Source organism: Lolium perenne, chromosome 6 (assembly GCF_019359855.2).
Source record: "Lolium perenne isolate Kyuss_39 chromosome 6, Kyuss_2.0, whole genome shotgun sequence".
Classification (NCBI taxonomy): Eukaryota; Viridiplantae; Streptophyta; class Magnoliopsida; order Poales; family Poaceae; genus Lolium; species Lolium perenne.
The window spans coordinates 48,383,110-48,527,288 of NC_067249.2; the positions used below are offsets into that span (position 1 = coordinate 48,383,110).

Consider the following 144,179-nt stretch of genomic DNA (forward strand, 5'->3'; position numbering starts at 1 on the left):
AAGCTCGTGGGAGGTTTTTGAAATTTCCATGATTTTTCTGGTTTGAATATGTCTAGACCTTGTTTATCAACTTGAATGCTTACTATATGACATACACAGACTATGTGCTTTGGTTTTTGATTTTTTTTGAATTCTTATGCCCATTTGAATCTTCGTCAAATCCTAGGTTTGACCATGACTTAAACAAGTTTAAGACATGAATATGACAAAGTAATCATGTATCCTTCTTAGTCACCCCAAAATGAAGCTCTAGGGAGGGTTTTTAAAATTTCCATGTTTGAAACGAAAAACCACTTCTCTTCACCATGCATGCTTGACTTCATAAGACAGAGTTTAGGGTTAGGGGGTAGATACATGATTTTTCAGGTTTAATACATCTAGACCTTGTTTATCAACTTAATTGAATGCTTACTATATGACATAAGAAGACCTTGGTTTTTTTAAAAAAAATTGAATTTTTATGCCCATTTGAATCTTGGTCAAATCCTAGGTTTGACCAAGATTTGAACAAGTTTAAAACATGAATATAAAAAAGTAAGCATGTATGCTTCTTAGTCACTCCAAAATGAAGCTCTTGGGAGGGTTTTCGAAATTTCCATGTTTGAAACCAAAAACCACATCTCTTCATGCTTGACTTCATAAGACAGAATTTAGGGTTAGGGGGTAGATACATGATTTTTCTGGTTTGAGTATGTCTAGACCTTGTTTATCAACTTAATTGAATGCTTACTATATGACATAAGAAGACTATGTGCCTTGGTGTTTCATTTATTTTGATTTATTTTGAATTTTATGCCCATTTTTATGCCCATTTAAACAAGTTTAAATCATGAATATGAAAAATTAGTCACTCCAAAATGTAGCTCTTGAGAGGGTTTTTGAAATTTCCATGTTTGAAACCAAAAACCACTTCTCTTCATGCATGCTTTGACTTCATAAGACAGAGTTTAGGGTTTGGGGTAGACAAAGACGCGCCGACGCGTGGACGAAATTTATTCTCTGTCCCTCTCGACATGCACTTGCCGGTGTCTTCAACGATCGACACGAGTGAAAGGAAGCTTTTATGGAGCCCGGCGGAGAGGGCTCCATTTCTCAGCGGTAGCGAGGTGACATGGTGACATGCACCATGTCACCGTGTGACATGCGGCCTAAATCCAAATTTAAACATTGCGAAAAAATCTAAAAAAAATCATGCACGTTCACAGCTCATATTAAGATAACCCCTAGAAATTTCAGATCAAAATTCGAAACATACATCGAGAAACAAAAAAGAGAAACTCAGATGTGAATAGTCTACAGAGAAACTCAGATTTGAATTCGGGAACTATTCATGACAGATTTCTCTTTTTTGTTTCTCGATGTATGTTTCGAATTTTGACTTGAATTTTTAGGGGTTATCTTAATATCTATGAACATGCATGATTTTTTCAGATTTGTTCGCAGTGTTCAAATTTGAATTTAAACCGCATGTCACACGGTGACATGAAATAGGTGCATGTCACCTGATCTGCGGTGACGCTGGGGCTAAAAAGAAGACCTTTCCACCTCATTTCCTCCACTGTTTCACATATTTTAGCTTCTATTTATGCGGTGCCGTGGAGTTGGGGGTCTGGTCGTCACCCTCCTCCCCCCGACCTCATTTCCTCCACTGTCTCGCAACTCCTTGATCTACTACTCCTATCCATATACATGCCACTCAAATGGATGTATTTGTAGATACATCCATTTTAGTGGCAGTTAATATGGACCGGAGGAAGTACTAATAATATGAGGCATGTTTTTGAGCTGGCCCTGTTTAGTAGAGTTTACATTTGAGAGTTACATCTTTCTACCACCATTATTTTTGATTTAGCTTGTCTTTTGTGCCCACCATTTTATCGAGCAGGGTTAATGCAAGATCCATAGCAAACTAGCTTCTCATGACATTTTTTTGGCGGAGTGCATCTTCTCATGGCGAGCTAGCGACTTTGCCACTAGAGTTTTTTTTGTTGAACTAGTACATTTTTTGGATTTTTCCATTTTATTTGTGCACAAGCTATGAGCCGCCCGCAATTCAGCACCATATATTGGCGGGATTTTCTAGTTCAATTGTTTTGTACTAGGATATTAGCAGGATGCTATCTTCTAGGGCTTTCATTTCCCCTATATCCAGCCCCACCCACGGACAAGCAAGGGCCTCTCTCCCTACCTCGCACCTAGTCCGTCTCGCTCCCTCTCAGTCCTCCATCCGTAGCCGACATCCACCGCGCCGGAGCCAGCTCAGCGACGCCGTCAACCACACTCCGTCCGCTTCGTCGGATCTGCTTCCCCGACTCACTGGTTCATCTTACCGGCTGGTGAGATCGGTACACAAAGCGCCACCATGATCCACCGAACCAAAACGAACGGCCAACGCGCCACCTCCCCAGTCGACCAAGGTTGAACACTTTGTCCGGCAGCTTTTGTTATGTATTTGATTTCCGAGACTAGTTTATTGCTTGCTTCCACTGCTTGTTATTAGCATCTGTTTTTTTTGTAATGCCTGCTAGATATTCCCCTCGAGAATGCCTACGAAGAATCTCGGAGGCAAAATATCTTGCAGAATAAGATAATTGCAGCCAAGCTCGGATATCTTGTGGAATGGGACAAAATCACCGCACCCCAAGTCGTTGTCGAGATTTTTCACCCGTGTGATGTGCCGCCAAAAGGACGATTCCGTGGGGCAAGCTTTGAAGAAGGTATTTAGCCGCACTGCTCAAATTTCATATGTGTTGTTTGCTGATTGATTTGATGAACTTTGATTTGCAGCAGCTAGCCACTGCTCATGTTCCTAACAAAGACAGTGAGCGCGCCAGTGATGCAGACATTGGTAGAAAGGAGGCGGGATTTGGTCCTATTGTTCTAGCAAGCAATCATTTGAGGGGCCGCCTAGGATCAGCACATCTGGATCCTCCTGAGCTCAACATTAAGGAGGTAATTTTATAATAGTGTTTTAAACATGACATAATCTAATGTACTGAAAGAGATCAAACTGTCAACTGGAGTGGAGTGGTATAGATGGTAGAGATATAGATATAGATTTCAGATTTCCTAATTTTTTCTTGAAAATAGGGTCGCCCCGGCCTCTGCATCCAAATGATGCACACACCCTTTTATTGCAATGTTTTAGACTCCATTTAAGGTTTAGAAGCTCATGGGTTGCTCAAAGTGGTGACATGAATCAACCAACATATTTCCTTTTAATCTGATGATTGATTTTATGCATGGCAAATCGCAGAAGCAAGTGACTGCTCATGTCCTTGCCAAGCAGCATTGTAGCACAGATGTCCAGAGTTCCAGTGATGCAAACGTTTGTAGGAACAAAACAGAAGGATGTGGCAATGGGGAAGTTAATATTAGGCGTCTTCAAAAGGACTTGGATGTGGCCACTTGGCGGAACAAAGAAATGAACCGAGGATGGAATTCTACAATTCAAGATGGCCTACATGCTGTTGCTGATCTGGAGAAGCTAGTGGCTGGCAACTTGGTTACCGCTTTGGCTGATGCAGATGTCCATGAGATCAACTGGACGATCTTGGAACAGGTGAAAGCACGAGCAGAAACTCTGCACTCATCTTTGCAGGTAGATGATTTTCAAAGGGTGATGCAAGAGCCGCTATATGAATAGATTGTTGTTTTCAGTTGATGATGTCTCTGGTTCTTTTGTTTACTTATGTGCTGGTAGTACTTAGGGGAACTAGCTTGTACAAGTAATTTTTTTCCGATAAAGTTGTACAAGTAAATGGCACATGCTTCGCATGTTTGACCAATTAAGTTAAAAAGCTTCACAAAATCCTGCGTCGAAGTTGTTTCACTAAAAAAAAGAGCTCTCACGTGCAAGGCACGTGTAATTTACTAGTATATACTAGTACTAGTAGAGATGGTACACCTAGACATTAGAGATTTGTTTGTTTTAAAGATATTTTTAATTGTGTACAAGATGGAAAATATAACTTTAGGGCATCCACAATGTTGCTATTGCCAAATCTGATACGATGGTGAATTTGGCTTTGGTGTGAAATATAGCAATAGCTCCACAATGTAGTGGTTCCAAATATTTATAACGTGGGACCCGCCATCAAGCTAAAACAACACATAAAGCCAATATGGAACTACTCTCACAATGTAGGGAACTAGTTCCAAATGCCAAAAGTGAAATTTGGCATCGGAGCACCTACTTGCTCCGGTTCCTTGTTTTTCTGGTTTTGGAACTACCTCTACAATGTATGGAACTAGTTCCAAAAGCCAAAAATCAAATATGGAACCACTTTTGGCTACACGTTGTGAATGCTCTTAGCAAATTCCTAGTATTTTTCATGGTCGATGTAAAAAAAAGTATTTTTCATGGTTGATGTAAAAAAACAAGTTTTTTCATGGTCGATGTAAAAAAAGAGAGAAAACATGTCTCATAAAAAGCCTTATGGTTAACACTTTTTTTTTACGGAGTAACTCTTTTTTACATAGCCCAAATTACTATTCGATTTTCCATTGAAATATTTTATGTGTATAAAGCAAGCGAAGAAGTACACATGCATTTTTCGTTTTATTCTTTTTTGACATTTCAAAATGTATAGAAGATGAATTTCGAAATAAAGAGATCATATGCACCCAAGAACCAACAAGCATATCCCCTTGACCCCGAACATACTCAGGGCCCTTTTGTTGTGGCTTTTTTTTTTGCCTTTTTGGCTTTTGGATTTTGGAAGCCAAAAACAAATATTATATTCTTTTGGCTTCCAAAAACCAAAAGCCAAAAAGCCACACCAAAAGGACCTCGCTTCAGACACTGGATTTCGTAGGCTAGGGTTCCACAGCTTTTCCACCAACCAGTAATAATTTCAACTCGCCCCAAAATTCCCGCCGAAATCCCCCTCCCGCTTCCAAAATTCAAAGCGATGTGAAATAAGTACAGTGTCGATCATATCCCCCCGGACCGCTCAATTCAGACCTATCACCGGCGGCGCCGAACCCCGCATCTCTCTCTCACGCTTCCACCCTGCATGACCCACCGGATCATCTCACACGTCGGCGCCGGCCCACTGTCCCACTCCCACCCCAGCACTACTGCCTTCTCATCGGCCACCGTAGTGACCGACGACATTCCGCCGTCTCCCTTGCTTTTTAGCAAGCCGGAGTAGCTTCCACCTCCCCCACCCCCACCGACGACCACTGTACCATACGAGCTCCTCCGTAGCCGACTTCCACCGTCGCCTTGTCGTCGATGGGCCACCATCGCCGGGTTCTTGTATCTTAATCCCCTACTCCTTCCGTCCACCGGACTGGAGAGATGGGCGCCTCCATGGTCCACGGCAGGAAACCAAAGCGTACACGCGCCCACTTCCAAGAAGGTTGATATGGCCGCATTCGTTATGCATGTGATTTCGAAAAGTATTTTTTTGCTTACTTGCACCGCCATCTCATTAGCATTTTTTTTTGTAATGCATGCTAGATATTATTGCAATACAGAAGAATGAATTAAAAGAGAAACGGATACGGAATATATGTAGAAGATATGCAAGCCGTGTGGGCACAAGCATTTGTAACGCTATTGCCTCTAGTGCAAACCTGAACAAAATCGGAGAAGAACCCTTTCCCCTCCCCAAAGATAAAGAACAATGTTATGATTCACAATTTGATCCTGCTGAGCCTCTTGGAGAGCTGACTCAGGAAGATGCCTTGCCTGACCATTCTCCTCAACCCCACCAGGTGATTTCTGTGTTTTTACTTTGAGATATCTGTTGCAACTTCCATGTGTTGTATACTTGTATCCTGAATCCCACCAAACATGTTCACATGCCACCTCTAGGTCTCCTTAATGCATCATATATATGTTTCAGCATGCACGTCATCCTTTACTGTTCTTCATTCTATCCCATTTGCATATCATCATATATGGGACTTCAGACCGAAATATCGTTTATGTGTGCTAGGAATCTGCAGCTTCAAGTAAGAATTTCGCAGAACCACCAATGAGAGGAAGACCATTCAATATGCACCCGAATCAGTGATAGAACAGCTGCAACCAAAAAGAAACCTGCTTCGCTACTAGACAGCCTCAACGATTCATGGCACTAGTTGAAGAAAATAACGAAAATGCTAAGAGTACTGAAATAAAAACGTGGTGAACACCCCAAGCGGTTGAATCAGCCACTGTTACCAATCCAAATAACCAGCGACAATCGGCAGCGAACCAGCTTCCACAAGAACTTCTCAGCCACAATTGGCAGCAGAACCAGCTTCACGGCAACTTCTCAGCCACAATTGGCAGCAGAACCAGTTTCCACAAGCAACTTCTCAACAACAATTGGCAGCAGAACCAGTTTCCACGGCAACTTCTCAGCCACAATTGGGATCAGCAGTAGCTGTGGTAGGAAATACGCCCAAGGACACACTGTACTGCAGTCCAATGACACAACCACAATCGGCCAAACATCACGCTAGCACAACATCAACAAACCGTTGATGATCTCCCACCGACCCATAATAGTCCTGCCATCGACAACTCCCCGGAGGATGAGCCCCACACCGAAGAAGGTACATTTTCCAATGCTTATAGTTTCATTCTCCGTTATAAAGTTATACTTTATAGATAAATAAATAAATATATATATAAATATAAATATAAATATCTACCTTGATAGCTTGATGTAATGCTTAACTTTGTAGTTGCACCACGATCAAGAAAAATGAGGGGCCCAACAAGAGGGAAAATGTTCGTAGCTAAGCTTGCTTTGGGATGGAATCAAGATTTCGCCTTTCATCTATCGTAGGTGGCGTAAGGCCACCGGACCAGAAGAATCTTGTAAATTAGCATCGGATGTAGGAATTTTCGTCAGGAATGAAATTCCTATCTTCCCAACATGGAAAGAGCACGTAGACACCTCTCGCGCATTTTGAAAAATTAGTGCACAAAGTTACACGTAAGTCATCTTTCTCTTGGTAATGTTACTCATACTAGTATACCACATTGGCACGTCTCGTTCCTTCTAGCTTGTTGTTGGCTCTATGTATATCGCACCAACGGTTTATATTGTTGTGAACAGTTAAGGTTCGAGTTCGATGAGGACCAAGAGGAAGTAAAGCATGTTTTCAACAGTCTATTCTCAGACTGTTCGCGCAAGATCGCAGCAGAGCTAAAGAAGAAATACTTCAATCGGAAAGATTACTCGGGAGTGTTCCAACTATATCTCCTTTTAAGCAAATGACTCGACAAACAGTGGGGAGATCTTGTGAAGCACTGGTCTGATCCAAAGAATATGGTATGATTTGTAAGACTGAGACCAGATCACATCTTGGATTCTTATTTATAGCAGTTGTCTCACTAGTCTCCTTTTTGCAGAATTTGGCTAAACAGAATCAGAAAAACCGCGGTAAACTACTTTTACCTAGCCGTACGGGATCTCGTAACCTTATAGTGCACATTCGGCAAAAAGTAAGGACATGTTGTTTTATACTGCTATTTAGAAATATTTTAGTAAAAGATCATGCGAGTATATACACCAAAGTGTGCAGCTTATATTATGATCCTCCATTTCAACCACGTTATTCGATTTATAAATGGTAGTACTAAAATGCAGATGTTACATAATGCAAGTAAAAGGGAACCAAACAAAGAGATGACTCTACGCAGAGATTTTTGAAGCATGCCGAAGAACAAACTTGAAGTGATTGGAGAAGTCGCACGAGAGTGTTCTTGTAAGTCTTCTAAAAGATTGAAATTTTGTGACGACTCACATCCCAACTTGTAGGAGTAGTAAAGTACATGTCAATATGATATTATATATGTTTATTAAAATTCATGTGATGTGAATCAGAAATGCCAAACTGTAGGAATAAAAGTAGGTCATACACATGATAAATCTACTATCAGCAAGTTTCTCTGTAGTAACTATCATGTTTACACATGTGTACGGACTGAATTTTTTGCAGGAAGATATGAAATTAGAGATGGCAAAACCCGGTAAAAACGGTCTGGAAAAAACCGATGAAGAATGTGTGAAGGCATTTTCTATGGCAATAAAAAAGAAAGGCATTGCCAAAAACACTTTCTTACGGAATGCCGGATCGTCAAGTGCAAGTCCATGTCCAAGTCAAAGTATTTGCATGCTCAAGTTCTAGAGGAGCAACTCCAAGTAGAACGAGCTGCATCACCGCACTAAGACTAGAAGTCGACAATTTTAGAACGATAGCGACACAGAAGGAGGCCCTACCGGAGCAGGTTAGGAATGCTAGTAAGTAGTAAGAAGAGTATCTCGCTAGATAATTGGAGATGAACGGGGACAAAGGATGTGTCATTACCTTCGTCTTGTAAAATGGTTCCTTAGTCTCGAGCATATTTCGTAGGTGCATTTATCTGCAATTGCTATGATCTTGGTGGTCGTTTCCTTGTTGTGATGTGGATTTTTTTGAACCGGAACCACGCTGATTGTTAATATTATAAGTGGATTGCCTAGCCCTTTCCATCAGTTCTGACTTGTGGTTCCGTTGGCTCGTGGATGAAGCTTGACATGGTATCAGAGCCCATAGTCTCAAGTTCGGACTTTTGGTCGCGTTGGCTAGTGCATTAAAGCTTGACACTGATGATTTTCTGTGATCCATTGATTTCCAGCTTTCTACATATAGCCCAGGTCTAGAAGCTTGTCAACTGGTCTGGTTCATTCATCGCTGTATTAAGTGCAATGAACGGAACAGTGCTTCTCCTTTGTGTTGTGCCGCAACACAACAAACTGTTCTCGCTTCGTACAAAGCGAGTTGTGAACAAAGATACTTATGTATGCTACCAAATTTCGACTCCATATAATCAATAGCTTAACAACCGTCTAATTCAAAATCTCAACACTGTAGCATATACCTCCTGCCTATCGAATACAATTATTTCACACACTGAAATATTTTGTACGCGTTTTGAATTGGAGAACATGGGAACCGACTTTGGTTTCTGATTATGACTTGATGTGACCCTAGGCCCTGGATTCCTGAGCAGAAGGTATGTGTAAAAACAAAGAGATTACGAAGTGCTAATTCCCTTTTTTTTGTAAGTCCTGGTGGCATTGACACTCCTTTCTTACTTGCTATATTTTTTTGGTGTTTATATATAATAGAGAATTACCAGCTTATTGTCGAACCCGTTAGATTTTGGGCAATAATTGTTACGTGGCTGCTTCTTAATTAAAGTTTATCATGTCATGTAGATGGATTTGTGAAAGATGCAAATGGGTCGTTCTTCAGATCGTCTACATGGGATTCCCATCTACATGTATGTTCATGGTTTCATGGAGTACTTCAGCTCATAGCAGCCACATACGATCCTGCAAGATTTGCATTTTTTTTGACCTTGCAAGATTTGCATTCAATGTATCGCCAAGGCGCGTCCGTGAGAACTCTAGAAACATCTTCGTCAGACTCGTTTTGGTGCGCGCAGTTCCCGAGCGAATCCAATGAATTTTGACCGTTCTCTTAAAAAAAAGGAACTTTGACCGTTGGATCAAGCGTTGGAGAACTGATGTGCCAACGGCCAATAATTATGATCGTGGTAACCGATTTTCAACGTGATGATGAGTTGATGTGACATTTGGCCGTACTAGTACGGTCTCATATTTTTGTATTACTTAGTACTTGGACTGTGGCCAAATTTGAAATCTCATTCCAGCGGCAAAACTTCCCGCCCGAAAAATACAAATATTTCACACGCTTCTAACTTCCCATTCTACCCTCGTAAAGATGACAACAATGTCCATGTATAAGTCGGTTGGTGGGGGGTCTACCCGTCATTTTTTTTCGATCACCACCTCCCTAGCTCCGGAAACCCCCCGAAATTTTTTTATTTCCCTCACTCTCTCCTCTGAGACCACCCACCGGAACTTCCCAAGTCCCTCTCTCTCCCACCTCCACGGCCACCGCACCGGAACATCCCCGCCGGACTTCCCTGGCCTACCCGAGGCCTCGCGATCCTCGTCATCCGGCTGTCTGCCGGAGCCGCTTCATCGACGCCGTCATCAACCGGACCGGATCATCCCCGCCGAACCTCGAAACCATATACCCATCCAGCAGTCTACCGCAGTCGTTTCAGCTGCGGTATCGTCCACCCCACCGGAGCCGCTTCGCCGGATCCGTCGTCCACCGCATCGGATCTAGCTCACCGACACCACTGTGCATTAACCGGATCTGCTTCACCGGCGCCGTGCATGATCTAAACTCTTCTACTGTCGCTTTTCTATTGCTTGCCTGCAAGTTCTTGTTTAATCTTGGGGGAACCTGTTTGTGCTAACGACGCGCCGTTACGTTTTTGCAGATGAGATGAGTAACCATGAAGTGTAATGGCCGTCTCTCCAACCCCAAGTAGCACATGTAGCGTACTTCATCACCGGATCTATCAACCCTGTGAAGATCTGCCGTGACTCCCACAGAGTGCTTCTCCTAATGTAAGTCCCTTGTTTTAGCGCCATGTTCCGGGGTTCGATGCTTGTTTGTCCGAAGCTCTTTTAGTTCATTCCTAGCTATGACCGTAACACGTTGCTATTTTCTACTTCATTGCTAACTTTAAGCGATTGAACATTTTGGTTTGCATTCCTCGCTCGTAGATGTAGCCATCATAACTTCTATCTTGCTCGATCGTTGTTACAAAAATTATAGGTATTATAGTAACATCCTGCTATTATTTAGTTCATGGCCAATTTTAAGTAATTGCACATGTTGGTTCGCATTCCCTGCTCTATAGCTTTTGGCATCGTAACTTCTATATTTGGTTTACATTCCCTGCTCTGTAGATCTAGCCATCATAACTTTAACTTGATCACCCGTTGTTACAAAAATTATGGCACGCTACTATGTTGTTTGTGCCAATTTTTTACTCCATGAACATGTTGGCTTGCATTCCCCGTACTACGTGTGATGCCATTGTTTTGTATCTAGTTCATTGTAAGCTAACAAAGTAAGGACTTAGTTTGGCATGCTATCACTCGTTTATCTAGCCCGTAGTACAAATAAACTTGTCATACTACTAGATAATAATTTTGCGTGCCATCTTGTTCTTCAAAAGCTGCATTATTGACTTGTTTCTACGACTTGGCATGACGCTCACATATGGAAAGCTGAACATATTGGTTTGCATTCCCTCTTATACAAGTTCACAGGTGATCCCACTCTATTTTGGATCAGGTCCATCCGAAGCTCCAGCATTAACTATCCTCTATGTGTTGCTCATTACAAGGTTATATCCCGAAACATCTTGATTTGCATCCCCTTCACTATAAGTTCAGGAGTATTATTTAGTTCACGGCCAAAATGAAGTAATTGCACTTGGCACATGTTGGTTCACATTCCCTCCTCTTTAGCTTTTGCCATCGTAACTTCTATTTTTGGTTTACATTCCACCGCTTCGTAGATGTAGCCATCATAACTTCATCTTGCTCGGTCGTTGTTACAAAATTTATAGCTGCTACTATGTTGTTCATGCCAATTTTGTACTCCCCGAACATGTTGGTTTGCATGGGACTCGACGGTAGTAAGTCTCATTGTTTCATTCTAACATGCTCGTTATATTGGCTGTTGGTATGCGGCATGCACTCTTTGTTTGCTTATTGTGCGCATTACAATGATCTTGTTATAACGACGAAATGATGAGTTCCAAATTCTTTGGCAAACAATATTGTAGTGTCTTTGCCTTTCCATTGTTCTTTGTCTTAACTTGTAATGTCTTTGTTTCGGATATAGGTGCCGCATGGACAACTTAAAAGATTGCCGGATCCCCGCATTGTATTGCTAGGTTTAATTACCATTCAATTTCTCCGGGTTCCGTAATATTTTTCAATGCCTTAAATTGATGTAATATTTAGTTAGTTTTTATAGTTCTTTCGCGCATTTTTTCTTTGGTGCTTGTGGTAAGTGAGGCTATCCGACGTAAATCAATCTTTGCGTAAATATTCTCGATATCTAAATCACGAATTCCCATCCCTTAAACGGCCCAATTAAGCGAAATCACATATGTGCCGGCCCGCAAAATCCTAGAGCGCCTATTACGCCGGCATATAAACAAGAACTAAACGGGCTGGCCCACTTACTTATTGGGCCACCCACTTGATTTACCGTGGACCCCACACTTTTATTGGGCCGGCCCACTTGCTTTAAGGTGGACCCCACCCACTACTGGGCCGGCCCACTAACTAGTTGGGCCAGCCCAATTGCTTTTGTGGTGGACCCCACATACTAAATGGGCCGGCCCTTTAAGACGAAAGTGGGACCCACCTGTGTTTTGGCCCGCCCACTAGCGTGTTGGGCCGCCACATGCTATATGGTGGACCCCACATACTAAATGGGCCGGCCCTTTAACAGAAAGTGGGACCCACTGTGTTTTTGGCCCGGCCCACTAGCATGTTGGGCCGCCCACTTGCTATATGGTGGACCCCACATACTAAATGGGCCGCCCTTTAACAGAAAGTGGGACCCACCAGTGTTTTGGCCCGGCCCACTATCTTGTTGGGCCGCCCACTTGCTACATGGTGGACCCCACATACTAAATGGCCCACCCTATAACCGGAAAGTGGGACCCACCTGTGTTTTTGGCCCGGCCCACTATCTTGTTGGGCCGGCCCACTTGCTATATGGTGGACCCCACATACTAAATGGGCTGGGCCTTTAACAGGAAAGTGGGACCCACCGGTGCTTTTGGCCCGGCCCACTGGCTTGTTGGGCCAGCCCATTTGATCTAATGTGGACCCCACGTACTAAATGGGCCGGCCCGATAGTAGGAAAGTGGGACCCACATGCTAATTGGGCCGGCCCACTAACTTCTTGGGCCGACCCAGTTGCTTTAATGTGGACCCTACTTTGTAAATGGGCCGGCCCGATACCAGGAAAGTGGGTCCCACATGTCTTGTGGGCCGGCCTTTGCCTCGTTGACCAGGTCAAACGAGTGCATTCGGCCCGCCCACATGCTTAGTGGGCCGGCCCATTAAAGTTTTGACCAACCAACCTTAGAGGTTAGGCCCGGCCCACGTAACTAATGGACCAGCCCGACTATATAGTTGACCGGTCAAACTAAGTCACTGGCCCGGCCCGCAAACTTAATGGGCCGGCCCGCTTAAGACGTGGCAGCCTCGTGTGGGCCTACCATCTACCACGGGGTTTCGCGTTAACGCCGTTAATCGCGCATTAACGGCGTCACACGTGTCGCTTTGCATGACGTCGCAGTCCAACGGGCTCCCGGAAACACTTGGGCAACGGTCCGATTTTCCGTGGCGGAAGGGCGCCCAAGCGCGACGGACCGAAAAAATCGTCGTAGGACTTTGCCTGACGCAGTTTCCACAACAGAACCCATATCGTCGGGTTAGGCCCATAGGCGACGAAAAATACCCCTTAGCGGACGATTTTGAGACGTTGTCTATCAGAACTTTTCTTGTAGTGTGGACACCCTGCCCGTGACAGCTGGTGGCGTTATGGAGATGATTGTGATGGTGACCGTGGACAGAAAGGGGCAAACTTTGCCTCCAATGGCGTTGATACAAATTGGTACTATGATACTGGGGCTACTGATCATATCACTGGCGAGCTGAACAAGCTTTCTACTCATGAGCCTTATCTTGGACGGAGATGGTGTTAAATGCTGAAGGCACAGGTATGCACATTAGCCATGTTGGTCATTCAATTTTGCGCACTCCTCATGATTCCTTTCAGCTTAAATCCATTCTACATGTTCCTAATGCATCTAAAAATCCGCTCTCTGTTCATCAGTTTACTCTTGATAACCATGTCTTTATTGAATTCCACCCTTTCTTCTTTTTGATAAAGGACACAGAAACTCGGAGAACTCTGTTTAGGGGTCCATGCTATGGAGGTCTTTATCCCTTGATGCCTATCTCCACTGCCTCCTCCAAGCATGCTTTCATCACAATAAAGCCGTCGTCTTCTACATGGCATCGTCGATTAGGACACCCTTCCTCGTTTGTGGTTCAACAAGTTCTTAGGAGAAATAAGCTAGCTTACACCCCAGAGACTACACCATATGTTTGTGACTCTTGTCAGTTAGCCAAGAGCCATCAACTACCATACCCCATGTCTACCAGTAGATCTTCTGTTCCTTTGGAGCAAATTTTTTCTGATGTATGGGGTCCTGCTCCCCTCTCCGTTGGGAAACATGCATACTATGTAAGCTTTATCGATGACTATAGCAAGTTCACATGGATTTATTTGCTCAAAAAGTGTTCTGATGTTTATCAAGTCTTCCTTAATTTTCAGCAATATGTTGAGCGTAAATTTGATCGTAAAATTGTTACTATGCAAACTGATTGTGGGTGAATATGAGAAACTTAACGCTTTCTTTCAACAAGTTGGCATCTCTCATCATGTCTCATGTCCTCATGCTCATCAACAAAATGGCCCCGCTGAACGCAAACACCGTCATATAGTGGAAGTTGGTCTTGCTTTACTTGCCAATGCATCCATGCCATTGAAATACTGGGATGAAGCTTTTCTCACTGCCACGTTTCTCATTAACTTGCTTCCCACTAAAGTCATTAACATGGAGTGTCCTGCTGAACGTCTCCTTCATGTTGCTCCTAATTATGATGCTCTTCGCACTTTTGGCTGTGCTTGTTGGCCAAATCTTCGCCCCTACAACACACGCAAGCTAGCTTTCCGTTTTACGCGCTGTGTTTTTCTTGGCTATAGTTCTCTCCACAAGGGTGTTAAGTGTTTGGATGTCTCCACTGGTCGCGTTTATATTTCTCGTGATGTTGTCTTCGATGAAAACATTTTTCCTTTCGCCACCTTGCATCCTAGCGCCGGCGCCCTCCTCAAACGTGAAATCCTCCTTCTTCCTACAACCACACCTAATGAGAGTGCACAAAATATTGATGATCACTTGGCTCCTATTGTGCCTATTACTGTTCCTTTGTCTATTGCTCTACAGGACCCTACAGACGCTGCTGAAAATTTCTTGCAAAATGATGCTTCTACTCCTCAAACAAGTGCTGCAGAAACTGCAGAAAATGACGAACTGGGCGCCAGATCCGAGGCAGATTCTGGAGAACATTCTTCTCCCGCCGGCGCTGACAGCGAGGAGGATTCTCCCGCCCCGCCCTCGCCTTCCGTGCCATCCTCGTCTTCCGCGTCCGACACGCCGCGCGCCTCGCCTCACCACGGCTCCGTGTCGCCGCCTGTGCGGCCAGCGCCCGCCCTGGAGCCCGCGCGCGCCAATCTGGAACAGCCGCGTGGAGCTGTCTCCCGGCCTGCCCCCGCCACTGTCGATGCTCCCTCTGGATCAGCTGTGCCCGGCCACGCTGTGGTGCCCCCTGCTGCACCATCTTCTCCGCCTCCTGGACCGCGTACTCGCCTTCAGAGAGGTATACGACAGCCCAAGAAATATACTGACGGTACTGTGCGCTATGGTATGCTTGCTTCTACAGGTGGACCTCGCAATTTGCCTGATGCCCTTGCTGATTCTCATTGGCGTGCTGCTATGCAAGATGAATATGATGCCCTCATGATGAACAAAACATGGACCCTTGTTCCTCCCAGTGCAAATAAGAATGTCATTGATTGCAAGTGGGTTTATCGTATTAAACGCTGAGCTGATGGTACCATTGATCGCTACAAGGCTCGTTTGGTTGCAAAGGGTTTCAAGCAACGGTATGGCATTGACTATGAAGATATTTTTAGTCCTGTTGTTAAAATAGCTACTATCAGGATTGTTCTGTCTATTGCCGTGTCTCGCAATTGGTGTCTCCGGCAGCTAGATGTCTGATACGTCTCCAACGTATCTATAATTTTTGATGTTCCATGCTTGTTTTATGACAATACCGACATGTTTTGTTCACACTTTATGTCATTATTATGCGTTTTCCGGAACTAACCTATTGACGAGATGCCGAAATGCCAGTTGCTGTTTTCTGCTGTTTTTGGTTCCAGAAAGGCTGTTCGGGCAATATTCTCGGAATTGGACGAAATCAACGCCAAACCTCCTATTTTTCCCGGAAGGCTCCAGAACACCGAAGGAGAGTCGGAGGAGAGCCAGGGGGCCCCACACCATAGGGCCGCGCGGGCCAGGGTCTGGCCGCGCTGGCCTAGGGTGAGGCCACCCTGTCAGCCCTCCTGCGCCGCCTCTTCGCCTATGTAACCCCTTTCGACCTAAAAACGCAGTACCAATTGACGAAACTCCAGAAAGACTCCAGGGGCGCCGCCACCGTCGCGAAACTCCAATTCGGGGGACAGAACTCTCTGTTCCGGCACCCTGCCGGACGGGGAATTGCCCCCGGAGCCATCTCCACCGCCGTGTTCACCGCCATCTTCACCGCCATCGCTGCCTCCATGATGAGGAGGGAGTAATCCACCCCCGAGGCTGAGGGCTCCGCTGTAGCTATGTGGTTCATCTCTCTCCCATGTACCTCAATACAATAATCTCATGAGCTGCCTTACATGATTGAGATTCATATGAGTTTTGTATCACTACTATTTTATGTGCTACTCTAGCAATGTTATTAAAGTAGTTTTATTCCTCCTGCACGGTGTAATGGTGATAGTGTGTGCATCCGTGTTAGTACTTGGTTTATGCTATGATCATGATCTCTTGTAGAATATGAAGTTAACTATTGCTATGATAGTATTGATGTGATCTATTCCTCCTACATAGTGTGAAGGTGACAGTGTGCATACTATGCTAGTACTTGGTTTAGTCGAATTGATCTTTCATGCACTCTAAGGTTATTTAAATATGAACATTGAATTGTGGAGCTTGTTAACTCCGGCATTGAGGGTTCGTGTAATCCTACGCAATGTGTTCATCATCCAACAAGAGTGTAGAGTATGCATTTATCTATTCTGTTATGTGATCAATGTTGAGAGTGTCCACTAGTGAAAGTGTAATCCCTAGGCCTTGTTCCTAAATACTGCTATCGCTGCTTGTTTCTTGTTTCTTATCGCGTTACTATCGCTGCAATACTACCACCATCAACTACACGCCAGCAAGCTATTTTCTGGCACCGTTGCTACTGCTCATACTTATTCATACCACCTGTATTTCACTATCTCTTCGCCGAACTAGTGCACCTATTTGGTGTGTTGGGGACACAAGAGACTTCTTGCTTTGTGGTTGCAGGGTTGCATGAGAGGGATATCTTTGACCTCTTCCTCCCTGAGTTCGATAAACCTTGGGTGATCCACTTAAGGGAAAACTTGCTGCTGTTCTACAAACCTCTGCTCTTGGAGGCCCAACACTGTCTACAGGAAAAGGAGGGGGGCGTAGACATCAATGTCAAGAACGCGTTCCTTCATGGTGTTCTAGAAGAGGAAGTATACATGAAGCAGCCTCCTGGTTTTGCACATCCCAATGGTCCTAACTACATATGTCGTCTTCATAAAGCTCTCTACGGTTTGAAACAAGCCCCTCGAGCCTGGTATTCTCGTTTGAGTACAAAACTCCAGGATTTTGGTTTCATACCTTCAAAGGCTGACACCTCTTTGTTCCTCTACACCCGAGCTTGTGTCACCATTTTTGTTCTCATCTATGTTGATGATATTATTGTCACCAGTTCTTCTGATTATGCAGTCTCTACACTTCTTAAGGATCTCAATGCTCACTTTGCTATTAAGGATTTGGGACCTCTTCACTTCTTTCTTGGTATTGAGGTCAAACGCACTCATGATGCTCTTTTACTCACTCAAGAGAAGTATGCACATGATCTGGTCGCCAAGGTTGGTATGCTTGGGTGTAAACCTGCCCCCCACACCACTCTCTTCATCCGAGTCATTATCTCTACATGAAGGTACTCCTCTTGGTCCTGATGACAGTTCTCAATACCGAAGCATTGTTGGTGCTCTTCAGTATCTTACACTCACACGCCCAGATTTGGCTTTCTCTGTCAACAAAGTTTGTCAATATTTGCATGCTCCTACCACTGCTCACTGGACCGCAGTTAAGCGTATACTGCGTTATGTTAAGGACACTGTCAGTCTTGGTATTACTTTTCGCCAGTCCTCCTCCACACTTCTCAGTGCTTTTTCAGATGCTGACTGGGCTGGTTGTATTGATGATTGACGCTCTACATGAGGGTTTGCCATTTTTATTGGTCCAAATTTGGTCTCTTGGCATGCCCGCAAACAAGCCACTGTGTCCAGATCTAGTACCGAGGCAGAATATAAAGTTTTAGCTAATGCTACCACCGAGCTGATCTGGGTGGAGGCTCTTCTTCGTGAGCTTGGTGTTCGTCTCTATGAGAAGCCCTGCTTATGGTGTGACAACTTGGATGCCACTTTTCTGTCTGCTAATCCAGTGTTCCATGCTCGCACTAAACACATTGAGATTGACTATCACTTTGTTCGTGAACGTGTTGCTAAAAATCGCCTTGCTATCAAGTTTATTTCTACCAAGGACCAGGTTGCTGATGGGTTTACCAAAGCACTTCCAGAAAAAGGTTTGCAAGAATTCAAGCGTAATCTAAATCTCTCCCGAGCTTTAGATTAAGGGGTGATGTTAGTGTATGTGCTTTACATACGTGTACGTGTACGGAGTAGTACTCCGATCGTACACGTATCCTCTTTGTAGTAGGGGGCTTTTCCCTACCTATATAACATGCAACCGATGGCCCGAAAGAGTACGCATCGTTACACCAAAGTTATCAATCGAAACAGGCGGACGCAATTGAACTAGCAATAAGCGATGGCAGATTGTTCTTGAACGTAGGTGGGCAGTGGAGGCATGATGAACCATATCAACCACTTGGTTGATGCAAAGTATTTCAGTTGCTCGCTCTGAACATGTTTTCTCTAGATAACATTATTTGGAAGAAACGAACACAGAGCTAGCTGGTGCGCCCAGCAGCAGTAGAACTTCTGAATTGTGAGCCCTATGGAACGGAAAGACCAAAGAGATGACTCGTTGAAACAATGAAGTAGAAGAAAATTAGTTGCTCCTTTTGTTTCCCAATCCGCCATCGATGTTCTCTGTCACGCTCCAAGACCGGGTCTGGACGAGACAGCCGTCGCGCACCTATAAACCGAGAGGTTTATACTCGCGCAAGGCTAAAAATTCAGGCAAAACCAGCACAGTGGATCCCGAGAAGCTCATCTATTCATATTTTATTTATAATTACACAAGAATTACAACTAGATTCTCTAAGTCGCTTCCCACCCGCTGATCCAGCCAAAACTCCGATTGATGACATCTTCTGCAAACGATCTCTGCGTCTAAAAAAACATGGGAGAGCTAGGTGAGTACAATAAAATTATACACAATCATATAAACTATAAAATAGAAATGCTTTCAAAAATGTGGTTAAAGTATTAATCATAATTAAAAATGCATGGTGAAGTAAGCGTTCCCGACCCGGGAGTCACAGGGGTGAAATTCCACACTTTTACACTCTGCAGAGGGGTACAGCCTCAACTAGCACCACACAGGCGCTAGAGGAGCAAAACCCTTTAGCCCACTAAGTTTTTTAGCGTTAAATATGTAGATAGATATGTACATGAAAATTATGGAGTCACATGAGTAATTCTGGTTTTGCACTAGTACTAGTCATACATGTTGATTATTAAATGCACCTATACATGCATGTAAGGAAGTAACTAGATATTGCATATTATTTTGCAACTTAGAAGTATCAGATTCAACAAAAATGAATAATCAGGAGAAAATTAGTATTTAACTTAGATTAATTAGCAACTTAAAATTGGGGTTATCACATCCTCGATCATGTTGGAAATGTTGGCACTTGGCCTGGTCGGTAGAATGGGATTTTTCGAAAAGTGTCTTTGACACATAGGTACCAATGCTCTCTTCACTTTTGATTTTTAAATTATTTAAAATCTCGCATTTTTAAGTCTCAAAAAATTATGGTGTTAAATATATATAGATATATGCGGGATGGGATGGGTGTATGCAAAAAAAAATCCCGTTGAAAATACTTTGTATTTTAATCAAAATGAAAAAACAATTTTCTGACAGTAAATTGTAGTAAAATAGTATTACAATAGTGTATCCTTTTGTCAGATTTTTTTTTGTATTTCCCAATATCTAAAGTATTTTATTACCGAGATTTCTTTTGCATGCACTTATCATATACATATCTATTTACATATTTAACGTCATAATTTTGAAAAATATAGAGTATAAAAATGTGAGGTTTTAAAATTTAAGAAAAAATTGAAAGTGAAGGAAAGCACTGCCCATGTGCACCAAATGCCTGATTTTCTTTTTTTTCGAGAGTACGCCAAAAGCGTACCATATATTTATAGAAGGCAGAAGTTTGAGTACAAGAACGGCACCACTCACTACAAGCAATGAGCGTAACCCAACACAACACCGGCTACAGACCAAACAACCACAACACAAAGAACCTGTCCTAAGCAAAACATCAAGCCACGTCTCGACCGACGCCAAGCACCTCCGAAGAGGAACAACTCCAAAAGGAACTTCCTTGTCAACGCACCATCCGAAGGAGATCAATGGCGGGACTTGGACGGATCCCAGAAGCTGTCCTCCAGAACATGCCAGCAGTGGCGTGCATAGCGCCTTGAAGAACTGCCATGGACCACTGCGTCACCGGATTAAAGCCGCCAAGGACCTCTACACCGTGTCTTCATGCCCGATGCTCCCAACAGAGTTACGACGTCGGTGACGCCACCATCGAGCCGATCCGCGAATCAAGGCTTTCGCCCGAAGACAACAACCAGCTCCTAACCGGTTAGGGAGATTCCGACACTCCTCGGCGGCGCCTCCAAGGAGGGGAACGACACCCGCGAGCGCCGTCGCCGTCGGCCCGACTGAGTCAAGCTAGACTTTCGTCCGAGACATCGCAAGCCTTCCCAACCTCGGAACTGGGGCATACCGTCCGTGAGGCCTCGCACCGCCACCGTCGCAGCCCGTCATCGATGAAGTCGCAAAAACCGCAGAACTCCGAAACACCCACCGCATGGCTGAAGGCTAGGCGAAGACTCGAACTCCAACTCCATCCCGTCGAGGCACCGCAGCCTTCACACCCGCCGGCACGAAGCACTGCGGCCACCACTCCCGCTCCTCCGGCTTGAACTGGGGTAGCAAGGCACGAACGTCGCCCACTCCAGGCGAGACGTCCAACCCAGCCTCCCAGCCGACCAGACCCAGATCGGGCCCGGGCCGCCAGCCTCCGCTCCTGCTCCAGCGACGCCGGCGAGGGACACCGCAGGAGCGCCGGCCTGAGGGGCGGCGGACCTCTGCTCGCCAGGGCGCTCCCTGGCCGAGACCTCCGCGCCGCCGCCACCCATCCGGCCGCTCCCAGACGCCATCCTCGACGCAGCCGCCCCGCCACGACCTCCCTCCGCCCACCTCGCCGGGAAGCTCCTCTCCACCCGACCCCCCGCCACGCGCCGCCGGGGACCGCCACACCCAGCGCCGCCGACCGCTCGCGCCACTGCGCCGCCCTTCGACGTCCCGCCTCCGCACGACAGGGGGCCCGTCAGAGCGCGCCCGCCCTCACCCGCCGACTTCGCCGGCCAGGCGTAGCCGCCACCGCCGGCGCCAGCGGCGGCAGCGGCCGAGGGGATGGACCTGGCGGCGCCCTAGGGTTAGGCGCGGGGGAGCCTCCAGAGTCGCCCGTGCGAGGCGACCCGGGAGGGTTTTTTTTTTAACAGGTACAACGACCAACCAACTCGCCGCTCTCTCAAAAACGTGGCGGCGGAGGAAACAAAGAAGAGGTTCCACAGTTGACATGCCGTTCCCCTCCCGCCTCCCGCCACCGGCCGCCGCCGCCGCAGCTACTGCCGCGGCCGTGCTCGCCGCCGTCGCCCTGCGTCGCTACCTCTCCACCCGTCCCCGCTCGGCCACGTCCGCGCACAGGAGCAGCACTGCCCCAGCCGCCGCCGGCGGCGGCGCAACCACCCGCCTCCTGCTCTCCGGCAAGTCCCCCCAGGACCAGCAGCTCCTCGCCTCCGCTGCCAGCGAACTCTCTCTAGAGGATTTGGGCGGAGGCGAGCTCGCCGTGTCCCTCGCACCCGGCGGCGGCGGGGTCGAGGGCTTTGACGCGGCCGCCTACATGGGCGCGCTCCTGGCACGGCGTTTCGGGAGGTGGCTGCTCTGGTCGCCGCGGATGGCCTCCACGCACGACCTCGTGACGCAGTGAGTGCAAGATTTGTTCTTGAATCCCTTTTCAGAAAAATGAGCGATGAAGAATTTTGTTATCGAACCGCTCTAATTGGGATTTTTGTGCCTCCGCGTCTGCTTGCAGGAACTTCGCCAAGCTTCCGGTGGGCGTCGTGTGCGTCACAGACGTGCAGTTCAAAGGCAGAGGTGCGTCAAATATATAGGCCGATTTATTGCTTGCCTTTGTCGCTGTTAGTGTGGTCAGCTGTGATGATGTTTTCTATTTCAGCGTTGTCGATCAATGTCTGATGACACCTTGAGTGGATTAATTATGCTCTTTTATTGTTAGTATGCTTGATTTAAGTTTCTCCGTGAAAACTGTGCAAAGTGGCCCAGAACTAGAAACCTTGTTAAGTTAATTGGGATATATAAATGGCCTATCTGACGTATCTGATAAACAGCAGTTGGAAGTATAGCTTGACGCTTTGGGTAGATTAGTTATGCTCTCTCGTTAAACTTCAGTTCTGATGATTCTGCTATTTCAGTGACGTCAATCAATGCCTGACGCTTTGGGTAGATTAGTTATGCTCTCTTGTTATTGGTGTGGTTGAGTGAACCTTCTCCATGGCTAAATAGATCAAGAAATAGGAATTTTGTTGAGTTAATTTGGACATGTAAATGATCTATCTGATGTATCTGATAAACATCAGTTGAAAATGTAACTCCCAGGAATAGAACTAACTTGTTTTGGAGGTAATTTTTGCTATTTCTAATTTAGCGTCGGCTTTTATCATTGTTGCTCGTTTGTTTTTTTCAAGTATTGTTTCCTGTTGTGATTCATGGGATAGCATGGCTTGAAAATTTGCGGTTGAATGTGCTAATATTAAATGCATACCATGTATGCAATGTACTCCGTAGAAGTTAATCTTGGTGAAAAGGTGTGTTCCATAGATAGATGCATCCCACCATTTGATTATTTTTTCTTACTTGATACCGCGTTCTATGGTTGTGGAAATTCATTTGTTTTTGAAACCTTAACGTAATCTAGGTTAAGCATTCAAGTGTTCATTGCTTGTGTAATCATTGCCACTCTGTAATCTAGGTTAAAATTTGATGTTTTGCCAACGACTTATGCAGGACGATCCAAGAACGTGTGGGAATCACCCCCAGGCTGTCTCATGTTCTCATTTACATCACAGATGAATGATGTACGCAAGCTGCCCCTCGTGCAATATGTCGTTTGCCTCGCCATGACAGAAGCAATCAAAGATTTGTTCTGTGCTAAGGTGAGGGCTTAATGCAACACGATTACACTTGATGTTTGTTATGTATGTGATCATAATTTATTGCACAGTAAATATTTTCATAAGGCCATTTCTTGGTTATGATATCATGTACTCCTATCTATGTGATAAAACTCAGGGACTTCCAGAGCTAGATGTAAGGATTAAGTGGCCTAATGATCTATATCTGAAGGGGTTAAAAGTTGGCGGCATTCTTTGTACCTCGTCCTACGAGCCGAAAGTCTACAACATTTGCACTGGTAAGGATGTTTCCACTGCTGTTGATTCTACACATTGTGGGAGTCCCTCCTGCATGGAGAGGATTCTTGATCAGCGGCCTGTATCTGTCAGCGTGCTATGTTTTTCTGAAGAGAGAATAGCCACAATACCACTAGTGAAAACCAAGAGTTCCAAAATACCACTAAGAAAACCATAGTTGCCAAAATACCATTACAATGTAACTTGACACATGCGCGGGCTCATTGCTTTTGATCTCAATGGTCACAGTGCAAACATAGGATACCGATAGCATGCCATGCTAGCAAGGTCGAAGTCAGCGTGGCGCCAGATCCAGGGGAGTGGCAGCAGGTGTGCGCCGTACGAGTTGGTCTAGCACGCGACGGGTGATCAAGAAAGGCTGCAAGCTCGACAGGCATGGCGGGGCGCGGAGCTGGGCAGGCGCGCTGGTCTGTCGATTCTTGGGCGTGCATGGACGGCAACCGAGCAGGACAGGTCGCATAGGCGACGAGCAGGGCGGGTCGCTGGTGGTGTGCATGTATGGCAGACAGTACGCGGCGGCGGAGCGAGCTAGGACATGGTGGAGAGAGCTGGTGTGAGCGTTCGAGGAAATAGGCAAGGGAAGCAGCTGTCCGGGAGGAGGCACCGGCGATGGCTATGTGGCGGTCGGGCGGAGAGACAGAACATGCTGGGTCGCTGGGAGATGTCTATTGTTGATTTGTTTCTACTGTTTTGGTACGGTCTACACGAGGGTATTTTTGCCATTCTTAAAACTGACAAGAATTCCCCAGCTTGACTAACTTACATCCCTTGAGACCTGACGGGAATGGTATTTTGGCACGAAACGGCAGTGCCATTTTGGCAACTTTGGTTTTTCTTAGTGGTATTTTGGAACTCTTGGCTTTTAGAAGCGAGCCATGTTCGTTAGTAGGGCTTGCAGTCGTGTGGCCTTCCAACCAGGGTTCAACCCTTGGATTTTGAGCACCTGCATATATGCATTGGTGTGGAGGTGTGAGTATGGTATCTGTGAGTGTGCGTCCTCGTAATTTAAGAAAGGCAGTTTTCATGTCATCTGTTATGAAAACTTGGTTCCTTTATCCTTTTCAGGTATTGGTTTAAATATCGATAATGAGAAGCCGACAACATGTTTGAATGCTGCACTTCAAGAACTTGAGGCAAATGCAACCAGACTGAAGCGAGAAGACATACTAGCATCGTTCTTCAACAAATTTGAAGTTCTTTTTGAGATCTTCGCAAATCAAGGTATTCTTGTGTCATTATATCCTCTTTTTCTCCTAGCAATATGGGCATATGCTCATGTTGATGTGCATAGTGATTTTTCTTATTGCTCATAGTGTTACTTTGTGACAAATTTCCTTTCTCTTAATGAAAGATGTTTGCAATTTAATATAATTTTTATAACATTTTGTGATAAAATTGGCTACTATAACATTCTCAAAATTTCTGTAGGATTTCAGGCTCTCGAGGAGCGATACTACAATGCATGGCTTCACAGGTTGGGAATGCTTTCTCAATATTGATTTCTTGGACCGCCAACACCAGTTTTTTACTGAAGTGTAGTCTGTATCTGCTATCAATTAACTTCAAGGGCTCCTTCGATTCAAATGAATTCCTGTAGTTTACTTATCCTACAGAATTGAAAAGGACATGACACTCCAATCCTGCTTTTTTCTATTCCTATACTCTACTTTGTTTTGAGAATACTGCGAATCAAACATACCCTAATTGTTTGTCATACAGTTTTCATGTATTTTTTTACATTTCATATTAAAGAGTCTGTTATCTTCCCTGTTATGTAGTGGTCAAAGAGTCGTCGTGCAGGATGCACATGAGGGCCAGTCTGTAAACAGTGTGGTCACCATTCAGGTAAAGACATGACTTAAGTACGATAATTATGTAGATATTTCCTTTCCTATAACCATATTAAATCTTTTCAGGGACTAACACCAAGTGGTTATTTATATGCTATTGGCGAGGATGGCAAGAGCTATGAGCTGCACCCTGATGGTAACAGGTAATTCCATGTGCTATCCATCACTAACATTTTTCTCATTGCACTACTTTATATTCGTACTATATATTTCTACATGCTTTTCTTCCTAGATCTCTCGTGACAATGTAATGGTCTATCAATGCTGTATTGTTTAAGGAAACGTGACACAATTTCCTGCATTGCAGCTTTGATTTCTTCACGGGATTGGTGAGGAGGAAGATGGAAGTCTAGTATGTCGTCATTACAGAGATAGTTAGTGAAGAAATAGAGCACATCGTACACGGAGCTGGAAGGCAGGAACGATCCCAGAATAGATCAATGGCATGGAAGGATGGTTCAAACATCAGCACCATCACCCATTATGTGCACTGCGTGCTTGGAAACATGCTGTGTTGTTCTCCAGAAAAATCGAAGTTATCTTCTCGTGGCAGGTTACTACTTATGGGGAAGCTCATTAAATGCCAAAACTGCTAAAAGACTATGTCCTACTGTGGACTGTTCATTCCAAAAGCATGAATGTTCAGGCAAGTCCTTAGCGGGACCCTGTAGAGCATGAAACGTGAGCTCAGGCCTCGAGGCTGAGACATAGGATTGAACTGAATCTGAATTCACATGGACCAATCAGTCAGGAGCTACTGGAGTCGATGAATTGCAGGATCTGTGAAGAGCTGTGTGGTCAATTCTACGGCTGTTTTTTGTAACAACTTCGAAAACGGTGTGGTCTGTATGCTTGTGATTGCAACAAGTGGGCTCTTTTGAAGATTTGTATGGGAATTATGTAAGATTTAGATCCTATATTTTGACTCATAGAAACATATCATATAGGAAGTTAGGAACTAATCCTATAAAAATCTTATAGTGTAAATTTTATAGGAAAAAACATTAGATCATACCTCATGAAAATTTCTTTGGTACAATCAAACACAGTTTACCTTTCCATAAGATTTAAATAGGTATAACATCCAATCCTATGTCTTTCTATTTTTATGTTTTTCCTATCCTATAAATCAAAAGTGGCCAAGTTTGTAAAGTTAGTGAAAGCTAACATTCAGCACAATTTCTGTGGAGGTTGGAATGAGAGCCAACCTTCCTGCTTCCTCTGTTCCGCACCTAGCTTCAGGATGAAAAAGCAAGACTCGAATGTTAGCTGTTGTTTGTTGTCATGACCAGGTCTTCTCGGACGCGCTGGAAAACATCTGCGATGATAGGTATTGACCAGTCACCTCGGTTGCAATAAGATCTGCGGAATTTGATCCATGGAAGTGCAAGATCTTGCGAGCTGCGTGCTTCAGCATCTCTTATTTTTCAAGATTGCCATGTGTTATTGACAGACATTCGAGAAGAGGCAACTATATTTCACTGTCCATGCGTCTAGTAGATCATAAGTCTATTTGTGAAATAAAATAAAATAGTTAAAGATGTTGCACGTGCATTCAGGCTCAGGCGGGATACCGTGCTAGTTGATTAGTACATTGATGTTTTTCGGTGGCAAGCTTTGCACTTGAGTCAATGCAGCTATATAAATATAGCCAATGGCTATAAGCCGACGAAGAAGAAATTCGATGCCAATTTTCTGAGACACGTTTTGGTTTAAAACTGGCATTCTAACAGGTCGGTTAGTTGGTTCCGCTATCAACATTGTCTGATATTCGGGAAGTTTAGCTTTAGTGATGTGCATGTCTCACCTTCCATGAAATAACTAGGACTGTGAAAGCAAAATGAGTACAGTAATTGACCTGCAATCACATAAATGCAAATATTCGGTATGCTCCTGCGTTAATGCCAGTACAGTATACCAGATGCTTCACGCAAGAACATTGTCATCTCGTGGGACACCTATGATTTGTGGACCATGTTTAACAGATCAACTCATGCCAGTTAAACACAGATGAGTAATCCAAGTCATATGCTCCCTCCGCGGGTAGGTTAAAAAAAGAACTCCCTCCCTACCGGTTGGTAACTGTTTCTGTTGAAGTTATGTTGAATATGTCTAGCTATAAAGGCTACAGTTGATTTTAGACTTTGCTAGTATGTTACGTGTTGAAGTGGAGCTCTTTAATCTGGGCTTAATATGTAAATGCACTCAGGTAGCTAAAATAGATTAAATGAAATGTAGGTTAGACACAAGATTAATTTCTAGGAACGGTCCGGTGGCAGGAGCGGTGACCGGTGTGACGTTTGTAGACCGGCCGACCGCTTAGCCAAACGAGGTTGGCCTAATTGTGGCATTTGCCCCTTTGCAAACAATGTACGGAATCCACCGAGCATCTTTTTGTCCATTGCCGCTTCACCATCCGTCTTTGGGGTCTCGTCAAAGATTGGTTGGGGCTCACCTCCCTCAATGCCACACAATGGACGGGCTTGGATACACAAGGTTGGTGGAATTTCATGGCGGGCGGAGGGATGGCACACCGCAAGGCAATGGCAACCATCACCTTGTTGGTATCATGGGAGGTTTGGAACGAGAGAAATGCTAGAGTCTTCCGCTCTAAGAGTGCGCCGGCACAAGTAGTCTTCGATAAGATTAGAGGCGAGGCCCGTCTTTGGGTGTTAGCAGGAGCTAAGAGCTTGAGTAACTTGATGCCGCGAGAGTAGTCCTTTTGTAATAAGATCCGGCCCCTCTGTAACCGCATGCTCTTTTTCATGCCAAACCCTATTCTTAATTAATAGATTGGGGCAAAACTTTTGCCCTCGTTTCAAAAAAAAAAAAAAGATCTGACGTGTCTGTATACCATGACGGGCTTGTCGTCGACGATAATATGATAGTACCTGCGAAGGTTTGCCCGTAAAGCATGTCCCGTAGATATAGACACTTTTGTCACTGAACTGCGTTACCAAACATTGTCTCGCGTCTATTTTTTGCAATGATCAATTTGTTTATTATTCTAACAGTTTTAGAAAAATTAACCATCAATTTGATGAGTAGAATATAAATTATATATTAAAAATTTATATTATTACGATTTTAATGGTATATTTTTATGACATATAACTCATATATTTTGTTGATCAACATTTTTAGAAACTATATGTGAGCCTAATAAACCAGTATGGAGGAAGTAATAGAACACTGACAATTAATCGTGTTGGTGGAAGACGGGCATACATCCCGCATTCAGTTGGCCACGTGGGGAAAAGGAAAATATTGTTCCTCCTTTTTTGCAACACATTCCCAAATGGCAGCGGCACCAGGGAAAGCTGGATATATCTTTCGGACGTTTCTAGGGAGCGGTCGCGTGCTTGTTGGTCAATTTGAGCGGCCATCCTAAAATGGAAAGTGCATGTTAGGAGCGATCGGGCACACCCTACTAATTAGAAAATTTATGTCTATCCCTTTGAAAGTTGTGGCCAGCTGTCAAAGAAATAGTAGGCTAGCTAATATTCCGTGTTGTTTTTCAAAAAACTATAATTTTTAAACCGTGCGGCGAAATTATAATCCGTCTTCACTTCTAGAATCTTTACGACGAGAGCTTCGAAAGTAGACCACATTTTCATATGTTTCGAATGATTTTTTTAACAAGCAACTTTAATACGCGATAGAGCAATTTTGTTGTGCAGTAAAATAACTTTGGTGTGCGACAAAGCAACTCTTTGAGTGCAATGAAAAATTTCCTTCGCCACTATCTTTGCAGCAAGTTGCATACCGTTGCAGCGAATTTGCCTACTGACGCAGCGAAGTTGCCTACTCGCCATTTAAGTTTCCTACCATGATAGCAAAGTTGCCTATCATTTGTAGTAAGTTGTTTACTATTTCAGTGAACTTGCCTACTCGTTTATGCAAAGTTGCCTACACTACCGAAAAGTATTACAACCAACTTAGCAACAACGAAAAGCAACTTTTGCAACAAAGTTGCTAGGAAGACTCGGCCAGCATGAGCAGGGAAACGACTGACTCGGCCGACGTGGGGGTGTTTCAGAAAGCAACGCTAGCTATGCCAGAGCCACCAAATGTGGGGCGATGATACTTACAAGTATGCTCGTTAGTGGCGAGGGCTGGGATGGCTTGATCAGCAACATTTTTGTTGCGACTGACTAGGGCCAAATCTTGTGAATTACATCATGGGTGCAACCAACGACTTAGAGTTGCTCGTATAATTTTTCTGCTGCACTGGGAGTTGTTGCTGCAGCTGTTGTATAGCCTACCATCGTTGTGAATCAAGTGTTTTCGTTGCACACCAAAGTTGCTTTGCCGCATATCAAAGTTCTTTTGTTGCACAACAAAGTTGCTCTGTCGCGTCTCAAAGTTGCTTATTAAAAAATTCATCAAAACATATGAATATATGGTCTAGTTTCGAAGCTCTCGCCGTGTGGATTCTAGAAGTGAAAACGGATTGTCATTTCGCCACACGGTTTAAAAGTTACAGCTTTTTCAAAAAATGACACATGTTATCAGCTAGCCTACCATTTCTTTAACAGCTGGACTCATGGTTTAAAAAAGTTGTCCTATAGTAGGTCCGCCGGAGACATCGGTTTGGCACGCGCATGCCGAGAAGAATTTAGGATATCTTTCACCCATTTCACGTTTTTAGGAAGATATAGTTCCTCCCTTTTGCCCACATTTTAGAAGTAATAGTAAGACACATGTGCTAAGTTACTGAAACAAAAATACAATGTGTTATATACAGTTTATGAAAGTAGGAGCCTTCAGCAGAAGGCCGTTATGCTCGCAGATTTGCATGACCCACACCACTTGGACTGAAACGAGTTAGGCTGGGAAAGGAGTGAAGAAGAACACCCACCGACTCAAATATATGTGAGGACACTTCACTGGTTACCATCAGAAGCAACCCTGACTAAACTAGTATCTTCCACTAGTGGAAAACAGGGCTTCCGTGGGAGCCTTTTGTCGCGGGCGCGCCTGCACCCGCGACAAATGGCCTGGCCACGTCGCCCCGAAACCATGTGAAGCGGGCAGGGCCTTTTGTCGCGCCCTTTTGTCGCGGGCCGTATTACGATCCGCGACAAAAGGGGTCTGAGGGCTGGCGCCTCCTGTCGGCACCCCTTTTGTCGCGGGTCGTAATACGCCCGCGACAAAAGGGCCATGCCTATATATAGAAGCAGCCAGCCACCCCCACCTCATTTTTTCCTTGGTGGTGAAGGTGGAGGTGTATGCTAGCTCATTTTTTCTACATGTGCACAAGAGGTGTTTGATGGAATGCTTGTGAGAGGGATGCCACTTGGTTTTATTTGATAAGATTTCTCCTCTTTTTGATCCTAAAAGGCTAACAACTATTTTCTCGACTATATATATATGCATAGTTCGTACAATACTAATTTTAGCAACGTGATTGCATCTGATATATATATAATTGTACTTATGATGCAGATGAGTCATCCATGGATGTACGGTAACCGATGTGCTCCCGCTTTCAGAGAGGGCGTGAATTCTTTCCTGCTTGTGGCCGAGGCCAACAAGTCGAAGCAAGGTTTTATGTGTTGTCCATGTCTAAAATGTAAGAACGAGAAGGATTACTCTTGCTCAAGAGACATTAAGAGCCACCTGCTTCGGTTTGGATTCATGTCCAGCTATAATGTTTGGACCAAGCACGGAGAAGAAGGGGTTATGATGGAAGACGGCGATGAAGAAGAAGATAATGATGACAAGTACCGATCTATGTTCTCTGAATGCTTTGATACCGCAATTGACGACAATGAAGAAGAAGGAGGTGAAGAACAGGCATCAGATGATCCTGTTGATGATGATCTTCGTCGGGCCATTTCTGATGCAAGAAGAGACTGTGGCACGGATAAGGAGAGGTTACAGTTCGACAAGATGTTAGAGGACCACCACAAATTATTGTACCCAGGTTGTGAAGATGGTCATAGAAAGCTGGGTAGCATATTGGAATTGCTGAAATGGAAGGCAGAGGTCGGTGTGACTGACTCGGGATTTGAGAAATTGATGATAATATTAAAGAAGCTGTTTCCAAGAAATAATGAATTGCCCGTCAGTACATATGAAGCAAAGAAGCTTGTCTGCCCTCTAGGTTTAGATGTGTAGAAGATACATGCATGTATTAATGACTGTATCCTCTACCGCGGTGAGAAGTACGAGAATTTGAATAAATGTCCGATATGTGGTGCATTGCGGTATAAGATCAGAAAAGATGACCCTGGTGATGTTGAGGGCGAGCCACCCAGGAAGAGGGTTCCTGCGAAGGTGATGTGGTATGCTCCAATAATACCACGGTTGAAACGTTTGTTCAGAAACAAAGAGCATGCCAAGTTGTTGCGATGGCACATGGAAGAACGTAAGAAAGACGCGATGTTGAGGCACCCCGCTGATGGTCGGCGGTGGAGAAACATCGCGAGAGAGTTCCGGATTTTGCGGGTGAGGCAAGGAACTTATACTTTGGTCTAAGTACAGATGGCATGAATCCTTTTGGGGAGCAGAGCTGCGATCACAGACCTGGCCCGTGACTCTATGTATCTACAACCTTCCTCCTTGGTTGTGCATGAAGCGGAAGTTCATTATGATGCCAGTGCTTATCCAAGGCCCAAAGCAACCGGGCAACGACATTGATGTGTACCTAAGGCCATTAGTCGATGAACTTTTGGAGTTGTGGGCCAAACCAGGTGTACGTGTGTGGGATGAGCACACGGAGCAAGAATTTGACCTACGAGCGTTGCTATTCGTAACCATCAATGATTGGCCTGCTCTCAGTAACATTTCAGGACAGACGAACAAAGGATACAATGCATGCACACACTGTTTATATGAGACTGAAAGTAAATATTTGGGAAAAAGCAGAAAAGTTGTGTACCCGTTCAATCGTCGTTTCCTTCCGCGCAAGCATCCCTTAAGGAAAAAAGGCAAGCATTTCGATGGCGAGGCAGACCGCCGTCCGAAGCCTGTCCCCCGTAGTGGTGCTGATATATTTGACATGGTCAAGGATTTAAATGTTATCTTTGGAAAGGGTCCAGGCAGTCGACCTGTTCCGAAAGACGATGACGGACACGCGCCCATGTGGAAGAAGAAATCTATTTTTTGGGAGCTAGAATATTGGAAAGTCCTGGAAGTCCGCTCTGCAATCGACGTGATGCACCTGACCAAGAATCTTTGTGTGAATATTCTAGGTTTTCTGGGCGTGTATGGAAAGACAAAAGATACACCAGAAGCACGGGAGGACCAGGAACGTCATAAAGGACGAAACAGCAATCATCCAGGGCAGTTTGTAGGGCCTGCCAGCTACGCTCTTACCAAACAAGAGAAGGAGATCTTTTCTGAAGCCCTATTCAGTATCAAGGTTCCGTCTGGTTTCTCGTCGAATATAAAGGGGATAGTAAATATGAAGGAGAAAAAAATTCCAGAACCTGAAGTCCCATGACTGTCACGTGCTTATGACACAATTTCTTCCGATTGCATTGAGGGGACTTCTACCAGAAAATGTTCGACTAGCCATTGTGAAGATATGTGCATTCCTCAACGCAATTTCTCAGAAGGTAATGGATCCAGAAACTTTGTCAGGATTACAGGAAGATGTGGTCCAATGTCTTATCAGCTTCGAGTTGTTGTTCCCACCATCCTTCTTCAATATTATGACGCACCTCCTCGTTCACCTAGTTGAAGAGATTAGAATTCTCGGTCCTGTATTTCTACACAATATGTTCCCCTTCGAGAGGTTCATGGGAGTCTTAAAGAAATATGTTCATAACCGAGCTAGGCCGGAAGGAAGTATCTCAAAGGGCTACGGAACTGAGGAGGTCATTGAGTTTTGTGTTGACTTTCTTCCTGACCTTAAGCCGATTGGTGTTCCTGAATCTCGGTATGAGGGGAGGCTGACTGGAAAAGGCACACTAGGAAGGAAAGCAACGGTGTGGAGGGACAAGATTTCTTTCAATCAAGCACACTACACAGTTCTATACAATTCAAGCTTGGTGGCTACGTACATCGAGAAACATAAGAATGTTTTACGAGAAATAAACCCGGGCCAGCCCGAGTCCTTGATTACACGTCAACACATGAATACCTTCGGCAGTTGGTTGCAAAGATATCTCATTAATGACCCATCTGTTGTGGAGCAGCTGTACTTGTTGGCCAGGTTACCATCTTCAAACATATGTACATTCCAAGGGTACGAGATAAATGAGAATACATTTTACACGATCGACCAAGATAAAAAGAGCACCAACCAAAACAGCGGTGTCCGCTTCGATGCAAAAGACGAGAATGGGCAGACCACCACATATTATGGATACATAGAGGAGATATGGGAACTTGACTATGGTCCCACTTTTAAGGTCCCTTTGTTTCGGTGCAAATGGGTGAAGCTCAGCGCTATACATACTGACGATAAGTACGGTATGATAACAGTGGATCCCAACAATCTTGCGTACCTGGACGAGCCTTTTGTCCTAGCCAGCGAGGTGGCTCAAGTTTTCTACGTGAAGGACATGTCTAGCAAATCAAGAAAAAGAAATCAACAAAAGAATACATCAACCGAGGAGCCAAAGCGCCACATAGTTCTTTCGGGGAAAAGAAACATCGTGGGAGTGGATGACAAGACAGACATGTCAGAAGATTATAATAAGTTTAAAGAAATTCCGCCCTTCACGGTGAAAATTGACCCAAACATCTTGCTAAATGATGAAGATTCTCCATGGCTACGGCGTAGAAGATCACAACACTAGATGTCGATGTAATAATGTATTCTTCATATATAGTTCCCAAGACAATCTCTACATTTATGTAATAATGAGAACCCTTTCACGGGCTTGCATGGAAATTTTTCCGAGGAGCAGCTTCCGAAGATGCCGTAGGGCGTGTGCACCAACGACATCTTCGAGAAGCTGCGCCACGGGAGATTTCCCAACCCTTTCCTTCATCCATGGGAATGAAACTGTGCTTGGCTTGTTGATCTGCTTGGCAAGGCGTATCGATGCTCCTTTTATAGGCACGGCACCGCTTCTACTTTGTCTTATTCCTTCAACAGGCCGTCGTGCGCTACATGCTTTATCTCATCGAGCAGTGCGTCCACCCACGCGTCCTTATCCTGCCGACAGCTTTAGTCGCGGTTGCAGCCACCAACCGTGACAAAAGGTTACCGACACATCCTTATCCTGCCGACAACTTTAGTCGCGGTTGCAGCCACCAACCGTGACAAAAGGTTACCGACACATCCTTATCCTGCCGACAGCTTTAGTCGCGGTTGCAGCCACCAACCGTGACAAAAGGCCCTCCTAGATAAGCCTCCCCCAGTCTTTTGTCGCGGTTTGAGCCTCCACCCGGGATGAAAGTTTCGCGCGCCACTTCGTTCCCGCCTATTTTCTTCCCGCATTCCCGCCATTTTTCCACTATATATATGTAGGCTTGGACTCATATCTGCAAACCTCATCACTCTCTCCCATGACTTCCATCGTATGTCTAACACCCCGGGAGGCGGAGGCGCTTTGCGCCTCGAACTACCCCTGCCCGCCCGGCTACCGCGTCCCGACCGGCTGGTTGCTGAGCGTCGGAGGCGTACCGGTCCCTCCTATCCCTCTTGGTGTGCCACGCGAGATGGCCATCACGAACCACTACTATTTCGAGCTCACGCCTGAGCAGCGGAGGAATCCCCAGTGGCATCCCGACTACAGCCCGACTTGGGATAGCTTCTTCATCAATCGGCGTGAGAGGGCGGTTGCCAGGTACGAGGAGGACGGCCCGCCTCCTTCGAACTTCAACGAGGCCGGCCGTCGGATGTGGTGGCGCGGCCGGACTCTCCAGAGCGTCCTGGCCTATCGTGGCCCCCGCCTGCGCTACCCTCAATCCCAGCCCACGCGTGCTCACCCGCCGAGGTTGGACAACCACGACCCCGATGCTAGCGACGATGACGTCGGCGACTATGATGACTACAGTGGCGAGTATTATAGGGCTAGGCACGACTATGATTGAATGGCTCCAACATTCGAATCTGGCCATGTATCTTAATTTTCAGTTGAGCTCTGTACTTTAATTTCAGTTCAGTCGTAATAAATTTCGTGTCAACCACTTTATTGAACAAACAACCATCAACGACTTTATAAACTAAATTTAAACTAATAGAACCGACAACGACTTTATTGAAATTACAATAAAATAGATAAATTACTAGTCTAGTCTCAGTCGTCGTCGGAGGTTGTCTCCGTCCAAATGTCATCCCACCGAGGGTCGTCTTCGGTCCAAGTTGTATTCGGGTTCTCGAGCTCGAAGTTGGCGACGGCCCGACGGTGGCGCCTGTTGGACCTGCGTTGTGCCCTAAGGATAGCGACGAACGCGTCGGTGTTGTCGACGTCGTTGGGGAACTGCGCCCTCCACTGGCGCATCAACTGCTCGTCGTGCTCGGCGATGGCGATCCTGCGCTGCACCTGGCGGTGCCGTCGACGGTCCTCGTCGTCGACGAGGCACGACGGTGGCGCGAGGAACTCTGCCTCCTCTAGCGATTCAACATCCGGGAAGTTCATGTCGCACTGTGGCCGCCGAAAACGCCACGCCGCCGCGTCGTAAGCGCGCGCCGCCAGCTCCGGCGTGTTGTACGTGCCGAGGGTGAGGCGGAAGCCACCGGCGCGTATCTCGGCGTAGAACCTACCGTTCGGACGCACTCGAACGCCACGGAAACCGGACGCCCCTCGACGACGTGGAGGCATCCCGGAGATGAATGAGCGGAGGAGGCGGTGGCGACGTGTGGTTGCACCCACACTCGTCGCTATATATAGCGCACGCGGGCATGGCACGTGTAAGCCACGGCTACACACGTCGCACGCCGGCGTCGACGGGTGAGGCACGTGGAAGTGGTGGCCACACGTCGCACGACGGCGTCGGCGGGTGAGGCACGTGGAAGCGGTGGCCACACGTCGCACGACGGCGTCGACGGGACGCGACACGTGGCACGGGGACGCGACACGTGTGGCACGGCGGCGGTGCATAGGGGTGAAACATACCCGACTATCAATGTTTCATATGACGCGAGATGCAAATAGGTATATGGATGTCATATTCATGTTCATTACCTTTTTCTGATCAATATTCATATATAAAACATTTGTATTTGAGTTACCATTCAAAAGTTATTGAAATAATAGTTTTATTAATTTAAAATACAAAAAATAAAAGGGTGAAGAGGTATAGATGGGCTGATCCGTGGCACAGCCCATCCAACGGCTCTAGGCCATTGGATTCAAACGGCCAGAGCCGTTGGATGGGCTGTGCCGCGGATCAGCCCCAAAGGCCTTTTGTCGCGGGTGGGGGCTTGACCCGCGACAAAAGACCCCCCCTTTTGTCGCGGGTGGGGCTTGACCCGCGACAAAAGGGGGTCTTTGTCGCGGGTCAAGCCCCCACCCGCGACAAAAGGGGGTGGGTATAAGAGGGCGGAGCCGCGGGCGGAGCCGCCACCCGCGACTCCCCGGAGGCCAACCCTAGACGATTTTGCGCCACCAGGCTGCCAAAATTGGCCGCGCCGCCGCCGTCTTCCTCGCCTCCGGCCGCCGTCCTCTGCGCCGCCCCGCCTCTTCCTCTCGGGCCGCCGCCGTGCCTCTGCCGCCTCTCGCGCCGCGCCTCGGCCGCCGCCTGCGCTCTCCTCTCTGCGCCGCGCCTCGCCGCCACTGCGCGTCCTCGGGCCGCCGCCGCGGCCGGCGCCTCAGCTTCCAGCGCGCGCCGCCGTCTGCAAGCCCGAGGTAGCGCCGCCGCGCCCTGCCTTTTTTTTCATTTTTTTGTACTTAATTGTGTTAATTAGTTATTAATTAGTATGTAATGTAATTAGTTAGTTTAGTTAGTATGTAATTAGTTAGTTTAGTTAGTATGTAATTAGTTAGTCTAATTAGTATGTAATGTAATTAGTATGTAATGTAATGTAATTGAGTTAATTTAGTTAGTATGTAATGTATGTTAGTTTTAGTTATGTATGTAATTAGTTCTGTAATTAGTTAGTTAGTTTAATTAGGTTTAGTTAGTTAGTTTAGGTTTAGTTAGTTAATTGATTAGTTTTAGGTTGAAAAATGTTTAGTTTAGAAAAATGTTTAGTATATGTATTTACGGTTTTTTAGTATATGTATTTGCTTTATGGATTTAGTTTGTGCCGACACCCTCTCTCCACCGACACCGACACCCTCTCTCGCAAACCGACACCCTCTCTCGCAAACTAGCGTCGCCGACACCCTCTCTCTCGCAAACACGCGTCCACCGACACCCTCTCTCTCTCTCGCAAACACGCGTCGCCGACACCCTCTCTCTCTCTCGCAAACACGCGTCGCCGACACCCTCTCTCTCTCTCGCAAACACGCGTCGCCGACACCCTCTCCCTCTCGCAAACACGCGTCGCCGACACCATCTCCCTCTCGCAAACACGCGTCGCCGACACACTCTCCCTCTCGCAAACACGCGTCGCCGACACCCTCTCCCTCTCGCAAACACGCGTCGCCGACACCCTCTCCCTCTCGCAAACACGTGTCGCCGATTAGGGTTAGGGTTTGGTTTGTGTTTGATTAGGGTTAGGGTTAGAACATGTACTTATCGATTTAATTCTTTTGCAGAAACAATGGATCCATTCGAACGGAACTTGGAACAGGAAGACATGTTCGCGGACATAATCCGCGATGGTACAGAAGCCGACCGAGAAGACCGCGACTCCGGTGATGGAGAAGCCCGCGGCTCCGGTCATGGAGAAGCCGACGGCTCCGGTCATGGAGAAGCCGAAGGCTCCGGTGATGGAGAAGCCGACGGCTCCGGTGACGGAGAAGCCGACGGCTCCGGTCATGATGAGGTATTAATGGAATTCTATATGTACATATGTATTGAGGCATTAGTATAGAGGCATTAATGCAATTCTATATGTATTCTCTTAGGCCTCCGAAGATAAGATAGAGAAACGAGGCCCGGCAAAGAAGTTGACCAAAAAAGACCACTTCACAATTGAAGCTATATCACCGGAAGGCCAACCGGTGGTACCCGCGAATGTCGGAGTGACATTCAAAAATCAGTGCGGAGTTGTGGTTAGAGATCGTATCCCGATCACTGTCAGAGAATGGAACAAGACCAAGAATGTGTCCGAAAATCAGGTTGCCGATAGGTACAAAGACACACTTTTCAGCGACCTCATGGCACATTTCACTTTGCCAGATTTGGGATCGGAGTCTGAGAATGCTAAGCAGCGGGCGCTAGTGAAGAAATGGGCTCTTAAGAAGATGGGGGAACTTTTCCAGGCGTATAAGAACCGGTTATGGAAAAATTATAAGAAAGACAAGAAGCCTCCATTATTCGAGAACTACCTAGCGAAGCAGGAGCATAACTGGGAAGAATTTGTGAGGTACAAAGAATCAGAGGAGGCTGTGAACCTGTCAACGAAAAACAAGAAGAATGCAAGCGAAAAGAAATATCACCATCATACGGGGCGAGGGGGCTACGGAGTAGCCATGCCTAAGTGGGATGCACAAGAGGCTGAGATGGAGCTGAACGGGATCACTCCAGAACCCACGCGAGAAGGATGGGACACTAGGGCTCGAAATTGGTTCCTCGCGCATGGCTGTGAGTATGACATGAAGACAGGGAACATTGTTGAAAGTGACACCAGGGTTAGGGTACCCAGGCAAAAATGGATTGAAGTGACGACAGATATAAAGGCGGGAAAACTAAAGTTTGCTCCCGATAGAGAGAAAGACTTGCTGACGCTTGTCCTCGGTAATCCTGAGAAGGGAGGACGAACAAGAGGCTTCGGCCCTAGTGTTCCGTGGTCGCTTGGGTTTCCGGCCGACGGGGAGACTTATAGATGCCGAGCGAGAGCTAAACAACGCCAGCTGGAGGTGCAGAATGACCGGATGGCCGAGTTCCAACGCCGACTTGACCAGCAGCAGCGGGAGCTTCAGCAGCAGCAGCGGGAGATAAATGAACTAAAAGGACAGCGCCCGCCAGATAATACCGCTGACATATCTCAGCGACGAGACAGCAGCGTGGCCGACTCGGAGGCCCCTCCTACACGGATGATGATAGATGCCGGTCCTGGCGACCCCTTGGATGGAATCAAGGAGCAAACACCTTGTGATCTCCATGAGGTGTTCAGGAAGGTTTCTGTTAAGGTGGCGGTCGGCTATGTCTTACCGGCATTTGGACCTGAAGGTGAGCTGGCAACATGGCATGGCAATCCGATTCCAGCTGGCTATGCTCGTGTCGGGATGGATTCAGTTGTCCCGTCGTGGGAGACATTGGAGCTCGATATCCCTGGAGGTGATGGGGGGCTTACACTCAGAGAGGTGCTGGGAGAAATCATTCTCTGGGAAAAGAAGAACATCAGGCTGCCGTGCTGGGTAGCACCTAGTACCAGTCGTCCCAGCAGGTCACCATCACCTCCTCCAGGTGATCGCAGGCCACCATCACCTCCTCCTACTGATCACATGTCGCCACCATCACCCCGTGGGTACGACGTCGACCACGACATCGGTAGTCCATCTCCATCTCCAGTGCCGCCGCCTCCGCCCACTAAGACTCGGAATGCACCCAGCCGGAAGCGTTTCAAGAGTCCTGTCCGCAAGATGTCGCCCCTCCCAAAAGTACCAAAGGTTCCTCCCCCCCGTCCTTACGATCGTACCCCGGAGGAAAATGATGCCATTGTTAAGAAATACAATTATGATTTTTTTCATAAGCCAAAACCTCCTGCGCCAGAGCCATACACAGAGAAGCAAATAGAATATGCTACTAGTTTTCTGAACACACCATCGCAGTATGAGTTACACGAGAAGAAGGATGACTATACACGCACTCTTGCGAAGGTAATTTACCAAAAGAAGGATGAAAAGGCTAAGGAGAAGGATATTGCTGGCACGAGCAAATCATCAGCTAGAAGTGCAGCTGAGAAAAAGTCAAGTTCAACAAGTGCACCCCTCAAGGCCAAGCAAACGACAAAAGGCAAAAAGAGAAAGGAAGTTCCCCTCCTCGGTGCTCAGCCCAAACAATCGATCCCAGCACTCAAAGTGCTTAATGTTCCCAAGGTGTACCAGGAACATGGTGGTATCGATATGGAAGAAGCTGCAAGGCTAGCGGCTTCATGTTCAGTTACCGTGGAGGAATTGCTACTTGCAGCAGATGCTGCACTACCCATTGCTGATATAGCTCCTAAATTTGTCTACGGGGCTGACTTGGTCAGCAGAGAGCAGCTGCATAAACTGCCAACACATATGCGGAATTTGCATCAGTGGTACCTTGATGCATGCAAGGAGAACATAATGTACATCGTGGCGAGTATACCATGGGAATATTACTACCGAAAGGAGGAGATCCATATTGAGATGAATGAACTCTGGCAGTTATTCAATCTAGATGCCCTCGACAAATCTCTCATGAGTTGCTATTGCTTGTAAGTTGTTAACTACATATAAGTTCATTTTCATTCAGTTCATGTTCGTTTTCATTGCATATATATACTCATTATATCTTATGTGTTCTCTTATGCATCGAAGATCAGTGAATGCAAAAGTAATAATATTATCAATGTTGGGTTTATTGACCCAGATAAAATACATGTTAAAACGGTGAAGCATAAACACGAAGAAACGGGGGGAAACCTACTAAGGTTTTTGGGGGAGCAATATTTCTGTGATTCAATATTGTTTCCTTACAACTACGAGTGAGAGTCTTAATGATCTTTTATGCACATTCAATTTTTCTTACTCGATGTTATGTGTAATTCCTGACGTATATGCATAACATGTGCAGCTTCCACTGGATTCTACTAGACATTCAACCTGATAAGGGAATAGTTGAAGTAAAAGACCCACTGAGTAGAGGCGTGGACGGGTTCCAGGACTTGCAGAAGTTGCTCCAAGTGTAATTTCCTTCATCGCCGCGCTTTATCTTTCGTGAGATATCAATTAATTTTCCACTCATTCAATCATTCTTTTGCCTGGCAGGGCTTGGCAAGCTTTGAAGAATCATCATAAGGAGATTACCTTTGCAAAGAAGCTAACATTTACTCCTGTACCGTGCCCCCAGCAGCCACAAGGGACGAATCTATGTGGATACTACGTTTGCGAGTCCATTCGCATGTTAACCACTGAGAAGCAGAACAAAAATAAATTCGACGTAAGCAATAACATTCACAACTTTATTTATTATCATCAATATTTCGTTATCAAGACTGATATAGTCATACTCATCTCATTTTCGTATATAGGTCGACTTCATGCGGGACAAACTCCAACCAAAGGAACACGCACTAGGAATCGCGGAGGAACTGGCGGGACTTTTGGTTAGAGAAGTAATAAACAACAAATGCTTGTTTAGTCCAAATAGATGCTCTACCTCCAAATAGACGGTCGTTAGTACCGCTTGTCGATCGTGAGCTCCATGTATATATGTAGGGAATCTACGAATATGTGTAAGGGGAATCGACTTTTGCTTCCAATATTTGTTTGATCGATCTATATATATATATATAATGAATGAACGTGTACAACTTCTAGTAGCGTACAAATATATGCAACTTTTATTTTCGAACGAAAAAAATGAAATAACAGGCGGTCGGTGGCGGGGGGGAGGGGTGCTGCACCCCTCAAACCCTAAAGCAGCAGCGTTGTGCGCGCGCCACGTAGAGGGCCTTTTGTCGCGGGTGGTAATACCGCCCGCGACAAAAGGGCCTGTGCCCTGCGCGCCCCGCGGCTGCCACGTGGTGGACCTTATGTCGCGGGTCGTAAGCGACCCGGGACAAAAGGTTGACCCTTTTGTCGCGCCTCTCTTGTCGCGGCTGGCCGCCGCGATAAAAGGCGCTTACCACCCGGATCAAATGGCCTGTTTTCCACTAGTGTTCCCATTACTTCACTGATTACCATCAGAAGCAACCATGGCTAAACTAGTATATTCCTATTACGTGGAGGACACTTCACTGATTACCATGAAAAGCAACAACCGTTTCTAAATTATTATTACCAATGTTACTTTTTTCCCTAACATGTTGTGTACTTATTCTTGTTGTGCCCAAGAAAGAATTACGGAGCTAACTTTTAAAAGATAGATCAAAAAATTTAGGGGCTACACGAAGGTGTGTAGTTTTAAATACTTAACTACTCCCTCCGTTTATTGTATACAAGGCCACAAGTCCATATATCAGGTAGTACTAACAAAAAAATCAACTAATAAATAGCATAATTAGTTATGTGGAAATGCTTTCGCTTTCGTGTTTGTGTTAATTAGCATATTGCGCGTGGTGCCTCTATCTCTATGGCTGCATGTAATTTCGCATTAATGAGCACCATCCTACTAGGTAAAAATACTCAATGTTTCTCGATTAGCAGTGGCATATAGATAAAATTTGTATATTTAACAGTGGCCTTATATGTTTAGTTATTAGATGCTTCTGTTTACATGCCACAAGAGAGAGAGAGAGAGAGAGAGAGAGAGAGAGAGAGAGAGAGAGGTCCATAACAAAAGTACTTTTTTTTCTGTATCAGTTTTGTTTTCTTCTTTGGTGGCACTACCCAAGCCAAGATATTCAGATAAGTTCAGGTGGCCATATTCCTCTTCCTGACGTGCTGGTGATCGGGACACTGATCGATGTGAGAAATAATGCTTCCAGACATCAACTCATTTCTCGATTGCGTGAGCGTTTGACTCAAGTAAACAACAATTAACATTTCTTGGAGCTTTGATTATCGACCAGATGCAACGCTTTTCTCTCCTCAGCCTTTTACTGTCATGTTTCTTGAAGCTTTGGCATTAAGCTCTAATTGTCCGGACAGTGATATTTCTGTGTGGCAAGCTTTGCACCTGAATACAAAGGTTATAAAAAGGATATCCTATTGCACCAGTATAACCAATGGCTGTAGGACGGTAATGATGATATTTATGCAAGTTCCTTGAAACGTCAACATTCATCTCAAAATTGGTGTTGCAGGTGATTACTGAGGGGGACCTGAAGTTAACGTTTAGTGATGCGCATGTCCCACCCTATGTAAAGCAAATTGACCTGCAATACTAGCGTAATATCGTTCCGGACAAATAAACTATCCTAGGTCTGTAAATATTCTTTTTTATATAAATGAAATGACATTTCCCTACTGTAAATGTGTCAAAAGAAGCATCAGTGGAGCCATTCAGCCATTTCATATCGTACCCATCCTCTCTGGGTTTACCCGTTACCCATCCTCACATGGCTATACCCATTGTTTCCTTTTTGGAGGTGTCATTTTTGGAGAATTTGGATTTCATGTGTTGTCTGGGTGGTGTTTGTACTGATGCTACAAGTTTTAGATCGTTGTAGCGGGAATTTTCTCCTTTTTAGCTTCTTTTTCTTTTTCTAGTTGTGTGCATTTGTACTGTCATTAAGGAACTACGTTGTTACAGATCTTCACGATATTAATATATTCTCTTTGTCAATACAATTTTGGCCGGCCTTATCGCAATTCACTCGACTTTGCTAGCAACCCCTACCTTTCAATCATAATGTCACACTTGATGTGCTTTTTTTTTTTTCCATCACACGACCCCCAACTTAGCCACCAAACACCAAAACTACATCACCCGCATCAGGGGATAGCAAAAGCGCCATATATACAAGTGACAACAACAAAGGCCGGTCTCTTCGACTCTCTTTTTCCAAAGTATCAAGGATCAATGGACACGGCATTCTGTCTGTAAGAAGAAAGAGTTTGAGCATCTCGGTATTGCTAATATTCAAGATTTAAATTCTCTTTTATTGGTACGATGTACACCTGATATGTCACACTTAATATGTTGCTTTGTACTAGTGATGATTATGATTCTGCAAACTTTCAACGATATTTAGTTTTATATGTGAAAACTTTCAAAAAAATTAGTTTTATATATGTAGTAGTAGTACTTGCATCGTCCATTAAAAAAGCTTCCTGTTCAAAAGATAAAAAAATAAAATAAACAATATGGTGTTCTATTTTTTGAAAAAAAAAACTCATTTGTACATGATTGTGCCCTTATCCATGGGCCATGGCATGGTGCTTTCAGAATTCGTGTGTCGGCCAATCAATGACCACCCATAACTAATTTGTCATCGTCTACCGGTTTAATCCAAGTTAGGAGCACACCCAACAACAACTTTATCTCAAGTCCCATAGCAACTACAACAGAGTCTAGACATATAGCGAAAGTTCGGATTTTTGGGTCACGAGCGACATGGAGCCTACTTTGAACGGTTGAAAAGAGAAAAAAAATGGTTAAAATATCCAAGATGTAGGGAATAATGAAATCTACCAACACGAAAAAGTCTCACCACAAAATACCAAGTATTTTAGGCTGCACAAACAATGACAAAATCTCAGATCTAAGTTAGATTTTGTCATTTTTGTTAAGCCCAGAATATATAAAGTATTATGGGTTGATATTTTGCATGTTGGTGGAGTACACCATTATCTAAGTCTAGATTTTTTTTCGAATTTTCTAAAACTTTGAAATTGTGTTTTCAAATTTTGATTATTTAGCTCCATGACAACCGAGCTCCAAAACGGATTTCCGATAAATATACTTTTATAAAGACTATAGATGATATGGCACTGCTATAAAAGCCATTCTATTAAACATGCTCGCACTATTTTGCCAATCAAGAGAGTGCTATAGTGCAAGTTCGTGGTGTAGGACACGCCGGAGCAACAAGTCGTGGTCGTCGACCGACGTGTTGCCTGCCCATGCATCCCGAGTTCCCGAGGGCTATTAATTCGCGCCGGGCCATGTTAGCCACTGCTCCAGTTCCATTACGCTTCTTCGGAACCAATCAAGCGAGCTACGTAGCGTGTCTCGTCGTCACGTGAGTGCGCCTATGGCAGTCTCGTCGTCACCGCTGCCGCGATGGGCGCCGACGCCGAGCCCGTCGCGCCCGCTCTGGCGCTGGGGCGGCGGCACACCTGACGCCCGGACCGGCGGCTCCGGCGAAGCTGCAGGGGCGGGCAGGTCGCTGGCTAGAATGTTCCCGTGGAAGCGTCGTCCGGCCGTGGCGGGGTTCGACGGCGTGGAGGTAACGCCGACGCAGAGCGCGGGCACGGACGTCGTCGACGATCCCGGGGTGTTCCTGACGTGGGAGGACGTGTGCGTCACGGTGGCGGGCGGCGCGTACGGCGCCCAGCCGGTGAGCATCCTGAGCGGGATCAGCGGGCACGCCGGGCCGGGGGAGGTGCTCGCCATCATGGGGCCGTCCGGCTGCGGCAAGACCACCCTCCTCGATACTCTCGCAGGTTCGTCATCAACTCATCATTTATGCAACGAAATTCTTCTCCTCCCTCACTATTTTCGTACGGTGTTTTCACCAAACGCACGCACGTACGTGTGGGTGATGAGTGATGAGTGATGAGTTTGGTTGTCTGTCATACGAGCACCTACAGAGGTGGACGTACGTGGATACTTTTGTCGAATCTGTTACTAGATCAATTTTGCCGCTAGGAAGATATATTAGGGTGGCTCTGCGACCTGCGAGGGCCAAGCTTGGCTAGCAAACAGGACGAGAAGACTATAGAGCACACGGCTAAACTGCTCCGAGGGAATTAAAGATGCCTGTAGGACTAAGAATTGCTCATGCGCGCAAGGAGCAGCGTGGTTTCGGAGCACCATATAGATCGATCGTGTCTGCACGAGCCGCCACGAGGTAAGGTAATTGGCGAACGAAGCATTTCGATGATCAGATCATGCCAGATGCCAGTTTGCATAGATGCTGCAATGACGACATGTAAACCCTGTCGTTACAGCATCGAAGTAATCAAAAGAAAATCCTAACACAGAGAGAATTTTCGTCGAAATAATGTTCATATTATTATATGGTTATTAAAGGTTGGGGTTTTTACTAATTTCCAGTTGGCTCACAGATCATTGGATTGCGTTGTGATGTATGCTAGCCATAAGTTGCAACGTGGTAAGCGTGGTAAGCCACCAAAATAAGTTGCAACGTGGTTCGCAGGCTTTGCAGCTAAGATTTGTATAGTTCCACATCGCATAGCAGAAAATGAGTTTTTATTACGTGTTTATGGGTTGTAACTACAAAAAATGCTGTGAAATCATTGTATTGCTTCATAACTTCTGTTAGCCATGAGTTACAATATGGGCTACAGCTGAGGACATAACATAATGAAAATTAAAACATCCCAGGATTAGGCACTCTCAAAAATTCGTGCTATTTGCTCCTCCATCCATTACACATTCATGTGACCACAGAGCTATCAACTGGATTATGCCATTGTCACATCAGATGTTTTTGTCGGTACGCCTACGACACTGCAGATGTTTTCGCCGAAATAAAAGAAGTACAATAGGGTTTCATCTACAATGAACAAATAATTGACATTACATTCTCCATTTATGATGTTAGCATCTACCACCACTCACGAATGCGTGCTTTATTGCTCTCTAGTCCATATCAACATAATGTAGAAACAGTGTTGTTTCATCATTGCTTAGGAAACAAAGGGCTTAGTTTGAAGAAATAGGCCAATGCATTTAAGAACAGAGAGTTTATTTACAGAAAGACAAACAAGGTCTATTACATGATAGGCATGGGTATGGGGTGGGTCACAAGGTCAGCCCGCTGGGCATCTAACCCAACTCAAATATTTAGGCCTCCTTTGATTCATATGATTTGTACAGATATTGTGTAGAATTTAGATCCTATGAATTTTTTTCTATATAAGTTGTTTGATTCATAGGTCATATCCTATAGAAATTAATTCTATAGAAATCTTGTAGTATAAATCCTATAGGAAAAATATTAGCTCATACCTCATGGAAAAATTCCTTTGCTACAATTAAAGAAACTTCATCTGTCTATAGAATTCAAGCAGACATGACATTCGATTTTTCTATTCTTATACTTTTTTTTTCTATGAATCAAAAGAGGCCTTAATAACAATGGAGAATGTGGGCTGAGCTTTAACGAGATTTGGATCAGTGGCACCAAGTGTCCCACTGGATCTACCTTCGTTCCATAATCTAAGTCATTTTGCCAAACTAGAACAAAGTGATATCTCTCAGTGGTTATGCCCCTTCCATATGTGCCAGCAACTGTAATAAATAGACCAAAGATTGTCCATAGAAAGTCCAGCTGTGTTGTCACTACACCATTCTTCAGGCGGTGAGTAAAATCTCAAGCCTGCACTCCCACTCCCCAGCACAATCAGCCGACAAATTCCAAACTCCCATGAGGTAGGGGCAATCAAGAATGAGATGATGACTATTTTCCTTAAACAAAATGCTCCAACTAAGGAATTTACGCTAACGATTCACGCCCATGTGCATGTGCAACATTGCAGAATGTTCGATTGAGAGTCCCTGGTTTTAACCATTGAAGTTAATTTTCTTAAAGAAGTTAATTTCCTTTACATTGCAGGAAGGATAGGGCCTGGAGTCAATGAAAAGGGGTTGATTCTGATCAATGGCCGTCGAGAGAAGCTTGCCTTTGGAACCTCGGTAAGATAACACTTCCAACGTTAAAATGTGTTCATCTCTAGAAGCACTTACAATTGATGTATCATCCTGATTTGGTTGTGAACACTGAAAAGGCTTATGTGACCCAAGACAATGTTCTGATGTCGACGATGTCGGTGCGCGAGGCCATCTACTACTCGGCGCAGCTGCAGCTGCCAGGCACGATGCCAGCGGCAGAGAAGCGCGCGCATGCTGACGGCGTGATCCAAGAGATGGGCCTCGGTGACGCCATGGACACGCGCATCGGCGGGCGCATGACCAAGGGCATCAGCGGTGGGCAGCGGAAACGGCTGACAATCTGCATCGAGATGCTCACGCGGCCGCGACTGCTCTTCCTGGACGAGCCCACCAGCGGGCTCGACAGCGCCGCCTCCTACCACGTCATGAGCCACATAGCTAGGGTCGCAGCCAGGGAGGGCATGACCGTTGTCGCTGCGGTGCACCAGCCCAGCGATGACGTCTTTGACCTCTTCCATGGCCTCTGCCTGCTTGCCTCTGGCAGGACCGTCTTCTTCGGAGCTGCGTCCCATGCCACCCAGGTGATTATACTACACTTCTGCCTCTATCTCCCTATCTCCTTGGAGCAACATTGAAGTCACTTTGGTGCCAAATGAACTCCACTTATAGCTCTGCAGAAAAAATACAGTACTACTAATTAAGAATAAAATATTTATCGTAGGTAACCCATAGCTTAGCAAACTAAATTAGCCCCCATTTCCGTCCCAATGCATGGGAAACCCTAGATAATAACGTCCTAGCACTCAATGGTGCAAGGAACAGATGGATAATATTATTCTTCAAAACCGAAAAACGCTGATGACCTCTTTTCAGAAAATTGTGTTGTCATAAGTTTGTTGTGACTTGAGCAGCCACAAAAAAAAAAACTGTGACAATCGGCCAGATAGCAAGGTTGTGACAGCGGATAACACCTCCAAAATTATTATGGCATATAATGAGAAACAAGAATACCCCCTTCCCCGTCCACATAATCATTGGTAAATCCAAGCTCTTCTACCATGAATTAAGACTACAATCCACAATTACTTTGATCTGGCGTTAGGACGTGATCTTCTTACCAAATTTTGAGTTTAAGAGTTGTTTTCGCATTCATTTTGTGTAGTTCTTTACTCAAAGTGGCTTCCCATGTCCTCAACTGAGGAACCCATCAGACCACTTCCTGAGAACAATCAACAAGGATTTTGATGAGGTACCTATTTTTATTATTATTTCCTTTTATGATGTTCCAAATAAAAAAGAATATGTTTTCTTTAGCTATGTGATCCCATATGCAGGAACCTGTTGAAAATTCCAAAGCTAGAGAAAAAACAGCAATTGAAGCAATAGACATTCTGACAGATGCTTACCAGTCCCCTGCTTACTCAGGAAAAACAATGAACCGAATAGCTGAGATGAAAGGGATAGTAAGTTGTTTACAAACTCATTTTCCTGAAGAGTGAATACTTCATTATTTTGGCCAAGTGGGTGATTACAAAAACATCATAAATGTAGACCAATCTGTATGTACTAACTGTAAAAATATTTACTAGATATTTTACTCAGCGACATACTCTTGTTCACAAAAATGATGCTTTAGACTTTGATCACTAGTTTCATTTGTAGTATACCTACATATAATATACTCTTAAAACTATAATATTATGAAAATATATTACAAGAAAAAAATATGTACATGTGATTTTCAAGTCCCCAATCTGAATATTCAAAAAGAAAAATTGGCGGTCAAAGTTTTTAAAATTCGACTAAATGTATGTTCAAACCATCATTTTATAAAAACTAGAGAGAATAACATATCAAATCAGCATTTGTACTGCCATGTCATTTTTTATTTCAGTGAACCAGCGCAAACTCTCGCCGTGGAGTATAGATGCTGAACCAGTGATGTGTACACATTTAAAAGCTAACAGTTATTATAATATGTGCTAAATTCTAGGGTGGAGCTCCATTTAGGCAGAGGGAACAAGCCAGCTTCTCAACAAAGGTTTTTGTACTCACCAGAAGGTCATTTGTAAATATGCACAGAGACATAGGATACTATTGGATGCGTTTGGGTATTTTCCTAGGAATTGGCATTTGTCTTGGCACTATATTCTACCAAGTTGGCCACAGTTACAGTTCTATCCAGGTAAGTTCAATCACATGATTTATTAGGAAACACAACATGTTAGATATCAACAAATTGACTCGTTGCCTATTTTCCAGTCCAGATGTGAAGTAATAATGTATACGACCGCACTTCTAACTTTCATGGCAATTGGAGGATTCCCTTCTTTTGTAGAGGACGTAAAGGTTGCTTTCTCTCCCATCATACTAAAATTTTCATGAGTACTTCTCTCCGTAATACTGAAATAATTTGGTAGCATTAAGTAAAAAATAACAACATTACTTAAGGTTATCTATCAATTTTCCCGACTAAATAAGTTAACAATATTACATGGAGAGAGAGAGAGGTCTCAATTATCAGAGATGCTAGAGAAACTAGCCGCTAATTAGATCTCAAGCTTTACATGCTCAGATTATCAATCATACATGTCAGCAATCAAGGACTGGAGGGTGCTGTACTGTAAGCTAGTCTAAAAAGATCTTGCGTTAAGACAATGCGCAATTGTAGATTTGAAAATGTACGACTTGTTACACTTAGTTATAACACTTCCTCAGACGAGTTGGAAACAGGAAGTCCGCTCAGATACATATATATTCTTCTCTGACTAACTCCAGAGCTGGTTGCACACCTTGTTTCTACATCGCAGGTATTCAGAAGGGAGAGGCTGAGCGGCCATTACGGTGTGGCGGAGTTTGTGATGTCGAACACACTGTCAGCCACTCCATACCTGGCAGTCATAGCTGTGATCCCCGGCGCAATGATGTACTACCTGACGGGGCTAACCAAAGGGGCTGATCACTTCGCCTACTTCGTCATCAACCTGTGCATGTGTACATTGCTGGTCGAGAGCATGATGATGATTATCGCCGTCATTGTGCCGGACTTTCTAATGGGGATCATTGTCGGGGCTGGAGTGCAAGGGGTGATGATGCTCAACGGTGGTTTCTTCCGCCTCCCCAAGGATCTCCCGAAGCCAGTGTGGAAGTATCCTTGCTACTACATCTCATTCCACAAGTACGCGGTGCAGGGGTTCTACAAGAACGAGTTCATCGGGCTGACGTTCCCGAGTGACCAGCTGGTTGAGAAAAATGCCACCATCAGTGGCCATCAAGTGCTGCAGGAGAAGCTCCAGGTGGAGATGGGGTACTCTAAATGGGTCAACATTGCCATCCTCTGTGGGATGATTGTGGTGTATAGGATGATGTTCTTTGGTATTGTCAAGATCGCGGAGGAAGTCAGGACAAAACGAAGGGGAATGAGATGCAGATGGTGTAAATAGATGTGCCTCTCATTTCACTTATTTTCTTGTCAGGTACAAAACTGTCATTGGATATAATAACACAGTATGGTATATGGATTGTTTATGTTTCTTTGGATGGAGTTTCTGACAAAGCAGTCGTTGCTGCCTATCTGGTAAGACCTGAGGAAGCAGCTGGAGCTGGATAACCCGGTGGTAGAATGTACTCTTTGGATTTGATCTAAAAAAATGTACTGATTTTGGTATGAAGATGCTCTGGTATTATTTCATGATGATTAAATGCTTCCGAACCGCTTAACTCTACACTAGTACGAGAGTACCTAAAGCATATCAAAACCTATATGCCTACCAAAACCGGTGCTGGGCTATTGTACGAGCTCCCTTAATAGTCAGAATACATATCCGACAAACATTCATGTTCTCATCTAACAACTATATATATATAGATACCACGCTGATCAAGACGTTGACGACCAGCACACGCATCTGAATCGATAACATAACATGGTTATCATAGATAGCTGAGGTGCTGAACCTCCTGTACAGAGTTCTTCTTACCTGAACCAGTTCGTCTTACCTGAACTGCCTGTACAGACGTACAGTTCGTATTGCCTGAACCTCCGGGGCGCCTCCTCCCGTTTCTCACATTGCTCGTCGCTGGCGCCTGAAGCTACAAAGGCCTCCGATGCCCGGCTCCTCCTCTCCCGTCTCCTGCCCGGACGGCGTCCTTGAGCTGATTTTCCACTCCGCGGGGCGGTGGCGCGGTAATCCGGCGAAACAATGGGGATAGAGTAGAAGGGACTCGCTTGGAGCGACGGCGAGAGATTGGGGCGTCCGCTTCGGCTCGGCAGTGCAGCTCGCTTCGGTGCGGTAGGCAGTACCCTGCTTGGGCTTGGGCTCGGGCTCGCTGGGTGGCCGGCCCATATTACACAGCTAATCAGGCCGGATATTTGCCATATAGCGTATGGACGGTAATCGGGCGGGAACGCTCGCAGCACACATGAGAATTGTGGGCCTGCCTAATTTAAATGGTATGAATATAAAATTTGTAGGATTAAATTTTTTGGGATTTTTTTTCTACAATGTTGTTTGATTTGTAGGATCAAATTTTCTAGGCAGCCCTTTGCACTAGGGAATCGAGCATACAGTTGCTTTTTTTCTGACGGGAAATCTACAAAACCATAACATTCAGAGGAACATAAGAAAATGAATAGTTGTGGTTTACATCTATTAAAACTAAATGGAGTAGACATACCGAGTAATGGAAATCCTAAACCACGTGTTTACATATTTAACATAGATTAGCATAATACTTTGTAACTTTAAGGGAAGGTTCCGTCTTCCTATGTAAGTTAACCAAAAATGATAAGTTAATTTCACGAGTTTTAAACAAGTTCAATTAAGTGAAACATATATAGTCACTCACATTTCAAAGTTTCCCTTATCGATTTTCATCTTCTTAAGAAGATCAAACACTTCAGCATTAGTAATGGTAGAAAAACGAAACCCTCCCTCCCTCCCGCGACCCGCGCCGCCCCCGCGGCGGCCGGGCCGCGCCTCTTCTCCAAGCCCCCTCCCAGTCTTCCTCCTCCGCCCTCCCCTGCCGCCGCCGTCGGCGTGTGCCGCCGCGGGCGTTGCCCGCGCGGTGCCGACGGCGGCGGGGTGGCTTCTACCCACCGCGAAGAAGGGGGCGCGGGGTCCTCGGGCTAGCGGCGGTGCATCTCGGCGGGCGTCGGTCCGACGGAGCAGCGTGGAACCTGCACGTTGGGTGGGAGGAGGGGCAGCGGCGCGGCCGTTGGCGGCGAAGCTGCGCAGGCGGCACCATGGCAGGGCCCGCTCGACCAAGATCTAGGCCAGGCGGGGCCCGGAGGGGCTCGGCGGGGGTTCTGCGCTTGGCACGTCGGCGGCGCTCCCTGGAGGAAGACGAGGCAGGGCGGCGGTGGGTGAGCGGCGGCGGCACTTCGGCCGGCCAGCTGCAGCGTACCAGCGGGGCTTTGCGGGCCCTTTTGGGTCCGTCCGGGCTAGGTTGGGGCTGGTTTGCCTCGTAGCCTCGTCCGGTCGGCTACCGCGAAGGCGGTGGAGGCAGTTCCCTCCTGCGTGGCTGCGGTGCTGCTACCCCTGTCCCCGCTGCATCCCTTTTCTTCCTCTAGGCCCTGTTCTAGTGACCACAGTTAGGCGGCGAGGATGGCTACAAGACCGTGGTGGCGTGTGTTGGTGGGCGGCATGTGGGGTGGAGCACGTCGGAGCGTCTGGGGTGGTCGGTTTGGGGGTCGGGAGAAATTCCTGCCGGCATGCTCGACACCGACGCGGTGACGCCTGCGGGTGTCACCTTGCCTTCCTAAAGGGCGTCGGGTGTACCTCCTCCTCAATCCCCTCCGCATACCGGGGGAAACCCTAGGACTAGTCCGGGCAGCAACGGCGTCATCGTCGTCTCCTTGCTGAAGTTGTTGCTTGGTATGCGGCGCCTCGGCGTGCTAGGAGCGTGGTGGTACTTCTCCAGAGGGCGCAGCGGTTGCGGGTCGTCATCGTTTTCGTCGATTTGCCGGTGTCAGCATTAGTTTTTCTTTCCTTTCTTTTCTTTTCTTTTGGGCTTGGTTGTGTTGCGGCCCCAGCGCGTTCGTTGTATCGGGTCGTTTGCTATATTAATATAGCTGGGCGAAAGCCTATTTCGAAGAAGTAATGGTAGAAAACATGTCTTTCTCCACATAGAAAATTAGACAATCACTCATAAACTAATCATCCATTTTATTGCATAACTTTTTCTTCACAACATTCATAGCTGAAAAGCATCTCTCCACCTTGGCAACTGGCAATATCAATACTAATTTGAGAAGGTGATAGACCAATGGAGAAGTAATATGCTTATTTGTCTGCACCATTAGTTTAGCAAACCTTTAATCCACTCGCACATTGTCAATGTATGTGATAAGTTCATGACCAAGATCATCATTTTTTTTCTGAATTAAAATCATCTGGATATGCTAGCTCCACCAAGCTCTCCGAGTTAAAAGCATGAGATTGAGATGAATTTGAATTCTCATGGACCAACTACTCAAGGGCTACTAGAGTCGATGAATGGCAGGAACTGTGAAGAGACGTGAAGACAGTTCTACAGCTATTTTGTAACCACTTTGAAAACGGCGTGGTCTGCATGCTTGTGACGGCAACATTGCTAAGTTTGTAAAGTTACTGTAAACATAACATTCAGTGCAATTCTTGTGGAGGTTGAAATGAGAGCAAGGCGGGAACTTTTTCAAAGTACCGAGCTACAAGAACCTTTGCCGACCATTCACATGTGCCACCTGCTGCGGACGTACAGCGTGTCTCGGTCGTGCCGCGGGAGGCAGTATCGCCTCTACGGTCAGAGGAGCTGGCGGAGCTGGGGCGTGCCACGCCGGTGTCGCCTGCCGTCGGCATGCAGCGACCCTCGGGCTCCCCTTCAGAGGCAGCGCCGCCTCCACAGGCGGAGGGGTCGGTGTAGGATAACGTTGCATAGAAAACAAAAATTTTCCTACCGCGAACACGCAATCCAAGCCAAGATGCAATCTAGAAGACGGTAGCAACGAGGGGATTATCGAGTCTCACCCTTGAAGAGATTCCAAAGCCTACAAGATGAGGCTCTTGTTGCTGCGGTAGACGTTCACTTGCCGCTTGCAAAAGCGCGTAGAAAATCTTGATCACGGCGCTACAAACGGGCAGCACCTCCGTACTCGGTCACACGTTCGGTTGTTGATGAAGACGACGTCCACCTCCCCGTTCCAGCGGGCAGCGGAAGTAGTAGCTCCTCTTGAATCCGACAGCACGACGGCGTGGTGTCGGTGGTGGTGGAGAAATCCGGCGGAGCTTCGCTAAGCGTGCGGGAAGTGGAGTAGCGGGGCGGCTAGGGTTTGGGGAGAGGGGGGCGCCGGCCACTAAGGGGTGCGGCCACCTTGGTGGTTCTTGGGGTGTCCGGCCCCCTCCCCTTGTCCCTCATTATATAGGTGGAAGCCCCAAGTGTTGGACTACAAGTCTCCGAATAAGACCCGAACCCAAAACCTTCCATGTGATAGGGAAACCTACCCAAGGTGGGAATCCCACTTGGGGTGGGATTCCCCCTTTCCATGTGGGGGGGTGGCCGGCCCCCATAGGGGGAGTCCACTTGGGACTCCTCCCCCTCTAGGGTTGGCCGGCCATGGAGGTGGAGTCCCTTTGGGACTCCGCCTTCCATAGTGGTTTCTTCCGGACTTTTCTAGAACCTTCTAGAACCTTCCATAGAACCTTCCGGATCATTTTAAATCTCATAAAATGACTTCCTATATATGAATCTTATTCTCCGGACCATTCCGGAACTCCTCGTGATGTCCGGGATCTCATCCGGGACTCTGAACAAATATTCGAACTCCATTCCATATTCAAGTTCTACCATTTCAACATCCAACTTTAAGTGTGTCACCCTATGGTTCGCGAACTATGCGGACATGGTTGAGTACTCACTCCGACCAATAACCAATAGCGGGATCTGGAGATCCATAATGGCTCCCACATATTCAACGATGACTTTAGTGATCGAATGAACCATTCACATACGATACCAATTCCCTCTGTCACGCGATATTTTACTTGTCCGAGGTTTGATCATCGGTATCACTCTATACCTTGTTCAACCTCGTCTCCTGACAAGTACTCTTTACTCGTACCGTGGTATGTGGTCTCTTATGAACTTATTCATATGCTTGCAAGACATTAGACGATATTCCACCGAGAGGGCCCAGAGTATATCTATCCGTCATCGGGATGGACAAATCCCACTGTTGATCCATATGCCTCAACTCATACTTTCCGGATACTTAATCCCACCTTTATAACCACCCATTTACGCAGTGGCGTTTGGTGTAATCAAAGTACCTTTCCGGTATAAGTGATTTACATGATCTCATGGTCATAAGGACTAGGTAACTATGTATCGAATGCTTATAGCAAATAACTTAATGATGTGATCTTATGCTACGCTTAATTGGGTGTGTCCATTACATCATTCATGTAATGATATAACCTTGTTATTAATAACATCCAATGTTCATGATTATGAAACTAATCATCCATTAATCAACAAGCTAGTTAAGAGGCATACTAGGGACTCTGTTGTTTACATATCACACATGTACTAATGTTTCGGTTAATACAATTATAGCATGGTATATAAACATTTATCATAAACATAAAGATATATAATAACCACTTTATTATTGCCTCTAGGGAATATCTCCTTCAGTCTCCCACTTGCACTAGAGTCAATAATCTAGATTACATTGTAATATACCTAACACCCATGGCATTCTGGTGTTGGTCATGCTTTGCCCTAGGGAGAGCTTTAGTCAACGGATCTGCTACATTCAGATCAGTGTGTACTTTGCAAATCTTTACTTCTCCATCTTCGATGTACTCGCGAATCGAGTGGTAACGCAGCTTGATATGCTTCAGCCTCTTGTGTGACCTTGGCTCTTGTGCATTGGCGATGGCACCCATGTTATCACAGTAAATGATTAATGGGTCAAATGCACTAGGAACCACACCGAGCTCTACAATGAACCTCTTCATCCATACCGCTTCTGATGAAGCCTCTGAAGCCGCTATGTACTCTGATTCTGTTGAAGACTTCGCCACCGTGCACTGCTTCGAGCTTGCCCGCCTATCGCAGCACCATTCAATATAAACACGTACCGAGACCGTGACTTAGAGTCATCGGGATCGGTGTTCCAACTTGCATCGGTGTAACCGCTACAACGAGCTCTTGGTCACCTCCATAACAAAGAAACATATCCTTAGTTCTTTTCAAGTACTTCAGGATATTCTTGACCGCTGTCCGATATTCCATTCTGGATCACTTTGATATCTGCTAGTCAAACTAACGGCATGCGCTATATCCGGTCTAGTACATAGCATGGCATACATGATAGATCCTACTGCCGAGGCATAGGGGATATTACTCATCCTTTCTCTTTCTTCTGCCAGTAGCCGGTCCTTGAGTCTTACTCAAGACTTTGCTCTGTAACATAGGTAAGAACCCTTTCTTACTTTCGTCCATTCTAAACTTCTTTAGAATCTTGTCCAGATATGTACTCTGTGATAGCCCTATTAGGCGTCTTGATCTATCTCTATAAATCTTGATGCCTAATATATACGATGCTTCACCAAGGTCTTTCATTGAAAAACTATTATTCAAATAACCTTTTACACTGCTTAATAGTTCTATATCATTCCCAATCAATAATATGTCATCTACACATAATATCGGGAATGCTACAGAGCTCCCACTCACTTTCTTGTAAATACAGGCCTCTCCATGACACTGTATAAACCCGAAGTCTTTGATCACCTTATCAAAGCGTCGGTTCCAACTTCTTGATGCTTGCTTCAGTCCATAGATTGAACGCTGAAGTTTGCATACTTTGTCAGCATTTTTAGGATCGACAAAACCTTTGGGTTGTACCATATACAACTCTTCCTCAATGTCTCCATTAAGGAACGCCGTTTTGACATCCATCTGCCAAATCTCATAATCGAAAAATGCAGCTATTGCTAACAAAATCCTCACAGATTTTAGCTTCGCTACAGGTGAGAAAGTCTCATCGTAGTCAACTCCTTGAATTTGTCGGAAACCCTTTGCGACAAGTCGAGCTTTATAGACGATAATATTACCATCAGCATCTGTTTTTCTTTTGAAGATCCATTTATTCTCGACAGCCTTTCGGCTATGAGGGAAGTCTACCAAAGTCCCTACTTGGGTATCATACATGGATCCCATTTCGGATTTCATGGCTTCTTGCCATTTGTTGGAATCAGGCTCATCATCGCTTCTTCATACGTCGCAGGGTCCTCATCATTGTTATCCACAATCATGACATTTAGACAAGGATCATACCAATCAGGAGTGGTACGTTCCCTTGTCGATCTGCGAGGTTCAGTAGTTTCCTCGTTCGAAGTTTCATGATCATTATCATTAGCTTCCTCTGTTGCTTGCAAAGTGCAGTACAGAAGCAGTTTCCTGATCGCGCTACTCTGATCAACGAGTATAGATTCATCAATCTCATCGAGTTCTACTTTTCTTCCAGTCACTTCTTTAGTGAGAAATTGTTTCTCAAGAAAGGCTCCGTTCTTAGCAACAAAGATTTTGCCTTCGGATTTGTGATAGAAAGTGTACCCTATAGTTTCCTTAGGGTATCCTATGAAGACGCATTTCTCCGCTTTGGGTTCTAGCTTGTCCGGTTGTAACTTCTTTACATAGGCTTCGCAACCCCAAACTTTAAGGAACGATGACTTAGGTTTCTTATTAAACCATAATTCATACGGTGTCGTTTCTACGGATTTTGATGGTGCTCTATTTAAAGTGAATGCGGCTGTCTCTAATGCATAACTCCAAAATGATAACGGCAAATCAGTAAGAGACATCATAGAACGAACCATATCTAAGAGAGTTCGATTACGACGTTCAGACACACCGTTTCGTTGTGGTGTTCCCGGCGGTGTTAATTGTGAAAGTATTCCGCATTTCTTTAAATGCATGCCAAACTCATAACTCAGATATTCACCTCCACGATCAGATCGTAGAAATTTAATGTTCTTGTTACGTTGATTTTCTACTTCACTTTGGAATTACTTAAACTTCTCGAAAGTTTCGGATTTATGTTTCATGAAATAGATATACCCATATCTACTCAGATCATCTGTGAAGGTTAGAACATAACGATAACCACCGCGCGATGCTATGCTCATTGGTCCGCATACATCGGTATGTATGATTTCCAATAAGTCAGTAGCTCGCTCCATCATACCAGAAAATGGAGTCTTAGTCATTTTTCCCATTAGACATGCTTCGCATCTATCAAGTGACTCAAAGTCAAGTGATTCAAGTAATCCATCGGTATGGAGTTTCTTCATGCGTTTCACTCCAATATGACCAAGACGACAGTGCCACATATAAGTAGAATTATCATTCAATTTAATTCGCTTAGCATCAATGTTATGTATATGCGTATCACTACTATCGAGATCTAACAGAAATAAGCCATTCTTTTCAGGTGCTCGACCATAAAAGATATTATTCATAAAAATAGAACAACCATTATTCTCAGACTTGAATGAATAACCGTCTTGCATTAAACAAGATCTAGATATAATGTTCATGCTCAACGCGGGTACAAAATAACAATTATTTAGGCTTAAAACTAATCCCGAAGGTAGATGTAGAGGAAGTGTCCGACAGCGATCACATCGACTTTGGATCCGTTTCCAACGCGCATCGTCACTTCATCTTTCAGTAGTCTTCGTTTATTCTTTAGTTCCTGTTTCGAGTTACAAATATGAGCAACCGAACCAGTATCAAATACCCAGGTACTAGAACGAGAACCAGTGAGATAAACATCTATAACATGTATATCAAATATACCTTCTTTCTTCTTCTTGACAAGGCCGCTCTTCAGATCAGCTAGATACTTGGAGCAATTACGCTTCCAGTGTCCCTTCTCCTTGCAGTAATAGCACTCAGCATCAGGCTTAGGGCCGTTCTTAGGTTTCACAGGAGGCGTGGCAGCTTTCTTGCCACCCTTCTTGAATTTTCCCTTAGACTTGCCCTGTTTCTTGAAACTGGTGGTCTTGTTGACCATCAACACTTGGTGCTCTTTCTTGATCTCAATCTCAGCAGCTTTTAGCATGCCAAAGAGTTCAGGTAACTCCTTGTTCATGTTCTGCATATTGTAGTTCATCACAAAGTTCTTGTAACTTGGTGGCAGTGATTGAAGGACACGATTAATCCCCAGTCTATTAGGAATCACTATTCCCAAGTCACTGAGTTTCTTCGCATGCCCGGTCATGGCGAGCATGTGCTCACTAACGGAGCTGCCTTCTTCCATCATGCAGCTGAAGAAATGTTTTGATGCTTCATAGCATTCCACGGCCGCATGAGTCTCAAAAATAGCTTTCAGCTCTTTCATCAACTCATGAGGATCGTGGTGCTCAAAACGTTTTTGAAGATCGGATTCCAGACTGCACAGGATGGCACACTGAACTTGAGAGTACCGAGTTTTCCGAGTCTCGTAAACAGCTTTTACTTCATCGGTTTCAGATTCTGCAGGAGGGTCACCTAGCGGTGCATCAAGCACATATTGCAGATTTCCGCCAGAGAGGAAGATCCTCACATGACGGAACCAGTCGGTGAAGTTGCTACCGTTGCTCTTAAGTTTTTCTTTCTCTAGGAACTGGTTAAAATTGATTGGGGACGCCATCTTTACAACATATATTTACAAAAGTTTAGACTAAGTTTATGACAAATTGAGTTCAAATTTTAATTCAACATAATTAAAAATCTAGGTGAACTCCCACTCAAAACAATATCCCTCGCATTGTCTTAGTGATCACACGAACCAAATCCACCGCACCTAAGTCCGATCATCACGAGACAAGGTGTGATTTCAATGGCGAACACTCAAAGTGTTCATCATATCAACCATATGATTCATGCTCTACCTTTCGGTATCACGTGTTCCGAGACCATGTCTGTACATGCTAGGCTCGTCAAGGCCACCTTAGTATCCGCATGTGCAAAACTTTCTTGCACCCGTTGTATGCACTTGTTGATTCTATCACACCCGATCATCACGAGATGCTTCGAAACGACAAGTCTTGGCAACGGTGCTACTAAGGATGAACACTTTATTATCTTGAGATTTTAGTGAGGGATCATCTTATAATCCTACCGTCGCGATCTAAGCAAAATAAGATGCATAAAAGGATTAACATCACATGCAGTTCATATGTGATATGATATGGCCCTTTTGTCTTTGCGCCTTTGATCTTCATCTCCAAAGCACGGACATGATCTCCATCATCTTCGGGCATGATCTCCATCATCGTCGGCGTAGCGTCAAGGTCAATGGCGCCGTCTTCATGATTGTCCTCCATGTAGCAACTATTACAACTACTTTGAAATACTACTCAACATGAAATTTAAAGACAACCATAAGGCTCTGCCGATTGCCACAATACAATAATGATCATCTCATACATATTCATCATCACATTATGGCCATATCACATCACCAAACCCTGCAAAAACAAGTTAGACGTCTCTAATTTGGTTTGCATATTTTACGTGGTTTAGGGTTTTCGATAGAGATCTAATCTACCTACGAACATGAACCACAACGTTGATACTAATGTTGTCAATAGAAGAGTAAATTGAATCTTCACTATAGTAGGAGAGACAGACACCCGCAAAGCCTCTTACGCAATACAAGTTGCATGTCGAACGAGGAACAAGTCTCATGAACGCGGTCATGTAAAGTTAGTCCGAGCCGCTTCATCCCACTATGCCACAAAGATGCAAAGTACTCAAACTAAAGACAACGAGAGCATCAACGCCCACAAAACCATTGTGTTCTATTCGTGCAACCATCTATGCATAGACACGGCTCTGATATCACTGTAGGATAACGTTGCATAGAAAACAAAAAATTTCCTACCGCGAACACGCAATCCAAGCCAAGATGCAATCCAGAAGACGGTAGCAACGAGGGGATTATCGAGTCTCACCCTTGAAGAGATTCCAAAGCCTACAAGATGAGGCTCTTGTTGCTGCGGTAGACGTTCACTTGCCGCTTGCAAAAGCGCGTAGAAGATCTTGATCACGGCGCCACGAACGGGCAGCACCTCCGTACTCGGTCACACGTTCGGTTGTTGATGAAGACGACGTCCACCTCCCCGTTCCAGCGGGCAGCGGAAGTAGTAGCTCCTCTTGAATCCGACAGCACGACGGCGTGGTGTCGGTGGTGGTGGAGAAATCCGGCGGAGCTTCGCTAAGCGTGCGGGAAGTGGAGGAGCGGGGCGGCTAGGGTTTGGGGAGAGGGGGGCGCCGGCCACTAAGGGGTGCGGCCACCTTGGTGGTTCTTGGGGTGGCCGGCCCCCTCCCCTTGTCCCTCATTATATAGGTGGAAGCCCCAAGTGTTGGACTACAAGTCTCCGAATAAGACCCGAACCCAAAACCTTCCATGTGATAGGGAAACCTACCCAAGGTGGGAATCCCACTTGGGGTGGGATTCCCCCTTTCCATGTGGGGGGTGGCCGGCCCCCATAGGGGGAGTCCACTTGGGACTCCTCCCCCTCTAGGGTTGGCCGGCCATGGAGGTGGAGTCCCTTTGGGACTCCGCCTTCCATAGTGGTTTCTTCCGGACTTTTCTAGAACCTTCTAGAACCTTCCATAGAACCTTCCGGATCATTTTAAATCTCATAAAATGACTTCCTATATATGAATCTTATTCTCCGGACCATTCCGGAACTCCTCGTGATGTCCGGGATCTCATCCGAGACTCTGAACAAATATTCGAACTCCATTCCATATTCAAGTTCTACCATTTCAACATCCAACTTTAAGTGTGTCACCCTACGGTTCGCGAACTATGCGGACATGGTTGAGTACTCACTTCGACCAATAACCAATAGCGGGATCCGGAGATCCATAATGGCTCCCACATATTCAACGATGACTTTAGTGATCAAATGAACCATTCACATACGATACCAATTCCCTTTGTCACGCGATATTTTACTTGTCCGAGGTTTGATCATCGGTATCACTCTATACCTTGTTCAACCTCGTCTCCTGACAAGTACTCTTTACTCGTACCGTGGTATGTGGTCTCTTATGAACTTATTCATATGCTTGCAAGACATTAGATGACATTCCACCGAGAGGGCCCAGAGTATATCTATCCGTCATCGGGATGGACAAATCCCACTGTTGATCCATATGCCTCAACTCATACTTTCCGGATACTTAATCCCACCTTTATAACCACCCATTTACGCAGTGGCGTTTGGTGTAATCAAAGTACCTTTCCGGTATAAGTGATTTACATGATCTCATGGTCATAAGGACTAGGTAACTATGTATCGAATGCTTATAGCAAATAACTTAATGACGTGATCTTATGCTACGCTTAATTGGGTGTGTCCATTACATCATTCATATAATGATATAACCTTGTTATTAATAACATCCAATGTTCATGATTATGAAACTAGTCATCCATTAATCAACAAGCTAGTTAAGAGGCATACTAGGGACTCTGTTGTTTACATATCACACATGTACTAATGTTTCGGTTAATACAATTATAGCATGGTATATAAACATTTATCATAAACATAAAGATATATAATAACCACTTTATTATTGCCTCTAGGGCATATCTCCTTCAGTCTCCCACTTGCACTAGAGTCAATAATCTAGATTACATTGTAATATACCTAACACCCATGGCATTCTGGTGTTGGTCATGCTTTGCCCTAGGGAGAGCTTTAGTCAACGGATCTGCTACATTCAGATCAGTGTGTACTTTGCAAATCTTTACTTCTCCATCTTCGATGTACTCGTGAATCGAGTGGTAACGCAGCTTGATATGCTTCAGCCTCTTGTGTGACCTTGGCTCTTGTGCATTGGCGATGGCACCCATGTTATCACAGTAAATGATTAATGAGTCCAATGCACTAGGAACCACACCGAGCTCTACAATGAACCTCTTCATCCATACCGCTTCTGATGAAGCCTCTGAAGCCGCTATGTACTCTGATTCTGTTGAAGACTTCGCCACCGTGCCTTTCGAGCTTGCCCGACTGCTCGCAGCACCATTCAATATAAACACGTACCCAGACCGTGACTTAGAGTCATCGGGATCGGTGTTCCAACTTGCATCGGTGTAACCGCTTACAACGAGCTCTTGGTCACCTCCATAACAAAGAAACATATCCTTAGTTCTTTTCAAGTACTTCGGGATATTCTTGACCGCTGTCCAGTTGTTCCATTCTGGATCACTTTGATATCTCGCTAGTCAAACTAACAGCAAGCGCTATATCCGGTCTAGTACATAGCATGGCATACATGATAGATCCTACTGCCGAGGCATAGGGGATATTACTCATCCTTTCTCTTTCTTCTGCCGTAGCCGGTCCTTGAGTCTTACTCAAGACTTTGCCTGGTAACATAGGTAAGAACCCTTTCTTACTTTCGTCCATTCTAAACTTCTTTAGAATCTTGTCCAGATATGTACTCTGTGATAGCCCTATTAGGCGTCTTGATCTATCTCTATAAATCTTGATGCCTAATATATACGATGCTTCACCAAGGTCTTTCATTGAAAGCTATTATTCAAATAACCTTTTACACTGCTTAATAGTTCTATATCATTCCCAATCAATAATATGTCATCTACATATAATATCGGGAATGCTACAGAGCTCCCACTCACTTTCTTGTAAATACAGGCCTCTCCATGACACTGTATAAACCCGAAGTCTTTGATCACCTTATCAAAGCGTCGGTTCCAACTTCTTGATGCTTGCTTCAGTCCATAGATTGAACGCTGAAGTTTGCATACTTTGTCAGCATTTTTAGGATCGACAAAACCTTTGGGTTGTACCATATACAACTCTTCCTCAATGTCTCCATTAAGGAACGCCGTTTTGACATCCATCTGCCAAATCTCATAATCGAAAAATGCAGCTATTGCTAACAAAATCCTCACAGATTTTAGCTTCGCTACAGGTGAGAAAGTCTCATCGTAGTCAACTCCTTGAATTTGTCGGAAACCCTTTGCGACAAGTCGAGCTTTATAGACAGTAATATTACCATCAGCATCTGTTTTTCTTTTGAAGATCCATTTATTCTCGACAGCCTTTCGACTATCATGTAAGTCTACCAAAGTCCATACTTTGTTATCATACATGAATCCCATTTCGGATTTCATGGCTTCTTGCCATTTGTTGGAATCTGGGCTCATCATCGCTTCTTCATACGTCGCAGGGTCCTCATCATTGTTATCCACAATCATGACATTTAGACAAGGATCATACCAATCAGGAGTGGTACGTTCCCTTGTCGATCTGCGAGGTTCAGTAGTTTCCTCATTCGAAGTTTCATGATCATTATCATTAGCTTCCTCTGTTGCCGGTGCAGGCGGTACAGGAACAGTTTCCGGTACTGCGCTACTCTGATCAACGAGTATAGATTCATCAATCTCATCGAGTTCTACTTTTCTTCCAGTCACTTCTTTAGTGAGAAATTCTTTCTCAAGAAAGGTTCCGTTGTTAGCAACAAAGATTTTGCCTTCGGATTTGTGATAGAAAGTGTACCCTATAGTTTCCTTAGGGTATCCTATGAAGACGCATTTCTCCGCTTTGGGTTCTAGCTTGTCCGGTTGTAACTTCTTTACATAGGCTTCGCAACCCCAAACTTTAAGGAACGACAGCTTAGATTTCTTATTAAACCATAATTCATACGGTGTCGTTTCTACGGATTTTGATGGTGCTCTATTTAAAGTGAATGCGGCTGTCTCTAATGCATAACTCCAAAATGATAACGGCAAATCAGTAAGAGACATCATAGAATGAACCATATCTAAGAGAGTTCGATTACGACGTTCAGACACACCGTTTCGTTGTGGTGTTCCCGGCGGTGTTAATTGTGAAAGTATTCCGCATTTCTTTAAATGCATGCCAAACTCATAACTCAGATATTCACCTCCACGATCAGATCGTAGAAATTTAATGTTCTTGTTACGTTGATTTTCTACTTCACTTTGGAATTCCTTAAACTTCTCGAAAGTTTCGGATTTATGTTTCATGAAATAGATATACCCATATCTACTCAGATCATCTGTGAAGGTTAGAACATAACGATAACCACCGCGCGATGCTACGCTCATTGGTCCGCATACATCGGTATGTATGATTTCCAATAAGTCAGTAGCTCGCTCCATCATACCAGAAAATGGAGTCTTAGTCATTTTTCCCATTAGACATGCTTCGCATCTATCAAGTGACTCAAAGTCAAGTGATTCAAGTAATCCATCGGTATGGAGTTTCTTCATGCGTTTCACTCCAATATGACCAAGACGACAGTGCCACATATAAGTAGAATTATCATTCAATTTAATTCGCTTAGCATCAATGTTATGTATATGCGTATCACTACTATCGAGATCTAACAGAAATAAGCCATTCTTTTCAGGTGCTCAACCATAAAAGATATTATTCATAAAAATAGAACAACCATTATTCTCAGACTTGAATGAATAAACGTCTTGCATTAAACAAGATCCAGATATAATGTTCATGCTCAACGCGGGTACAAAATAACAATTATTTAGGCTTAAAACTAATCCCGAAGGTAGATGTAGAGGAAGTGTGCCGATAGCGATCACATCGACTTTGGATCCGTTTCCAACGCGCATCGTCACTTCATCTTTCAGTAGTCTTCGTTTATTCTTTAGTTCCTGTTTTGAGTTACAAATATGAGCAACCGAACCAGTATCAAATACCCAGGTACTAGAACGAGAACCAGTGAGATAAACATCTATAACATGTATATCAAATATACCTTCTTTCTTCTTCTTGACAAGGCCGCTCTTCAGATCAGCCAGATACTTAGAGCAATTACGCTTCCAGTGTCCCTTCTCCTTGCAGTAATAGCACTCAGCATCAGGCTTAGGGCCGTTCTTAGGTTTCACAGGAGGCGTGGCAGCTTTCTTGCCACCCTTCTTGAATTTTCCCTTAGACTTGCCCTGTTTCTTGAAACTGGTGGTCTTGTTGACCATCAACACTTGGTGCTCTTTCTTGATCTCAATCTCAGCAGCTTTTAGCATGCCAAAGAGTTCAGGTAACTCCTTGTTCATGTTCTGCATATTGTAGTTCATCACAAAGTTCTTGTAACTTGGTGGCAGTGATTGAAGGACACGATTAATCCCCAGTCTATTAGGAATCACTATTCCCAAGTCACTGAGTTTCTTCGCATGCCCGATCATGGCGAGCATGTGTTCACTAACGGAGCTGCCTTCTTCCATCATGCAGCTGAAGAAATGTTTCGATGCTTCATAGCACTCCACGGCCGCATGAGTCTCAAAAATAGCTTTCAGCTCTTTCATCAACTCATGAGGATCGTGGTGCTCAAAACGTTTTTGAAGATCGGATTCCAGACTGCACAGGATGGCACACTGAACTTGAGAGTACCGAGTTTTCCGAGTCTCGTAAACAGCTTTTACTTCATCGGTTTCAGATTCTGCAGGAGGGTCACCTAGCGGTGCATCAAGCACATATTGCAGATTTCCGCCAGAGAGGAAGATCCTCACATGACGGAACCAGTCGGTGAAGTTGCTACCGTTGCTCTTAAGTTTTTCTTTCTCTAGGAACTGGTTAAAATTGATTGGGGACGCCATCTCTACAACATATATTTGCAAAAGTTTAGACTAAGTTTATGACAAATTGAGTTCAAATTTTAATTCAACATAATTAAAAATCTAGGTGAACTCCCACTCAAAACAATATCCCTCGCATTGTCTTAGTGATCACACGAACCAAATCCACCGCACCTAAGTCCGATCATCATGAGACAAGGTGTGATTTCAATGGCGAACACTCAAAGTGTTCATCATATCAACCATATGATTCATGCTCTACCTTTCGGTATCACGTGTTCCGAGACCATGTCTGTACATGCTAGGCTCGTCAAGGCCACCTTAGTATCCGCATGTGCAAAACTTTCTTGCACCCGTTGTATGCACTTGTTGATTCTATCACACCCGATCATCACGAGATGCTTCGAAACGACAAGTCTTGGCAACGGTGCTACTAAGGATGAACACTTTATTATCTTGAGATTTTAGTGAGGGATCATCTTATAATGCTACCGTCGCGATCTAAGCAAAATAAGATGCATAAAAGGATTAACATCACATGCACTTCATATGTGATATGATATGGCCCTTTTGTCTTTGCGCCTTTGATCTTCAACTCCAAAGCACGGACATGATCTCCATCATCTTCGGGCATGATCTCCATCATCGTCGGCGTAGCGTCAAGGTCAATGGCGCCGTCTTCATGATTGTCCTCCATGTAGCAACTATTACAACTACTTTGAAATACTACTCAACATGAAATTTAAAGACAACCATAAGGCTCCTGCCGGTTGCCACAATACAATAATGATCATCTCATACATATTCATCATCACATTATGGCCATATCACATCACCAAACCCTGCAAAAACAAGTTAGACGTCTCTAATTTGGTTTGCATATTTTACGTGGTTTAGGGTTTTCGATAGAGATCTAATCTACCTACGAACATGAACCACAACGTTGATACTAATGTTGTCAATAGAAGAGTAAATTGAATCTTCACTATAGTAGGAGAGACAGACACCCGCAAAGCCTCTTATGCAATACAAGTTGCATGTCAAACGAGGAACAAGTCTCATGAACGCGGTCATGTAAAGTTAGTCCGAGCCGCTTCATCCCACTATGCCACAAAGATGCAAAGTACTCAAACTAAAGACAACGAGAGCATCAACGCCCACAAAACCATTGTGTTCTACTCATGCAACCATCTATACATAGACACGACTCTGATACCACTGTAGGATAACGTTGCATAGAAAACAAAAAATTTCCTACCGCGAACACGCAATCCAAGCCAAGATGCAATCTAGAAGACGGTAGCAACGAGGGGATTATCGAGTCTCACCCTTGAAGAGATTCCAAAGCCTACAAGATGAGGCTCTTGTTGCTGCGGTAGATGTTCACTTGCCGCTTGCAAAAGCGCGTAGAAGATCTTGATCACGGCGCCACGAACGGGCAGCACCTCCGTACTCGGTCACACGTTCGGTTGTTGATGAAGACGACGTCCACCTCCCCGTTCCAGCGGGCAGCAGAAGTAGTAGCTCCTCTTGAATCCGACAGCACGACGGCGTGGTGTCGGTGGTGGTGGAGAAATCCGACGGAGCTTCGCTAAGCGTGCGGGAAGTGGAGGAGCGGGGCGGCTAGGGTTTGGGGAGAGGGGAGCGCCGGCCACTAAGGGGTGCGGCCACCTTGGTGGTTCTTGGGGTGGCCGGCCCCCTCCCCTTGTCCCTCATTATATAGGTGGAAGCCCCAAGTGTTGGACTACAAGTCTCCGAATAAGATCCGAACCCAAAACCTTCCATGTGATAGGAAAACCTACCCAAGGTGGGAATCCCACTTGGGGTGGGATTCCCCCTTTCCATGTGGGGGGTGGCCGGCCCCCATAGGGGGAGTCCACTTGGGACTCCTCCCCCTCTAGGGTTGGCCGGCCATGGAGGTGGAGTCCCTTTGGGACTCCGCCTTCCATAGTGGTTTCTTCCGGACTTTTCTAGAACCTTCTAGAACCTTCCATAGAACCTTCCGGATCATTTTAAATCTCATAAAATGACTTCCTATATATGAATCTTATTCTCCGGACCATTCCGGAACTCCTCGTGATGTCCGGGATCTCATCCGGGACTCTGAACAAATATTCGAACTCCATTCCATATTCAAGTTCTACCATTTCAACATCCAACTTTAAGTGTGTCACCCTACGGTTCGCGAACTATGCGGACATGGTTGAGTACTCACTCCGACCAATAACCAATAGCGGGATCTGGAGATCCATAATGGCTCCCACATATTGAACGATGACTTTAGTGATCGAATGAACCATTCACTTACGATACCAATTCCCTTTGTCACGCGATATTTTACTTGTCCGAGGTTTGATCATCGGTATCACTCTATACCTTGTTCAACCTCGTCTCCTGACAAGTACTCTTTACTCGTACCGTGGTATGTGGTCTCTTATGAACTTATTCATATGCTTGCAAGACATTAGATGACATTCCACCGAGAGGGCCCAGAGTATATCTATCCGTCATCGGGATGGACAAATCCCACTGTTGATCCATATGCCTCAACTCATACTTTCCGGATACTTAATCCCACCTTTATAACCACCCATTTACGCAGTGGCGTTTGGTGTAATCAAAGTACCTTTCCGGTATAAGTGATTTACATGATCTCATGGTCATAAGGACTAGGTAACTATGTATCGAAAGCTTATAGCAAATAACTTAATGACGTGATCTTATGCTACGCTTAATTGGGTGTGTCCATTACATCATTCATATAATGATATAACCTTGTTATTAATAACATCCAATGTTCATGATTATGAAACTAATCATCCATTAATCAACAAGCTAGTTAAGAGGCATACTAGGGACTCTTTGTTGTTTACATATCACACATGTACTAATGTTTCGGTTAATACAATTATAGCATGGTATATAAACATTTATCATAAACATAAAGATATATAATAACCACTTTATTATTGCCTCTAGGGCATATCTCCTTCAGTCGGTGGGGCTGGGGCGTGGCCTTGACCCTCTGGGGTCGGCTAATGCCCCTGCCTCGCCTTCGGTGGACGCGCAGTAGCGCTTTGCCGTGGCTTCCGTCGCCGGGCAGCGGGTCTCGGACGCTCCTCGGGATGCAGCTCCGTCTCCACAGGCGGTGGAGATGGCGCAGCTGGGGCGTGGCCTGGACCCTTTGGGGTCGGCTGATGCCTCGTCGTCTACGCCTTCTACGCCGGCAGCTGGTGGGGTGTCGAGGCCAGGGTCGGTGCGGTGGGCTTCATCGCCGCTTACCCCTACATCACCTACCTCTTCACCCACTTCGTCGATCGCTCCTGCTTCGCCCACTTCTTCACCGCGCTCGAGCTCTACTACACCGGTCCCCGTTTCGCAGCATCCTCCCCCTACCGTCCCTCCTCCGGTCGTTCAGCCGACGTTGAGGAGGAGTGGGAGGTACGCGCTTACGGAGGATGGGGCGGGTCCTACCGATGAGGACGCCATGCAGAGAGCCATGCGACGCAAGGCGGAGAAGAATTTGGACACGGCAGGTACGAGACAAACATCAAAGTCTTTCACTTCTTTTTCAAATTCTCGTATTTCTTCTAATTTGATTAGTTTAGGAGTTTCGTTGGGTACTAGGCCTGATGAGGTTTCGGTTTCTGCCAATGTGTTGAGACAGGCGGAGCTTGACCGTTTAACGGTTGCTCCGAATGACTCCACTGGGCTTGAGACTCTAGTTGATGACGATGATGGAGCGGATGACATCTTAGATGGTCAGCTCCCCTCGTCTATTATTGGTAATCTTACAGAGGTCGATTTGGAACATGCGGAGCTTAGTTCAATCTATGATCTAAAAGCTTCTGCACGTGGTTCCCGATCGTCCGCTGGTAAGAAGTCTCGTAGATATGGCAAAAATACTAAATCTACAAAAGTTTCTCGATGATTGGCATGTTTCGGAATAGCAGAGGTCTTGGAGACTTGGCTAAGCATTCTCATATTGCCGATGGTTGTAGAGACTATGATTTAGATTTTATTGCAATATCGGAGACGGGTAGACGAAAATTCTCACAAAGTTTCCTCGACCGATTGTCAGGCGGGATTAACTTTCAGTGGTTTTCTCGTCCGCCTCGTGGTAGGTCTGGGGGAATTTTACTTGGCGTCCGCATAGACACAATGACTGTTCTTGCTAGTTCAGATGGAGAGTATCATATCAAACTCGATATCCAGAACAAAGCAGACGGTTTCATTTGGAGTCTGGTTGCTGTGTACGGTGCTGCCCAAGACGCTTTTAAGGCCGACTTTTTACGTGAGTTGGTAAATCTCGCAAAGGATAATCCGTATCTGATTTTAATCGGAGGGGATTTCAATTTGATGAGATTTCCTCATGAGAAGAGCAAAGGCCCATTTGTTGGACATTGGCCTTTCTTGTTTAATGCTGTCATTGATAGCTTAGACTTAAGAGAGGTTTTTATGTCCGGTTGACAGTTTACTTGGGCCAACAGCTTGCCTGAACCCACATACGAGAAACTAGATCGTGTGTTGATGGATACCGAATGGGAGAATCAATATCCCATGGTGTCCGTCCGCGCTCTAGAGCGTATTGGAAAACTGTCTGACCATGCTCCTATCCTTCTAACCACTGGGAATCCGCGACATATTTGTAAACGGCCGTTCAAATTTGAACTAGGTTGGTTACAACGAGATGGATTTCATGAGATGGTTAAGAGGGTTTGGGAAAGACCAGTCGGGGGCAACAATCCCATTTCGAGATGGAATAACAAAATGCGCGCTATGCGTAAACATCTCGTGGGTTGGGCTGCCCATACGGCTGGTATTCTTAAAAAAGAAAAGCTTCACCTTTCAAAAGTGATCGATGATCTAGAGGCCCTAGCGGAAGTGAGATCGTTATCCACGCAAGAGAATGACCTTAAGAATCAATCCAATGCGCAGATGGCGAGCCTTCTTCGCGAAGAGGAACTCAAATGGTATCAACGATCCAAGGCCCAATTCATTTTGGAAGGGGATTCGAATACACGATATTTTCATGGCTTAGCCAATGGAAGACATTGGAAAAAACGTATTCATTCTCTCATCCAAGATGAGGGGGTCATTGAAGGGCATGAGCAACTCAAATCATACATTACTAATTATTATAAGGATCTGTTTGGGCCTCCAGAGGAAAGTTCTTTCTCCCTTAATGAGGACCGAACGGATGATATACCCCAAGTTTCTCCAGAAGAAAATGGCCTCTTAACCGCACCTTATTCTGAGGATGAGGTTAAGAAGGCAATTTTCCAAATGGAATGCAATAAAGCACCGGGTCCAGATGGTTTCCCAGCGGAGTTTTATCAAACTTTCTGGGATACTATTAAATTGGATCTTCTAGATTTGTTCAGTGATCTTCACACAGGACAACTAGAACTATTTCGTCTAAATTTTGGTGAAGTAATTTTGTTACCAAAGGTTAATGAGGCAGAAAGGATTCAACAGTATAGACCTATTTGCCTCTTAAACGTCAGTTTCAAGATTTTCACGAAAGTGGCCATCATTAGACTTAATACGGTTGCGGATCATGTTGTCCAACCTTCTCAGACTGCTTTCATGCAAGGAAGGAACATCCTTGATGGAGTGGCAGTTCTGCATGAGACGGTACATGATATGCATTCCAAGAAACTTAATGGGGTCATTTTAAAATTAGATTTTGAAAAGGCTTATGATAAGGTCAAATGGTCTTTCCTACAACAGACACTCAGGATGAAAGGTTTTTCTCCTGAGTGGCGTGCTCTAATTCACGATTTTGTGTATGGAGGTAGCGTGGCAATTAGGGTCAATGATGACACCGGCCACTATTTCCAGACACGCAAAGGGTTACGCCAAGGAGATCCGCTATCACCAATGTTATTCAACATTATAGCAGATATGCTGGCAATACTCATAGAGCGTGCCAAGTCTGATGGTCAAATTGAGGGTGTGATCCCACATTTGGTTGATGGGGGTCTATCTATCCTTCAATATGCCGATGACACAATTCTTTTTATGGATCATGATCTCGAAAAAGCTCGTAATCTCAAATTAATTTTCGCAGCTTTCGAGCAGTTGTCGGGATTGAAAATTAACTTCCATAAAAGTGAATTGTTCTGTTTCGGCGATGCCCAAAACGATATGACTCAATATACAGAGTTGTTTGGTTGCGGGCAAGGCCATTTTCCTATTCGGTATTTGGGTATTCCGATTCACTATCGGAGACTTACACTTGCTGAATGGAAGATTGTGGAAGAAAGATTACAGAAACGCCTTAGTAGTTGGAAAGGCAAATTGTTGTCCCTAGGAGGAAGATTGGTACTCATTAACTCGGTACTAACAAATATGGTACTATATATGTTATCATTCTTTCTTCTGCCGAAAGAAATTCTGCATAAACTCGATTATTATCGATCCAGATTCTTTTGGCAAGGGGACAGCGAGAAAAAGAAATATCGATTGGTTAAATGGAGTATAGTGTGTAGTCCCAAAGATCAAGGCGGACTTGGAATTCATGACCTGGAGGTTAAGAATTCTGCTCTGCTAGGTAAATGGCTTTTTAAGCTTCTTACTGAGAATGGGACTTGGCAAACTATTCTTTGGAGAAAGTATATTGGCTCGAAGATGCTCTTCCAAGTGGTTTGGAAACCCGGGGACTCTCACTTCTGGGCTGGCCTCATGGCGACGAAAAATATTTTCTTTCGTCATGGTACTTTTTCTATTAAGAATGGAGCACAGATACATTTCTGGGAAGATGTTTGGCTGGACAATGCTTCCCTGAGTGAGCAATATCCTGCTTTGATAGTATTGTTCGTCGCAAAGGTGATACCATTGCTACCGTTATGGCTACCTCACCACCGAATGTGACGTTCAGACGGGTTTTACTTGGACAAAGGCTAACAGCATGGAATACTCTAGTTCAACGATTGGGTGATATTCAATTATCCCCTGAACCGGATGAATTTAGATGGAATCTTCATCTAGATGGCTCTTTCTCAGTTAAATCTTTATACAATGCAATCCTTTATTCTGATTTACCAGTTGATAATAATAAGAAAATTTGGAAGATGAAGATACCATTAAAAATTAAGATTTTTGGATGGTACCTTCGTCGAGGTGTTATTCTTACTAAAGATAATCTTGTTAAGCGGAATTGGCACGGAAGTTCGCGGTTTGTTTTCTGTCATCATGATGAAACCATCAAACACCTGTTCTTCCAGTGCAGTTTTGCGAAATCTATATGGTCAGTCATCCAAGTAGCGTCTACCCTGTATCCCCCGACTAGTGTGGCAAATGTCTTTGGCAATTGGCTTCATGGTGTTGATTCAAGGTTTAAGTTGCTTCTTAGGGTGGGGGCGCTAGCAGTTATCTGGGCGCTCTGGCTAAGTAGAAATGACAGGATTTTTAACGATAAAAACTGTTCTTTGTTGCAGGTCATCTACAGATGTACAGGTATTCTCCGTTCATGGTTACCTCTTCAGCGGACGCAGAACCGAGACCTATTTACGGAGGTCTGTACACGGTTGGAGGCTACGGCGAGGGATACTTTTCCCTACATGGGTGGCAGCATAGTCTACGGATTGAAGCTCCACCCTCTTCTTAGGCGCTATATAGTTCATCGTCTCGATATGTATTTCGCCTTTTTTCATATTTTGTTCGTTCTGGAGACTTGAACAACTGTGTGCATCCTGGTTATGCAGAGGCTGAATGTAATTGCTTTTCACAAAGTAATAAAGCATCCTTTATCGATTTTTTTTTAACTAGGATTAGATATTGGATGCTTCCAGTTACATGACACGAGAGGGATCCATGGCAAGAATGCCAGGTTTCTTTTTGGAGCAGCTGTACTGTTGTTTGTTTCAGCCTTTTGTGGCAATGTTTTTCCCAGCCAAGATATTCAGATATACTCAGGTATCCCATATTTCTGGCGCGCTCTTCAATCTTTGGCATAGATGGCATTGTTAAGAACCAATGATTCTTGGAGCTTTGGCAGTTGAACTGATGCATCGTTGTTCTTTTTTCTATCTTTTATTGTGAGATATCTTGGAGCTTTGTATTCAGCTCAGATTGTAAGCAGAATGGTATTCTTTGTGGCAAGCTTTGGACCCGAGTTGAAAACAGATGTCACGGGAAAGAAATTCCTATTGAACTATAGGTCTATAGCCAGTGAGCCGTGGCTATAGGCGGTAATGAAGATATTATATGCCAAACTTTCGAGATATCGACATCAGTTTTAAAACTGGCGTTGCAGGTCCATTAGTTAGTCCTGCTGTCAACGTGGTCTAGATATTCTGGAGGGCCTGAAATTGGCGTTCAATGATGCGCATGCCTCGACCTCTATGGAGTAACTAGGATTCTGAAAGCAAATTGACCTGCAATCGTTCAGGAATCAAGCACATACGCGGCGTAATCCAAGTCACATAATCGAGCATTAATCGTGCTGTTGGAAGACGGCACACATCCCACATTAAGTTTGTCAGGCCGAGGAGACGGATTCAAACACAACTGTACTACGGACGCTGGCCCCATTTGATCCTCGAGTGTAACAGCAAAGAAATCATGAGACATAGCTTTCTCTGCTGCTAAGGAGGGACCACTGCAGAATAGCGATCGAAAATGCGTTGCTAAACCATGTCCTGGTCGGTCTGCGTCATCCTACAATGTCACATTGTAGTTAGGTGTAGCAAAATTCAGAACCGAAGAGGATTGGATTGATGGTGCCGCTACCTGGATTTGTTAAGCTCAGTATACCTCCTTTTTATGGAGTGCTAGTGGTGGGGCGATCATCCGAGAGAGAAAATGCTCTTTTATATAGCTCCATCAAATATGAAAAAGGAAATATGTTCATGATGCACACATGGCCTCGTCAAATGAAATATGACCAGCCACTAGTACATATCAGTCCATTGCTCACATTTAAAATCGTCCATCACACATGGTGTAGAGAAACGTCACTATGCAAGGTTGGCAATTAGGTCCTTAATTCCATAGAGTTGGTAAACCGTGTGCGATAGAGGCCACCTTTGCACATGATTCCTAAAAGAAAAAAAAGTGTGCGATGCTTGAGATGTGTGTTTCGGAGAGATCGCACATGGTTGAAGAAGGACACTCACCAACTCAAATATGTAAATGGATTAAGGAGGACACTTCACTGGTTACCATCAGTAGCAACCTTGACTAAACTATTACCAACCCATTACGTGGAGGACACATCACTGATTATATTTACCATCAGAAGCAACCGTGAATAAATTATTACCAATATAACTTTTATTTCCTGCCATGTTCTGCATTTATTATTGTTGTCCCGAAGCAAGGTATTAGAGCAAGTACAATAAGTCCTAGTCAGCTGGCTATAAGGATTAAAATAATATATTGTTGCCTAGTTGGGGGAGAGAGAGGAGGAGAGAGAAGAGGAGTGGGCTCTTATGCAAGAGCCAGCTCTAGCACGTGCTCCTAGGCACTATGTGAGAGTGAATGGTGGGCCATGCACTAGTAAAGTAGTACAATTTTATAGCTCACTATATTGTACATGTTGGCTCTAAGGTGACTATAGATGACATGACACTTAGCTTATAGCCAACAGTTGGCTCTACTATTAAACTTGCTCTTAAGGGGATGATACAGGAACCTGTGTAGTTTTAGATATTTTAACTAGTACTTAGTTTAGTTATTGGATGCTTCAGGCCACATGAACCTGTGTGGTTTTAAACATTTAACTACATGGATCAGTTATTGGATGTTTACAAGAGAGCAGGAATCCATGGCAAAAATACCAGGTTTTTTTCCTGGGTCAATTGTACTGTTACTTGCCCTTTGGTGGCAATGTCCCAGACAGGATATTCAGATAAGCTCAGGTGGCCCATATTCCTGGCGCGCTGTTCTTCAACATTGATGGCATTTTTGATCGGGACACTAATGTGAGAAATGCTTCAGATAGCAACTCGTTTCTCGATTGCGTGATCGTTCGACTCAAGTAAACGAGAATCAACGGTTTCTTGGAGCTTTGGTTATCGACCAACTACAATGGTTTTCTCTCTTCTGTCTTTTACTGTCTGGTTTCTTGGAGCTTGGGCATCAAGCTCTGATTCTCCGGACAGTGATATTTCTATGTGGCAATCTTTGCACCTGAATACAAAGGTTAAAGAAAATAAATCCTATGGCTGCAGGCCGGTACTGATGATATTCTATGCAAGGTCTTTGAGACGTCAACATTCATCTTAAAATTGATGTTGCGGGTCGATTAGTTAGTCGTGATGTCGACGTTGACTAAATACTCGGGAGGACCTGAAGTTAGCGTTTAATGATGTGGAGGCCGCACCTTCCACGGAGTAACTAGGATTGCAAGAGCAAATTGACCCGCAACAGTGTAAGAGCAAGAACAATAGTGGAGCCAGCAACCGGCTATAACAATTCATATTATCTATAGTCAACTTATAGCTAGCATGTACAATAGTAAGCTATAAAAGTGTAGTACTTTTACAATACATGATCTACATTTTAGTCTCACATAGTGCCTAGGAGCACGTGCTAGAGCTGACTATTAGATAAGAGCTCACTTATCTTCTCTTTCCTAATCTCTTTCCTCCAACTAAGCAAACTTATAATATTTTATTACTTATAGCCAGCTGACTGTACCTTATTGTACTTTCTCTAATCGTTCAGGACTTGAGCACTGAGGCTGAGATGAGTAATCCAAGTCACATAATCGACCAATGAGAATTATTCGTGCTGTTGGAAGACGGCAAACATCCCGCATTAAGTTTGTCAGCCAAAACGACTAGTACTGTTTTTTTACAACGAAACAACTAGTACTGTGGATGCTGACCCGATTTTATTCCCGTGTGTATGCGCTGCTGCCAGCCAGGGACCATCGCAAAATAGTGGTCGAAAATGCGTTGCCCGTCAACCGACAAGGTCATGAACTTTTGTTAGTGTAGTGAAATCCTAAGAGACGTCCTAACAATTGTGGAATTGCATGATCTAACCATTTGAATCAAAAGATCGACTTGATAGAAGAGATTATGCAATTATATTCAACTTCTTCTCTCGCGTCTAGGCTAGTGGGTATTTTTTAGATCTCGCACGGGTCTTAGACGTGTATCATTATATTTTTTTAGGGAGGTCACAAATATTTATTTTAAATACCGCGTTGGCTAGAATTTGAATACAGATCCTTATATACCATATGAAATTGCATGCTCTAACCAGTTCTACCAAAAAAACTAATAAAATAAAAAAGACTAGGCAATTATGCTCAATAAAAATCTCTTGAGTTTAGCGACATAAAGAAGGACCACTCCCTTGGTTGATTCACAATTCACAGCCTTATGGCTGATTGTAATGAGGTGTGACTGTGGGCTGCAAGTTTTTGACGCACTCTTTTCCTTATCAGGGTACCGAAGAGGACTGGAAGATTTTTAATGAGACGTCTTGCTAGCTGGTTAATATATATGATTTCAAAAAAAGGAAACATGCACTTGGATTTTTTTTCCGAGACTGCACACAACAGAACCCAAGAGGTGATCGAATTGAGGGTGCCACCACCTTGATCTGTCAAAGCCAATAAATACAGATGCTTCCTTTTTTTTATTAGATCAACTCTAGCAAAAAAAAACACTTGTTAGCTTGGGAGACAGTGAGCTCAAGTTTTTAAAATCCGAGAACTTGATTGTAAAGTTTAAACGAATCCAAAAAAAAAAAAGGCTGCAGTCAACGACATACACTACAAGCGTGCAAATTTTCAGTGTGAAATACCTTCTATTATGGGTTCAAAAAATGATAAACTTTAGAAGTTTTGAAAATTTATACTTTTCACCACACTAGATCTGCACCTTTGTCTTTTTTTGCTAACCTTAGAGTACAAGGTATTTCTGCTCAGTTTTTGTGCACCAGTAAAATACATTAATTATGACTGCATACTTAGTTTTCTCAACAAAAAATCAAAACCAAGTTTCAAACTTTTCAAAAAAGGGCTACCTCTCATCCGTGCTTCTAAACGTCGCTATCCAACATAAAATAAAAATGATTCAACATGTTCTAGCTGCAGTTCACTTATATCGTATCCAAGTATCTTAATATACATGTTTATATACCTGGACTTTAGGGTTTTGTTTCCTAGAGTATCCATACACCAAACAGAAGAGATGATGAAACATGAACGATTCTTAATAATTATTGAAGTTGAAGGAAAAAAACATACATGCTTGTATGTAATGGGTAAAAACTTGATTAACACCTTATAAGATTCTCAAAATGTAAAGGATGCATCTAATAGGAGGCATTCATTGTCTGCTACAATAAACATGGTAACCATGCTTACGATGTAAACGATTTGAGATTGGGGAGAAACCGATCTGCTTTGACCACTTTGACTAGCAAGAAATAACACAGAATGCATAAGACTTGATCAAAATGGCATGAAACGTCATGTCGTGGTAGTTGATCTAAATATTCTCGCAACATCCTTTGAGATGATTCTTTATAGTGAATCATGGTCTGCACTTGTTGGAGATGTGAGGACTTTCCAATTTCCTATCCAGGCCTGGAGTTTTCAAGGTATGAAGATTGAAATCTTAGTCAGTGCTAACAAAATCAAACAACCTGATCAAAAATAGATAGATAAAGCCTATTGATATCGATAGTTACCAAAATTCCAGGATTGTAGTTGTGAATTGCCTGCAATGGCTTGCTTATCACCTTGTGTTTCCATTTAAATCTACACACAACATGAATGAACAAAACCTAATCAGTTTTTGAAACTCTTGTTGGTTCAGCAGTTCTCTTCGGAATTTTATCTAGACAATGTCCTTGCATCCTCCAAATCTTGTTGTTGCTTCCACTCTGTGCAGGACCTTTGCGGAATGCGAACACCAGTAGAACCTCTCAATGTAGAAAAATGAGGTCAAAAGTACCATGAAGCAGAAAATATGTGTACAAGAAGGGCGCCCAAAGATGTGGAGGACGATATGAATGGATAGTCTTATACCGGAGACTGGAGCAATGTATTTAAAATGCACAAATGCTTCCTCGGATGCCTTTTCGGTTTCTTTGCCGGCTACTTGAATGGATCTCTCGTAGCCCACACATTTACTTCTTGGTGCGGATATTGGAGGAGAGGAAGATCCTAAGGCAATATTTGCGAACGAATATTTCTTTTGAAAGGAATACAGTAGGGAAAGCCCCTACAGTGATTTTGAATTAAAATAATAAGAACACAAATTCGTGTCCCTAGGACTTGAACCTGGATGGCTGGGTTGTACATGCACTTCCGTAACCAAGCAGCGAGGCTCACTTCTTTTTGTGAACGAATATTAATATTGGACTGATCTACCCGGGGGCGCCGCACAAGAGCTCCGTCTGGTGGTTCAATGTTGCATTGCAGTGCTATACATAACCATGATGGCGACAACAAAGATTTTCTTAAATCTAAATTTTCTAAAAAAATATATCTCATTGACCTTTAACCTGATTGATGATCTGCTTTCACCATTAGCTTCCACGCGCTGAGGTCTTCAAAAACGAAATCCCATGTTAGTATATTTCGATGAAATTTTTTTGTCACATCAATTGCTAGATTATTGTTCCATGATTTCCAGATTATGCACTTCTTAGTTACCAAATTTTAAAAAATAATTAGTTTGTCGGTATTTGAAAGATTGTTGTCTTATATTTATCAATTTATGCGTACTTAGTTTTCATATTAAAATGAATTTTAGTTAATAATTTCTAGCATGTTTGTATTACTTGCCAAATTTTGTGCGTCTTATTTGCCAGATTGAAAATAATATGTTTACCAGTTTTGGTACATCATTGTATATCGATGCAAACGTTGCTTGCTAATAGTTTTTTTAATGGGGAGTGGTCCCGAATGACCGAGATGCATTCATTAACACAAAGCGGTGTCATTACATTTTACAAGGAGAACCTTCATGAAAAAGGAAACTATAACAGTCCTCGCCTTTTGCAAACATGACATTACAAGAAAATTTAGGAATGCAATCGGGCCTCCGGCCACCAAGCTTGCGTCTTCTTCTTCAGTCATAGCCAGCAGCTCAGTTGCCCGCAGAACCACTTGGGACGAAGTCGCCGAAGAGCGTCATGCTTCTGGAGTTATAGGGCCTCCCCTTTGTCACACACGTCAGAGCTCAGAATGGACACCTGTCAGCCATAAGAGTCGACGGTCGAACAGCGTGCTGCCGTCGAAGCGCCGCAGAGGATGTGCTCCCAAATACTGCATCAGCTGAACTTCCCCATCGTGCAGATCTCCGACGAGATGCTCTCTAACCACTCCTTCCTCCATTTCCATGGTGGCAAGAAAAGAATAGGGAAGCAGTAGCTCTTGGAGTACCTGAACGAGCTTATTTGGGGAAGAGCTCCGGCCAAATCCGCTCCGCTGCCGTCCACCATGAACACCGACCAATGAAGCAGGTCCTCCATGTCCTAGCGCCACTCGTCGGTGCTAGAGCGAGCTCAAGGATAGCATCACGTCCGTCTCCACCTGGGTAAACGCAAGCTAGAACCTAAAACTAGAAAGCCTAGATCTAATCCTAAACCTATTGCTACTAGCTACTACCCGCTCTACGCATCCGCGTCCACTCCGACCAGCTACGCCGCTGGGGATATCTACATCGACTCTCAACGGGGGCGGTGGGAGCTGTGGAGAACGAGAGGACGAGAGAGAGTCGTGGTCTACTAGTTTTAATTTGTTGAATGATGCCATCACCTAGTTGTCGGACACACTTCAAGTTCACCATTAGCTTCCGTGCGGTGAGATCTTTGAGTCTCGATGGGTGCGGTGGGAGCAGTGGAGAACGAGAGGACGAGAGAGAGTCGTGGCCTACTAGTTTTTGTTGAATGATGCCATCACCCAGTTCTCGAACACACTTCAAGTTCCCCTCTCTAAGTGTTTTGATCATTCAATCTCCAAAAACGTATAAAATGTTTCCTATAAATATGCAATGGTAATTGTTTGTTCTTAATCTAGCAATCATGATAACGTAATCGGTCAAAGGCATTCTCTCAAGTAGCAAAATCTGGCAACTGACGCAACAAAAACTAAATTTATTGAAACATATTAACATGTGATCTAGTTTTGAAGGTCTCGTCGATACGAACTTAGCTATGCAAACGGACCTCTAAGTGAAAAAAATGGTTTGGAAATTAAATCATTTTGAATTTTCTAATTTAGCAATTAATGTGACTATACCATCGCGGCAGATTCCTCAATGATGCATGCACTCTCTTCTATAGGAAAAAGTGTATATAAATTTATCGCTGCATGGAGAGAAAATTTGAGCAAAGCTTCTTCAGAATTCTCCACTAATATTTATTCATTGAAACCGTTCTGTCTAAACTACTACTGCTAAAAGTTTTGTACATTGAAAGTGGAGAATTAAGCTAGCCATAGTGCTAGTATCATAAGGAGTATCATGCATGTCATTTTGGCAAAAATCTGATGTGGCGCTATAATTAATAAGGAGAGATATGCTAGTGGTATCATAACATGATACTCTATCATAGCACGTGAAACTAGAAAATTTAATGTCAAATACATCTCACACAATTGCATTGAGATTCTACAAATAATTAAATATCATGAGATTATGATACTTCTATATGATACTAACCACAATAGGGGTAGTTTCATAGACTTGTATCATATGGATGATACCACTATATGATACTTTGCACTATGATCAGTCTTAGTGGTGCTTGAAGAAGATGTTTAAGGTGGGTGCTGGTACACGCAATGAAAAAATAAACGTAGTTAATGAAAAATAGCATGTTGAGATTACTTCAAGAGAAGAGAGAAAACAATATACTTCAGCTAAAACGTTGTGTAGATAAAGTGGAGAATTAGTGGGGCTTGAAGAAGATGTTTAAGGTGGGTTACAGAAAATAAATGAAATTAAGGAGAAGTAGCATGGTGGCATGACTTCAAGAGAAGAGAGAAAACAAAATGCATGACAGAGCATGCGGGTTTTCTCTCTTAGATTATGTGGTAGATTTTCTTACAAGGCGGACTAGGATTGCTCAACGATGCTTGATGAGATGGATACCTTGCATGTTGAGAGAAATCAACTAGTGAAAGCCTCCTATTTAGATGTACAAGATTTTTTTAAGACCGACGCTCACAAAGAAGAAAACATGCACTGCATTTTTACAGGGATCTGGTGCACACATTAAAATCAAAGAGGATCTGGTGGAGGGCGGAGGGCACTGGCGGAGCCACTGAGCTATATGAGAATATATAGGTGAACATGGATAAATTAACGCATGTTTTTTCCAGAAATCGTGCCAAGGCGGCAATGAGTGAATAAGTAGTGTAAAGTCTCGTTTATATAGCTACTTCAAATTTGGAAATTAACATGTATAAACTTTAAAGGTACTTTACATGTGTGCATACATGTGTTGAAACGTACTATGAAGGCTAATGAAAAATCAACCGGCAAAATTTGGTTGATACTCAGCTTGTAACGATCTTAAATTAGTTTCGAGCGAAGCAACACAATAAAAATTCCTATGTTTCAGTCAGTGTTTAAACATCGTAGAGAAAATATTAATATTTTCCAATAAAAACAAGGATAATATATATTTCTTCAAAGTAGATTGACTTATTCTCTCTTAGTGGAAGAACTTAGCAAGACTGTTGACTAAACTATATGAATCAATTATATAGCATAGGGCCTGGCCGCTCCATTTTGGCTCCTAGGTGTATATATGTACTCATTGTCTCTAAATACAGTCTAATAAGCCCAAAAACCCTGAAGAAAATTTGTCGTGCACATCCGGTCACCCTATGTACACACACAAAGCCTCGAAAAAAATAACTATTTTATGGCATGTGAAAATGAAAATTTCCGATGCTCCAACATAGTATCCATGAGATATTTTTTTTGTCTTTTTTCACAAGCCACAAACAACGTTCCTTTTCATGAAACTTTAGGTGCAAACATAGAATCCCCAGATGTACATGCGAAATTTATTTCAGAATTTGGGACATTTTAAAATGTGTATTTTAATGTGTTTTTCATAATAGATGCATCTGTACATGTGACTTAAAACACCACCTCCAGGGTCAGACCATGCATAGTGTTACTTCCTAAATTAATGTTTTATGCACTTCATTGACCTACCAGATTTTCTTGCATAGAGAAGGAATAATATTCCATCCACATCATATAAAGTTAAAATATATTCTATATACTTTGAATAAATGTCATAATCATCGTACATATTTAACTCATTTCCAATCAAGCTATACCAAAGGTTATAGTCAGCTCACTTATTTTCGAGTTGATCAATCCCGAGTCGAGGTGCAAAATGAGTCTATCTCTAGTCGCTCATGAGTCCCGAGCTTTCCTTGTGTCCCTACTCATGCATAAATATTTCTATTTCTGCCACACCTTTTAATGGTACAACGACCCGGTAATTTACGAGCTTTATAAGGAATCCGGCCAACCGACGAAATCATAGTTTGAAATATTGTTTTAGGACGAGTAAAAGGAAAATCAAATTAGGTGATCGCTACTAAAATCCAACAACGTAAGGCATAGGTAGTCAACATTAAAATCCAATCGTATAGGGAAGAGGAAGGAAGGGAGGGAGAAGAAAGAGAGGGAGAGAGAAAGATATCACTCCCACTTCAGAGGGAAGAGGAACTAGGGTGAATGAGCTAGAGTTTTAGGATTTCTCTGGGAGGAGGATGTTATAAAAATGCCGAGAGGCACATTTTACAAGGGCGAGAAGGATAAACTGTGTGCGATGTGTTTCAGAACGGAATTGAGCATTTTTTTTTAGAACCTGTTTTTTTTTCTATACCAGTCTATTACATGTCAAACATCCTTTTCACAAAAAAATTCATTGCTAAAATTAGAACTATCATTAGGAATTTCTGGTGGACTGGTATTAAAAACGAATCAACTACTAGATGTTTATGCTTGCGTGCTTGGAAAGATATTTGCACTTCTAAAAATGAGGGTGGATTAGGCATAAGAAATTTGCAGGCCATGAACCAAAGCTTACTTCTCATGACTGCTTGGAGAATTGCTGATAATAGGGATACATATCTTTACTCGGTTTTAAAGTCTAAATATTTTGTCGATTCTTCTATTTGGAGACCAAATGTTAATACACCTAAATCAGCTTTCTGGGCTTCTATTCTAAAAGTTCTTCCTATTCTCAAAGATCACACTTTCTATCAGCTATCATCTGGACAGGTTTCAATTTGGAGCACTCCTTGGTGCAATGGCTGGGTTAACATTTATGACTCACTTATTATTCAAGAAAGGAATTTTGTCTACCCTGCGCAGGTCAAGGATCTTTGGATAGGAAGTCAAAAGCAATGGAATAACCACTTAATTGAAGCTTTATTTCAGGAACCCTTAGCCACTTCTATCAAGCAGACGCCAATACTGCATACAGAGGACAATGATCTCCTTGTTTGGAAGCTCACGCCCACAGGGATATGCAACACCAAGAGTGCATACAAAGCATGCCTACAAAGGATGTATGACAATGGTGAACCACAACCTACACAGGTAAATCTGAATACTGTTCACTTTCTCAAAAGAATTTGGAAAAATAAGAATATGCTTCCCAGGATACAAACTTTCGGCTGGAGACTCTTACGAAAAGCTATCCCTACAGGAGCGCGTGTAGGTAGATACTCGAAACACATAAGCAAGCTTTGTTGTAGGTGCAGCATGGAGGAAACAGATGTTCATCTATTCTTCCTTTGCCCTTTTGCTAGGGCTGTCTGGTTCTCTTTTCCTTGGTGTATCAGAATAGATCAAGTAGTGGATGAGAGCAGAAGTATAACTCAAACTCTTTTAAACATCCTTAATATGAACCATCCTTATGCTTCTATTGAAAATCTTCTCACCTACCTTTGATGTATCTGGAAATCTAGGAATGATTGTTTATTCAACAGACAAGTGAGGCAGGCTTTTCAAATACAACATATGGCTAATGCTTTGAACCAGAATATGGAAATGCTTGATGTTTTGCAGGTTGCGACTAACAGAAACCTTGGAGCAAGTGAAGAGAATCATCAACAGGAGAAGAAGGAATTGCAGGTGAATGATAAAGATATGACTCAAGGAATTACACTGAAATCTGACCTGCTTATCAATGGCAGTAAGATTTTCACTGATGCAGCCTGGAAGACTAGGAAGATTCCAGGAATAGAAGACGATACTTCTACAGGACTGGGAAGTTTCTTCCTTATTCATAGACAGAACATACAAGAGAAGATTTTGATACAAGCTTCTTCGATCTCAGCAACTCCATCCCCAATTTATGCTGAAGCTATGAGTCTGCTCCTAGCTGCACAGATTGCTGAAAAGCTCAATGTTGATAGACCTGTTTTCTTCAATGACAACCTCACTTTGGTAAAGGCAGCAGCAGCCTCAAGAATTTCAGATAAGCAGGTACCATGGGAGCTAAGGGAACAAATAGAGCACTACCAGAAGGTCTCAAGAAATTTAGATGCAAAGATATTTCATATAAATAGAGACCTCAATGGTATATCTCACAACTGTGCTAAACAGGCAACTAGACAACTTCAGTCTTTGCCAATCTTCAGTTGCAAGAATTCAACTCACTTAAAAGTAGGAGTATGCCCTGTAGTTTCTTCTCTCTCAAATTTTCATTACAAGGGCATTGTTCTACATGTTGTACACTGTATATGAGTTGAATCAATATATCTGGCGCCCCCGGCGCCCCTCTTGTTCAAAAAAAAAAAAAAAAACACAGACAAACACTTCAAGACAAGTGTGTGTGTGTTGTGCCCGAGATCACACATGGAACTTTCTGACATGCAACTTCGCAAGCATGCCATCTCTTCGGCCTTTAGCAATTATCATGTTGAATCTGTGTCGAGTTCAAATGTTGAGTCTGTGGGTCCCAAGGTGAACTACCAAAAATCAAGTGTGATTCCAATTAATGTGGTTGAACAAAGACTACAACATTTCTCATCCACATAAGTTGTAAGACTGGACATTTCTCCATCTTTATAAATCCATTGTACAATTTACGGTGGAAGCCATATTTTTTTTAAATGGGGAGTATCACCCCGACTTCCGCATCATGATGATGCACACGGTCTTTTATTAATAAATCCAAGTTAAGTATAGTTTTACAAATCAAGCATCACCCAGAATTGATACAAAAATCAACCAGTGAAAAACACACAAACTACTTTGAGTAGCCATCAAAGCAATCTCCTAGTATGACGCCAGCCAGCCTGGCACCAGATATCCTGAGTGACCATATGGAGCCGTGTGCATCCAGAAACCATGGCATCCTGCTGTCCCTCCGGTGACAGAAGAGCCCAAATCTGAACCCAATGGAACACCATATGGATAACCTGCAAAAAATGGAAAGATTGTTTTTTGTTAAAGATAATATCATTTCTGACCCTCCATATAGACCAACATAAAGCAGAAACCCCAATCCGGACAAAAACCTTAGATTGTCTATCTACTCCATTCAACCAATTACCAAACACATTAGTGCTATTGGTTGGAGGTGGAAGATCAAATGTAAAATTCATTGTGCGCCAAAGAAGCTTAGCTAAAGGACACTCGAAAAATAGGTCTTGAATAGATTCTTCTTCTCCATAGAAGACACACTTCGTGCACCCATTCCAGTGTCGTTTGGCTAGATTATCTTTAGTTAACAGAACCTTATTACTCAAAAACCACATGAATATTTTTTATCTTTAGTGGAATTTTAACCTTTCATAGATACTTTCTTAAATACTGGGTATGATCACTCATAATATCCTCATACATTGATTTGACCGTAAACAAACCATTAGATGATGTGAGATTCCAGATAAAACTATCACTTTCTTCATTCAAAGTGACCGTCATAAGTTTGCGACACAATTGTAACCAAGAGCTCCATTTGTTACCGTTCAACACCCGCCAGAACCTAATATTCAAGGGGGTTTAGGCTAACACATGGGTACCAAAAACGTGTACCCGTCCTATTTCCCACTTTAAAAAAACTCTAGAAAAAAAATTCATCCTTAACCCCCATCAACCCCTTCCAAAGGGAGATTCAGTAGACTTAATATGTACCTCAGCTAAAGTCTTTTGTCTTAAGTATTTGGCTTATAGAAATTCTTGCCACACCCCGTCCTCATTCATAAGTTTAACAAGCCATTTGCTCAATAAGCATCTATTTTTAATTTCAAGAACCTCAATATCTAAGCCCCCTTGATCTTTAGGCCGACATACAATATTCTATTTTGTGAGTCTATATTTCTATTTCTGTTCATCAGATTGCCAAAAAAATCTAGATCTATAGAAATCCAAATGTTTTCGTACCCCAACAGGTATTTGTAGAAAGGACAACATAAATATCGGTAAGCTAGTTAATACTGAATTGATAAGGACTAACCTATCACCATAGGATAGTAATTTCCCTTTCCAGTATCCCAACTTGCTCTCAAATCGGGTTCCCACCGGATACCAATCAGAAATCTTAAGCTTCCTATAATGGATTGGAATACCCAAGTATCTAAAAGGTAGTAAACCAGCGTCACATCCAAAGATATGTCTGTACTGGACCTCCTCCTCCTTGGCCTTTCCAAAACAATAAATCTCTCTCTTATGAAAATTAATTTTAAGACCCGAGAGCTCTTCAAAAAGATATAAAATTAATTTCATATTAACCGCTTTTTGCAAATCATGTTCTAAAAATAGAATCATGTTATCTGCATATTGTAATATCGAGATGCCACGCTCAACAAGATGGGGGATAAGCCCTCCTAATTGATCATCATCTTTAGCATGTTCAAATAAGATGGCAAGCATATTCACTACAATATTAAAAATCATTGGTGATAGAGGGTCCCCTTGTCGCAACCCTTTTCTCGTATGAAAATAATGACCAATGTCATTATTAACCTTAACACCCACACTCCCTCCCTGAACAAACTGCTGAACTATTCTACTCCACTCTAGAGCAAAACCCTTCATTTTCAGCGTTTGTTGCAAAAAGTTGGTGGATGCCATATGTGGTCAATATTGTACAAAGGCTCATTTTGGTGGAAGGATCACCTAAAATCGCTCCATCTTTATAAATCAATGGCTAGATGCAATTTAGGTGATGGAACCAGATCTCTCTTTTGGTCTGATCTCTAGCATGGTAGATGTTTGGACCAAGATTTCCCACATCGTGTGTTATTTGCAAAACTCAGGAGATTACAGTTTCTCAAGAAGTTAATCATGGTTTCTGGATATATTTTAACCATCCTTTATGCAATTTTGCAAATGGAAATTTATGTGTGGTCATACATATGAGGCTTGCATATCGTTCCACAAGCATGCAATGAATTTCTGCAAATGGAAATTATTTGCCATAATGTCTTGCATATCATTCACACATGAAAATTTTAGCATACAAGGCACGGACTAGAGATGTAACCTAAAATATTTTTAACATTTCTTTCACCTTTCTTTATCCCTTTGGCCATATTCGTTTTCAAAATTGTCTTGCAACATCACCATCGAGCCCCAAATCTGTTCATCCTCTATCCTGCATTTCTTCGATCTCCACAAGAACACAACAAGAGGACCTTCCTCAAATCCTCTCATGTTCTGCATTTATTCTCTGCAAGAACACAACGAGAGCATCTTCCTCAAATCCTATCATGTCATGCATGTCTTCTCTGCAAGAACACAGTGAGAGCCTCTTCCTCAAATCCTCTATTGTCATGCATTTATTCTACACAAGAACACAACATGAGCCTCTTCCTTAAACCATCCGCACCATATTGAAGCTCAACCTCACATTGGCATTGTTCCTCTCACTTCTGGCAATCCAAGGGCTCCAGCAAGGAGCGTGCATACCAACAACGATGACCTTGCCTACCTTTCGCGCTTTGTAGCGGCGACGAGCTCTGATCAGGCCCTCGGCTGGCATGTCCAGTATAAACCCTCCGAGGAGGCGAGGACCACTGGGGGTCAACTGCGTCAAAGCCGGCAAGGTGACCATGGTGTATTGTACTCATAAGACCAAACGTCACTCGCCCAGCTCTTCGCGATCAAATACATTTATCTTTCCTGGGAGGAGGGCTAACTTATAGTAAGGCCCGCCAATGTCTAATAAGGTAGAAAGTTCGGTTTGCGAGTAGAAAGTTTCTGGTCTTCTAGTAAAATTCGGTGTTGTACGTGTGGAAAATTATGCTTCCTTGTTAGAAAGTTATGTTTGCACGGTAGAAAGTTGTGGGTTATGAGTTTAAACTTGTGGTTCCGAATATAAATTTGATATTTCGAACTAGATTTTTTTTTGTCTTCGTATAAAAGTCAGTGTCGAGTAGAAGTACAAATGCATGTATCCTTAAGTAGAAGGTTTTGGACCATCAGTAGAAATTTGCGTAAGTTGGGATATATGTGTAAAACTTCGCGGTTCACTCATACATGTAGATAGGCATGCACTACCTCCAAAAACAAGGTTGTGAGTTACAGGTTGAAAGGGTGGGCATAAATAGAAAGTTTGTGGTTTTCAAGTAAAAGAGTAACACATACAAGTACAAAGTTGTGTCTCCTTGAGTAGAAATTTCAGAATTATGAGTACAAAGTTCAGATTTATATGTGTAGAATTTGTGATTTAAATAAATTTATTGTATTATATGAGTGTAAAAGGTTATAATTTATGAGTACAAAAGGTTGTGATTTGTGAGTATAAATGATTATGGTTTATCACTAAAACAAGTTGTGATTTATGAGTATACAAGGTTACGGTTTATGGGTACAGTACAAAAGAGTTGTGATTTATATGAGTATAAAGGGGTTATATTTTTTTTACTAGAAAGCCCATGGTACCTTGGTAAATTTTGTCTGTTTGTTTTGTAGATGCAATAAATTTTACGATGTTTAGGAGTAAATGGCACACATGCCATCCAGGTTAGGGCATCCATCGGCAGTAACGGTTATCACAAAAATGATCATATTTGACATGTTTGTGATAACCATATCACACACGGCATTCCACCCTCACCCGTATATTTATTTACTATCAAATTGCTTGTGGTGGTAGTCCTAGCCTCCTAGGTAAAAGATCGCCGTATGTTAAAAAGACCCATCGATAAGAAAAACCAGTTGTCCGGTAAACCAGAATTGAATTCTATAAAAAATATTTTGTAAAAAACAAAAGGAATAGATAATAAATAATAAAATTGCAAAAAGAAGAACTAACTTAAAATATTTGATTGTTCTTTTCCCACCCTCGTGATTTTTCTATCCTTGTAATCGAATTTTACGATTTAAAAGAAGACGACTACAATTTACTTCTAGTATGTATACTCCTCTAGAAGCCTATATGATAATGAAACTACTAGATAATGGCACTAAAAATGTATCCTTTGTATTGTTCGTAGAATAGAGTTAGACACTGTCTTGCAAATTTGCAAGAACAAAATCTACAACTATGGTTTGGATAGATTCTGGACCTGACTGTTTGGCTCAGGCTCTGGTTCACAACTAAGATGTATTCCCTGCTGCTTAATATATTCTCTTTTACCAGTAAGAAAAAATGCTAGGAAAACAAACAAAAAACATGAACTGTTTGTACATCCCCCGCTAATTTTCTGTCTTCCCGCGTTAGAATCTGTTCTCGATATGATCGATCCAATTTGCGGGAATAAACCGCTATCGCCAAAGATCGGGCCAGCGCAAGTCCACGTTCAACTCCTCCTCTCAACCGTAGTAGTGATTGTGCGCCAGATCGTGCACTACAGGAATGGACGCATACGCCGACGGCCAGCTGTCCTCGGCGTAGGCTACGCCGACGGCAGCCCTCGGCGTATGGCGTCGGCGTTTAGGTCCCTCGGTATAGACAATATTGCCGTCAGCGTAGCCCGGCCCTAGGCGTAGCGTGCTACGCCGACGGCAAAACCGTCGGCACACAAATTTTTTAAATTTGAACTTTTTTTTCCAAAAAAAGTTCAAAAAAGAATTCGAAAAAAATAAAAAAAATTATATGCAGACGGCAAAGCCCTCGGCATAGAGTTTTTTTTTTTGAAATTTTAATTTTTTTACACCATTTTTTTCTTTTTTTCCCTTTTTTTTTACTTGTTTATCTTTCACCCATACACTTTTAACTCTAAATACACTTAATCTTAGGTCAAATTACAATCATGGCTAAACTTCCCAGTCGGTCACCCATCCTCACACTACTGCAACCTTAGCACGCTTAACTTCTTGGTTCCATTTGGATGAGTTTCCCTTAAAGAATTGACACCTTGCTGATAATAATAGCCTATCAACCCTATTAACCCTTGGACCGTGATATCACAACTCATTATTTTTGAATTCCAAACAATTACTTAGGTAAACAATAATGAATATATAAGTAACAATGATTAAGAATTTTGAATTCAAATAACAATAAAATGATTTTATTTTTTGGTCTTTTTTCTATTAAATATGGAACAATTAATATCTTTAAATCGGAAAATCGAAATTCCACAAATAATATGTCTAAATCGATCGAAAAAATGAGAGGAATCTAAATATAACATCCGTATCATCATTTGAACCTAAAAATTAGAGAAATCCAAATATGACGCCCAATTTGCCATGTGGACAAAACGGCCCCCTCGGGAGATGCGAAATGGCCGTATCGGACGGGCTGGTGCGCCGTTTGCCAACACGCTAAACGGACAAAAATTAGCACATAAAGTGATGTGTTATAGACCTAAAAACATTTTTTGCGGAATTTATTGAACGATGGAAAGTGTACCCCTAGTTCAAATTCAGTCAGTTTCCAGCGGATTTGGCGGGACATCGCAGGAAGCCGCAGGGATTTCCAGATAGCTAGCGCGTACATATGGCATGTGATATATGGTGCGGAGACGGTATCCTACCACTAGGCTGAGGTCTCGCGCAATACTAAAATGCGCCCCATGTAGCTGCTTCAGAAAAAAATCCGTTTTTTTTTTTTGAAAAGCTGTAAATATATTGCTCAAATATTGTAGTGTTCATTACAATCCCGCTGGATCAGGCTCACCATGCAAGGAGGCGCTGATCCAATCATAACACCACCAGTACCACTAGGTTGACACAGTCTAGCAAGATTGTGGGCAACAAAATTCTTTGATCTATGGATTTTGGCAATCCTATAGTCAGGCAGGTTTTGCATCAGATTTCTTATGTCCCTGACAATCCCTGAGATAGCAGATTTGCTTTGAACCTTTCCGCTAAGCTCAGCAATAACGGAAGAGCAGTCGTTCTCTAAGTAAACCGGTCCTGCAATATAAGGAAGGCAAGTCCTTAAGCTGTGCAAACCTGCAATTTCCTCAGCCATATCCGCCGAGGGGCATCTATCAATACTACCCCATGCTGTTAGGACGATAGCACCTCTGTCATTTCTGAGAACAGCCCCCCATCCTCCTCTATTTTCCTCTTGCCAAAAACTAGCGTCCCAATTCAGCTTCACCCAGCCCACCTCCGGTTTGGACCAAGAGACAGGTGTCTGGTTAGTCCTCGGGTCTATGCTGTCAACCTCATTTTCACGGCCTAAGATCCTTTTTCCTTTCGGGTCAGAGAGCTTCTCAATATCTGTTTTGTCACTGTTTGAAGCGAGAGTAGATTGCAGGAAGATAGACGACTGTTCGATTCTGCATTTGCCATCATCGAAGATAATATTGTTTCGCAGGTGCCAAGTCCTCCACCACATCAGAAGGAGCTTGCTTCTCATTTGGTCAGAAACATTATTTAGGAGCAGAAGCATCCAATCTTCCCCAGTATAACTGAATGCTTTTTCGTCTGGTAGTTCCCAGTCTTTTCTTAAGCATTGTCTTAATGCTTTCGCTTTTGTGCAGTTAACCATAGCATGGTGACTAGATTCTGGCTCCATACCACAAATTTTACATGTGGGCATCAGGTCCATATTTCTGTTACATCTGTGTACTTGCACACCAAGGGAATCAGTTGCCAACTTCCAGCCAAAAACTCTCACTTTAGGTTGTACATTTGCCTTCCAAATCAGATCCCAAAGGGCCCTTTCATCGACCTTGTTGTTGCTTGACCCAGGAGCACTGTTCTCAGTTTTGAGGTCCATGGCAAGTCTGTAGGCACTTTTTACAGTAAAGAAACCCGACTTTTCATAGAACCAAGCTAGGTAATCTTCACCTGAGTAGGATGGTAGATGGATTTGAAGGATGTGTTCGGCGTCAGGTGGATAGAAAATTTTCCGAATCAGATCCTCATTCCACATTTTTGTTGTTGGCTCAATTAAGTCCGAGACCCACTTCCACCTGTTCCTTGAAGCTTTCCCCATTGGTTTGAGGCTTCCTCTAGGAATCCAGTTATCACGCCAGATTTTTACTTTTTCCCCTGTGTTTATTCTCCATAACATACCCTTTTTAAGTAGTTCCAAACCATGTACGATCCCTTGCCAGCATTTTGAGGAGTTTTGGATGAACGCTGTATCTATCAAGTGTCCATGGGGGTAGTATTTTGCCTTTAAGAGTTGGGCACATAAACTTTGTGGGAATTCAATGAGGCGCCAGGCTTGCTTTGCAAGTAAAGCTTGATTGAAGGCTCTCATGTCCCTGAAACCGATCCCCCCTTGGGATTTAGGTTTAGTCATTTTGTCCCATGCCATCCAGTGAACCTTTCTTTTTCCAACATCGTCACCCCACCAAAAATTCCTAATGATTTGTTCAAATTCATCGCATAACCCAGCTGAAAACTTAAAGATACTCATAGCATGTGTGGGTATGGCCTGAGCCACTGCCTTTATTAGAACCTCTTTTGCTGCCCCCGAAGAATATTTCTCTGTCCAATCTGAACATTTTCCCATTAGTCTTTCTTTTGTGGGTTGGAATTTGTCATCCTTCATTCTGCCCTCTGGAATTGGGAGTCCCAGGTATTTCTCTTCGAAGGATGTGTTCTGCACATTTAACATGGATGCCACAATAGCTCCCTCATCCTCAGTCACATTCTGACCCAGCATAAGAGAAGATTTCGCCGGGTTTAGAAGTTGACCAGTGCTCTTTTCATAGGCAGTGAGGACATTCTTTATATGTCTAGCTTCATCACCTTTTACTTTGAAGAAGAGTAGACTGTCATCCGCGAACAGAAGGTGTGATATTCCTGGCCCTCTTCTGCAAATTTTCAGCTCCTCAATATTTCCCTCATTGATTTGATTGTTCATAAGAGAGGTTAGGCCTTCTGCGACAAAGAGGAAAAGAATAGGGGATAAAGGGTCTCCCTGTCTCAAGCCTCTTGAGGGGCAGAATTTTTGTAGGAGTTTCCCATTGAATCTCACAGAGAACCTCACTGTTTTGACACATTCCATGATCCAACCAATAAATTTATCCGCGAACCCAATCTTTCTCAAGGAGGTTTCCAAGAATTTCCAGTCTACTCGGTCATATGCTTTCATAAGGTCCAATTTGAAGGCACAGAATTTACCTGCATTAGCAGAACCATTCTGCAAAGCATGGATGCACTCAAAGGCGATGATGGCGTTGTCGGTTAACATACGCCCCGGAATGAAGGCACTCTGTGTCTGAGAGATAATATCTTGAAGAAGAGGTCTTAGGCGATTTACCAGGCACTTGGAGACAATTTTATAGATGACGTTGCATAGACTGATGGGTCTGTAATCTTTCAAGGATAAAGGGTTCTTTTTTTTTTGGAATGAGAACAATAGACGTTTCATTCACACCCTCTGGCATACTACCAGTTGCAAAGAAATTTTTAACAGCCATAATCACGTCTTCCTTGAAGGTGCTCCAATTTCGCTGAAAAAAGCTCGCTGGAAAGCCATCGGGCCCTGGAGCTTTAGTTGGTCCAATCTGGAACAAAGCAAAACTAATTTCATCATCAGTGAAATCAGCACATAAGCCTTCATTGGTTTGGTCATTTATTTTCTTCTTCAGAAGATCAACAGCAATTTCTGGTTGGACCTCCAGATCTGAAGTGTATAATTCTTTGAAGAATTCAGTTGCCAGACTCTCCATTTTATCTGTATCTGAAACTACCTCACCACTATTATTCTGTAGCTTATCGATCTTATTTTTCTTTTGTCTCCACGTTGCTTTACGGTGAAAGAACTTTGTGTTTCTGTCCCCTGAGCGGAGCCAAGAGATTCTTGAGCGTTGTCTCCATCTGATCTCTTCTTTCTCTAGCAATTCATCCAGATCTGCACTGATTTTCTTTGCTTGCCATCTGCTGTTCTGGTCAGTTCTCTGACTTACCCTTTCCAGGTCTCTTCTTTTTGTTTCTATTTTCTTCCGGATTGAGCCAATTGTTCTTCCACTCCAGGAATGCAAGGAACCCATTACTCCCTTTAGGTTATTTGCAAGTTCACCCAAATTATTTGGCTTCTTATGCAGAGACCAGGCAGTGTTAATTTCATCAGTTAAGGAAGCCTCCCTCTCCCAGTAAGTTTCATACCTACGAATGCAAGGAGCACGGCTCACAGCAGAATTGCAATTCAAAGAAATAAGAATAGGACAGTGATCTGAGCGGGAAGAAGTTAAATGAGTTACCTGAGCATTGGGAAACAAATTGGACCAATCCGGTCCAGCTACTGCTCTGTCGAGCCTCACTCTGACATTATTATGGCCGGTCTGCTTGTTATCATAAGTCCAATTTCTTCCTTTGAAGCCCAGGTCATGGAGATCACATTCAGAGAGTACTTCACGAAACTCTCGCATTTGTTTTTCCCCTCTTTTCCTTCTAGAGAAATGTTCTTGCTGCCACATACACTCATTAAAGTCACCAAGCATGAGCCAAGGGTCAGTTAGAAGGGGTTTAATACGGCGGAGCAGATTCCACATGTTATAACGTTCATGTGTGCGAGGTTCCCCATACACAAAAGTGCATCTCCATTTATTTCCAACTGGCAGGTTGTGGATGGTTACATCAATGTGACGATCGCTGAACTTACATAGATCTACTTTCACACTCTCATCCCAAAAGAGAGCAAGCCCCCCACCTTTCCCCTTCCCCTTACAGGTGAAAACATATTTCATGCCCAGCCTCCATCTAAGCCCTTCTACATAGGATTTATCCTGCCTAGTTTCTGAGATAAAAAGGATTTTTGGTTTGTGGATGTGCACTAGCCTTTGCAGTTCTTGAACAGTCGCGAGTTGGCCAAGCCCGTGACTGTTCCATCCTAGGATCGTCATGGCTCCTGACAGGCGCGCTCCTTCGCACCTGTCAGGGTACCAGCGGCCCCAAGGCTGGTTGCCTCCTCTTCTTTGTGCCCATCTTCATTCACCTCTTCCTGGCCAGTTGCATGGCTCCCGCGATCAGGAGCATCCTTCTCCTCCTCCTGTCTCAGTTTTACAAGGTTTTCTTTTCCCAGACAAACCTCTAGAGACGGCACCTCCATCAGGATCCTTTTAGCCGGTGGCAGCTGTGACTGATTTTCTTCTTCTGGTCTGAGCCGCGGAGCCCCCAGGGTGTAGCCCTGGGTTGTCAGCGTCTGTGGGTCCTTCATAGCTTCAGCTCGACGATGTATCCTCTTCCAGGTTGCAGCTGAGTTGTTCACTTGAGTGGGAGTAGTAGATTCAGCAGCAAGGGTTTCCTCGTTCCCCATTGCCACCAGCTGGAGGGTTTCTGTTGGAGCTGGCGAAGTGGCGATGCAGGCTTGGTTGGAGTCGTGTTGCAGGTCATGCGTGTGGGCAGGCGAGTTGTTGACGAGGATGTTGTCGACGATCTTGGGAGGCACCTCGTCTGGGGTGGGCAGCTCATTGACCGAAAGCTTGCCCACCTCCGTTGCCACATGTGCGATGATAGCTTGATGATGCTCGGGAGCCGGCTTGCTTGATGTAGGCAGGGTGGTGCGCCACGGGAGGTCAGGTGAGTGGTGTTGCCGGACCTGCCTCGTGACTTCAGGAAGAAACCAGCATCTTGGGTCATCCCTGTGGATCGGCATCACACCAAGCTCGGCGCCGTAGCTCCTCTTCTTCGTGTTGCCGGCCTGCCTACAGTCCACATTCCTGTGCCCGATGAGGCCACAGAAAAAGCAGAAGGTAGGAAGTCGCTCGTAGAAGACGGAGACGATAACCTCGTCATCTTCATCACTTGTGATCTCGTCAACAATAGGCACCCACCGCTGCAAAGCTTTGTTGATCGGTAGATGGACACGAGCCCTGATGAATTTGTTACAAATATCTCCACGAGAATGGTTATCAATACAGATTAGTTCTCCCACTTTATTTCCCAAATCCCTTGCAAGTTTTTTGGACAAGAGATAAAAAGGAATATTTTTGAATTGGGTCCAGATCGGAATTGTGGTAAACTGTACCGTCTCCGGGTTGATGCCCTCTTTGAGCTCTTCGACAAGGACCGGATCATCTTTATAGCTCCATGGTCCTCCCTTGGTGACATGGGTGAAGTCGCCTTCTTCGGAGAACTCGAGGACGAACTTCCTGTCAGCCAGTTGGTTGATGTCGAGGTGGCCACGAATTCTCCATATCTTCCGCATGGACTGCATGAGGTTCTTTGAGGTGATCAGCAGCACCGAGAGGAAAACGCCCACAGCCAAGAACCTGCCGCGGGCATTTCCTCTGGACTTCTTCAGGTTGACCACCAAAGCCTTTTTCTCTTCTTCAGTGCCTAGTTCGCGCATTTAGCACCTCGAAAATGAAAAAACCATCGCCCATGGGTCGGATTGGAAATCCGCTCCCGGAACCTTGCTTCCCATCCTAGGGACCACGCACATGTCAAATATGGCCTCGTTCGGACAAACTATGCGGTGTCACTGGCCGTTTCCTACTCATTTGCCCTAAAAGCCATAGAACTCCGGACGTGATAGCCCTTTTTGTGAAGGGTTTTCCAAAATAATTATCGTATCCTAATTCCGACTTTTGGAGTGGTTACTAGGACACATAAAATGACGCCATGCGGCTCCGTGGGATTTTCTGACTTCGTTTAAATCGCCATTTGGCCAAAACGGGCCCCCACGGAGATGCGGTAAGGTCGTACCGGGCGCGCTGGTGCACCCGTTTACCATCGCGCTAAACGGAAAAAAATTCGCACATAAAGTGATATGTTATATACCTAAAAACATTTTCCCGGTATTTATTGAGCGATAGAAAGTGTAACCCTAGTTCAAATCCGGTCACTTTCCTGCGGATTCGGCGGGACACCGCAGGAAGCCGTAGAGATTCCCAGATAGCTAGCGCGTACATATGGCATGTGATATATGGTGCGGAGGCGGTGTCCTACCACTACGCGGAGGTATCGCGTAATACTAAAATGCGTCTCATGTAGCTACTTCACAAAAAAACCCATTTTGGCACCCCAAAAATGAAAAAACCATCACCCATAGGTCCGATTGGAAATCCGCTCCCGGGGCCTTGCTTCCCATCCCAGGGACCACGAACGTGCCAAATATGGCCTAGTTCCGACAAACTATATGGTGTCACGGGCCGTTTCCTACTCATTTGTCCAAAAAGCGATAGAACTCCGGACGTGATAGCCTTGTTTGCGAAGGGTTTTCCAAAATAATTGTCGTATCCTAATTCTGACTTTTGGAGTGGTTACTAGGACACATAAAATGACGCCATGCGGCTCCACGGGATTTTCTAACTTTGTTTAAATTTCCATTTGGCCAAAACGGGCCCCCCACGGATATGCGGTATGGCCGTACCGGGCGCGTTGGTGCCCCCGTTTACCATCGCGCTAAACGGAAAAAAATTCGCACATAAAGTGATATGTCATAGACCTAAAAACATTTTTCCCGGAATTTATTGAGCGACGAAAAGTGTATCCCTAGTTCAAATCATGTCACTTTCCAGCGGATTCGGCGGGACACCGCAGGAAGCCGCATGGATTCCCAGATAGCTAGCGCGTACATATGGCATGTGATATATGGTGCGGAAGTGGTGTCCTACCACTACGCGGAGGTCTCGCGTAATACTAAAATGCATCCCATGTAGCTGCTTCACAAAAATAACCCGGTTTGGCACCCCGAAAATGAAAAAACCATTACCCATGGGTCGGATTGTAAATCCGCTCTCGGGGCCTTGCTTCCCATCCCAGGGAGCACGCACGTGCCAAATATGGCCTCGTTCCGACAAACTATGTGGTGTCACGGGCCGTTTCCTACACATTTGTCCTAAAAGCTATAGAACTCCGGACGTGATAGCCCTGTTTGTGAAGGGTTTTCCAAAATAATTGGCGTATCTCAATTCCATCTTTTGGAGTGGTTACTAGGACACATAAAATGATGCCATGCAGCTCCGCGGGATTTTTTGACTTCGTTTAAATTGCCATCTGGCTAAAACGGGAACCTGAGGACATATAAGAAATTGATTGAATTATTTCTATATTAACATGATATTGTACATGATTCAAATATGCATGATTTTGACATAAACGGATAGATGATGTTTTTCTGAACATTTTGATACCTCATACGCATTTTTCTGACATCATATGAATTAGTTATGATTTTTACAAAATTAGACAAATTTGAAAAATGGCTACGCCGAGGGTGGCCGTCGGCGTAGCCCTGTCTACGCCTAGGGCCAAAGATATGCCGAGGGCTGCCCTCAGTGTAGACCTCGCTACGCCGCCAGCAGCGCTACGTCGAGGGTCGGATGAGGAGGCTGGCCAGGCCAGGCCATACGCCGAGGGTCCCGACTTTTGGCCGTCGGCGTATAAAAGGCCCTCGACGTATCGCGCCATTCCTGTAGTGGTGTGTCATATGTGCCTGTCCTCGGTTGTAATCTTTTTTTGCAATGGGTGAACTCTCCGCGCTGTTTTTTTTCTGAAAAATAATGGACACGTTTCTAGCGCAAAAGCGTGTGGGGTGAGGTGTTTTAATTAATCAATAATCCTACTCTTACATAGGTTGTTTTACGAACAATTTGTTATGGGACACATCGTGCGACCGTGTAACTTGAAGTTCTCCCGCAGATTGGGAACAACGGCTGCGCCCTAAGTTGAAATTTGTTCTCGACAGAATCTCATGCAGCAGTGTGCGTTTCCTAACAATTTGTCCGTGTGGATATGTATGTAAGCGTAGCATTATTATGTCTTAATATCTAGTATGATGAGATATGATTATGCGAATTTCAAGATCAGATCATATTAGGCCATTCGAACTGCTGCCGCGAAACGGGACGCATTTCGGTTTGTTTTGGTCTGAATGCGATGGTCCACGAACATAAAAAAGGCCATGGTCCGAATGAGGGTGGCAGCGGTCCCAATGAAGTTCCGTATTTTCGTGTATCCATATGTCTGTGTTCCCGGTTAACAATAGCAATGGAGGGTTAGCTTCTTCTTCTTTTTTTTTTTAGATGAATGGAGGGTTAGCTGCTAACCGAAGGTTTGACGCAGCACGCGGGAATCGGCTGCGCCCGCCGTTTCCCGCTGCGTCCTTTCCTCCCGCACCACTGCTTTCCCGTTCAGGCCATCGTTTTCTGCCGCGGCCTTTCCGCCCTCGAAACCTAGTTTGCTGCCCAGGCCGCCATGCTATAAATCAGCTCATTCGGGACTCAGGCATTGCCATCCACAGCCAAGGCTCCCCGGTCTCCCTCCACCCTCCCCCCTCTCCCCCACTGCTCACCACGTGCGCCCAAATTAGCAAGGCAGCCCTTAAGAGATACCCTCCGAGCCCCGCAGCGAGCGGTGATGATGACTGTGGGGGCTGGGAGGATGAAGCCGTTGCCAAAGACCCTCTCCGTTCCCCCACCACACATCGGAGCAGTGTGTCCTCTTCGAGTCCTTTTAGAGCGCACGGAAGCACGCTCTTAAAGGACACGAGGAGCTCATCGATGCCGCCATCGTCGAGATCTCCTTCCGATCTGCGGCCTTGATAGAGCGCGGCCACCAGTTCATCACGCAAGAATGGGGGGCGTTGTACGACATGGAGGAGAAGCAGGCGGCGGACGAGGTCACCGAACTGGCGACAACAGGCCACCTTCGCCGCTACGCTGGAGGCGGAAGAGGCCGTCCGCACGCAGCCAACCTTTGTCGCCATGAAGGAAGTGGCAGAGCGCCTCCTCCTGGACAGAGAGAAGATAGCGGCCCAACAAGCTATCAGCCAACGCGGAGGCGATGGATGGCTATCATGGCCGCTCATGTGGCAGTGCAACGTGCGGTGGCGGCGTGTATGCACCGGGAGGCCATGACCTTCACGCGTCACGCTAGGAGGCACACCGCCCGTGATAGGATGTGTGGTGGCAACGAGGGCCAACGCGGCTCCAACGGTGAGGCGGGGGTGCATGGAGACCGGCGACCACTGATACGCGTGAAGCACACGTCTGTTGGGAACCCCAAGAGGAAGGTGTGATGCGTACAGCAGCAAGTTTTCCCTCAGTAAGAAACCAAGGTTATCGAACCAGTAGGAGTCAAGGATCACGTCAAGGTTGTTGGTGGCGGAGTGTAGTGCGGCGAAACACCAGGGATTCCGGCGCCAACGTGGAACCTGCACAACACAATCAAAGTACTTTGCCCCAACGTAATAGTGAGGTTGTCAATCTCACCGGCTTGCTGTAAACAAAGGATTAAATGTATAGTGTGGAAGATGATGTTTGTTTGCGAAGAATAGTAAAGAAAAATGTTTGCAGTAGATTGTATTCAGATGTAAAAGAATGGACCGGGGTCCACAGTTTACTAGTGGTGTCTCTCCAATAAGATAAATAATATGTTGGGTGAACAAATTACAGTTGGGCAATTGACAAATAGAGAGGGCATAACAATGCACATACATATCATGATGACTACTATGAGATTTAATCAGGGCATTACGACAAATTACATAGACCGCTATCCAGCATGCATCTATGCCTAAAAAAGTCCACCTTCGGGTTAGCATCCGCACCCCTTCCAGTATTAAGTTGCAAACAACAGACAATTGCATTAAGTATGGTGCGTAATGTAATCAACACAAATATCCTTAGACAAAGCATTGATGTTTTATCCCTAGTGGCAACAGCACATCCACAACCTTAGAACTTTCTGTCACTGTCCCAGATTCAATGGAGGCATGAACCCACTATCGAGCATAAATACTCTCTCTTGGAGTTACAAGTATCAACTTGGCCAGAGCCTCTACTAGCAACGGAGAGCATGCAAGAACATAAAAAACACATATATGATAGATTGATAATCAACTTGACATAGTATTCCATATTCATCGGATCCCAACAAACACAACATGTACAGTGGCGGAGCTAGCTCATTGATACAGCCTGGGCAAAGTCTAAGTAAAAAATAGCTTGCTCGGTGCTTGCCCCATACAAAATCTTGTTTAGTGCCTCACTTAGCAGTAGCATTTAAGGGCAAATCACCCGCTTAGCCCGGGCAGCTGCCCGGGCATGCCGGGCCTTGGCTCCGCCCATGAACATGTAGCATTACAAATAGATGATCTTGATCATGATAGGCAGCTGACAAGATCTAACATGGTAGCACAATTAGGAGAAGACAACCATCTAGCTACTGCTATGGACCCATAGTCCAAGCGTGAACTACTCACACATCAATCCGGAGGCGATCATGGTGATGAAGAGTCCTCCGGGAGATGATTCCCCTCTCTGGTAGGGTGCCGGAGGCGATCTCCTGAATCCCCCGAGATGGGATTGGCGGCGGTTGCGTCTTTGGAAGTATTTCCGTATCGTGGCTCTCGGTAATAGGGTTTTTGCGACGGAGAGTATATGTAGGCGGAAGGGTAGAGTCGGAGGGCTGATGAGGGGCCCACACCATAGGGCGGCGCTGGCCCCACCCTGGCCGCGTGGCCCTATGGTGGCGGCGCCTCGTCGCCCCACTTCGTAACCCCTTCGGTCTTCTGGAAGCTCCGTGGAAAAATAAGACCCTGGGCGTTGATTTCGTCCAATTCCGAGAATATTTTCTTTGTAATATTTCTGAAACAAAAAACAGCAGAAAACAACAACTGACTCTTCGGCATCTCGTCAATAGGTTAGTGCCGGAAAATGCATATAAATGATATAAAGTGTGTACAAAACATGTGAGTATCATCATAAAAGTAGCATGGAACATAAGAAATTATAGATACGTTTAAGACGTATCAACCACCAAGGTAGCGTGGGCCAGTCCTGCTACGCCGACGGTGGAGCGAATCCAGTGTAGTTTATAGTTTAGTTTTTTATTATAAGTATGGAGATGTACTAACTATGCTTTATCAGAGATAAACTATGTGGCCACTGAATTGTGGACCAACGACGGCTGCGTCCCCAATCCGCGCGATGTTGCTGCTGTCGTAAACATGGCCCAAATTTGAGCAGGATTTGCTCTAGAACGGATGCATTCGCGAGGCGCGGTCTAGATATGGCAGGCCGTTGGGCCTCGTTTTTGTCGCAGCGGACTGCGACGACAGAATATGTTCGTATGCGACTGGCCGTTGGGATGGCCTTACTCCGTAATATTGTTCTATAGTAATACTAGTGCCTACTTGTATTGTCTGTCAAAAGAGCGGAAATTCGCCAAAATCCAATATTTTTTGTGGTCTATGTAAAAAAATAATATCTTTAAAAGCCTAAGTTTCTAGGACCAATTTTTATCTTTTTACACACGGCACACAACAAGCCAATTTTTCATCAAACGATTTTGTAGACGTGTAGCCTGTGATGATATACGTGCGGATTTTATTATTATTATTTTAAAATATGTCTAAGATAAGAAATCGTAGGCTCCATGAAACAAAACACCACTGGTGTCAAAAGAGTGACTGCCTAAGAGCATCTCCAAGAGATGATAAAATAGCCACCATTTGCATCACATTGGAGCAAAAAAACAGCTTCAGCAGATGATATAGATGGAAAATACGGTCCAAATTTTTTATAATCGTGATGTATATTTTACATTACGCGATGCAAATATAAAGTGATATATCACGTCACTTTGTCTTCTTCCTCCCGCGCGATCGGCCTCCTCCCGTGCCGCGCTGCCGATTCCGCCGCCGCCCTCCACCCCCAGCCGTCGCTGCGCACCGTCGTGAGTAGATCACACGCCGCCATGACCGCCCCCTCCCCCCAAATCTATCGCTTTCGCCTCCGAGCGGTGCCGCACCTGACGATGCATGCCACGCTACCGCCCACGTGCGCCAGCAGCGGCTTCCACGGCGTGCGGTTGCGCTCCTGGATTGGCATGTTTGAGGCGCCGGATCGAGCTCGCCGCCCGCGCGTTCAACGCGATTGTGTGGCGGCTCGACGGCCCGCTGAACTTCCCGGAGGTGGAGAGACGCGAGGAGGCCAAGTTCCACACGCCGCCGTTCTAGGTGGTCCATTGTGACGAGGACCGCGCTGTCCGCCGGGATTACATGTGGATGCCGTCCGCCAATCCTACGAGACGTACATGGCCGCGCACCCAGAGCTGGAGTACTACGCGCAGCTGGCAGCGCAACAAGCCGCAGCGGCGTCCGGTGCAACCTCCTCTACGTCGTCCTCTGTCGGCTAGTCGGCGGCCTGTGCATCGTCATCTGTGCCATCCTCGATCACCATCGCGGATATCAAGTACTGAGATGGATACCGAATGATGCGATGGTCTCGTCCGCGAGGTCGACGGGTAATCAACCGATGAGGATCATGGTTTCTGAGACTAGTGTCAAGTGTCTAGCGTCTACTGTCGAAGTGTCAAGTGTTAAAGTATCTGCGTCTTGCTATGGATGATTAATTATGTGCCAAAGTTTAAATTTTATTTGAAATATGCCAAAGTCTCGTCTCCTGGAGGACGTTCAGAGGAGATCTGACGTATTTTAATCATCTTTTGTGTGAAAAACAAGTGATGTAAAAACAGAAAGAAGAAAATGAGAAAAACAGGTGATGCTCTAATTGCGCATGGTATGATGCTTCATGTGGTTATAGTCTGACGTGCTCGAGTCTTTTTTTACAAAATTTGAAAATGAAATTTTAAAGTTTCAAACAAATCTGACAAATAATTTAGATGTAGACAATGATGGGATCTACCAATCTGTAAAATTTAAGCTCGGGATATCTCATATTCTGGGTTGCAAAAAAATGACAAAATCTGATAGATTTTAAGATTTTGAAATCTAACACTGTTCACTAATATTGATATCAGAATTTGTCATTTTTGCACAGCTTCGAATATAAGGTAATTCCAGTCGAAATTTTCCAAGTTTGTAGATCACAGTATTATCTAGTATTATCTACATGTAGATTTAATTTCAAATTTTTTTGAACTTTAAAATATTATTTTCAATTTTTTCAAAAAACGAGCTACTCGAGCTACACTTGTGATTTCCGGATGTGCTTGAAGAACTTCTGATGCGCCGGCCAATCAATGACGAGACACGTCGGCCGAATTAATTGCCGCACAACTAATTTGGTGTCGTCTACCAGCTGAATGACCAGACTGCGAGCACACCAAACAACAGCTTCCACACACCATTACTAATTTTTTGCCCATCAAGAGAGCACGACTCCATAAAGCAAGTCTCGATGCAGGACAGGCCCAGATCGACGTGTTGCGTGCTCAGGCGCCATCCGGAAGGCTATTAATTCGCGCCCGACCATGTTGCCACAGCTCCAGTAGCAGTTGTCAGTAGCATCAATAAACAAGTTACACGTCGTGCGTGCGCCATGGCTGCCTCCTCGTCGCCGCTGCCCCAATGGGCGCCCACGCCGAGCCCCTCACGCCCGCTCTGGCGCTGGGGCGGCGGCACGCCTGACGCACGCAACGGCGCCGGCGAAGCAGGCGCGCGCTGGTCACTAGGTCGAATGTTCCCGTGGCAGCGTCGTCCGGCCGTGGCGGGGTTCGACGGCGTGGAGGTAGCGCCGACGAAGGCGCCTGCGCCGGCGCAAAGGGCGGGCACGGACGTCGTCGATGACCCCCGGGTGTTCCTGACGTGGGAGGACGTGTGCGTCACGGTGGCCGCCGGCGCCTACGGCGGCGAGCCGGTGAGCATCCTGCGGGGCATCAGCGGCCACGCGGGGCCGGGAGAGGTGCTCGCCATCATGGGGCCGTCGGGATGCGGCAAGACCACGCTCCTGGATACTCTCGCAGGTTCGCCTTCTAGCTCCATCGATCGTCACCATTCATGCGATGCAATGTTCTTCCTTCTTCTATGCCGTTTTCACCAAAACCATAAGGAGTATCTCTTAAGTCGATCACCGTTTGATCTGGAGACGATATTCCCCGCATAGGCCTGCTAAGCTAGATTAATTTTTTAAAATAATTACAACTAATTTAACCAGTTTTAACTACGAAGCAGCGCGTATAGTATGAATCACTTAGTACAAAAAAAATCTCCATCCTCGATCATGCATGCAGTGAAGTTATTCTGTGTTCTTTCTTTTGCTACGAATATACTCTGGGGGCTATACTGTCCAAATCGATACATCAAATCTTTTCCTTTGTATGAGAACATGTAGAATGCAAGATACCTAGGAGAAGTTCTTAGAGGAAAAAAAACAATTTTAGTTAAACATGGATGCTTATTTATACTATATAAAAATAAACGCGGATGCTTGATTTCTTTTTTTGGTAAGCACTCATCTAACCACCTTGCGTTGTAGATGTCCTTAGAGTATTAGAGCAACTCAAATAGTATAGCCGGTTGTTGGCTATAAGGAAGATGCCATGTCATCTATAGCCAATTTGTAGCCAACAAGTACAGATAGTTGGCTATAAGAATGTACTACTTTCTCAATAGATTGCCCACCTTTCATTAAAATAACTTGTCTACGAGCACGTGCTAGAGCTAGCTCTTGCATAAGAGCCCACTTACATTATCTCTTCTCTTCTCTCTCCTCCAACTAGACACAAATATATTATATTAGTCCTTGTAACCAGCTAACTAGGACTTATTGTACTTACTCTTAGTAGCTACTAGCTGGCACCAGGCAGTGAGGGCGGACGGCCAAGCTTGTCTAGCAAAGAAGACATGCAAGATTATATAGCGCACACTGCTAAACTGAGTTAAAGATGCTTTCGAGTACTATCAGCTAGGCAAAAATAGCTCATGCCCGCAATTAAGGGTGTGTTTGGTAGGTCGGTTCACTACAGATTGTCTTTCTCAACTGAGACATGCTCACCCTATACAAGTTGATCTCAGATTTTGCCATGTGTTTGGTGGATCGGGTGGGTTCAACCCTGCTGGGCTAAGAAGTTGTTTGGTGCTCAGCGATGGGTTCAACCATGCTGAGGTCCTACTTTTACACAAAGACCCCTAAAAACAAAACGGAAAAGCAATCGGGTCCCTGTATATAAAAAACAAAAGCAATCGGGTCCCCGGCCGGTTGTGGCGGCGCTGGCCCCTGGCCGTGGCTATGGCCGTTCCCGTAGCAGAGCTCGTCAGTGCCCTGGGGGTGGCGGAGCCCGTCCATGGCATGTGGGCGGCGGAGCCCGTCCGTGCACTGGGGGCGGCCGAGCCCGTCCGTGGCCTGTGCGCGGCGGAGCCCGTCCGTGGCTTTGCGCGGCGGAGCCCGTCCGTGCCCTGGGGGTGGTGGAGCCCGTCCGTGGCCTGTGCGCGGTGGAGCTTGGCCTGGGAACTCGAATTGCCTGGGAAACCGTCCGGGCGGCGGAGCTACCCGTGGCCTGTGCGCGGCGGAGCTGCCCGTGGCCTGTACGACGCCGGGCTCGAATCGCAGGGCTGGACGACGCCGGCGGGAGGGAGTCCGCAGGGCGGGACGGCGCCGGAGGGAGGGAGGCGGGCTAGAGGCTGACGGGAGAGGGAGAGAAGGAGAGGGGGAAAATGAGAGGAAGAAAAGGTGGGGGTGAGGGTCTGGGGGTGGCGCTGGTATCTGCACAGTGTTTTGCGGGGGCGAGTTGAGCCAGGCCGGGTTGTGAAGCTCGATCTCAGCTTCTCAACTCAGCCTGGCTGAGAGCCGTTTTTCGTATTGGTTGGGCACTGCTGAGATGGACCGAGCCAGGCTAACAAACAAGAAATAGCTAGTTGGGCTAGGCTGAGGTGAGAATATCTGAGGCCGGCCGGGCTACAAAACACACCCTAAGGAGCCGTATATATACGTGGTGCGTGCAGTGAGACAAAGCAATTGGCGATGCGAGTTTGCATAGATGTTGCATCACATTGCATATGGGCCGGAGTGGAGTTGGATATTTGAGTCCATGTGAAAGTAATTAAAAGAAAATCCTAACACAACTGTAAAGAGGGCAACATAGAGAGTACACTAGTAAAAGTACTGCTTCCGTTTCATATTAACTGTCACAGATTCATCGGATTAGTGGTACTGTTACGTGCAGTGCAACACAGTGCCATAATTAATTGGGTTATACCTTTGCCACAGAAAAGAATGTTCCCGTACAGCTACCAGTTTTCGTCAACACAAAAGCAGTAAATATTGCAATTGATAGTGGACGACGCTCCAACTACATTGCATTTATAGCATTAGCTACGGAGTATTCGATAGTACTAGTAAGACCTTAGGCACCAGAGTTGGCAGAAGTCCTATAGATCTCACTACAGGAATGGATGCATACGCCGACGGCCAGGTACCCTTGGCCTATGGCGTCGGTGTTTAGGTCGCTCGGCATAGACAATATTGCCGTCGGCGTAGCCCGGCTCTCGGCGTAGCGCGTTACGCCGACGGCAAAACCGTCGGCATACAAATTTTAAAAATTTGAATTTTCTTTTTTCTAAAAAAAAATTCAAAAAAAATTCGGAAAAAAAAATATTTTTTCTATATGCCGACAGCAAAGCCCTCGGCATAGAGTTTTAAAATTTTTAAAATTTTAAATTTTTTTACACCGTTTTTTTTTACTTATTTATCTTTCACCATACACTTTTAACTCTAAGTATACTTAATCTTAGGTCAAATTACAATCATGGTTAAATTTCTCAGTCGGTCACCCATCCTCACACTACTCCAACCTCAGCATGCTTAACTTCTTGGTTCCATTCGGATGAGCTTCCCTTAAAGAATTGACACCTTGCTGATAATAATGCCTATCAACTCTATTGACCCTTAATATAAGTAACAATTACTTAAGTAAACAACAATGAATATATAAGTAACAATTATTAATAATATTGAATTCAAAAAACAATAAAATGATTTTATTTTTTGGTTTTTTCTATTTAATATGGAATAATTAATATCTTTAAATCGAAAAATCGGAATTCCACAAATAATATGTCTAAATCGACCAGAAAAATGAGAGGAATCTAAATATAACATCCATATCATCATTTGAACCTAAAAATTAGAGGAATCCAAATATGACGTCCAGTTTGCAATCTAGCCAAAACGGCCCCCTCGGAAGATGCGAAATGGCCGTACCGAACGCGCTGGTGCACTGTTCGCCAACACGCTAAACAGAAAAAGTTTAGCACATAAAGTGATGTGCTGTAGACCTAAAAACATTTTTCGCGGAATTTATTGAGCGACGGAAATTGTACCCCTATTTTAAATTCGGTCAGTTTCCAGCGGATTCGGCGGGACACCGCAGGAAGCCGCAGAGATTCCCAAATAGCTAGCGTGCACATATGGCATGTGATATATGGTACGAAGGCGGTGTCCTACCACTACGCGGAGGTCTCGCGCAATATTAAAATGCGCCCCATGTAGCTGCTTCACAAAAAAAACCCGTTTTGGCACCCCGAAAATGAAAAAAACCATCTCACATGGGTCGGATTGGAAATCCGCTCCCGGGGCCTTGCTTCCCATCCCAGATACCACACACGTGCCAAATATGGCCTCGGTCCGAAAAACTATACGGTGTCACAGGCCGTTTCCTACTTATTTGTTCTAAAAGGCTTAGAACTCTGGACGTGATAGCTCTGTTTATGAAGGGTTTCCAAAATAATTGATGTATCATAATTCTAATTTTTGGAGTGGTTACTAGGACACATGAAAGGACGCCATGCGGCTCCAAGGGATTTTCTAACTTAGTTTAAATTGCCATCCGGCCAAAACGGCCCCACGGAGATGCGGTATGGCCGTACCGGGCGCGCTGGTGCACCCGTTCACCATCGCGCTAAACGAAAAAATTTAGCACATAAAGTGATGTGTCGGATTCCTAAAAACATTTTTCGCGGAATTTATTGAGCGACGGAAAGTGTACCCCTAGTTCAAATCCGGTCAGTTTCCAGCGGATTCGGCGGGACACCGCAGGAAGCCGTAGAGATTCCCAGATAGCTAGCGCGCACATATGGCATGTGATATGTGGTGCGAAGGCGGTGTCCTACTATTACGCGAAGATCTCGTGCAATAAAAAAATACGCCCCATGTAACTGCTTCACAAAAAAAAAACCGTTTTGGCACCTTGAAAATGAAAAACCATCGCCCATGGGTCGGATTGGAAATCCGCTTTTGTGGCCTTGCTTGCCATCCCAGGGACCACGCAAGTGCCAAATATGACCTCGTTCCGACAAACTATGCGGTGTCACGGGCCGTTTCCTACTCATTCCCCTAAAAGCCATAGAACTCCGGACTTGATAGCCCTGTTTGTGATGAGTTTTCCAAAATAACTGCCGTATCCCAATTTCGTATTTTGGAGTGGTTACTATGACACATAAAATGACGCCATGCGGCTCCGCGGAATTTTCTGACTTCGTTTAATTTGCCATCTGGCCAAAACGGGAACCCGATGACATATAAGAAAGTGTTTGAATTGTTACTATGTTAACATGATACTGTACATGATTCAAACATGCATGATTTTGACATAAATGGATAGAGGATGTTTTTCTGAACATTTTGATACCTTATACGTATTTTTCTGACATCATATGAATAAGTTATGATTTTTACAAAATTAGACAAATTTGAAAAATAGTCTACACCGAGGGTGTCGGCGTAGCCCTGTCTACGCCTAGGGCCAAGTATATGCCGAGGGCTGCCCTCGGCGTAGACTTCGCTACGCCGACGATAATGATACGCCGAGGGTCAGACTGCTGGCTGGCCGTGCCGGGCCATACGCCGACGGCCCCGACATTTGGCCGTCGGCGTATGCCACGGCCGTCGGCGTACGTCGCCATTCCTGTAGTGTCTATAGCACCCGATGATTAACTCATTCATTCATGTGTCCTGTCATTTGACCAACTTAAAAATCATTAGAAATTTCAAATGTTACATTTTAATGGTATAAATTTTATGTTATAATGTATAATTTCTATTATATAGGTTTAATTGACAATCTAGGCCGGGTACGTGCAAGACTAATAAACCTGACATGATGAAGTTGTAATACTCATGAATATGTGCTTTATTTCTCACTCAAAAGAACTAGTGTGGTTTGTACTACAGCAGTCAGCAGTCCATGTCAACATGACGTATTCTGCCATTATCTTTCTCGAGAAAATGGTCACACGAACCATAATTTCATTAAGTAACTGGAGTTCAACACCAAAACACACAGTCAGTAGTACGAAGCAGAGCCTCCGGGTACAAGCCACCCAGCAATACCAAACGCGGTCGACAAAAACTAAGAACTAGATCGAGCTTGAACTATCAGGTTACAAAATGACTTTTTTTTTATAGCACTTCGAAGGCTCATTGCTCATTATTACAAGGCATAAGAAAGCAAAAAAATGAACATAAACATCACACATCGCCAAGCCTCAAGGTGACGAGGCCCCAAAACAATTGCAGACCTCATGTGCCACCTTGACTAATTTCCTAGCCCCTGTTGCAAATTGCAATAGCCTTTGCAGACCGTCTCTCTGAAGTGTCACCTAGAATTCATAAGTGAAACAAGTAAAGCACAATATTTGTAGGATCTCCATGACAGAACATTGTGAAAACAAGATTATATTTATTTCTCTTTTACATACTGTCCAAAATAAAACAGCATTTCATAATATCAGCACATTTATAGTATCTATGAGGAAAGGCAGCAAACCATTTCTGATACGAATCATCGAAAAATTCAGGCTTTGAATGAATTGCCAGAGCTAGGCTGGAAACATTTCAAATATATTTAGCTAGAGGAATGTTGGTTTCATTTTTTAGGAAACACAAGGCTTCAACTAAGGAAGTTACACTATCAATTCACGCATAAAGAAGACGGCGATTAGTCATTTATCGGAAGACACACATGTCAAACATTGCAGATCATTATTGGGTTTTAACCATCGAAGTTAATTTCCTTGCCTCGCAGGAAGGTTAGGGCCTGGAGTTACTGAAACCGGGTTGATTCTGATCAATGGCCGCCAAGAGAAGCTTGCCTTTGGAACCTCGGTAAGATAACTTATCAGTTCCAACTTTAAAATGTCTTGACGTATAGAAGCACACTTCTCAGTTGTTGTATGATCCTGATTCTGTTGGGGACTGATCACTGAACTGAAGGCTTACGTGACCCAAGACAACGTGCTGATGTCCACGATGTCGGTGCGTGAGGCCGTCTATTACTCAGCGCAGCTGCAGCTGCCAGGGACGATGCCAGCGGCAGAGAAGCGCGCACACGCCGACGGTGTGATCCGGGAGATGGGGCTCGGGGACGCCATGGACACGCGCATCGGCGGGCGCATAACCAAAGGCATCAGCGGTGGGCAGCGAAAGCGGTTAACCATCTGCGTCGAGATGCTCACGCGCCCGCGGCTGCTCTTCCTCGACGAGCCCACCAGCGGGCTCGACAGCGCCGCCTCCTACCATGTCATGAGCCACATCACCAGAGTCGCGGCCAGGGAGGGCATGACTGTCGTCGCCGCCGTGCACCAGCCCAGTGGCGACGTCTTCGACCTCTTCCACAGCCTCTGTCTGCTTTCCCAAGGCAGGACCGTCTTCTTTGGAGCAGCATCAGAGGCCAACCAGGTGATTACATTGCATACGTGCCTCTCTCTTCTTGCAGCAACATCGAATCCACTTTGGTGCTAAACACCTAGTACAATTGAACTCCATGATTTCCCAGCAGAAAATGACAGCATTAATCAAGAAAATATACTGCCACGCGTGGGCACCCTAATCGTTGCCACACATTGAAGTTCAATTAAGATAACACACATTCCTGATTCATAGTTAATTTTGATCCAGCATCAGGACATGATATACATAAAATAAAATTGATTTTAAGAGTTCTTTTCGTATTCATTTCTTGTAGTTCTTTACTCAAAGTGGCTTCCCATGTCCACAACTGAGGAACCCGTCTGACCACTTCCTGAGAACAATCAACAAAGATTTTGACGAGGTAACTATTATTTTGTCATTTCCTTATATCTTTTGTCGAATTAAAAAATGTTTTCTTTAGCTATGTGATCCCATATGCAGGAAATTGTTGAAAGTTCCAAAGCTAGGAGAAAAACAGCAGCTGAAGCAATAGACATTCTGACAGATGCTTATCAGTCCCCTGCTTATTCAGAAAAAACAGCCAACCGAATAGCTGAGATGAAACAGATAGTAAGTTATTTACGAACTCATTTTCCTGAAGAGTAAAGACTTCATTATTTTGGCCCAGACAATGTGTGTGATTACAAAACCCACAAAAAATGTTAACTGCAAAATAATTATTAGAATTTTTTACTAAGTGAAATACTCCCAGTTCATGAAAAAGTGAAGTTCTCGACCTTGACCACTAGATTGAAATGCAGTATATGTACATATAATACCTAATAAATATATGGAAAATTTGCTACATGACACTGTTATTTTACGTCATTTGCTAAAACACACCGCCCGATTGCCAGGTACCATTACAATTTTGTGACACATTTGCCAAAACACACCACCTACCCAAAAAGGGAAAATCTTGCACTTTCTTCAAAAGCAGACATAGCAAGGTCATCCCAGCCAAAAGTGCAAAATTTTACCTTTTTGGATAGGTGGTGTGTTTTGTCAAATGTACCACAAAATTGAAATGGTACCTGGCAATGACATGATTGAACGGTGTGTTTTGGCAAACGCTAGAAAATAATGGTGTCTTATAGCAAATATAATACGATTCAAGTTTCGAATTTGAATATTTGGGAAAAATACCATTCAAAGTTTTCAGAGTTCAACTAAAGGTATATGCAAAACATCACTTTTATGTGAACTAGAGGGAGTAAGATATTAATTCAGCATTTGTACAACACCATGTCATTTTTTATTTCAGTGAACCTGTACCAAACTTCTCACCATGGAGTATATGGTGCTGAGTTAGCAATATTTACGCATTTAAGACCTAACCGCTATTGTAATATGTGCTACATTGTAGGGTGGAGCTCCATTTAGGAAGAGGGAACAAGCCAGCTTCTCAGCAAAGCTTTTTGTACTCACTAGAAGGTCATTTATAAATATGCACAGAGACATAGGATACTATTGGATGCGTTTGGGTATTTACCTAGGCATCGGTATTTGTCTTGGCACTATATTCTACCAAGTTGGCCACAGTTACAGTTCTATCCAGGTAAACAATAGCATGATTTATTAGGCAACGTAACATTTTATATACCACCAGAATTGATTTGTTGCCCTATTTTGCAGGCAAGATGTGAAGTAATAATGTATACGACCGCACTTCTTACTTTCATGGCAATTGGAGGATTCCCTTCTTTTGTAGAGGAAGTAAAGGTTGATTTCTCTCCCACCAGACTTAATATTTTCATGAGTATTTCTGTCCATACTGAAAAAAAAAGAGGTATACTGAAATTATTAGGTGGCATCAAGTAAAAACAAACAATATTACTTGTGGTTATCCATGAATTCTTCATCATTTATTTTCCTGACTAAAGTAGTTAACAATATTGCTGAGAGACAGATGGCTTACTTATCATAGATACTAGTAAACTGCATGATCATTCATAGATGTCAGCAATCAAGAACTGGATAGTGCTATACTGTAATCTTGTCTGGAAAAAGTATCTTGTTGGAGAAAATGTGCAATTTTAGATTTGACAGTGTACCAAATTGTTTGACTTCGATATAAAATAATACTTTCTCAGGCGACTTGGAAATAGAAGGTCTGCGCAGATACATATATTTTTTCCTCATGGTCGATGACTAACTGAAGAGTTGGTTGCACATATTTTTCTACTTTGCAGGTATTCAGAAGGGAGAGGCTGAGCGGCCATTACGGCGTGGCGGAGTTTGTCATCTCAAACACACTATCAGCCACTCCATATCTTGCAGTCATCACCGTGATCCCAGGCGCAATGTTGTACTACCTGACAGGGCTAACCAAAGGGGCTGACCACTTTGTCTACTTCGTCATCAACCTGTGCATGTGCACATTGCTAGTTGAGAGCATGATGATGATTATCGCCGTCATCGTCCCGGACTTTCTGATGGGGATCATCATTGGGGCTGGAGTGCAAGGGGTGATGATGCTCAACGGTGGCTTCTTCCGCCTCCCCAACGAGCTCCCAAAGCCAGTGTGGAAGTACCCTTGCTACTACATCTCATTCCACAAGTACGCGGTGCAGGGGTTTTACAAGAACGAGTTCATCGGGCAGTCGTTCCCGAGTGACCAGCTTATTGAGAAAAATGTTACCATCAGTGGCATTCAAGTGCTCCAGGAGAAGCTGCAGGTGGAGATGGGGTACTCCAAATGGGTCAACATTGCCATCCTTTGTGGAATGATGGTGGTGTATAGGATGATGTTCTTTGCTATTGTCAAGATCGCGGAGGAAGTCAGGACAAAACGAAGGGGAATGAAATGGAAATGGTGTAAATAGATGTCAGCTGTTTTCACTTTTTTTCTTGTCACGTACAAAACTGCCATTGGCTATACAAACACGGCATGGTATACGGTTTGTTTGGACTGGAGCTTTCTGACAAAGCAGTCGTAGCTGGTAAGACCTAAGAAGCAGGTGAAGCTGGATAACCCGGTGGTACAATGTATTGTTGTTTTTTTTTAAAAAAATGGAAATTATATTCCACTAAATGATGTTGCTGGCAACACTAGTAGAAAAAAAGGTCTTCCATCCCAACCCATTAGTCCCCAAATACTTTGACCCGGGACTAATGGGTCTTTAGTCCCGGTTCTGCTGGTGAACCGAGACTAATGCTCCGGGCAACCGGGACTAAAGGGCTACGGTGGGCTGCGGCCAGGGCCACAACCGGGACTAAAGGGTCCCGGTTGGTGTCCCCAACCGGGATTGAAGGTTTTTTCCTGATTTTTGGCTCCCCACGCACCTCCACCCCCCCTCCCCTACTGGATCGCCTTTTTTAGCACTGTAAAATAGAAAATAAAATGATAGAAAATTCAAAAAAAAATGTTTTCAGATTCTTGTATGTTATGCAACCTAGTATTAGGGAAAATTAACAAATTTGAATTTTCAATTTTTTTGCAAAAAAGTTTTGAAAAATGGTAAAACCGCAATAACTTTTGCATACGACGTCGAAAAAAAGCAGGAAGATTTTATTTTTTGCTATAAATTACGGTATATATTTTTTATTTTTTTAAAACCTAAAATTAATAATTGCATCCTGCATAAAGATTACTATCATTTTTACCCAATTTTTAGATTTTCAAATTTTTAGGTTTTAGGTTTGGCAAAAAAAAAATTAATTAATAAAATTAAAAATAATACAAATTAAAAATAATACAAATTAAAAAGTTAATGCTTATTTATTTATTCAAGATTATTATTACATCATTACTTTTGTTTATTAAAAGAATTATTTGAAATTCAAACAATAAAGAAATGTGACATCAACATGTTAATAGGATTGATATGATACTACTATCACATACATGCGCGCGAAGCACTTGGATGCGGAACGGGATGGAACTCAGAAGTTAAGCGTGCTAGTGCTAGGGTAGTGGGAGGATGGGTGACCGAGCGGGAAGTTTGACCACGAGTATGTAATTTGACTAGAGATAAGTGTAGTTAGAGATAGAGACTAAACTATGCAAATAACTGAAATAGTAGAAATTCTGAAAAAATAGAAAAAAAAAGAGGGAGTGAAAAATAATTAGAAACCCAAATGAATTTAAAAAAATTAACTCGAAATAGTCTTTAGTCCCGGTTCGTGTTACAAACCGGGACTAAAGGTCCTTCTCCCCGGCGCATGCCAGCCGCCCATGTGGCGGGGCCTTTAGTCCCGGTTCGTAAGCAACCGGGACTAAAGGGGAGGGGGGGCTTTAGTCGCGCATAATTAGTCCCGGTTGCGCAACCGGGATTAATGGTCCTTGCGAACCGGGACTAAAGCCCCTTTTTCTACTAGTGCGAGCAAACTGATTACAAAGTCAGGAGCAGCGTCCATCCAGCTAGATGAGGGAGCACTGTCCTGGTAGCCAAACTATATATGGGCAACCTTATATTACAAACTCGGTGGTAGAATGCAATGATGCTCTAGTATTATTTCATGATGATAGTGACTAGGCAGCATCCGAGTGCCAGTTTGCTCATCTAAGCACTCACCCATAAAAGGAAAGTCTTCATTATCTAAAAATAGAAAATTGAGGAAAGCTAGCTGAATCATCCAAAAATACTCCACGTGTGCATTTAATTTCATAAGAAGAAAATTCAAAAAATCATAACTCGTAAACCGTGTATCGGAATTGCAATCCGTTTTCACCATTAGGCCTCTCGCGATGAGATCTTTAAAACTAGATCTCATTTGTACATGTTCCGACAAAAAAAATATTCAAAAAGCAACTATATTACCGTGATAAATCAACTTTACTGTTGTAGAAAAACAACTTTGTACAAAAGTTGCTTACACTATATTTTTGTATACTTTATAGCCAGTTTATTTTCTAAGGTAGTTACTTAGCAACAATAACTAACAACTTCATAGTAATGAGACTTGCAACATTGCACTACTAGTTTTCCATCATAGTTTAACATCATAGTTGCTAGCTGACTTAGTGCTACTAGTATACAACTTAAGCATAGTGAACTTAGGCATAGTGATAGGCAAGTTCACTACTCCCTCGCTCTCAGTTTATTAGGCGTACGCTATCCCTAGGTCGCAAATTTGATCAAGTTAGCATTAGTTATATGTTATAAAAATAATATCATTAGAAAGTTTAGATATTCTATTATCTAATGATATAATTTTTTATTATAAAATTTAAATTATATAGGTCAAATTGATGACCTAGAGATATGTGGAAGACTAGTAAACTAAGATGGAGGGAGTATTTACAATTTCACAGTACCACTATTAATGTTGGCAACTTGATTTTCGAGGTAGCCAACTTACTACCAACCTGCCAAATAACGTGCAACTTAGACGCAACGGTAGGCAATTTCACAACAATGGTGCCCTACTTCACAACAAATCGTGGTAGCCAACTTAGTACTAACTGTAGGCAACTTAGACGCAGGGATATTTAAGTTTATGACACTGGTGTGCAATTTTACCATAATTATTCTAGCCAACTTATGGGCGGTGATATACAACTTAGACGTGGTGAAATATATTGGATAATGAATGCAACTTAATCATAGTGGGCATACAACTTAACAATAGTGGGTATACAACTTAATATTAGTAGGTATACACCTTAACAACAATGGGTATACAACTTAATATTAGTAGGTATACAACTTAGCAACACTGAGTATACAACTTAATATTAGTAGGTATACAACTTAGAAATAGTGGGTATGCAACTTAGTACATGTGCAAATCAATATTTTACCGTCTACAAACACTACTTAGGAGAAGCACTAGAGACATTAGATATTGGTGGTCACTAACCAGGAAAGAAAACACACGTCTCTCACCCCTTGCGTCGCCCTCCTCTGGCGACCAGGGGGAAACCCTAGCCGCCGCCAGTAGCCCCCCTCCACCTCTCCTACCTGCTTCGCTGCCGCCGGAGGGGGGCCGACAAGGCCGCGCGCTCCCCGGGGAAGGTGGCGGTGGGGCGGTTCTCCTTTCCCTCCCGCGTCCCCTGGCGAGAGGGAGCTCGTCGGGCGCGGGACAGGGCGGCGGGCGCTGGGGTCGGCGGCTGGGCGCTGGCGAAGGTGTTGGCGCGCGGGCGAGGAGCGGCGGTGGTGCGGCGGCGCAGGCAGGGTGGGGCATGGCGGCGCTCGCTCGGGCCCAGATGGGCTCCGACGGGCCAGCTCGGGTTCACCTTGTTTCGCGCTGGCTCCGCACGTGGTTGCCGGGGTTGTGGCGAGGCCCTTCTTCCCGGTCTTCTCCAACGATGCCGCTGGAGGGCGCGGTGCTAGATGGCGGGGCGTCGGCCTTGCGGGTGTGCTAGCGGCTCTGGTCTGCGGTCTTCGGCGTTCGTCCTCGAGCCCTGTGTCGGTGTTGGTCGGTGTCCCCTCTATGTGGTGTTCCGGCGGCGCCCACGGTGCTCTTCAGCGGTGCTCCGTTAGCTTCAGGCTATGCAGCGCGGTGGCGGCTCGAGGTTGGCCATGAAGATGTTGCAAGAAGACGAGCGTTTGAGGTTGCGGGGCGGGGTGCGTCCGGCGGCTCTCCGGGGGTCACGTTGCGGCGGTTGCAGGTGGCGGTTTGTGCCGGTCCTTGTTGGGCGGGCGCGAGTTTGTGGGACTCTTCGTTGGGCGAAAGCTCTGTCTTGGCGGCCAGCCAGGACCGACGACGGTGACATCCGTGGGCGCCGCATCCTTCTTGAAGGCGACGTCGAAGCGGGTGTTTCTTGATCTCCGCCCGGGCTCTCCGGGGGAAACCCTAGATCCTTCGCGGGATCGGGCGTGGGCGGCGCTTTTGTGTCGCTTTGCCTCTTGGGGCCTCGCTTTGGACGTCCACCGGACAGAGGGACTTGTGGAGTGTTTTGGTGGTTCGGCGGAGGCAGGTTCGTCTTCGGCCAGGCGGGGCGCGGCCTTTGGGCCGATGTGGTAGTTAGAGCGGTGTCTCCGGTCTTTTGCCTCCACCTGTTGCGTTGAGGTGTGCTGTCGACCTGGTTGGTCGTCGACCCGTGTGGAGAGCAGCCTCGGGGCTGGTGTGTGGTGTCGTGTTGTAACGGTTTTTCGGCCAATTTTCCTCATAAACGGGCCAACTCTTTTCTCCTATATCAATGAAAGGCAAAGCTTTTGCCTCGTTTCAAAAAAAAAACACTACTTAGCAGATTGGTGAGTGAAAAATTTATTGTGTGCAAAATACAACTTAGCTCATATGTAGAACCAACAATACCCCTTATAAAAATGCAACTTAGCACATGTGTGAAGAAACAAATTTGTTGTCTTCGTTGCTGTCGCCGCCGCGAGGTACAACTCATCTCGTTCAACGCCAATGTGGCCGATCCCACGAGCCAAGACACGTGACGCTACACACGTTGCAAGAAGCCAAAAGGAATATCGCTTTGATACCGATGGTGCTTAGCCCTCCACGGAGGTAGTCCGAACGGTGGTGGGTCAAAGGTCTAGAAAGATGGAGAGGGCGAGATGGTGGGCGAACTGTTGTAAGCTAGTCCCTCATTATGTAAGCAACTTAGTTATGTTGACAGAAACAAACAACTTAGCTATGTTTTAAAAGCAACTTGATATATGTTGTGAAACTCAATTTACTGTTGTAAAATCAAACTTAATAGCATTGAGTAGCAACTTAGTTATGTTGTCATAAACAACTTAGCTATGTTGTCATAAACAACTTAGCTATGTTGCAAAAACAACTTAATATATGTTGTGAAACTTAATTAACTGAAAAGTAAACTTAATAGCATGTAGTAGCAACTTACCGTTGTTGAAAGAAACAACTTAGTTATGTTGCAAAAGCAAATTAACCTATGGAGTGAAACTTAATCAACTCCTGCAAAAGAAAACTTAATAGCATGGAACAACAACTTAGCTATGTTGCAAAAGCAACCTAATCTATGTAGGAGCCACGACCAGCTTGCGCTCGCTCTTGGCACCATGGATGCCGCTAGCACGTGGTAGCAGCAGAACCGGTCCATGTAAAAGGAATAGAACAGGAGTCATTGAGCGAATATATGCAAGATGCTCGACACATAGACCAGGGGAGTCAAAAAAGCAAAACTGGAAAATGGTGGAAAACTAAAGCCACGCAACAACTTAAATCATCAATATTGCTTGTGAAGGTTTGCAGAATTGTCTCATTTCCATATTTGAATGGTTCAACTAGTGGAAACTGAAGCCACAATCCAAATCGATAGTGGCATTGCTACATCTCGTTGTACTAGACACTAGACACACACACAACGACCACGACGAAAATTTGCAAATTGCAAAAAAAAAAAAAAAAAAAAAAAAAAAACATCGGCGTTCAGCTAAGCACAAATCAACATTCAAATAGCATTACCGATCGGCTGTGCGCATAGAAGATTCAACTAGCAGCAAACTACAGGTAAAATTAGCTAGTAGCAAAACCTGCAGGTGACCACGCGCGCCGTCGTGGCCTGGCTGCCGTAGCCTGGCGACCAGGACCAGCAGTAAGAGCAGCCTTGTTGGGGCGCCGCATGACTCGGCCACGGCCAGTATCAACAGCAGGAGCAGAGAAACAGCTCCGGTCCGGTGGGAGGTGTGGGCATGGCCGACCTCTCTGCGGCGCCAGGTGCACGAAGCCAGCGTCCTCGCATGTGCCCGCACATCAACGTTGGCCTGCTGGACCTCCACGCGCGAGCAGCAGCTTGCATCAACCAGAGAGGTGCCTGGGCGGGTGAAGGCGGTCGGCCTCCTTGTCGGCGCCGCTGCACCGTTGCACGTGGCCAACACGCGCTGCTCCATGGCTCGACGCTGAGATGGTGCTCCAGGAGGTCGAGCATGTGGCTGCAGACAAAAGAGCGGCAAAGGACCTGGCCGGCGTGCTTTCTCCTTGCCGGCAGCCATGGCCGTACAAAATGCGAACTTAGATCGCTCTCCGCCGCCAAGCACCCCGCCCTCACGTGTCGGGCACCTCTCCGTCGCCGTGCTCCCTGTCCTCTCGTGCGGCTCGCTCGGCGCGCTCCCGCGCGGCTCACTCCTCTCCAGCGCGTGCTCTCCGGCGACGAGCACGACGCACTCCCGCGCGGCTCACTTCCTCCAGCGCGCGTATTGCTCTCCGGCGACAAGCCTGATCCACCGCTCGTCTCGATGATTCCGTCGACCTCCGTGAATCCTAACGCAATTTGAGATAGGAACCCTCTCTTTCTTTCCCCACTTTCGTTTTTAGAAGCTGTCTGAAAAGGTTTCACGAGACGGCCTGATCAACCCATCTGACGGCCACAAAACGAGGGCTCGACGAAGCAAACTAGCACTCGAGCACTTTTTAGTAGTTGGGTTTTTCAAAACCGTTTAACTCTACACTAGTACGAGATTGCCTAAGCGTATCAAAACCTATATGTGTACCGAAACCGGCGCTGGAAAATTATACGAGAACCACTAGTCAGAGTACCTATCTGGCAAACATCCATGTTCTCATCTACCATCAATATGCAGATACCACGCTGATAAAAACGTTGACTACCAGCACACTCATCTGAATCGATAACATAGCATGGCTATCATAGATAATGCTGCAGAGGAAGGAACCACATACCTGAACCGCCGGTACGGACCTACAGTTCATCTTACCTTAACCGCCGGGGCGCCTCCCCCGCTCCCCTCATTGGTCGTCGCAGATGCTGGCTCCTTCTCTGGTCGTCGCAATTACTCGGCTCCTTCTCTCCCGTTTCCTGCCCGGACGGCGTCCTCGGGCTGATCTTCCACTCCATCGGGCGGTGGCGCGGTAATAAGGAGGAGCATTGGGATAGAGGAGAAGGGACTAGTGGGAGAAATAGGACTCCGGCGCCGGCGAGGGATTGGGAGTTGGCGTTGGCAAGAAACGAAGAGGAGGCGTCCGGTTCGGCTCGGCAGTGGAGCTCGCTTTAGGTGCGATAGACATACACCAGGTAGCACCCTGCTTGGGCTTGGGTTCACTTGGTGGCCCGGCCCATATTACACAGTGCACACTGCACTCTGGTCTGTGGTGTACGAACGTGTGATAGATCAGGGCATCAGGCAGTGAGCTTAGCTTTGGTTTTATTTACTAGGCTTTTCTTTGCATCGTGTCTCGGTTACGCGGTTCTCAGTTGGAGATGCCAAAATTAATATGCTGAGTAATCCACAAGGAGATCTTTGACGAAGTGGTGAATGGAAGATACTTAGAAGATTTTGTCAATAACCGCACAACACCAAGGTACAACACATAAATGCATCATGCAGATAGAGCAACGTCTTTCAGATATAATATCAACACCACTTCGCACATATCTTCAAGATATGAGATATGTCATATCTTTAACATTTATTTTTCTTCAGGTCTTTCCATCCTCTCATCCATCGCTATAAGAGATGGCATAGACCATTTTTTTTGTGAATCTATTTTGTGTTACTAGTGGAAAATAGGGCTTCCGTGGGAGCCATTTGTCGCGGGCGCACCTGCACCCGCGACAAATGGGGTGGCCACGTCGCTCCGAATCCGGCAGAGGCTTTTGTCGCGGCATTTTGTCGCGGGCCGTATTACGACCCGCGACAAAAGGGGTCGGCACCCCTTTTGTTGCGGGTCGTAATACGGCCCGCGACAAAATGGCCATGCCTATATATATAGACAAGCAGCCAGCCACCCCCCACCTCATTTTTTCCTTGGTGGTGAAGGTGGAGGTGTATGCTAGCTCATTTTTCTAAATGTGCACAAGAGGTGTTTGATGGAATGCTTGTGAGAGGGATGCCACTTGGTTTTATTTGATAAGATTTCTCCTCTTTTTGATCCTAAAAGGTTAGCAACTATTTTCTCGTATATATATGTATGTACAATACTAATTTTAGCAAGGTGATTGCATCTGATACATATAATTGTACTTATGATGCAGATGAGTCATCCATGGATGTACGGTAACCGATGTGCTCCCGCTTTCAGAGAGAGCGTGAATTCTTTCCTGCTTGTGGCCGAGGCCAACAAGTCGAAGCAAGGTTTTATGTGTTGTCCATGTCTAAAATGTAAGAACGAGAAGGATTACTCTTGCTCAAGAGACATTAAGAGCCACCTGCTTCGGTTTGGATTCATGTCCAGCTATAATGTTTAGACCAAGCACGGAGAAGAAGGGGTTATGATGGAAGACGGCGAAGAAGAAGAAGAAGATAATGATGACCAGTACCGATCTATGTTCTCTGAATGCTTTGATACCGCAATGGACGACAATGAAGAAGAAGGAGGTGAAGAACGGGCATCAGATGATCCTGTTGATGATGATCTTTGTCGGGCTATTTCTGATGCAAGAAGAGACTGTGGCACGGATAATGAGAGGTTGCAGTTCGACAAGATGTTAGAGGACCACCACAAATTGTTGTACCCAGGTTGTGAAGATGGGCAGAGAAAGTTGGGTAGCATATTGGAATTGTTGAAATGGAAGGCAGAGGTCGGTGTGACTGACTCGGGATTTGAGAAATTGATGATAATATTAAAGAAGCTGTTTCCAAGAAATAATGAATTGCCCGTCAGTACATATGAAGCAAAGAAGCTTGTCTGCCCTCTAGGATTAGATGTGCAGAAGATACACGCATGCATTAATGATTGTATCCTCTACCGCGGTGAGAAGTACGAGAATTTGAATAAATGTCCGATATGTGGTGCATTGCGGTATAAGATCAGAAAAGATGACCCTGGTGATGTTGAGGGCGAGCCACCCAGGAAGAGGGTTCCTGCGAAGGTGATGTGGTATGCTCCAATAATACCACGGTTGAAACATTTGTTCAGAAACAAAGAGCATGCCAAGTTGTTGCGATGGCACATGGAAGAACGTAAGAAAGACGCGATGTTGAGGCACCCCGCTGATGGTCGGCAGTGGAGGAACATCGGGAGAGAGTTCCCGGATTTTGCAGGTGAGGCAAGGAACTTATACTTTGGTCTAAGTACAGATGGCATGAATCCTTTTGGGGAGCAGAGCTGCAGTCACAGCACCTGGCCCGTGACTTTATGTATCTACAACCTTCCTCCTTGGTTGTGCATGAAGCGGAAGTTCATTATGATGCCAGTGCTTATCCAAGGCCCAAAGCAACCCGGCAACGACATTGATGTGTACCTAAGGCCATTAGTTGATGAACTTTTGGAGTTGTGGGCCAAACCAGGTGTACGTGTGTGGGATGAGCACACCGAGCAAGAATTTGACCTACGAGCGTTGCTATTCGTAACCATCAATGATTGGCCCGCTCTTAGTAACATTTCAGGACAGACGAACAAAAGATACAACGCATGCACACACTGTTTAGATGAGACTGAAGGTAAATATTTGGGAAAAAGCAAAAAAGTTGTGTACCCGTACAATCGCCGTTTCCTTCCGCGCAAGCATCCCTTAAGGAAAAAAGGCAAGCATTTCGATGGCGAGGCAGACAATCGTCCGAAGCCTGTACCCCGTAGTGGTGCTGATATATTTGACATGGTCAAGGATTTAAATGTTATCTTTGGAAAGGGTCCAGGCAGTCGACCTGTTCCGAAAGACGATGACAGACATGCGCCCATGTGGAAGAAGAAATCTATTTTTTGGGAGCTAGAATATTGGAAAGTCCTGGAAGTCCGCTCTGCAATCGACGTGATGCACCTGACCAAGAATCTTTGTGTGAATATTCTAGGTTTCCTGGGCGTGTATGGGAAGACAAAAGATACACCAGAAGCACGGGAGGACCAGCAACAACATAAAGGACGAAACGACAATCATCCAGGGAAGTTTGAAGGGCCTGCCAGCTACGCTCTTACCAAACAAGAGAAGGAGATCTTTTTTGAAGCCCTATTCAGTATCAAGGTTCCGTCTGGTTTCTCGTCGAATATAAAGGGAATAGTAAATATGAAGGAGAAAAAATTCCAGAACCTAAAGTCCCATGACTACCACGTGCTTATGACACAATTTCTTCTGGTTGCATTGAGGGGACTTCTACCAGAAAATGTTCGACTAGCCATTGTGAAGATATGTGCATTCATCAACGCAATTTCTCAGAAGGTAATGGATCCAGAAACTTTGTCAGGATTACAGGAAGATGTGGTCGAATGTCTTATCAGCTTCGAGTTGTTGTTCCCACCATCCTTCTTCAATATTATGACGCACCTCCTCGTTCACCTAGTTGAAGAGATTAGAATTCTCGGTCCAGTATTTGTACACAATATGTTCCCCTTCGAGAGGTTCATGGGAGTTTTAAAGAAATATGTTCATAACCGAGCTAGGCCGGAAGGAAGTATCTCAAAGGGCTATGGAACTGAGGAGGTCATTGAGTTTTGTGTTGACTTTATTCCTGACCTTAAGCCGATTGGTGTTCCTGAATCTCGGTATGAGGGGAGGCTGACTGGACAAGGTACCCTAGGAAGGAAAGCAACGGTTTGCAGGGACAAGATTTCCTTCAATCAAGCACACTACACAGTTCTATACAATTCCAGCTTGGTGGCTCCGTACATCGAGAAACATAAGAATGTTTTACGAGAAATAAACCCGGGCAAGCCCCATTCATGGATTACACGTGAACACATGAATACCTTCGGCAGTTGGTTGCAAAGACATCTCATCTTTTCCATCAAAGCGGACACCAGCATTTGTAGAGCAGTTGTACTTGTTGGCCAGGTTACCATCTTCAAACATATGTACATTCCAAGGGTACGAGATAAATGGGAATACATTTTACACGATCGACCAAGATAAAAAGAGCACCGGCCAAAACGGTGGTGTACGCCGATGCAAAAGACGAGAATGGGCAGACCACCACATATTATGGATACATAGAGGAGATATGGGAACTTGACTATGGACCCACTTTTAAGGTCCCTTTGTTTCGGTGCAAATGGGTGAAGCTCAGCGGTGTACATATAGACGATAAGTACGGTATGACAACAGTGGATCCCAACAATCTTGCGTACCTGGACGAGCCATTTGTCCTAGCCAACGAGGTGGCTCAAGTTTTCTACGTGAAGGACATGTCTAGCAAATCGAGAAAAAGAAATCAACAAAAGAATACATCAACGGAGGAGCCAAAGCGTCACATAGTTCTTTCAGGGAAAAGAAACATAGTGGGAGTGGATGACAAGACAGACATGTCAGAAGATTATAATAAGTTTAAAGAAATTCCGCCCTTCACGGTGAAAATTGACCCAAGCATCTTGCTAAATGATGAAGATTCTCCATGGCTACGACGTAGAAGATCACAACAGTAGATGGCGATGTAAGAATGTATTCTTCATACATTTATGTAATAATAAGAACCCTTTCCCCAACACTGTTAGAGGAGACGGAGTCTTTCACGGGCTTGCAGGGAAATTTTTCCGAGGAGCAGCTTCCGAAGATGCCGTAGGGCGTGTGCACCAACGACATCTTCGAGAAGCTGCGCCACGGGAGATTTCCCAACCCTTTCCTTCATCCATAGGAATGAAACTGTGCTTGGCTTGTTGATCTGCTTGGCAAGGCGTATCGATGCTCCTTTTATAGGCACGACACCGCTTCTACTTTGTCTTGTTCCTTCGACAGGGCGTCGTGCGCTACATGCTTTATCTCATCGAGCAGTGCGTCCACCCACGCGTCCTTATCCTGCCGACATCTTTAGTCCCGGTTGCACCCACCAACCGTGACAAAAGGTTACCGACACATCCTTATCCTGCCGACATCTTTAGTCCCGGTTGCACCCACCAACCGTGACAAAAGGTTACCGACACATCCTTATCCTGCCGACAGCTTTAGTCCCGGTTGCACCCACCAGCCGTGACAAAAGGTTACCCGCAGTCTTTTGTCCCGGTTGGAGCCTCCACCCGGGATGAAAGTTTCGCGCGCCACTTCGTTCCCGCCTATTTTCTTCCCGCATTCCCGCCATTTTTCCACTATATATATGTAGGCTTGGACTCATATCTGCAAACCTCATCACTCTCTCCCATGGCTTCCACCGTATGTCTAACACCCCGGGAGGCGGAGGCGCTTTGCGCCTCGAACTACCCCTGCCCGCCCGGCTACCGCGTCCCGACCGGCTGGTTGCTGAGCGTCGGAGGCGTACCGGTCCCTCCTATCCCTGTAGGTGTGCCACGCGAGATGGCCATCACGAAGCACTACTATTTCGAGCTCACGCCTGAGCAGCGGAGGAATCCCTAGTGGCATCCCGACTACAGCCCGACTTGGGACATTCTTCATCAATCGGCGTGAGAGGGCGGTTGCCAGGTACGAGGAGGACGGCCCGCCTCGTTCGAACTTCAACGAGGCCGGCCGTCGGATGTGGTGGCGCGGTCGGACTCTCCAGAGCGTCATGGCCTATCGTGGCCCCCGCCTGCGCTACCCTCAATCCCAGCCCACGCGTCCTCACCCGCCGAGGTTCGACAACCGCGACCCCGATGCTAGCGACGATGACGTCGGCGACTATGATGACTACAGTGGCGACTATTATAGGGCTAGGCACGACTATGATTGAATGGCTGCAACATTCGAATCTGACCATGTATCTTAATTTTCAGTTGAGCTCTGTACTTTAATTTCAGTTCAATCGTAATAAATTTCGTGTCAACCACTTTATTGAACAAAAAAACCGACAACGACTTTATAAACTAAAATTAAACTAATAGAACCGACAACGACTTAATTGAAATTACAATAAAATAGATAAATTACTAGTCTAGTCTCTACTCATCGTCAGAGGTTGTCTCCGTCCAAATGTCATCCCACCGAGGGTCGTTTTCGGTCCAAGTTGTATTCGGTTTGTCGAGCTCGAAGGTGGCGACGGCCCGACGGTGGCGCCTGTTGGACCTGCGTTGTGCCCTAAGGTTTGCGAAGAACGCGTCGGTGTTGTCGACGTCGTTGGGGAACTGCGCCCTCCACTGGCGCATCAACTGCTCGTCCTGCTCGGCGATGGCGATCCTGCGCTGCACCTGGCGGTGCCGGCGACGGTCCTTGTCGTCGACGAGGCACGGCGGTGGCGCGAGGAACTCCGCCTCCTCTAGCGATTCAACATCCGGGAAGTTCATGTCGCGCCGTGGCCGCCGAAAACGCCACGCCGCCGCGTCATAAGCGCGCGCCGCCAGCTCCGGCGTGTTGTACGTGCCGAGGGTGAGGCGGAAGCCACCGGCGCGTATCTCAGCGTAGAACCTACCGCTCGGACGCACTCGAACGCCACGGAAACCGGACGCCCCTCGACGACGTGGAGGCATCCCGGAGATGAATGAGCGGAGTAGGCAGTGGCGACGTGTGGTTGCGCCCGCACTCGTCGCTCTATATAGCGAACGCGGGGCATGGCACGTGTAAGGCACGCCTACACACATCGCACGCCAGCGTCGGCGGGGTGAGGCACGTGAAAGCGGTGGCTACACGTTGCACGACGGCGTCGACAGGGCGAGGCACGTGGAAGCGGTGGCTACACGTTGCACGCCGGCGTCGGAGGGGCGAGGCACGTGGAAGCGGTGGCTACACGTCGCACGATGGCGTCGACGGGGCGAGGCACGTGGAAGCGGTGGCGACACGTCGCACGACGGCGTCGACGGGACGCGACACGTGTGGCACGGCGGCGGTGCACAGGGGTGAAACATACACAACATACACGACTATCAATGTTTCATATGATGCGAGATGCAAATAGGTATATGGATGTCATATTCATGTTCATTAGCTTTTTCTGATCAATATTCATATATAAAACATTTATATTTGAGTTACCATTCAAAAGTTATTGAAATAATAGTTTTATTAATTTAAAATAGAAAAAAAGAAAAGGGGTGAAGAGGGTATGATGAGCTGATCCGTGGCACAGCCCATCCAACGGCTCTAGGCCGTTGGATTCAAACGTCCAGAGCCGTTGGATGGGCTGTGCCACGGATCAGCCCAAAGGCCTTTTGTCGCGGGTGGTGGCTCGACCCGCGACAAAAGAACCCCCCTTTTATCGCGGGTGGTGGCACGACCCGCGACAAAAGGGGGGTCTTTTGTCGCGGGTCGAGCCACCACCCGCGACAAAAGGGGGGTGGGTATAAAGGCGCCGCTCGTCGCGGGTCGACGCACAACCCGCGACGACGAAGGAGGCCAAACCCTAGACCACGCCGTCAGGCTGCCAAAATTCGCCGCCGCCGTTCGTCGGCGTTCCCTCGTCCGCGTCGCCTCGTCCGCCAGGAGGTCCGCCCCGACGCCGTCGTCCTCCTCCACTGATCGGCGCAAGCAGGGAAGCCCCGAATCGCGCCAATCGACGCCTCCCTGTCCGCCGCCGGTCGCCGTCGTTCTCGCCGTCTCCGGTCTCCCTCGGCCCCGCTGACCCTTCCACGACGCTCACGGTGAGCTGCTGCTTCCAGCGCGCCCCTCCTCGCCCTCTCTTCGCCTCTGTAGTGGCCGGTCGACGACGACCTGCAAGCTCGGCCGCCGGCCATCGCCGTCGTGGTCGCTCCGGCGACCATTGGTGGGCGGCGCCACCTCCAGAAGGTCGCCCGTGTCGCCCCGCACCTTTCCCCCCCTCGCGTGCCCTCAATCGCTGGCCAATTCGGCCGATGGCAGCTCCGCCCGAGCTCCCAGTGTGCTCATGGCCGCGCTGACGTCATGCTGACATCAGCGTGACATCATATTTACCCTTTTTTATTTTCTGTCTATTTTTCAGTAATTGTTAAATAATTCATATTAATTCAGAAAAATGCAAACTAGCTTGTAATTTAGTATATGTATTTGCTTTATGGATTTAGTTTGTGCTTTAATATGTATTTGGTATATATGGATTTAGTTTGTAATTTAGTATATGTACGTATTTACTTAGTTAGTGTATGTATTTAGTATAGTTTATAGTTAATTAGTATATGTATTTTGTATAGTTAGTTTACAATTAATATATGTATTTGGTATATGGACGACTCCTCCACCGACACCCTCTCTCTCGCAAACTAGCGTCGCCGACACCCTCTCTCTCGCAAACACGCGTCCACCGACACCCTCTCTCTCGCAAACACGCGTCGCCGACACCCTCTCCCTCTCGCAAACACGCGTCGCCGACACCCTCTCCCTCTCGCAAACACGCGTTGCCGACACCCTCTCCCTCTCGCAAACACGCGTCCACCGACACCCTCTCTCTCGCAAACTAGCGTCGCCGACACCCTCTCTCTCGCAAACACGCGTCCACCGACACCCTCTCTCTCGCAAACACGCGTCGCCGACACCCTCTCCATCTCGCAAACACGCGTCGCCGACACCCTCTCCCTCTCGCAAACACGCGTCGCCGACACCCTCTCACTCTCGCAAACACGCGTCCACCGACACCCTCTCTCTCGCAAACTAGCGTCGCCGACACCCTCTCTCTCGCAAACACGCGTCCACCGACACCCTCTCTCTCGCAAACACGCGTCGCCGACACCCTCTCCCTCTCGCAAACACGCGTCGCCGACACCCTCTCCCTCTCGCAAACACGCGTCGCCGACACCCTCTCCCTCTCGCAAACACGCGTCGCCATTAGGGTTAGGGTTTGGTTAGGGTTAGACCATGTACTTATCGATTTAATTTTTTTGCAGAAACAATGGATCCATTCGAAATCCGTCGAGACTTGGAACAGGAAGACTTTTTCGAGGACATAATCCGCGAAGGTCCAGAAGCCGACGGAGAAACTGGAGAAGCCTGCGACTCCGGTGATGGAGAAGCCCGCGGCTCCGGTGATGGAGAAGCCGACGGCTCCGGTGATGGAGAAGCCGACGACTCCGGTGACGGAGAAGCCGACGGCTCCGGTCATGACGAGGTATACGATTAGTATAGAGGCATTAATGGAATTCTATATGTACATGTGTATATAAATTAACTGATTTTTATTCTCTTAGGCCTCCGAAGATAAGTTGGAGAAACGAGGCCCGGCAAAGAAATTGGGAAAAAAAGACCACTTCACCATTGAAGCTATATCACCGAAAGGCCAACCGGTGGCACCCGCGAGTGTTAGAGTGACATTTAAGAATCAGTGCGGAGTTCTGGTTAGAGATCATCTCCCGATCACTATTAGAGAATGGAACAAGACCAAGAATGTGTCCGAAGATCAGGTTGCCGATAGGTACAAGAACACACTTTTTGACGACCTCATGTCACATTTCACTTTGCCAGATTTGGGATCGGACTCTGAGAATGCCAAGCAGAGGGCGCTAGTGAAGAAATGGGCTCTGAAGAAGATGGGGGAACTTTTCCGGGCGTATAAGAACCGGTTATGGTCAGCTTATAAGGCCGAGAAGAAGCCTCCAGTATTCGAAAACTATCTAGCGAAGCAGGAGCATAACTGGGAAGAATTTGTGCAGTACAAAGAATCAGAGGAGGCTGTGAACCTGTCAAAGAAAAACAAGAAGAATGCAAGCGAAAAGAAATATCACCATCATACGGGCCGAGGGGGCTACGAAGTAGCCATGCCTAAGTGGGATGCACAAGAGGCTGAGATGAAGCTGAATGAGATCACTCCAGAACCTGAGCGAGAAGGATGGGACACTAGGGCTCGAAATTGGTTCCTTGGGCATGGATGTGAGTATGACATGAAGACAGGGAACCTTGTTGAAAGTGACAGCAAGGTTAGGGTACCCAGAGCAAAATGGATTGAAGTGACGGCTGCTATTAAAGCGGGAACACTGAAGTTTGCTCCCGATAGAGAGAAAGACTTGCTGACGCTTGTCCTCGGTAATCCTGAGAAGGGAGGACGAACAAGAGGCTATGGCCCTAGTGTTCCGTGGGCGCTTGGGTTTCCGAATGACGCGGAGACTTATAGAAGCCGAGCGAGAGCAAAACAACGTGAGCTGGAGGTGCAGAATGACCGGATGGCTGAGTTCCAACGGCAACTAGACCAGCAGAAGCGGGAGATTCAGCAGCAGCAGCGGGAGATTGATGAACTTAAAGGACATCGCCAGCCAGATAATACCGCCGACATATCTCAGCGACGAGACAGCAGCGTGGCCAACTCGGAGGCCCCGCCTACACGGATGATGATAGATGCCGGTCCTGGCGACCCCTTGGATGGAATCAAGGAGCAAACACCTTGTGATCTCCATGAGGTGTTCAGGAAGGTGTCTGTTAAGGTGGCGGTCGGCTATGTCTTACCGGCATTTGGACCTGAAGGTGAGCCGGCAACATGGCATGGAAATCAGATTCCAGCTGGCTATGCTCGTGTCGGGGTGGATTCAATTGTACCGTCGTGGGAGACATTGGAGCTCGAAATCCCTGGAGGTGATGAGGGGCTTACACTCAGAGAGGTGCTGGGAGAAATCATTCTCTGGGAAAAGAAGAACATCAGGCTGCCAGGCTGGGTAGCCCCTAGTACCAGTCGTCCCAGCAGGTCACCATCACCTCCTCCAGGTGATCGCAGGCCACCATCACCTCCTCCTACTGATCACATGTCGCCACCATCGCCCCATGGGTACGACGTCGACCACGACATCTGTACTCCATCTCCATCTCCAGCGCCACCGCCTCCGCCCACTAAGACTCGGAATGCACCCAGCCGGAAGCGTTTCAAGAGTCCTGTCCGCAAGATGTCGCCCCTCCCAAAAGTACCAAAGGTTCCTCCCCCCGTCCTTACGATCGTACTGAGGAGGAAAATGATGCCATTGTTAAGAAATACAATTATGATTTTTTTCATAAGGAGAAACCTCCAGCGCTAGAGCCATACACAGAGAAGCAAAAAGAATATGCTGTTAGTTTTCTGAACACACCAATGACTTACACGAGAAGAAGGATGACTATACACGCACACTTGCGAAGGTAATTGACGAGAAGAAGGAAGAAAAGGCTAAGGAGAAGGATATTGCTGGCACGAGCAAATCATCAGCTAGAAGTGCAGCCGAGAAAAATTCAAGTTCAACAAGTGCACCCCTCAAGGCCAAGCAAACGACAAAAGGCAAAAGGAGAAAGGAAGTTCCCCTCCTCGGAGATCAGCCCAAACAATCGATCCCAGCACTCAAAGTGTTTAATGTTCCCAAGGTGTACCAGGAACATGGTGGTTTCGATGTGGAAGAAGCTGCAAGCCTAGTGGCTTCCTGTAAAGTTACCGTGGAGGAATTGCTGCTTGCAGCAGATGCTGCACTACCCACTGCTGATATAGCTCCTAAATTTGTCTACGGGGCCGACTTGGTCAGCAGAGAGCGGCTGCATAAACTGCCAACACATATGCGGAATTTGCATCAGTGGTACCTTGATGCATGCAAGGAGAACATAAGGTACATCCTGGCGAATATACCAGTTGAATATTACTACCGAAAGGAGGAGATCCATATTGAGATTAATGAACTCTGGCAGTTATTCAATTTAGAAGCCCTCGACAAATCTCTCATGAGTTGCTATTGCTTGTAAGTTGTTAACTACATATAAGTTCATTTTCATTCAGTTCATGTTCGTTTTCATTGCATATACTCATTATATCTTATGTGTTCTCTTATGCAGACTGAAGATCAGTGAATGCAAAAGTAATAATATTATCAATATTGGATTTGTTGACCCAGATAAAATACATGCTGAAACGGTAAAGCATAATGCCTCAGAAACGGGGGGAAACATACTAAGGTTTTTGGGGGAGCAATTTTTCTGTGATTCAATATTGTTTCCTTACAACTACGAGTGAGAGTCTTAATGATCTTTTATGCACATTCAATTTTTCTTACTCGATGTTAAGTGTAATTCCTGACGTATATACATAACATGTGCAGCTTCCACTGGATTCTACTAGACATTCAACCTGATAAGGGAATAGTTGAAGTAAGAGACCCACTGAGTAGATGCGTGGACGGGTTCCGCGACTTGCAGAAGTTGCTCCAACTGTAATTTCCTTCATCGCCGCGCTTTATCTTTCGTGAGATATCAATTAATTATCCACTCATTCAATCATTCTTTTGCCTAGCAGGGCTTGGAGAGCTTTGAAGACTCATCATAAGGACATTACCTTGGCAGAGAAGCTAACATTTACTCCTGTACCGTGCCCCCAGCAGCCACAAGGGACGAATCTATGTGGATACTACGTTTGCAAGTCCATTCGCATGTTAACCACTGAGAAGCAGAACAATAATAAATTCGACGTGAGCAATAACATTCACAACTTTATTTATTATCGTCAATATTTCGTTATCAAAATTGATATAGTCATACTCATCTCATTTTCGTATATTGGTCGACTACATGCGGGACATACTCCAACCAAAGGAACACCTAATAGGAATCGCCGAGGAACTGGCGGGACTTTTGGTTAGAGAAGTATTAAACAACAAAGGCTTGTTTAGTCCAAATGGATGCTCTACCTCCAAATAGACGGTCGTTAGTACCGCTTGTCTGTCGATCGTGAGCTCCATGTATATATATATGTAAGGGAAGAATATGTAAGGGGAATCGACTTGTGCTTCCATATTTGTTTGATCGATATATATATATATATATATATATATATATATATATATATATATATAATGAATGAACGTGTATAACTTCTAGTAGCGTACAAATATATGCAACTTTTATTTTCGAATGGAAAAAATGAAATAAAAGGGGGATCGGTGGCGGCGGGGGGGGGGGGGGGGGGTGCTGCACCCCACAAACCCAAAACCAGCAGGGTTGTGCGCGCGCCACGTAGAGGGCCTTTTGTCGCGGGTGGTAATACCACCCGCGACAAAAGAGCCTGTCCCCTGCGCGCCCCGCGCCTGCCACGTGGTGGACCTTATGTCGCGGGTCGTAAGCAACCCGCGACAAAAGGGGGACCCTTTTATCGCGCCTCCCTTGTCGCGGCTGGCCGCCCGCGACAAAAGGCCCTTACCACCCGCGACATTAGGCCTGTTTTCCACTAGTGTGTTATCGTACTATCGTTCTTTAGTGTGTATTACTTGAGACATGGGAATCGTCAACGTGACAATCCTACTATGCTTACTACTAGTCATGCCACTCCATTTGATTCCTGGTAAACATTTTCTAAAAAACACCTGAAAATTAATGCACTTCCTCAATGTATGTTTAATATATGTTTTATTCATATCTGAAATTTATACTCCATGCTATAAATTCATTGTTTCACGTGAGAATATTGTAGCATCTATTTTTTCATGTAATGTATTGTTTATTGTTGTCTTGTAGGTTTGGAGGCCTACACTTGCAAAGAGGCCAGTGAGACATATACTACTTCATCATGTGTTGAGAATGAATGTGGTGAGGCCTGCCACAAGGAGGGCTTTAGAGAAGGGGAGTGTGGAATTGCTTACAGAAGAAGAAAAATTTGTCTACTTTGTTTTTGCAAGAAAGAGTGTTGAATAAAAATGTGCCAAAACTATCGCTGGATGTGTTGTAGCAGATAATAAAATTGTGTAGCCACAAGAACTAATAATGATCAGTGGTAATTTTATTGACTCTACGAATGTCCTTGTGTTTTGGCGTAAACACACATAAAAATATCTAACTCATGCCACAATACTAAAATACACTTTAACTATCTATCACTTCAAAACAATTAATGATGACAAAGTAATGAGACATTGCATTCTTTTAAAGGAGCAAATATAATCAGATTTTGTATTTTTAAATACAGGAAAATTAATTTGGGATATGGATGACAATGTGAAAACTTAGTTCCGTGAGACTGGCCATGGAGGCACGTGGGCCCAAGTGCGCCTGCCACCTTATGGATTACTATTTTCACAAATTCAACCATATCACTTGAGAACACAAAAAATTTGGATGTGGATTTCGGGGCAGACTTAGGGGAGAGAAGCCCTTTGTCTCTCGAGAAACGCTAAAACCATCTGCTCCGTGTTTCCACCCGCAGAGTTCATCGTACTCATTGTCACCAACACCTCGGTAACATGGCGAGCATCATAACTACCCGCAGAGTTGTTGTATGACAAGAAGATTCGGAAGTTCAAACTACCCGCAGAGTCGTTGCCAGCATACTTCCAGAGGGGATTTTTGCGAGCTTGCAGATGCAGCACTCTAATCCTAAGGAAATACGCCGTGATTTGGATACCTGACAACTCCTGTCTACGAGTATTTTGAAGTTCGTGGATTCGAGTCATCAGTGCCTCTGTCGCCGCTTTTTCTTCGGCGGTAGCTTCTGCATCCCAGGATCGGCGGCGACAGATTTTTTTGGCTCCATCAAAAGGAGGAATGTTGTCTTCAATAGACCCATGGTTTTCCTCGTGGATATATAACCATTTTTTGCGCCACCCTTGAACTGAGTCAGGGAATTTGACATCGAAGTACTCGACATCAGGGCGAACGCAGATAACGACGCCGCCTATGTTATAGGCGACGTTGGCAGAGCCATTGTGGCGACAAAGGAAAAGGCGCTTCCATAAAGCCCAGTTAGGATGGACTCCAAGGAAGGACTCGCAAAGGGTGATAAAGATCGAGATGTGGAGTATGGAGTTGGGAGTAAGATGGTGGAGTTGCAATCCGTACACGAAAAGCAACCCTCGAAGAAAATTGTGAATAGGGGCAGAGAGGCCACAGATGAGATGATCAACAAAACTAACCCGATACTCCATTGGAGGGGTTGGGTAGCTTTCTTCGCTGGGGAAGCGCAGTGCGTCTTGCTTCTTGCTGATCCCCAGTTTCTTCAGCAAATTGATGTCTTGGGCGGAGATTTTGGATCTCTCCCACTCAGCCCTTCCCAGATCTGCGGCAGCCATCGTGGATTCAGGAGTATTGTGCCTGGTGAGTCTGCGCGGTGGCATCAACAATGGCGCAGTAGCACAGTGCGAGCGTGGCGGAACTCAAAGAACTATGGGGCGCAAGGAAAGATTTTGGCAGAGGAGAGCAGAGGAGCGGCGCGAGCGAAAGTGTGGAAGGAGGAAGACGATGACCTTAAATAAAGGTGCGGTGAATCGACGCACCGTTGGATGGAGAAAATGTGAGGTAGATGGTGTACACGTGGAATAAGGGTAATAGAGTAATTTCAGTATGAAGGCGTTACAGCGCGTGCGCCAGGAAAAGCGGAGGACGTGTGTCCCCCACTTGCACGACGTGTCAACATGGCAGGAAATTTGGACCCACAAGGCAGGGACAGTAGTACTCGAGTTTCCTGGATACAAAGATCGTGGTTATCGTTAGTACTGAGGTCACTTTGACCAAGGGGAAAATCTCGACAAGTATGAAATAAGAAGATTGGCGGCAGGAAAATTTATCAATTACTTCGGGAGCCTTTGATCAAATACAAGTTTTTGCCCAAATGCTCGGGGGCTACTTTGGAAAAAAAGTAAAATTCGAGTATGACAATATAGAAATTGCGGGAGCCTATGATCAAACGCAAGCATTTGTTCATAGCCTCGGGGGCTACTCCCATCGGGAGCGCTGTTCGCGCATCCGATAGATATAAAAGTTCGAGAAAGAATGACAATATAGCGACACGACGCATTAAAGTGTTGAGCCTACAACCAAGCACTAGTCCTTGGCTGTAGCCTCGGGGGCTACTCCCATCGGGAACGCTGTTTGCGTGCCCGATGAGATTATAAAAAAGAGAGAGAAAAAGAAGAAGAAAAAGGGAGCATATTTCGAGTTATAAAAATAACTCTACATATACTCCCATCGGGAGAGCAATATAAGTCATCCGTTGACTCAATAAAATGTGCTATTCCAACAGCCGAATAAGCACTCGACAATATATTCTCAGAACGCCAAAGTTGCGAATAATTTCTGAATGCCGCAAAACTTTGCGAAGGTAAGACCCCGGATCCGTTCTGTGTGGCGTGGCGCCGTCTCTGACGTCGGTTTGCTACTTTTTCCGTATCAACAGATACGAAGAAAAATCCTAACGGACGCGTTAGGTACCCGATAAATATGACTGGGACTCGACAGAATGGTAAGACCTTAAGCGGCACCTGTCGAAGTTTACACCAGTATCCCGAGATCATGTCCAGGGACGTGATCTTGAAGTAGGTTTTTGCGGATTGCCACTAGAGCAGTTAACTAGTACCTGATCCGTAAAATGAACTAGCCCCAACTACCATTATCCCTGTACAATATAGAAATTCGTATGCAAAGATACATGGAAAAGTTCAAAGTTATTGAATAAATATAAAAGTGGAGATTTTCCTTGACTCTACGATTCAAACAAAATCTCGGGGGCTACTGACATAGGCATCCCCAATGGGCCTGCTGAAGAAAGTACCCGGGGTTTATTGAAGGCCCACGACCCGAAGGATAAGAAGATTCGGAAGTTCAAGATACTATTATGGAAAGCTAGAGTTGTAATAGGAAGTATTATTTGTAATCTTGCGGGACGGGTTAGAAACCCTCCCGGACTCTGTAAACCTGTGCATCACGAAATCCCTCGGCTCCAACTCCTATATAAGGGGGAGTCAAGGGACAAAGAAAGGATCGAATCATTTTTCTCAAACCCTAGCTTTTACATCATCGAGTACTTTTCGGCTGAAACCTTCGAGATCTACTTGCCCTCTACATCCAACGAAACCCTAGTCTACTACTTGTAGGCATTGATAAGTTAATCCCTTGTCACCTAGCGATAGCGACATGCCAATCAACCAGGAGAGCCGGTGACCCTGGAAGCTTAGAGCTCTTAGAAGATGGTGCGAGTAGCGGCCACACTCATGGCACGTAGACACCAAATACAGTTACTCCACTAATATGAGAAGAGGTGAATGATAGTATTACAAAACTAGTAAATGCAAACAATTGGGCCATGGAGGTGGGGCAGATCGCGGCTCTCATTGGCGGGAGGACAACGTCTTCGTCTTCATCTCTGCCTGCTCGACGCGCAGGTGAGCGCCACGATGATACGTCTCAAACGTATCTATAATTTCTTATGTTCCATGCTACTTTTATGATGATACTCACATGTTTTATACACATTATATGTCATTATTATGCATTTTCCGGCACTAACCTATTAACGAGATGCCGAAGAGCCAGTTGCTGTTTTCTGCTGTTTTTGGTTTCAGAAATCCTAGTAAGGAAATATTCTCGGAATTGGACGAAATCAACGCCCAGGGTCCTATTTTTCCACGAAGCTTCCAGAAGACCGAAGATGAAACGAAGTGGGGCCACGAGGCGGCCAGATGATAGGGCGGTGCGGCCTGGCCCCTGGCCGCGCGGCCCTGCCATCTGAGCCCCTCGTGACGCCCCTTGACCTGCCCTTCCGCCTACTTAAAGCCTTCGTCGCGAAACCCCCAGTACCGAGAGCCACGATACGGAAAACCTTCCAGAGACGCCGCCGCCGCCAATCCCATCTCGGGGGATTCAGGAGATCGCCTCCGGCACCCTGCCGGAGAGGGGAATCATCTCCCGGAGGACTCTTCACCGCCATGGTCGCCTCCGGAGTGATGAGTGAGTAGTTCACCCCTGGACTATGGGTCCATAGCAGTAGCTAGATGGTTGTCTTCTCCTCATTGTGCTTCATTGTCGGATCTTGTGAGCTGCCTATCATGATCAAGATCATCTATCTGTAATGCTATATGTTGTGTTTGTTGGGATCCGATGGATAGAGAATACTATGTTATGTTGATTATCAATCTATTACCTATGTGTTGTTTATGATCTTGCATGCTCTCCGTTATTAGTAGAGGCTCTGGCCAAGTTTTTACTCTTAACTCCAAGAGGGAGTATTTATGCTCGATAGTGGGTTCATACCTCCATTAAATCTGGGACATTGACAGAAAGTTCTAAGGTTGTGGATGTGCTGTTGCCACTAGGGATAAAACATTGATGCTATGTCCGAGGATGTAGTTATTGATTACATTACGCACCATACTTAATGCAATTGTCTGTTGTTTGCAACTTAATACTGGAAGGGGTTCGGATGATAACCTGAAAGTGGACTTTTTAGCCATAGATGCATGCTGCATAGCGGTCTATGTACTTTGTCGTAATGCCCAATTGAATCTCACAATACTCATCATATCATGTATGTGCATTGTCATGCTCTCTTTATTTGTCAATTTCCCAACTGTAATTTGTTCACCCAACATGCTATTTATCTTATGGGAGAGACACCTCTAGTGAACTGTGGACCCCGGTCCATTCTTTTAATCGAATACAATCTACTGCAATACTTGTTCTACTGTTTTCTGCAAACAATCATCATCCACACTATACATCTAATCCTTTGTTACAGCAAGCCGGTGAGATTGACAACCTCACTGTTTCGTTGGGGCAAAGTACTTTGGTTGTGTTGTGCAGGTTCCACGTTGGCGCCGGAATCCCTGGTGTTGCGCCGCACTACATCTCGCCGCCATCAACTTTCAACGTGCTTCTTGGCTCCTACTGGTTCGATAAACCTTGGTTTCTTACTGAGGGAAAACTTGCTGCTGTACGCATCACACCTTTCTCTTGGGGTTCCCAACGGACGTGTGTATACACGCTATCAAGCATATTTTCTGGCGCCGTTGCCGGGGAGATCAAGACACGCTGCAAGGGGAGTCTTCACAATCCAATCTCTTTACTTTGTTTTTGTCTTGCTTTATTTTATTTACTACTTTGTTTGCTGCACTAAATCAAAACACAAAAAAATTAGTTGCTAGTTTTACTTTATTTACTATCTTGTTTGCTATATCAAAAACACAAAAAAATTAGTTACTTGCATTTACTTTATCTAGTTTACTTTATTTACTGTTGCTAAAATGGGTACTCCTGAAAATACTAAGTTGTGTGACTTCACAACCACAAATAATAATGATTTCTTATGCACACCTATTGCTCCACCTGCCACTACAGTAGAATTCTTCGAAATTAAACCTGCTTTACTGAATCTTGTTATGCGAGAGCAATTTTCTGGTGTTAGTTCTGATGATGCTGCTGCCCATCTCAATAGTTTTGTTGAACTTTGTGAAATGCAAAAGTATAAAGATGTAGATGGTGACATAATAAAATTAAAATTGTTCCCTTTCTCACTAAGAGGAAGAGCTAAAGATTGGTTGCTATCTCTGCCTAAGAATAGTATTGATTCATGGACTAAATGCAAGGATGCTTTTATTGGTAGATATTATCCCCCTGCTAAAATTATATCTTTGAGGAGTAGCATAATGAATTTTAAACAATTGGATACTGAGCATGTTGCACAAGCATGGGAAAGAATGAAATCTTTGGTTAAAAATTGCCCAACCCATGGACTGACTACTTGGATGATCATCCAAACCTTTTATGCAGGACTGAATTTTTCTTCGCGGAACCTATTGGATTCAGCTGCTGGAGGTACCTTTATGTCCATCAATCTTGGTGAAGCAACAAAGCTCCTTGATAATATGATGATAAATTACTCTGAATGGCACACGGAAAGAGCTCCACAAGGTAAGAAGGTAAATTCTGTCGAAGAAACCTCTTCCTTGAGTGATAAGATTGATGCTATTATGTCTATGCTTGTGAGTGGTAGGACTAATGTTGATCCTAATAATATTCCATTAGCTTCGTTGGTTTCTCAAGAAGAACATGTTGATGTGAACTTCATTAAAAATAATAATTTCAACAACAATGCTTATCGGAACAATTCTAGTAACAACTATAGGCCATATCCTTATAATAATGGTAACGGTTATGGTAATTCTTATGGGAATTCTTACAACAATAATAGGAATACACCCCCTGGACTTGAAGCCATGCTTAAAGAATTTATTAGTACACAAACTGCTTTTAACAAATCTGTTGAAGAAAAGCTTGGGAAAATTGATATACTTGCTTCTAAAGTTGATAGTCTTGCTGCTGATGTTGATCTTTTGAAATTGAAAGTTATGCCTAATAGGGATAATGAAAATAAAATTGTTACTACAGCAAATGCCATCCAAGTAAGAATTAATGAGAATATAAGATTAATGGCTGAACTGCATGCTAGGTGGGAAAGAGAAGAAAATGAAAAACTAGCTAAAGAGAATAATGTAGCTAAAGTTTGGACTATTACTACCACTAGCAATGCTAATGCTACACATGTTGCTGCGCCTCCTACTAATATTGGTGTTAGCAATGTTTCCACTTCTAATGCAAAGCGCGAAAAGCTACCTGAAACTGCTAAAACTGCTG

At 44.8% G+C, this 144,179-nt stretch overlaps 3 protein-coding genes and 1 long non-coding RNA gene across 4 annotated transcripts; 3 read left to right on the forward strand and 1 right to left on the reverse strand.

The window, feature by feature from the left end:
- Positions 1-20,779: 20,779 nt before the first annotated feature.
- Positions 20,780-26,522, forward strand: LOC127307896 (biotin--protein ligase 2). Its single transcript, XM_051338664.2, has 9 exons — positions 20,780-22,102; positions 22,212-22,273; positions 23,204-23,352; positions 23,489-23,609; positions 24,694-24,849; positions 25,057-25,102; positions 25,407-25,473; positions 25,545-25,621; positions 25,786-26,522. Exons 1-9 carry the CDS (start codon positions 21,696-21,698, stop codon positions 25,829-25,831), a joined length of 1,131 nt encoding a protein of 376 aa, XP_051194624.1. The 5' UTR covers positions 20,780-21,695; the 3' UTR covers positions 25,832-26,522.
- Positions 26,523-45,244: 18,722 nt separating this feature from the next.
- LOC127307898 (ABC transporter G family member 1) lies at positions 45,245-51,638 on the forward strand. Its single transcript, XM_051338666.1, has 8 exons — positions 45,245-45,736; positions 47,875-47,954; positions 48,047-48,511; positions 49,093-49,179; positions 49,265-49,393; positions 49,924-50,115; positions 50,193-50,279; positions 50,741-51,638. The coding sequence occupies exons 1-8, from the start codon at positions 45,325-45,327 to the stop codon at positions 51,371-51,373; spliced, it is 2,085 nt and encodes a 694-aa protein (XP_051194626.1). The 5' UTR covers positions 45,245-45,324; the 3' UTR covers positions 51,374-51,638.
- On the reverse strand, positions 47,888-52,175 carry LOC139832134 (uncharacterized). The gene is made up of 2 exons (XR_011746763.1): positions 51,930-52,175; positions 47,888-48,601 (listed from the first exon to the last, which is right to left on the reverse strand). It is a non-coding gene; the product is annotated as an uncharacterized lncRNA (long non-coding RNA).
- A 54,782-nt stretch (positions 52,176-106,957) lies between these two features.
- On the forward strand, positions 106,958-117,308 carry LOC127307897 (ABC transporter G family member 1). The gene is made up of 8 exons (XM_051338665.2): positions 106,958-107,552; positions 113,610-113,689; positions 113,798-114,262; positions 114,549-114,635; positions 114,716-114,844; positions 115,641-115,832; positions 115,910-115,996; positions 116,467-117,308. The coding sequence occupies exons 1-8, from the start codon at positions 107,129-107,131 to the stop codon at positions 117,097-117,099; spliced, it is 2,097 nt and encodes a 698-aa protein (XP_051194625.1). The 5' UTR covers positions 106,958-107,128; the 3' UTR covers positions 117,100-117,308.
- The last annotated feature ends 26,871 nt before the right edge of the window (positions 117,309-144,179 follow it).

Coding starts and splice junctions, on each gene's coding strand:
- LOC127307898 (XM_051338666.1), top strand. CDS start 45,325: ATGGCAGTCTCGTCGTCACCGCTGCCGCGATGGGCGCCGACGCCGAGC. Junction 47,955..48,046: donor AGCTTGCCTTTGGAACCTCG/GTAAGATAACAC, acceptor AACACTGAAAAG/GCTTATGTGACCCAAGACAA. Junction 50,280..50,740: donor CTTTTGTAGAGGACGTAAAG/GTTGCTTTCTCT, acceptor TCTACATCGCAG/GTATTCAGAAGGGAGAGGCT.
- LOC127307896 (XM_051338664.2), top strand. CDS start 21,696: ATGCCGTTCCCCTCCCGCCTCCCGCCACCGGCCGCCGCCGCCGCAGCT. Junction 22,274..23,203: donor CGTGCAGTTCAAAGGCAGAG/GTGCGTCAAATA, acceptor CGACTTATGCAG/GACGATCCAAGAACGTGTGG. Junction 25,622..25,785: donor CTGCACCCTGATGGTAACAG/GTAATTCCATGT, acceptor CCTGCATTGCAG/CTTTGATTTCTTCACGGGAT.
- LOC127307897 (XM_051338665.2), top strand. CDS start 107,129: ATGGCTGCCTCCTCGTCGCCGCTGCCCCAATGGGCGCCCACGCCGAGC. Junction 114,263..114,548: donor CAGCATCAGAGGCCAACCAG/GTGATTACATTG, acceptor CATTTCTTGTAG/TTCTTTACTCAAAGTGGCTT. Junction 115,997..116,466: donor CTTTTGTAGAGGAAGTAAAG/GTTGATTTCTCT, acceptor TCTACTTTGCAG/GTATTCAGAAGGGAGAGGCT.